Genomic DNA, 132,925 nt, shown 5'->3' on the forward strand with positions numbered 1-132,925 from the left:
TTATTCAGTCCATATAGCAAGAGGTACAACATGATTAAAATTTGAAGACGATGTTCCCATGTTAGCGAAGATTGCATTCACGATCAACGCTGCATATGTCAGCTCAATCGGAAATTACCTTAATAAAATGCTATCGCGCAATCTGTAACACTTCATTGATACAGATTGAATAGAGCCCCAGGAAACAATTGTACTATATAGTTACTAGTAGCAGTTAGCCGACATATTTGTTGTATAATGCAAACAAGTACAGGAAAAGGTGATGTTGACAATATTACAGACAGTTTTAGGATTATCCCATAACATTTTAGAGTGTAAGAAATCTCCCAGATGGTGTCAGTGTTTTCCCACTAATATATAAGAAGGCACTTCCATGTGCTCAAATGGGTTTTGAACAAGAAAAGGAGAATCAGCATCAGACAGAACACCTCCAAGGTAACGTTTTGGGGAGGAAGGGAATGTGTAAGGATTCCGTTGTGAGGCCAGGTTGGGGTCAATCGCACTTGAAGGCGGTCAATTCAGGAAGCAAACTTAAATTACAAATCAGAAATGTGAAAAAGGGCAACTATTTTCAAATTACTTCTCAATAAACTAAAAAGTAGAAACTATTAATTTCAAAAGTTTTTCTATTTTTGAATTTCAAATCAAAATAACTTTACATTTGAATTGACCCCAACCCTGATGTATGCCTGTTACAGTTTAACATGCTTTCATTTACGTGATCTAACTATCTTTGCTTCCTTCTCTCTCTTTCTCTCTGGTCAAAACAGACAGAATGAACATCACTCGTCTCGCTGCAATCCTTCTTTTGGCTATCACTCACGTCACTCAAGGAGAGCTCATGCAGCGTTGACCAGGACAACAACAACGACAACAACGAAACAATCAGCATCGCTCAGCCTCTCTTCAACCGCCGACCCTGTCAGAGGACCCGCCACAACAACAACAGCTACAACAACTTTGTCCTTCAACACCAATTGAGTGGAGAAGGTACCCGACTGACTACATAGCTCATAGACAAAAGACTACAAGTACATATTGTTTATTGTAACGGAAGTATTGTCATTTTGGCATATTTGAGAAAAACAGGAAAAACTATCTTACACATAAGTGTTACAAAGCCACCTGAATCAAATTTCTCACAAGTATAGCGATAGCAGTAGGTACGTGGATTCATAACAGTAAGGGCAGCATTAACATCCAGACTAAGATTTATAGTCTAGCTAAGTGATAGTGAGTTAGCTGTAACTAGTGTTCAATATATTGTTAGAGAAGTTGTGATCATTACTCTGAAACACACTACACCTGAAGAGAAACTGTCTCCGCGGAAGAACCGGTACCCAGACTTTTATCGACCGGAAACACGACCTTAATGTCCAGCAGATCTGCAATGGCCATGGCACCCGCCTGTGGACCCACCAGGGCTCGTACAACGGCAACAAATGCATCAGCGCCAGGCCGCTCGTTGTGTACATGGTTTACATCAACACGTACTACAAGAAGTAGGATAGGATGAATTTTAATGTCCCACAGGGGAAATTGTCTTAGAGGCAGAGTACTGCTGTAAACAAAATACACACATTGTCTCATACAGCCACATGCATTATACATATTGCAGGTCCTCTTGGCTAGAGTTTCTGTGAATACTCCCAGCATGTTATCCTGGCCTGTGATGTCATCCGTAACCAATGTCTTCCTGTTCACTTTGAAAGGTAACGCCAGAAGCTGCCTGACAGGAGAGCTCAGCGCTATCGCCCACGTGGCTAACACGGTAATGCCTAGTTCTAGAATTTTTCTTCATAAATCAGATTTTAAACGTAACCTTAACCACACCTCTAGCTAACGAACAGGCAAACAAAGGTAGCTATATTTGATTATGGATGGTTTTTACACAAATTACTTCAGCCATTTGCTATAGCCAAAAAACAACAGCTGACCTCAACACAGAAGCAAGCTATTGATAGCTAGCTCAATTCCAAATGCCAGCCCTACTAAGCATTGCTAGCTAGCTAATGTAAATCAGTTCAAAACCAACATCAAACTTTGGGCAAATTGTCACCTTACAATGCATACAATGGTATTTTGCAACACTATCTAGCTAGCTACTCCATAGTCCAAGCTACGGTATGACACATCTCAAACTGCTGAGAAAACAAATTGCTAGCTAACGTTACAAATAAACAAAGCACATTGTTCTGTTGTGTACTGACTGCAGTGTGTAAATGCATTCTTGCTAGCTCATTTTCCCCCAACATCGGACAGCCCCTAACTTTATAGAGGTTAGAGGCAATTGTAGATCTGCTGGACGTCAAGGTCATGTTTCCGGTCGATAAAAGTTTGGGTGCCGGTTCTTCCACAGAGGCAGTTTATCACCTCGAGTTCAATATTTAAACGGTAAGTTTTGCGACTATAGACATCCTTCTAGCTAGCTGACCACCGATTTTCATTGCAATTTATGTAAATTAGGTTTTGAGAGTTTTCAAAAAAGTTATACATTTTGTGGGACACGCTGTATATTAAAAAAATTGACTGTGCGACAGACCACACATAATTTAAAATCAAACTTTTTATCTCCGAAATGCAGCTAGCGGATTTCACACAAGTAATTTTTTGTCTTATCGGAAGGCTAGTCAACTATCTAGTAAACACTTCGGATACTAGGTTGGTCAATATTTTCTGATCAAAATAAAACGGATAAATCTTGGAATTGAACAAAACAGTTAGGTGGCCAATAATACAGGACATATTTTATTTGCTAAACCGCTTATCAAAAATCTGCTGGTGGTAGTATTTCCACTGAAATGTTAAACATGCTAATTGCTAACATTTTTACAAAACCAATAATCACAAAACATTGATTGCTTGATCACAAGATAACAGTGTTGAAGGTAATATATTTCTTAAACGCTGTTGAATATGCCGATGATACGGGTTGCTACTCTATCATTAGACAAGCTCACCAGATTTTAACATACATAACACATTCCGCTACGCTCCTTCTCCTGTCGATTTGACATTTTAATCCAAATGTGTGCTGATCAACAGTGCCAAATTAACAACTGTGCCATGTGTTGGAGATTTGTCAACATCTCTGCCGTGCACACCTGTGTGAAGCTAGATACAACAAGGACTAGCCACAATTTTGTAATTTGTGGTTCGCTTTCAAAATTAAAGTCCCCCATTGAAAGTAATTCAAACGGATACATTTTATTTTATTTTATTTTACCGTTATTTTACCAGGTAAGTTGACTGAGAACACGTTCTCATTTGCAGCAAAGACCTGGGGAATAGTTACAGGGGAGAGGAGGGGGATAAACGAGCCAATTGTAAACTGGGGATTATTAGGTGACCATGATGGTTTGAGGGCCAGATTGGGAATTTAGCCAGGACACCGGGGTTAACACCCCTACTCTTACGATAAGTGCCATGGGATCTTTAATGACCTCAGAGAGTCAGGACACCCGTTTAATGTCCCATCCGAAAGACGGCACCCTACACAGGGCAGTGTCCCCAATCAAGCCAGCAGACCACAGACTACATATAGTGGAATCGTGCCATATTTGAACTAGATAATGATTACCAAGATCGGGGTGTTATATAAATTAAACAAAATGCAAGAATTAGTTCATTTCAAACTGTGAATGTAATAGCATTTAGAATTGCATTATACTGTACATCCTAACCTATGGACCGTGCACCCATGAAATGGAGTATCAGCCTACTCAGTGACACTCACAGAACACAACCTTGTAGAGGTTATATTAGCATCTTAGCTCTTATTGCAGGACTTTGACTGTGTGAAATCATCTCACTATGAAGCCTATTATGCATATTCAACATACTGTACAGCCTAAGCTGGAGAGTGTGCACTCATGACATGGGGTATCAACATTTCAGTGACACTCAGAGAACACACGTATGTAGAGTTTACAGAATTATTATTGTCTTAGCTCTTATTTTGCACCTCTGCCCACGTTGCTTCCCTTCAATGAATGGGGCTTTGTTGTTTCTTCGCCCTCAAAGCATTTCAAAGATCACAACCATTTGGGACTGAATCCCCATATGGATTGACCATCTATGTGTAACGGATGTGAAATGGCTAGCTAGTTAGCGTGTACGCGCTAGTAGCGTTTCAATCAGTTACGTCACTTGCTCTGCAACCTAGATGTAGTGTTGCCCCTTGCTCTGCAAGGGCCGTGGCTTTTGTGGAGCGATGGGTAACGACGCTTTGTGGGTGTCAGTTGTTGATGTGTGCAGAGGGTCCCTGGTTCGCGCCCGTGTCGGGGCGAGGGGACGGTTTAAAGTTATACTGTTACATATGGTTTGCATGCCCTGCTGAAAGACTATCATATGGAATAGGTGGTTGTAGTTCGTTGGTCCCCAGTGCAGTGTTGCTGAGTATACCGGTAGCTAGACCATAAACTGCTGGTTATGCATCTGGTTATATATATTTGAAAAGTTGTATTAAAAAATACCTGGCTTGATAAACTAGTAGGCAAATTTCCCAGCCTAGCATTTAGAGCTAGTAGAGTCATTTTGGTTGTGAAATGCATTAGCAAAAAGATTAGTCCTTTCTTTATAGCCAAGAGGTAAATTGTATTTTGTTGTCTATTATATCACAGGCTCTCCCCGTCAACACCACCTCATAAGATTGCCTGCTGAAAAACACTTATTTTATTGATGTAGAATAGACATGGGATTTGAAATGAGTATACAGATGTAACTCAGTTGCCATTGGTTAGAGACAAGGAATATTACTCAGAAGTTACTTATTAACAGTATGACTAACGTGATGATTAACAGTCATTTGCTGTACTCTTGTCTTATCATATTTTGTACACTTTTGTGTTTGAATGTGGACTTGAAACCACAACCCTGGTGCTACCTACTGAGACTAGAATCTAATATTAAAAAAGTGTCAACAAAAATCTACCTCAGTGAGCTCATTCACACTGAACTACTTGACTGTAATGCCAAATATCAGGGTTAATGTGTGACTTAGTCTTTAGACTGAATCAGCCTCCAGAGGGAGCCTCTTGACCGTTCATTCTACAATATGAGTATAGTATGAGATGTCTGGGATGCCAGACTACAATATGAATGTTCGTTGTGTTCGCTGAGTGTCACTGAAATGTTGATACCCCATGTCATGAGTGCACAATCTCTAGCTTAGGCTGTACAGTCCAAGATGTATGTTGAATAAGCATAATAGGCTTCATAGTGAGATGATTTCACACAGTCAATGTCCTGCAATAAGAGCTAAGATGCTAATATTTGTGTAAACTCTATACAGTTGTGTTCTGTGAGTGCCACTGAGTAGGCTGAAACTTAATTTCATGGTTGCACGGTCCATAGATTAGGCTGTACTTTGCAATATGAATGTTCATTACACAAGGGTAGTTCATGGAGCCAACTACTTAGCCCTTTGACCACCTCCTCCTCGCTCTTACTTATAAAGTACCTACATTACAGTGGCACTATTCAAAATAGTGTTTTGAAGATCTGTTTAGTCATGATTGGGCCGGCAGGTAGCTTAATGGTTAGAGAGTTGGGCTTGTAACTGAAAGGTTGCTGAATCGAATCCCTGAGTTGACAAGGTACAAATTTGTTGTTTTGCCCCTGAACAAGGCAGTTAACTCACTGTTCCTAGGCCATTGTTGTAAATAAGAATTTGTTCTTAACTGACTTGCCTAGTTAAATATAGGTTAAATTTGAAAGAAAATGACTCCTCATACCTTCACTCTTCAGACTCCTCCAGAGGGCGCCTCTAAACCATATATTTGGAAGTTAAGTCATGCAAAAGTTAACTTAATATACAAGTTAGTGTTTACTATGGTCTATGCATAGTAAATAAAGACATTCTAACTTTAAAACCCACCTGACTGCTTGAACCTTAGTTTCTTCAAACCATTTGACACTTTTGTTGGATTTGATTTCACCTGTAGTTTTTTCTATGATTCTCCATTTCAGCTCACCGTTGGAAGATCCCGACACATTGATTGCTCAAGGATATCCAAAGTCTATTGATGGTTAAACATTAATCATTGTAATATAATGCTCTACAGAGATAAGGAAAGAGTTTGACTAATCTTCAACAGACTCTCCATTTTAAACATGCTGTGGCAGCGTACAGGTAAAAATATTTATCCATTCATTTATAAACGTATATGAGGAGTTTCATTCCATAACGCTATATATCCATTTTCAGAAATGTTAGTAAATTAACTTTTATTGTTTCAAGACATTATGAAAGAGATTGGTGTGGTGTGTTTTTTCACTATTTAATCATGACATGGGGTTGTTCAATGACTGACATGTTTTTCTTTAAAATCTATCACTTGATGGTTTCATTCCAGAGAGACAAAAAATCATGTTATAAAATGCTATACAGTATCAGTCAAAAGATTGGACACACCTAATTATTCAAGGGAGTGTGCAAAGCTGTCAACAAGGCAAAGGGTGGCTACTTTGAAGAACTTCAAATTTAAAATAATGTATATTTAATTTGTTTAACACTTTTTTGCTTACTGCATGATTTAACAGGTGTTTATTTCATGGTTTTGATGTCTTCACTGTTATTCTACAATGTAGAAAATAGTCAAAAATAAAGAACAACCCTTGAATGAGTAGGTGTGTCCAAACTTTTGGCTGGTACTGTATGTCCGCCTCCCTCTCAGTGAATGAAGTACTACTGCTAGGTTTTACAAAGTTAATTTTAACAAATAAAAAAAACATTTTATATGAACTGTACAAATTATACAGTTGTGACATTATTTAAATAAAAGTATTCAATACAGTAATATGATATCTGTACGGTATGTAAAACATTTACATTTGACATTTTATCCAGAGCAATTTACAGTAAGTGCATTCATCTTAATTTGGGCTGAGATCCCGCTAACGGGATCGATATGACAACAGCCAGTGAAAGTGCAGGGCGCCAAATTCAAACACCAGAAATCTCATAATTAAAATTCCTCAAACATACACAAGTATTTTACACCATTTTAAAGATGCACTTCTTGTTAATCCCACCACACTGTCCAATTTCAAATGGGCTTTACCGCGAAAGCACCACAGATTATTATGTTAGGTAAGCACCTAGTCACAGAAAAACACAGCCATTTTTTCCAGCCAAAGAGAGGAGTCACTTAAAGCAGAAATAGAGATAAATGAATCACTAACCTTTGATGATCTTCATCAGATGACACTCATAGGACTTCATGTTACACAATACATGTATGTTTTGTTCGATAAAGTTCATTCTTATATAAATCTCAGTCTACATTGGCGCGTTATGTTCAGTAGTTCCAAAAAGATCCGGTGATTTTGCAGAGAGCCACATCAATTTACAGAAATACTCATCATAAATGTTGATCAAAGATACAAGTGTTATACATGGAACTTTAGATAAACTTCTCCTTAATGCAACCGCTGTGTCAGATTTCAAAAAAGCTTTACCGAAAAAGCACACCATGCAATTATCTGAGTACAGCGCTCAGAGACAAAAACAAGCCAAACAGATATCCGCCATATTGTGTTGTCAACAGAAGTCAGAAATAGCATTATAAATATTCACTTATCTTTGATGATCTTCATCAGAATGCACTCCCAGGAATCCAAGTTCCACAATAAATGTTTGATTTGTTCGATAAAGTTCATAATTTATGTCCAAATACCTCATTTTTGTTAGCGCGTTTAGCCCAGTAATCCAAATTCATGACACACGAGCAGACGAAAAGTCAAAAAGTTCCGTTAAAGTCCGTAGAAACATGTCAAACGAAGTATAGAATCAATCATTAGGATGTTTTTAACATAAATCTTCAATAATGTTCCAACTGGAAAATTCCTTTGTCTGTAGAAATGCAATGGAAGCAAGCTAACTTCACGTGAACGCGCGTGGTCAGCTAATGGCACTCTGCCAGACCTCTAACTCATTCCCCTCTCATTCCCCCCTCCTTCACAGTAGAAGCATCAAACAAGGTTCTAAAGACTGTTGACATCTAGTGGAAGCCTTAGGAAGTGCAATATGACCAATATCCCACTGTATCCTCAATAGGGAATGAGTTGAAAAACTACAAACCTCAGATTTCCCACTTCCTGGTTGGATTTTTTCTCTGGTTTTTGCCTGCCATATGAGTTCTGTTATACTCACAGACATCATTCAAACAGTTTTAGAAACGTCAGAGTGTTTTCTATACAAATCTACTAATAATATGCATATATTAGCTTCTGGGACTGAGTAGCAGGCAGTTTACTCTGGGCACCTTATTCCTCCAAGCTACTCAATACTGCCCCCAGCCATAATAAGTTAAAATAGCTAGATGAGAACCTAATTTCACAGTCATAAATATATATATGGGATACAATTCCATTCCAGCTAAACAATGGATATAGAGAATTCAGAAAAAAAAGAAAATGAATCATACACATCTAAAGTCTATCAATAAAAAATCTGAGAACAGTAACATTTAACACACACATAAAGGAACCCATAAGATAGAATTTCTGATGAAAAAACACCACTTGTGTTGATATAGAAATAATATATTTAGCTGTGCTGGTCTTGTCATCTGTTGCAACAGGACTTTTTATACCTTCTAATATATTCAACCATTTTGTATTCACCACATCCTTGTTTTGGTCTGTAATACATTGCTTCTTCTTCTTTGGTGAGGATTAACGACGGTTGGCATCCAATATATGTTGCATTGCCACCACCAACTAGACTGGAGTATACAGTATATATTCATTATACTTTGATACAAAATGGGAACAGGAAAAACACTACCATGCCAACTAACCCTACACTCATTAAAAACCCACAATCCTATTCCCCTATTTAACCCTATATAATCCAACACTAGGCCTACCGCCTGGGATGATGGGACACTACCACTCAACCCCCACTGCAACTCTTCTGCAGTAAAACCTCGCAATCCACAAGCACTTCTCTGCAGCTGCCACCACAACCTCTACTTTCTTTAACTAACGTTCCATTTCTGCAGTAGAGTTTGACAACCACAGCTATGGACGCTAAGAAACCCACCTCACTGAAGCACATATTATTCCTATCACTCTCCATTGGCCTACTCACCGGAATCCTCTCAGTATCCCTTGCCTTCAGCATGACAACTTCTGTACTACTCTGACCCTGGCAACCTCAACCTGCTATTCTCTCACCAGACACATCCAACTGCCAGCACCATGGGCACCCTCACAGCTAACACACAGCTAACACAACTATACATTCCTTCGTCTCATGTGCTCCTGCACATCTAGGAATCTCCTTCCTACACACTGCTGCAACATGACCATAAGCTTGACACCTTTAACAACGTAATGGGTTCGGGACAAAAGCTCTCACGGGATTACTGACACATCCTAACTTAACTTTGTCGGGTAAAGACTCTGCAAAAAAACTCATCAGGACAGACAGTCTTCTCTGTCAGCATGCTCTCCACCAGGTCTGCTTCGCACCAAATGGCAGGTGTCAAATAGACCAGGAATCTTCCATTTCAATTGCTCCTCCTCAACACCTAATGCCACCCAGTTATAACTCTGTTCAATGGCACCCTGCTCCGGAGTTCTTGTCCCCAATCGCTTGTTTCGGAGTGCCCGCTCCCTCTGGACAAAAAGACCATCACGAGTCTACCTCAAGTTACTTTCATCAACTCAGCAGTCCCCAACCTCTTCTCCACCCAACCTGACACCCCACATGGATCCGCCAGAAGGCAAGGATCCATTCTCTCCAAAGATCTCACTCATCCTCATCATCATTGGGACGAGGCTCAACCTCGACCATCTTCACCACACCTGCCACCGCAGGTAATTCATCCTCAGTCTTGACAGATTCATTTTCGTCCTCCACCCAAGTGTTGTGATTTATCCAACGTCCTCACTTTGACTTCGCCATATTTCCTTCTTCCTCAGTTCCCTTTCTGTCGTCAGAATGAATTGCTTTTTTTGTGAGAAATCAAATGTATATGAATTGCTGTGTTTTCACACATGGATGTCAATGCACAATTAATTTTAAATATCCTCCCCAAAAATGTGTGAGACCAAGTAAGTTAATGGTATCATGTGACTTTTTAAAGCTTAATATTTGTTTTTGTAGATTAAAGAACTGTGCGTTTATTGGGACCTGGATTATGTTCCCTGTCAGGTGCATCATGGGACCTTTGATCCAGCAAGTCTATTTGTTAACATTCCTCATCCTCTTTAATGCCTGTTCATCTGTTGCAGGTAATTACGATTACAAGTAATGTTTTATCCATGTAAACATTTACCTACACCTACAATTTAAATATAATAAACATATGTCCGGGATTGACTGCATTGCAGATCTACAAATCACCTTGCATCTTTAAAAAACAACTAAATATTATTATATGTACGGTAGATCAATCAGATTTTCCTTGTGTAGCACAATGTCTATAACATTTTTGAATCGCTCAAACATTTGAATCATGTTGTATTCAGCACGGCTTACTATTAAGTAGACTTATAGATTTATAAAACAATGTAGATGTCTATTTCTTTGGTATTAGTGGTATATACAGTAGTATAATATACACTTTTGTTGAAACTTTGTGTAAATGTCTTGATAAGTTATTGCCCGATATGAGCCGCTCTTATCTTTGTGTCCTTCAGTCCGATATTGCAACACTTTCCCGTCTCTCCACTCAGATGTGCAGCTTGTTGTCCCTCCTGACCCTGTAGTTACCTCTACTGGTCATGACGTCATCCTTCCCTGTCACCTGTCTCCTCAAACCAGTGCTGTTGACATGGAAATCAGGTGGTTTAAGGAAGGAGAATTCGCTAACTCCCTGTACCTGTATTTGGGTGGAAAGGTAACAGAGGGGAAAGGCTATGAGGGTAGAGTGAGTGTGTTCACTCAGGAGTTGGAGAAAGGCAATATATCACTGCTGCTGAATAATGTCATGGCTTCTGAAAGGGGAAGCTACAAATGCCATGCCAGCTACATGGACTGGATTCAGGAACTGCCTGTTGTTCTACAGGTTAAACGTAAGTAAATAAGAACTCATTCAGTAAGAGGATCAATTTAATCCAGACCAGTCTAGTGCAGAATCATCAAAGCAGATCAACAGAATGTAGAGTATTTTAGATTTTACAATAGGGTAAACTATTCTTTCATCTGTTTCTTTACAGAGCAGGGCAGTGTCCCCAGGATCTCCATGAGGAAGCACCACAGAGTGTTCATCCAGCTCAGCTGTAGCTCAGAGAACTGGTACCCAGAGCCTCACATGTTGTGGACAGACAGCAGTGGGAAGGAGATCACCTCAGCAGAGACAGAGAGGCCCAAACAGAAGGAGGGGGGTGTCCTGTACTCCATAACCAGTCACATGAGAATAGGGATGGACCAACTGGAGGGGGTCACATGTGTGGTGATGTCACAGTACCAGGGAACCAAGATGGAGTCTAAACTGCAGATGACTGGTTAGTTTAGGAACTAGAATATATTCTTGACCAGGAATGGACAACTGGCAGTCCCCCTTTTGTTGGCCCGCGGACCAATTTGACCACCTCCAAAAAATCTCAATTTGCTGTTGAGATTTAGAATAATAGAATACTGGAGGTGAAATTTATAAACTTGGTTGTGCATCAGCAGTCACTCAATTAGCCCATGTCTGCTATTTTATTTATTTATTGGTAAATTAGTCTAGCAACCAGATATCTAAACTTGTAGTAATCATGGTCGAATTATTGATTGGCTTGGGGCCTATTGATCATAAAAACTGCAAACATTTGCCTCCACCCTATGGCGAAATGATAAGTTCCGTTTCTTTGTGGCCCCCACCACCGTCAAAGTTGCACATCCCTGCTGTAAACCAATGTCCTTAACAAGTGGTCTAGGGGATGTGTGTTCATCATGTTAATAATGTGTAAAGTTCAGACTCAAGGTCCGGCTTATATAAGACTCAAATTAGGTTGGAGTGTAATTATGTGACATTTGGAAAAATGTGGAATGTAGAACCTCATACAATTTGCAGGAAGGACTAATTGATTGCAATGGTAATCTAATCTTTAACCCTGCTTGTGTTACAGAGGAATTCTACATGAGCAGTCTGCCTGACAGGGTGTTTATCTCTGCATTTATGATTCCTGTGTTTCTGGGACTGCTGTGTATCACTGCATCTGTGCTCTCCTTAATCCATCAGAGACGAGGTTGGTCTCACTTGTTGTTTAAATATGATATCAGGGTATAATTATACACAACCATGTTTATTAGTAGGTTCTATGATTCAACATTGTTGTAGGCCATTTCAGATGTTATTGGAATTAAATTGCATATACTTTTATTGTTGCATGTAATATTGTTGTGCAAGTACTTTGTGCAATGATGATATTATATTTTCACCTCCAGTTGTTCGAGAAACACTGAAGCCTTTGGGTAAGAACCGATAATGGAAGATGGATGAACTGAGTTTTGTAACACATTTGAAAACACTAACATCTCAAGTATCATTCTGAAATAAATAAATAAAAAGCAATTGTCAAAAAGGAATTCAACTATCAAGTAATATGCTGTATATTGAACTCATTCACAAATATATTAATATATTTTTTTACAATAGATGATATGAATAAAAAGTTAAAAGCTATGGATCAAGGTATGCAATATTTCAATATATACAGTATTTCCTTAAAATGAATGATTTAAAACCGTTTTAATTGAAACCAAAATAACAACTTTCCTCCACTGTATATTACAGAGCTCATCAAAAAGACAAAGGAAGTCACTTATAAGGATAAGTTAATGGGTACGTATTATGTGTTTTACAGTTGATGGAACATTATTTACTTCACAAGTATTAAAAGTGAATTGATACAGAAACATGATTTTGTATTTTCACAGGAATTACTGAAACAATCCCAGACTCTGGTAACTATCGGCTTCTTTCACATTAATGCTGCACAAACTTCAAGTGATTTGTCATCTAAATATATAATCCATGCAGTTTTGTTTTCATATATATAGTGTGGTTCCACATTATTGACACCCTTGATAAAGATGAGCAACAATGACTGGATAAAAAAATAAAATCAAATACTGAGCTATGTTGTATGTTAAAAAAAATTGGAAATTATATTATTTTATACTAATACAATTTTTCAGAGAAAGAGATTTTGTTTAAGAACTACTCTTTTTTCCAAAAAGGTAGATGTCAAAATTATTGACACCTCTGTTTTCAATACGTTTCAATACCTAAACCTTGCGAGGATTACGACACTGTGTCACGCCCTGACCTTAGTTATCTTTGTTTTCTTTATTATTTTGGTTAGGTCAGGGTGTGACATGGGTGATATACAGTGGGGCAAAAAACTATTTAGTCAGCCACCAATTGTGCAAGTTCTCCCACTTAAAAAGATGAGAGAGGCCTATAATTTTCATCAGAGGTACACTTCAACTATGACAGACAAAATGAGAAAACCCCGTGACCCCGTGGGGTCAAAATGATCACAAGAACGGTGAGCAAAAATCCCAGAACCACACGGGGGGACCTAGTAAATGACTTGCAGAAAGCTGGGACCAAAGTAACAAAGCCTACCATCAGTAACACACTACGCCGCCAGGGACTCAAATCCTGCCGTGCCAGACGTGTCCCCCTGCTTAAGCCAGTACATGTCCAGGCCCGTCTGAAGTTTGCTAGAGAGCATTTGGATGATCCAGAAGAAGATTGGGAGAATGTCATATGGTCAGATGAAACCAAAATATAACTTTTTGGTAAAAACTCAACTCGTCGTGTTTGGAGGACAAAGAATGCTGAGTTGCATCCAAAGAACACCATACCTACTGTGAAGCACGGGGGTGGAAACATCATGCTTTAGGGCTGTTTATCTGCAAAGGGACCAGGACGACTGATCCGTGTAAAGGAAAGAATGAATGGGGCCATGTATCGTGAGATTTTTAGTGAAAACCTCCTTCCATCAGCAAGGGCATTGAAGACGAAACGTGGCTGGGTCTTTCAGCATGACAATGATCCCAAACACACCGCCCGGGCAACGTAGGAGTGGCTTCGTAAGAAGCATTTCAAGGTCCTGGAGTGGCCTAGCCAGGTCTCCAGATCTCAACCCCATAGAAAATCTTTGGAGGGAGTTGAAAGTCCGTGTTGCCCAGTAACAGCCCCAAAACATCACTGCTCTAGAGGAGATCTGCATGGAGGAATGGGCCAAAATACCAGCAACAGTGTGTGAAAACCTTGTGAAGACTTACCGAAAACATTTCTGTCATTGCCAACAAAGGGTATTTAACAAAGTATTGAGAAACTTTTGTTAATGACTAAATACTTATTTTCCACCATAATTTGCAAATAAATTCATTAAAAATGTGATTTTCTGGATTTTTTTTCTCATTTTGTCTGTCATAGTTGAAGTGTACCTCTGATGAAAATTACAGGCCTCTCTCATCTTTTTAAGTGGGAGAACTTGCACAAATGGTGGCTGACTAAATACTTTATTGCCCCACTGTATATATTCTTACATCAATTTCTTTTCTTCTTCTCCTACATAGTTTGGAGCTTGATGGTTGATCATGCAGGTAATTATGAACACTTTTATATTTCATATGTGTCATGATGTTTGGGACTAATATAATGCGCAGACACACACATCTATATCATTTTATGTTTCATTTTTAACATATGATCACATTTCCTACCACAAATAAGATTATATTGTATTGTTTTTTCAATGATCATGTTAATTCATTATAGAACAAATATAACATTTTGAAATATACTAATGTTTTTGGATTCATATTTTGTGAAAAAACATATCGGAATTCTTTTTAACATTGAAAAAAAATAATAACAGAAAAATATTTTCAGTGGATGTGACTTTCGACCCTGACACTGCCCATCTCAGACTCTCTTTATCTGATGATAACAAATCTCTCAAATTTGGAGAATTAAAAGAAAAAAAAGATTGTGAGAATTTCAAAGAAAAAGGCAAAGGAAGCAGCAGCATGAAGTTTGAAGAAGAACACAAAGAAGAAGACACAGGGTGGTTTGGAGGAAAACCTACAGAACAAAGTATGTTAAATATTTCAGGAAAATATAAAGACAAGAAAACTGGATTATTTACCAGGATGATGAAAAAAGGACAAAACAAAGAAGTTACTCTGAAGACTGAGGACGTACGCAAAGATGAGGCCACTGAGAATTTAGAAGAAAAATGCAAAGGAACTAAAATTAAGTTCAATCAAAATACGTGTGTCTTGGGAATGGAAGGATATGACAAAGGTACACATTACTGGGAGGTTGACCTGGGGAAGAAGAGCCAGTGGAGTGTTGGGATCGCTCAGGACACACAGAAGAGAGACAACATCCAAATGTATCCAGACACTGGCTTCTGGAGCATATGTTACAAAGATGGAGAACTGAAAACAGTGGAACAGTCTCCCACTTTCCTTCCCATTGAACTGAAACCTAAGAAGCTGGGAGTTTTAGTGGACTATGAAGGGGGACAGGTAACATTTTTCAATGTGGAGAAGAGGTGCCACATCCACTCCTTCATCAATGGCAAGTTTTCTAAGAAACTCTATCCGTTCTTTGGTCCTTTGATTGATTGTAAAGAGGAACTCAAAATCTCACCTGTGGTACAAAGAGACAAACCCTCAACCTCTGAGACCTGTTAGTGTAAATAATAGAAGATGACAGTCATTGAAAAGAAAAAGGTATTTAGAACCCAAAGTATATTATATACACTTAAATTTAAGATGAAAATGTAAATCCTAAAATGTCAAAGACACCTTAATCTTTTGTCTTGCCCATTCACCATCTGAATGGAACACATACACAATCCATGTCTTAATTGTCTTAGGCTAAAGAAGGATTTTTAAGCCTTTTCTCTCTCTTTCATCTAAACTGGTTTAACAGGTGTCATCAATAAGGGATTATAGCTTCACCTGGACTCACCTGGTCAGTCTATGTCATGGAAAGAGCAGGTGTTCTTAATGTTTTGTACACTCAGTGTTAATCTATTTAAATGTAAAGTCTTAGTTGTTTTTAGTTACAATATGTATGACAGTATAGAATAATTGACTCACTCACTGTAATTATGTGTAGTTTTGTAATATTCTGTTTAAAAAAAGCTTTTCACTCACATTTTTACAAAATCTGTAAAAATGTAAACAGTTTTGTGACAATAATAAAAGGCATTTTAATAAAAATGTGTCATGAAAAGTACTTGTATGTTAGCGGATATTTGTTTAAAGGCCCAGAGGACTCATTTGCTAAGTATTATTTGTTTTTACATTTATTAAAATATGTGTGCGTCACAAAAAAAAACATGTTTAATTTATAAATCCCAAAATGTCATTCAGAATTTAAATACATTCCATATTTTCATTTCAAGTTCACGATTTATAAATCACATGTTCCTGTAGATTTTCTTATAAGCACAATTTACAATCAAATCTGTGGGTGCAAACATTTTATTAATGAGGTCCCAGAATAGCAGTCTTGACATTGTAAAGACGAAGTCCTCTAATACAGAGTTGTGCTTACCAATGGCTGATTACAAACCTTCCCAGTCTATACATTATGTAAGAGCTGGGATAAACTGATTGATCCTCGAGATCACAAGACATGAACTGATACACATCCAAGTCTGAAAGCAATATTTTATTCTTCACAGATCAATACAGTGTACAGTAAATGTGCATGAAGGGAGGCATAACATTACCTGTGCATTATGCATGATTTCTCTTCTAATATCCGTGTGGTTTGAGAAACATAAAACTGAAATAGCTGTTATACATTCAACAAAGTTAAAGAATACAAAGTACATTTGAGAAAGAAACCCATTTCTATAATAAGCAAAAAGTGTCATACATTTTCAACAATTTCAAGCACATGCCTAAATATTACTGAAGTGATAATTATTCCCATTCATTAATTGTGTATTGACCATTATTACTGTAAGACCACTCAGCCAAGTTAAGCTTTCTATCACAATAAAGTATCCTACTGACAGATGTAGAGGGGATCCTTTCATGTTTTACATTATTTACAGTAGTTAGTTTCAATGGACAGAATTGTGATGGGCTGTTTTTCATACTTCCAGGGTGAGAAAAGTGGGCGGATATCATACTCATAACTTGGTCCGTTGGTAAATGAGTAGATGAGTGAGCTGTCTTCTGCATTGTAGAAAGTCACCTTCCTTTCCTGATAATCCACATAGATACCCACTCGGTGTGGAATTCTTTCTTTAAGGACATCCTCACCCATGAATGTTTTAAGGTTTTCGCCATTGGAGATCCTGACTACCCAGAAGCCATTGTCAGGGCTGAGAACCAACTGTCCTTTCCTGTTAGCTGTTGCCCTGGTAACACCAAGTACCCAGTCCTTGTTCTCCTTTACACACACCTCCCAGTAGGCCCTCATAGCACGGACCATACTCCCCAACACGTAGGGGTCTTCATCAAAATGCTTGTCAACGTCATAGTTGTCAATCTCTGTCTGTGGTTCTCCTTTTTGTGTCACCCACTCCACAACTTTCCCATTGTCTGATATCTTCAGCTGAGAGTGAGCTGTTTTTCCATCCTGAACAACATCCACTGATAATAACAAAAAAAGAGAAAACCAATTATGTCATAGTTGGTAAGACTTCATTTTAAGGTACACATATTAGCAACCGATTTGTGTTTCATAAGTGTGTATATAAGTAGCTAATAAGGCCCTGGTTATGTCTTACTAGCCATATAGTAGGCCTTAATCCAGTATTTTCTTATTCAAACATATGTTGAAGGGGCAGTGCAGTCAAAAACGTGATTCTCCTGTTTTGCTAATGATATTTCCACACAATGAAGTCGAAAGAACACTCAGAAATAAAGAAAATAACACTCAGAAATAAAGAAAATTATGAGGATGCCCTTTTAGTGTAAGAGCCTGGAATTTCAGCCAGTTCAGGTAGGATGGAGTTTTTGCCTCACAGCATGACATCACAATCTGATCTGATTCTTATTATCATCTTTAATTTGCATAATGTATCCTCCTACTTTGAGGGGGCTAGTGAGGTAGGCTTTGAGTCTAAACGATCCAATCCACCAATCAACGCTGTTTATGTAAATATATTTACATTTGTATCATCATCAGACTGAGCATTTATTTGGCAAAATGAGTATCAGGGAAATATATTGTATATACATATATACACATAGTTATTTGGCAAAATGAGTGTCAGGGAAATACATGTATATACATTTACACACAGTTATTTTCATGAAATAATCACATTTACCAGACATTCAGTGATGATTTGAAAATAAAAACTACACTCTTAAAACTTTCACTCTTAAAGAGCAAGTTAGATTAGATACAGATTGCTAGTAAGCTGTCTCAACATGGTACTAATAAGGGCATGGCAGCTTAAAATGTCTTTCCACATGCTAACCTCTCATCATTACCAATAACAGGTGAGGTTAGCATGTCTTGGAGGTATGATCTTTGACCCTCTGTAACTTTCTCACTCATTATTCACGATTCATTCAGGATTTCCCCTAATCATGGTAGCATCCACATTATTAATGTAGAAATATTTCGATGCATATTTGATTCTTATTTGTAAAACAAGTGATTCCAAAATGACAAAATAAATGATTTACCATTCATTTCTATTGTGCACCACATCATTTTGTTAGAATATCTGATAATTTTCTGTGCAAATAATTTGCAAAAATAGAGAAATTCAGAATGGGGAAATACTTTTTCACAGCATGGTTGTATATTTAGATATAGAAAGAATATGATTAAAGTGGATTACCTTCAAATGAGCGTGCCTTTGGAAAATCAAAGGAAACAGACATGTTTAACATGTTTCAGTCTTATTACGTACTGTGATTTGTTAACCCTATCAGTCCCAAGGCCGCAGCAAAAAAACGGCTTTTCCTTTATCTGACTTTCATTTATCTTAATGTCCAACCCTTATATTTAGTCTCACAGTTAAGTGTTTGAGCATTTTATTTTCAGGACAACCAGGGCTACAAGTAGAACACAAAACAATTTGACATAAACAGTTGCACTCGGAGTACTATTGACAAATGCCAACATTAAAAAACGGTCAGCCAAAACAACAACCTTATAAATAAATGTATATGAATGCTTTATGTACAGACATGGTTTGCTCATAAGGAAATGAACATCCAACTAGTCAGTGACAACTGTGTAAAGTTTGGAGTTAGTTTCTGTTACAATGTGAGCTTATTACGGTGTTATAGACACTATGTCCTCGGATTTCCTATGATGTTCACTGTAGAACAACCCCTTACCTTCTAACAACTCTTGTGTAGCTTGTGAGCGTCATAGAGCAAAACATGTTACATGTGCATGTTTGTGAGAGACTTAGATTTTCAACCCTGGCCCCAGGCCCCTTCGGGACGTGCCCTTGTCTCATCAACACTGCTCTAGCTCAGGCCCTGTTAAACACACAGACTAATGGTTGGTATTTATGGATGCGGAAGAAATAAACAAGGAGTTTAAAAGGGGTTAGAAGTCCAACATGCGGCCGTGATATGGTGGGACTCATTGGGTTAAGTTAATTTCTGTATCGTAAATACAATGGTTAAAACTGATTAGCACATTACCATTATGTGGGAGGACCAAATTCATATTCGTATCTGGAAAAAATACAATACAATTACAACACAATCAAAAGAATATGAGAAAAGTAATACATCTCACAATTCAGTCTTATTATAGTACTGTTATTTATTTTTGTAAACTCTACTTGAAACAGATGAATTTCTGGTTGACTGTTACTTATCCAAGATGTTCTTAATTGAAGTGTCCTGTGACAAAATTAATATTTCCTATTGATATCTGCATGGTTAAGTAACCTTCATTTAGCCTTAACGTTCATTGAAACTGCCTTAGGCGTCTTGGTATATCCATGTGACCAAACTGAAAATATACAGTACCAGTCAAAAGTTTGAACACTGTAACGTTCCTGACCTGTTTTCTGTTGTTTTTGTATGTGTATAATGGTCAGGGCGTGAGTTTTGGGTGGGCAGTCTATGTTTTCTGTTTCTATGTTGGTTTTGGGTTGCCTGGTATGGCTCTTAATTAGAGGCAGGTGTTTTGCGTTTTCCTCTAATTGAGAGTCATATTTAGGTAGGGTGTTCTCACTGTTTGTTTGTGGGTGATTGTCTCCTGTTTCGTCCATGTCTGTACCATACGGGACTGTTTGGCTGTTCGTTCGTTTTGATGTAGTCTGTTCCTGTCCGTGAGTTCTTCGTTTAGTTATGTAAGTTCATGTTCAGGTTTCGTCTACGTCGTTTTCTTGTTTTGTAATTTTGTAAGTGTTTTGGTTTTGGTTTTGCCGTCCTATTAAATAAAGAGATGGCTTATTTCCCTACTGCTGCGTATTGGTCCACTGATCCTTCTCTCCTCTCCTCGTCCGAGGAAGAGGAGGACAACAGCCCTTACAGAATCACCCACCAAACTAGGACCAAGCGGCAAGGGAAAGCTCAACAGAGCAACCAGGACTTCTGGACTTGGGAGGAGATCCTGGACGGTAAAGGACCCTGGGCTCAGCCAGGGGAATATCGCCGTCCCAAGGCGGAGTTGGAAGCAGCGAAGGCAGAGAGGCGCTGGTATGAGGAGGCAGCGCGGCGACGCGGTTGGGAGCCCGTGAGTCAGACCCAAAAAATTTCTTGGGGGGGGGGCACACGAGGAGTGTGGCAAAGCCGGGTAGGATACCTGAGCCAACTCCCCGTGCTTACCGTGGAGTGAGAGGGCGTCGTACTGGTAAGACATCGTGTTATGCGGTAAAGCGCACGGTGTCCCCAGTACGCGTGCTTAGCCCAGTGTGGGCTATTCCACCTCGCCGCACTGGGAGGGCTAAGTTGGGCATCGAGCTGGATGTCATGAAGCCGGCCCAACGCATCTGGCCACCAGTGCGTCTCCTCGGGCCGGCATACATGGCACCAGCCTTACGAATGGTGTCCCCGGTTTTTCAGTATAGCCCAGTGCGGGCTATTCCACCTCGCCGCACTGGCAGGGCTACGGGCACCATTCAACCTGGTAAGGTTGGGCAGGCTCGATGCTCAAGAGCACGTGTCCTCCTTCACGGTCCGGTATACCCGGTGCCACCTCCATGTACCAGTCCTCCGGTGGCAGTCCCCCGTACCAGGCTGTCTCTCCGGGTTCTCTCTCCAGCTGTTTCCTCCTCTCCAGCGCAGCCAGTGCCTATACCACGCACCAGGCTGTCTCTCCTTCTCCTCCCTACAGAGCCGTCCTGGCATGACCAGCCAGAGCCGTCCTGCCATGACCAGCCAGAGCCGTCCTGCCATGACCAGCCAGAGCCGTCCTGCCATGACCAGCCAGAGCCGTCCTGCCATGACCAGCCAGAGCCGTCCAGCCGGGACCAGCCAGAGCCGTCCAGCCGGGACCTGCCAGAGCCGTCCAGCCGGGACCTGCCAGAGCCGTCCAGCCGGGACCTGCCAGAGCCGTCCATCCGGGACCTGCCAGAGCCGTCCAGCCGGGACCTGCCAGAGTCCCTCAGCCGGGACCTGCCAGAGTCCCTCAGCCGGGACCTGCCAGAGTCCCTCAGCCGGGACCTGCCAGAGTCTCTCAGCCGGGACCTGCCGCCCCTTATCCCGGTGCTGCCCCTTGTCCCGGTGCTGCCCCTTGTCCCGGTGCTGCCCCTTGTCCCGGTGCTGCCCCTTGTCCCGGTGCTGCCCCTTGTCCCGGTGCTGCCCCTTGTCCCGGTGCTGCCCCTTGTCCCGGTGCTGCCCCTTATCCCGGTGCTGGCCGTTCATTTAGGGGGTTTGAGTTGGAGGGTGGTCATTGGGAGGGGAATACAGAAGCGGGGAGTGACTATGGTGGTGTGGGGACAGCGTCCAGAGCCTGAGCCACCACCGTGGTCAACTGCCCACCCAGACCCTCCCCTGGACTTTGTGCTGGTGCGCCCGGCGTTCGCACCTTGAGGGGGGGGTTCTGTAACGTTCCTGACCTGTTTTCTGTTGTTTTTGTATGTGTATAATGGTCAGGGCGTGAGTTTTGGGTGGGCAGTCTATGTTTTCTGTTTCTATGTTGGTTTTGGGTTGCCTGGTATGGCTCTTAATTAGAGGCAGGTGTTTTGCGTTTTCCTCTAATTGAGAGTCATATTTAGGTAGGGTGTTCTCACTGTTTGTTTGTGGGTGATTGTCTCCTGTTTCGTCCATGTCTGTACCATACGGGACTGTTTGGCTGTTCGTTCGTTTTGATGTAGTCTGTTCCTGTCCGTGAGTTCTTCGTTTAGTTATGTAAGTTCATGTTCAGGTTTCGTCTACGTCGTTTTCTTGTTTTGTAATTTTGTAAGTGTTTTGGTTTTCGTTTTGCCGTCCTATTAAATAAAGAGATGGCTTATTTCCCTACTGCTGCGTATTGGTCCACTGATCCTTCTCTCCTCTCCTCGTCCGAGGAAGAGGAGGACAACAGCCCTTACAAACACACCTACTCATTCAAGGGTTTTTCTTTATTTTACTATTTTTCTACATTGTAGTCTATTAGTGAAGACATCAAAACTATGAAATAACACATACTGTATAGGAAGAAAGAGAAGAAGACCTGTACCATGGCAGATTTTTTGGGGTTTTCATTCCAATATTACACTTTATATACATCACAGAAGTCTGAAATGTAACTAAACCCTTTGAAAGAGAAACATCAGATTTCCATTTTTTATGAATGTTTATTAATTATGAAATTATAAAAAATATATGAATAACATCCCACCCATGAGGCCAGTAGAGCGCGATTTGGTAATTTGACTGCAGGAAAGGGCTACAGAAGCAACGTAACGTTTTAGCCATACGTTCAAAATTGGTCACTCACCCTCTCCTTCAACGACGTGTAATCTTACCAGCTGCTTTTGACTTGCATCTGATAAATGATAAAACATGTAATTGAAATGTATTCTGCCAACAATTCCTTTCTCTATGTCATGGAATTTTGAGTAAAAGAGACCCTCATTTTAAATCCTCTTATTTAAGATAAACTAGGAATTTTATATTTTTTACTAATATTATGATTGTCTGCTTGTTTCATCTCTGCAAAGTAGATTTTTTTAAAAGCTGTCAGCTCCATTTCAAGCTTTGTGTCCTTCTTTTTGTCCTCCGTACACTTTCATGGCATTTCTTCAACATTCTAAAGGCCCCATTGTGACATTTTGACTTTTGACTAAAATCAGCTACTTTGACCACTTTTCCAACAACTTAGACAGAAAAGTTAGAGGGTGTGACATCTTGGTCTACTTCTCTGCTATTCAAATCTTGGAACAAAAATATCTGCTACGGATCTAACGATTCATCTCTTTTAGTAACTGTTTATACATGTTGGCATACACATTTATTCACATTTCTACGTACACTAATTCTAAACAGTTTATTATTGGCTTAATGAAAGTTATTACTAGTTTCTATTCTGCTTTGTTTTGGCATTATTCTGAGAAAAACCTGTATGAGCATATCCTCAATGATAACATTGCATTGATAACAGTAAGAGAGTAAGATAAAATAATGTATGGAGGGTTCGAAGGGGATTTCCACCACTTCATAACCTCATAGTCTAGAGATGCTAGAGATAATGAATATTATGTTAAAAAGCAAAGTGGTGGAATTCCCTGATATAAGTTATAATTCCATTCTTTTAAAAAGTAATAAAGTATAATTAATTAAGCTTTACCTCTACAGGATTTATACCATACCAAGAAAACCAGTCCCAGGAAAATAATGATCCCAAATGTAACACATCCAGTGCAATCCAAACCATACAGTACACAGGTTGACCCGGAAGTTGATTGCCTCTCAGTCTCTGTTCCATCTGTAACTATAATGGTTAATCAGAATTAGGTCTTGAACTCAACATTTAAATATGTGTCCTCTTTATTAGAACATATATCATCCCTCAGCTGTTGATCAAAATAAGGGGGAACTGTTATAATGTTTTTTTATGTAGCTTTTATACTGATAACAAGTTCAAACAGGTGCCATTAATACAGGTAATGAGTGGAGGACAGAGGAGCCTCTTAAAGAAGAAGTTACAGGTCTGTGAGAGCCAGAAATCTTGCTTGTTTGTAGGTGACCAAATACTTATTTTCCACCATAATTTGCAAATAAATTCATTAAAAATCCTACAATGTGATTTTCTGGATTTTTTTTCTAATTTTGTCTGTCATAGTTGAAGTGTACCTATGATGAAAATTACAGGCCTCTCTCATCTTTTTAAGTGGGAGAACTTGCACAATTGGTGTCTGACTAAATACTTTTTTGCCCCACTGTATGCTTAAGACCAAAGCGTGGCCGAGAAGCGCCGCAGTATCTCTCATATAACTAGAGTGAGATTCACTTTCTATGATCTCTCTCCCTCTCTGCTCTGATAGACATGAGCCTGCAACTCTCATCTCTCCAGCATTGCACTTCATCATTTATTTCCGTATAGAACCAAAGCTGCCCGAAGGGTTCTGGGGAACAAGCTGCGCATCATTGGGTGAGTCAGTGAAACTGGAAAGCATTTTTAGGACAATAATTTACACATATTGTAGCCTACAATATGTCTCCAAACACCATTTTTTTGATTTACCTTTATTTAACATTGGCGAAGGCTATTGATGGATTCAAGACAAGGTCGTTTTTATTGATCTCAGATTCTCAGTTTGTCAGTGTCAAAGTAGCCTGCCATTTTGAATATTTCCGCGGTATTATAAAAGATTCTGCCAAAGTGTAACGATTGTCATCAGGAGAAGGAGAGGAGGACCAAAGTGCAACGTGGTATGTATCCATAATACTTTTAATCAAGATGAATACACGAACAACGAACAGTTCTGACAGGTGCAACAAACACTAACAAGAAAATAACCACCCTCAAACAAAATTGGGAAAACAGGCTACCTAAGTATGGCTCTCAATCAGAGACAACGATAGACAGCTGCCTCTGATTGGGAACCATACCAGGCCAAACACATAGAAATAGAAAACCTAGACCTACAACATAGAATACCCACCCACATCACACCCTGACCAAACTAAAAATAGAAACATACAAAGCAATCTACTGTCAGGGCGTGACACAAAGTCTCTAGTCATGTAAAATGAAGTAGAATTGCATGAAATGCTTTTTTAAAAGGAAAACATTTTCCCGGACCTTGGTTAGAAAAAATGTTCCCCATGTGTGCAACTTCTGTAAGTACATCTATACTCTACTGCTTTATGCCACTACGAAAATGTGATGATATGCATGCAATGCTTTATTATGAAGTTTTTTTTTCTCATGTGTTCCGGTACCTCAGAACTCTCCAGGTCACCCCCCTCTTGGGCTCACTTTTTGTGGTTCATTATGAACCCGAGTAATATACAATTTAAACCATCAAGACATTTGAAAGCATTATTAAATGTACATTACATATCCAATTATTTCGCAATAGATCAAGATACGCTTTTAGAAATGAATTAATTCACTAGAACCTCTTACCTAAATGCAGATAACAGTATGGAGCTATAACGGACTGGACGTTTCAGATTTGAAATTAATGTTATTTTCTCCCCAGAGCGTCTTATTACAATGACAGTAATGTTTAACCACACCTACTGTAGACTTTGATGTTCAAACCTCCCTCTAGGGGTTTATTCAGCAGTAAACGTTAAAACAGGTCAGGCAATACAAATGTAATTAAATGTTTAACGAATGGGCCTCTTCAGATTTAACAAATAATTTCATGAAATAAAAATCGGAGATATTTAAAACTTATACTGAAAAAGTGAGTTATTTTAGCAAAAATTATGCATTCTAGCTTCCACTAAAGAGATACAACTTCCACGTTTAACTTCCTCAAGGGCTGCCTGCCTCAAGAGCAGAAAATCATTAGGTGTCGTTAAGTGTTGAACAAAGGTTGCTAAAGCAACAAGAGGATCTACTTTTTTATTTGTTTCTTTGTCCCTTGCTTGCCTCACTTAAAAAAACGAAGAAATCTGTTAAACATGTAACAACATGTGTACGGCCTCATGGCCAAACAGATGCTGTACACCCTGACTGGCAAAGTAACACAATCACGTAAATGTCCAACATTTCATCTTTTCTTATTTCATATGTCTGTTAACACGGAAGTACGCTTATCACTCAAGGAGAAGTAATTAGTGTCCTGTAATGATTTTTATTGTCAGAAATGTAAGAGTTGTCATTGTAAATTCTTCTTCCTCTGGCAAAGCCCTGTTAAATAATAAAAATACATGTCCTTAATTTATGCTAGCAGAATTTTGAATTTACATGTTCATCTTTAGATAGGATACTACTCCTACACATGTCCTATTCCTTTATTCATTATTTTGGTTTAGTGTGGTCTTGCCTGTCACCTGTCAATCGTTCTCAGAGCTTGAGGGGTTTACTAAATGCTAGATGAACAGCCACACTCAATACTTATATTTTGTAAAAATATATATATTTACAGCAAATCTGAGTGGAACTGTAAAGATGTGTAGCTTTAATGGATGAGCATAAATTATATTTTACATTTTCATTTTTGGATGCGTTTTCCCAAAATACATTTATGCCCTGGTAAGATTTTGAGGTCCTCTTTACAAATTCTAATATGTCAAAAGAAGGGATAGACTTTCTTAGTCCATGTTCCAGAAAGGAGTGGATGTGGCACCTCTTCTCCACATTGAAGAATGGTATCTGTCCTCCCTACTAGTCCACTAACACTCCCAGCTTCTCAGGTTTCAGTTCTATGGGAAGTTCATCAACACTTTTCAGTTCTCCATGATGATAACATGCTCCAGTAGCCATTCTCTGGATACTTTAGTAGGTTAGATGAACCCAGTGGTGGGAAAAGTAGGTAATGTTCGTACTTGAGTAAAAGTAAAGATACCTTAAAAGAAAATGGCTCAAGTAAAAGTAAAAGTCACCTAGTAAAATACAACTTGAGTAAAAGTCTAAAAGTATTTGGTTTTAAATGTACTTAATTATCAAAAGTACAATTATAAATAATTTAAAATGTCTTATATTAAGCAACCCAGATGACACAATTTTCTAGTTTTTTTTTAAATTTACGGATAGCCAGGGGTACAGTTCAACACTCAGACATAATTTACAAACGAAGCATTTGTGTTTAGTGAGCCTGCCAGATCAGAGGCAGTAGAGATGACCAGGGATGTTTTCTTGATAAGTGTGTGAATTAGACAATTTTTCTGTCCTGAAAAGCATTCAAAATGTAACGAGTACTTTTGGGTGTCAGGGAAAATGTATGGAATAAAAGGTACATTATTTTTTTTAGGAATTCAGTGGAGTAAAAGTAAAAGTTGTAAAAAATATAAATAGTAATGTAAAAGGTTAGATACCCCAAAAAACTACTTAAGTAATACTTGAAAGTATTTTTACACCACTGGATGAACCTCTGTTGTCTGGATCCTGTGTGACTCCAACACTCCACTGAGTCTTCCTCCCCAAGTCAACCTCCCACTAATGTTTACCTGTATCATATCCCTCCATTCCCAAGACAAACTTCCTTCCCAGAAACCTCTTCCCAGGACCTTTTTCTTAGTTGTTCTTCCCAGGTGTCCCAGTACCCTCTTCTTTGTGCTTTTATTCAAACTTCACACATTTGTTGTTCTGTCTTTATACTGTGAGACTGGGGTGCGCAGTGTCAGGGTCGAAAGTCCATTCACTGAAATTAAGTAGTTTCAGATACTTTGAAATTCAAAATACCCCATCATAAACTGATAATCCAGTAAAAAATGTATTTTCTAATCTATAGTACTATTATATATTTTTAATTATATCGTAAAATATGTTAAGCAAAATGTAGTAATATTTAGTAAAAAAATAAGTTTAATATATTTCATAAAGCACTCTGTGGTGTGTGTGTGTGTGTGTGTGTGTGTGTGTGTGTGTGTGTGTGTTTGTGTGTGTGTGTGTGTGTGTGTGTGTGTGTGTGTGTGTGTGTGTGTGTGTGTGTGTGTGTGTGTGTGTGTGTGTGTGTGTGTGTGTGTGTGTGTGTGTGTGTGTGTGTGCATGCGTGCCTGTGTGGAAAGAAAGTGATTGGTTTGAAATGACCTGAATGATCAATAATTAGGCTCCAAACTATGACGAAAAAATACAATTGCTCAACTAAGCAGCATGGTAAACGAAATAAAAAATATGGTTTATTTAGCCTGGTAACATAAAAGCCAGAAATGTTTCCAGTAACTCCTGTATACATAACCATATTTATATCAATGCCCAATACTATATCAAAAAGTGTTGGGCATTGATGTAAGAAATGATGGTAACTCTATGGTTTATAATAGTGTGTATACTCATAGCATTGCTTTTAACAAGGACTGCATCCCTTTTGGTGAGTTCTGCAAGAACATGCCTTCTCTTCACATTTGATGATACCTAATCAGAAAATGGAATAGGTGAGAACTCTGGGACTTTAAAGGAGTGAAATAAATATAATAAGTACCTTTTAAATGAAAGCTTCAATTGCTTAAATATATGGGTGGGGCTAAGGTTTAAAGGGTGAGAATGATGCTGAATGGGTGTAGACAAAGAAGAGCTCTCCTGTAGGTGTACCAAAACCATTTTCATAAAAGTGGGGTTACAAGTTTATCAACTTTCAAAGCAGAATTATTTTCCCATTGTTCCTCAACGGCACTGTATGATATACCTATTTCTAGCTCTTTTATCCAATGTAGAAAGCACAATTTCAAATTTTGCAACATAGGACCAAATCAAGGTGGTGGGTCACTTATGTGAAACTTCTACCTTTTTATATATTAGAGAACAACACTTTACCATAACGCAGTTACACCTCCAACACTGCCAAAACACCGGGTGTCAGCTATTGCGTGTTTATGCTTTAACTAATTGAATCTAGCCCTTAATGTCAAGTGTCACTGAGCACTGCTACTTTTTCGTTGATGTTATAAGATAATCGCACAATAATTGACTTGATTCCGGGCAACTTTTAATGAAGTGCAGAAATGTATTCTTGCCAATACATCTGTGGTAGATCTCTGACATGGCCACAGACCTGGTGACAAAGCAGGAAATGCATGTTTCTGGCATCCAAGAGGTTGTGAATTCAAATCCTGGGTGTGGTTGTGTCCCAAGTGTTCTAACCAGTGCTGAGATAATTTCCATTTAAGTTCCAGTCAATTCAGAAACTAAACAAATACCAACTCCTAGTTTTCCAGTATTGAAAATAATTGGAATTATAATTAGAATATCTGTGTACTTCCTGAATACAGTATATTTACTGACAAATTACAGTTCAGCTTTAGAAATACATTAAAAGTTGTTTCCATTTTTTTCACCGCGACTCAGTGGCCGGTAACTTACTCTAAAATAAAAAGCACATCTAAAGTATCATATAAGTTCCTAAATGCAATTGCAAGTCAGGCATGCCAAGTTAATTTGCAGGATGGGCCAAAAAGTAGCCTACCCAAGTGCATTGCGATAGAGAGTAAATATATTTAGTATTCATTATTTATTAGGATCCCCAATTAGCTGCTGTCGAGGCAGCGGTGACTCTTCATGGGGCCAAACAGGGAAGAACATAACAAATAAAATACATAATATAGATAAATATACATACATAGCACTACATTTACAATACAAAATAGCCATTCAGCAGATGCTCCCATCCAGAGCGACCCACAGCTAGTGCATTCATCTTAAGATAGCCAGGCAAGACAACCACATATAACAATCGTATTCCAACCACATATCACATACATAATACAATGCAAAATATACTAAACAAAAATATAAATTAACCATGTAAAATGTTAACCATGTAAAAAAATCCCAGAAATGGTATATATGAACAAAAAGCTTGTATCTATAGAATGTTGAGCACACATTTGTTTACATCCCTGTTAGTGAGCATTTAACCTTTGCCAAGATAATCCATCCACCTGACAGGTGTGGCATATCAAGAAGCTGATTAAACAGAATTGTCATTATACCTTGTGCTGGGGACAATAAAAGGCCACACTAATATGTGTAGTTTTGTCACATAACACAATGCCACAGATGTCTCAAGTTTTGAGGGAGTGTGCAATTGGCATGGTGAATGCAGGAATGTCCACCAGAGCTGTTTCCAGAGAATCATGAAAAATGATGAGTGAGAAAGTTAGATGCACAAAAATCATACCCCCAAAACATGCTAATCTCTCACCATTGCAATAACATAGTAGGTTAGCATTTTAGCAGTGGTATGATATTCATGAGCCTGTAACTAGGGCTGTGGCGGTCATAAAATGTTTATTGTGATTGTCAAGCAAATAACTGCCGGTGTCACGGTAATTGATAGGTAATTAACATTAACACATTAATCATCTCCTGTCTTCCACACAGCCAACAAGCCACTGATGCAGACCTTTGAACATCTAGATTTTAAAACGTTTAATTGTCTAAAGAAACATGATATTAAGAAATTGTAGTCTATTTCAGAAGAACAGAATAGCATACTCCGAGTTGTCCTTATGTTTGTAATGAATACTCAGGGAGAAAAAGACGTAGATTCACGCGTGGAGTGCAGCAGATGTTTATTAAGCCTTCGCAGAATGCAGGAATTGTGGTCGGCGGCAATGGTCAAACCCCAGTAGGCAATGGTCAATCACAGGCAGGCAATGGTCAATCACAGGCAGGCAATGGTCAATCACAGGCAGGCAATGGTCAATCACAGGCAGGCAATGGTCAATCACAGGCAGGCAATGGTCAATCACAGGCAGGCAATGGTCAATCACAGGCAGGCAATGGTCAATCACAGGCAGACAATGGTCAATCACAGGCAGGCAATGGTCAATCACAGGCAGGCAATGGTCAAACACAGGTAGGCAGTCAAAAACAATACCTTAACCATACAAACAGAAAGAACTGAACTAAATAGGGAGCTGATGAGACCAGGTGAGAAACAAACACAAGTGAAATCAATGAACAATAATGAAAGACAGAGCTACGTTCCAGAGCACAAAGAAACAGGGCTACATTTAAGAACACAAAGAAAAAGAACAAGGTTAACGAAGAAAGTAAAAGCAGAACCTTACAATGTTAGGTCCTGATCTGACTATGCCATATGGCTGTAGGCTACACTAGTTCATTTAACAGGCAATATTTGCTTAGAATTCAGTGGCATTATTTTATAGTATTTCTATTATGAAGAATACAACTGAACAAAGCTGAATATAATAGAAAGGATATTTTCTCCAAACTATTTGAGGGAGTGCGCACATGCGGCGATTCTGTGTTGAGTGTCTAAAAAAGAAACAGGTAGTCCTATATGCTTTTAAGTTAGAGTTATTCATGTAAATTTAGGTGTGATACAAATGTTGGGCTATATGTTTTGATTTTTAATACATTCTATTTCTGAATGATGCGACTCTAAAGATGATTTGAAGAAAGTTGCATTAAACACGTGAGCTCTGCTTTGTTTTTTGCACAGACAGTACACACTTCAACAGTCTCTGATTCACAATTTGACAAGCACTTGTTTATATCTCGAATTTCCCGGGGGCAACCCATTAGCATGGCCATAATGCCTCCTATAAAAATCCATGCCTTTTGCGGCCAGTGGCCATTGTGCTGAATATAATAATTATAATTCCATTTTCCCCGCTGCTTGCTGCGTGCTACGAATCACCTCTCTCGCACATTGCTCTCCGTCACTTGTTAATGCCTCAAATTTCTCGGCAGCATCCCTTTTGCGGCCGTAATGCACCCTAAAGAAATCCATACCTTTTGTGTCACGGAGTGGTGCATTGTGCCCTTCTTCCTAAGTGTGCTGCGCAATCCGAAGTGTCTCTCACTCACACGGCTCTCTGTCACGTAATCAGGTCTTTCTCAAAGGCTATAAGTGAAGACAGACACATCGGGGATGCAACTGCTCGCGGCCTTGTCCAATTCTGCGGTGCATATTGCAGATATTGGAAGAACTGTCCACATTTACAATTCGTCAGCCAACAAGATGAGTAGGCCTAACGAACAGCAATAGCACTAGACATGTCAATATACTATCCCCCATAGTTAAAAAGTTAACATGTTCTGTGCAATAAATAAATATTCCAAACATAATCTGAGACAGTTGTGAGATGCGATAGATCCCAAAATAATACAACCACTAGCATCCATAAACCTTGTTTATGCAATAAAGCTGAATCAACAGATCAGAACGTTTAGTTTAAAATGCTGATAAACTATTAAGCTATTTCTTCACAATATAAGCTCAGCTATGCGCACATGGCAGTAGGTTATAAACTCAAATGTTCCATTAGCGGGAAAACACCATTGTCAAAGTGACTGCAAATGTGATTATGCATGTAATGCTTTTATTATAAAGGTGTATTTCTATGGTGAAAATTATCTTCTTCAAACTTGAAACTCACACGATGCTTATATATGCCAGGTAGGCTTTATACCCGTTGTAAAGCAGATTTATGTTCTTAATTTTAAGAAGTTATTTGGCCACTTTAGTTGTGATACAAACCTTATCAAAACATAAAGGCCTGTGGGCAAGGCTACATGAGGTGTGTGACTATAATTTGAAAAAGCACGCATTGTTTCTTGCCTAATGCTGGGCATCATTCACAAGTGATAAAATATAATATATATAGAATGAACCATTATTATGCACCTGTCTCGAAACAGGGGGGGAAATACATGTCATCTATGCACTAAAATACTGAGTGGAGGACGCTTTTCCCGTGTTTCATTTTCACAGCCAGCCAAGTAGGCTATGCTCCTGTTGTGAAGAGAAGCCATGTGCTTAATATTAGGAAAGTTGAGAAATAAATATAGTAGGCCTAGCCTATTGAAAACTGATTTGACCCTCCACATTTTAATAGAGGCCATCACTCTGTTTTCTCACACAATTGAACAGCCTATAGAAATGGTGCACAACATGAGCTAATGAAGTGTTTGATTAGATTTTCGATAACATTTGCATTGATGTCAGAGTGATTAGATGGACAATATAAGGCTGAGTACAAGGCAGTTAGCACATTTGGTAGGCTACTAATGACCATCAACAGAATCAGCGCGTGGAGAAGCCTCGTGAGCGCTGGTGTGGCGATAATACGGTCACCATAACAGCCCTGACTGTAACTTTCTTATTCATCATTATTCATGATTCATATTAACCTTTGACTACTTTAATACACATATAAATTAATTTCTCCCAGTACTCTTGGTCCCCTAAAATGGGGGGACTGTGTACAAAAGTGCGGTAATTTCCAAACTGTTATGGATGAAAATACCCTCAAATGAATTACTTTCTTCTGAAACTCGTCAGTCTATTCTTGTTCTGAGAAATGAAGGCTATTTCATGCGAGAAATTGCCAAGAAACTGAAGAACTCGTACAACACCGCGTAGTACTCCCTTCACAGAACAGCGCAAGCTGGCTCTAACCAGAATAGAAAGAGGAGTGGGAGGCCCCGGTGCACATCTGAGCAAAAGGACAAGTACATTAGAGTTTCTACTTTGAGAAACAGACGCCTCACAAGTCCTCAAATGGCAGCTTCATTAAATAGTACCCGTAAAACACCAGTCTCAATGTCAACAGTGAAGAGGCGACTCTGGAATGCTGGCCTTCTAGGCAGAGTTGCAAAGAAAAATACATCTCAGACTGGCCAATAAAAAAAATAGATTAAGATGGACAAAAGAACACAGACCAGTGTCTGTGACAGAAGAGCTATGCCTAGAATGCCAGCATCCCAGAGTCGCCTCTTCACTGTTGACGTTGAGACTGGTGTACCACTTATAGTCTCAAATATTATTTATACCAACTTCCCATTTACCAACTTACTAATGCTAAATGCTAGTGAGTGTCCATATGAGAACAGAAAGATTTGATAAAGAGACAACATACTGCAACTATTATGGTCAATGTGTAACCAGTAAGTTGAACCTTCGAGCAAGAATCACATTGGGAAACTGAGAGGGTCCAATTTCTATCAAGACAGCAGAATGTACCTTATTGACTTCTTCATTTCAGTACTTGATAGGAAATCCCGTAGAGTCCATTGACTCCTCTGAAATCGGTACCATCGATGTGCCAACTTCTGTTGTAGTGTCCAAACTGTTTGGGCTAATGTGAATCCACTGTGGAAAGGGAACATTTTCACAAACACAATTGTGTTCTCTATTTTGCTCTACGACCCCACAAGTGTCACAAGACTCATCTGAACACAACCCATACAAACAAATGAAAGTATGGAGGTAGTTTTGTGCCCCCCCAAAATAAGGGGTTAAATATGTGTTAAAAAACTAAAATATTTTCTGAGCCCTTCTTACATCTCCTAGAGGACAGACACTTCTAAACTTTATTTCTTATGATTTATATTTTGACTGTCTTTTTTTGTCATTTACAAATGTGTTATTCAATGCGTTTCTATGGGCTATAGTAGTGAAGGCCAAATGCAATATTCTATCAAATAATTATTTTAAATGTTTTTATACCTAAAGGGGTCCTAAAGTTAAAAATCAAATATCTAAATGATACCAGGTATGACCATCTTAAAACAATTCCACATGTCAGCTTATAACAATTCCATTTCAGCTTATAATTTATTTTTAAAAGCCCTTTTTACATCATCAGTTGTCACAAAGTACCACACTATAATACTACCATCCCAATAAAAGAAGTGCATCATCTGCATAGTGTCCTCTATTTCAGAACCTCCCAACACAGTGTTAGTGTGTGTTTTCATGTTTCTGTCTGTTTGGATGTAAACGTTCAGGATGAGAAGGATTTTCCCTGGTGCCCTGTTTGGCAATGGAACTAAAGATTCTCCCTGGTACCCTTTTTGGCTATGGAGCTAAGGATTCTCCCTGGTACCCTGTTTGGCTATGGAGCTAAGGCAACCCTATTTTCAATCTCTTCCTTTTTCGCTTGGTTATCCCTGTCTTTTTAACTCACGTTGTTGTTTCTTAATTTTCACATGAATTCATATTAAAATGAATAGTAATAATATAGCTATAGGAGGTCATATTAGGCATATTGGAGGCAACACTCCATAACTCTCACTATGACACTGGACAGAGTGGATGTATATATGCATTATAACTCGATAGCATATGACACACTATGACACTGCCGGCCATAAAACATTTCCTTGTTTGTTTCATTCTTAGGATGAGGACAGTATTATGGCTTGGTGGAATCCATAGTAGAGGGTATTTGACATAGTGCAGTGCAGTGCTTTATGTCAGAGGTTGGAATATTACATTGAAATTGATAATATGATAATGCCCTTTTAGTGTAAGAGCTGTTTAAAAAGACTGCCTGAAATCTCAGCCTGTTTTGATGGGATGGAGTTTTGGCCTTCCTTACATTTACATTTACAATTAAGTCATTTAGCAGACGCTCTTATCCAGAGCGACTTACAAGTTGGTGCATTCACCTTATGATATCCAGTGGAACAACCACTTTACAATAGTGCATCTAACTCTTTTAAGGGGGGGGGTTAGAAGGATTACTTTATCCTATCCTAGGTATTCCTTAAAGAGGTGGGGTTTCAGGTGTTTCCGGAAGGTGGTGATTGACTCTGCTGACCTGGCGTCGTGGGGGAGTTTGTTCCACCATTGGGGTGCCAGAGCAGCGAACAGTTTTGACTGGGCTGAGCGGGAGCTGTACTTCCTCAGAGGTAGGGAGGCGAGCAGGCCAGAGGTGGATGAACGCAGTGCCCTTGTTTGGGTGTAGGGCCTGATCAGAGACTGAAGGTACGGAGGTGCCGTTCCCCTCACAGCTCCGTAGGCAAGCACCATGGTCTTGTAGCGGATGCGAGCTTCAACTGGAAGCCAGTGGAGAGAGCGGAGGAGCGGGGTGACGTGAGAGAACTTGGGAAGGTTGAACACCAGACGGGCTGCGGCGTTCTGGATGAGTTGTAAGGGTTTAATGGCATAGGCAGGGAGCCCAGCCAACAGCGAGTTGCAGTAATCCAGACGGGAGATGACAAGTGCCTGGATTAGGACCTGCGCCGCTTCCTGTGTGAGGCAGGGTCGTACTCTGCGAATGTTGTAGAGCATGAACCTACAGGAACGGGTCACCGCCTTGATGTTAGTTGAGAATGACAGGGTGTTGTCCAGGATCACGCCAAGGTTCTTAGCACTCTGGGAGGAGGACACAATGGAGTTGTCAACCGTGATGGCGAGATCATGGAACGGGCAGTCCTTCCCCGGGAGGAAGAGCAGCTCCGTCTTGCCGAGGTTCAGCTTGAGGTGGTGATCCGTCATCCACACTGATATGTCTGCCATTTACATTTTACATTTAAGTCATTTAGCAGACGCTCTTATCCAGAGCGACTTACAAATTGGAAAGTTCATACATATTCATCCTGGTACCCCCGTGGGAATTGAACCCACAACCTTGGCGTTGCAATCGCCATGCTCTACCAACTGAGCCACACGGGACCACGTGCCAGACATGCAGAGATGCGATTCGCCACCTGGTTATCAGAAGGGGGAAAGGAGAGGATTAATTGTGTGTCGTCTGCATAGCAATGATAGGAGAGACCATGTGAGGATATGACAGAGCCAAGTGACTTGGTGTATAGCGAGAATAGGAGAGGGCCTAGAACAGAGCCCTGGGGGACACCAGTGGTGAGAGCACGTGGTGCGGAGACAGATTCTCGCCACGCCACCTGGAGAGGAGGATCTGATGGTTCACAGTGTCAAAGGCAGCAGATAGGTCTAGAAGGATGAGAGCAGAGGAGAGAGAGTTAGCTTTAGCAGTGTGGAGCGCCTCCGTGACACAGAGAAGAGCAGTCTCAGTTGAATGACTAGTCTTGAAACCTGACTGATTTGGATCAAGAAGGTCATTCTGAGAGAGATAGCAGGAGAGCTGGCCAAGGACGGCACGTTCAAGAGTTTTGGAGAGAAAAGAAAGAAGGGATACTGGTCTGTAGTTGTTGACATCGGAGGGATCGAGTGTAGGTTTTTTCAGAAGGGGTGCAACTCTCGCTCTCTTGAAGGCGGAAGGGACGTAGCTAGCGGTCAAGGATGAGTTGATGAGCGAGGTGAGGTAAGGGAGAAGGTCTTCGGAAATGGTCTGGAGAAGAGAGGAGGGGATAGGGTCAAGCGGGCAGGTTGTTGGGCGGCCGGCCGTCACAAGACGCGAGATTTCATCTGGAGAGAGAGGGGAGAAAGAGGTCAAAGCACAGGGTAGGGCAGTGTGAGCAGAACCAGCGGTGTCGTTTGACTTAGCAAACGAGGATTGGATGTCGTCGACCTTCTTTTCAAAATGGTTGACGAAGTCATCCGCAGAGAGGGAGGAGGGGGGGGAGGGGGAGGAGGATTCAAGAGGGAGGAGAAGGTGGCAAAGAGCTTCCTAGGGTTAGAGGCAGATGCTTGGAATTTAGTGTTAGAAAGTGGCTTTAGCAGCAGAGACAGAAGAGGAGAATGTAGAGAGGAGGGAGTGAAAGGATGCCAGGTCCGCAGGGAGGCGAGTTTTCCTCCATTTCAGCTCGGCTGCCCGGAGCCCTGTTCTGTGAGCTCGCAATGAGTCGTCGAGCCACGGAGCAGGAGGGGAGGACCGAGCCGGCCTGGAGGATAGGGGACATAGAGAGTCAAAGGATGCAGAAAGGGAGGAGAGGAGGGTTGAGGAGGCAGAATCGGGAGATAGGTTGGAGAAGGTTTGAGCAGAGGGAAGAGATGATAGGATGGAAGAGGAGAGAGTAGCGGGGGAGAGAGAGCGAAGGTTGGGACGGCGCGAAACCATCCGAGTATGGGCAGTGTGGGAAGTGTTGGATGAGAGCGAGAGGGAAAAGGATACAAGGTAGTGGTCGGAGACTTGGAGGGGAGTTGCAATGAGATTAGTGGAAGAACAGCATCTAGTAAAGATGAGGTCAAGCGTATTGTCTGCCTTGTGAGTAGGGGGGGGGGGGGTGAGAGGGTGAGGTCAAAAGAGGAGAGGAGTGGAAAGAAGGAGGCAGAGAGGAATGAGTCAAAGGTAGACGTGGGGAGTCACCCAGAACTGTGAGAGGTGAGCCATCCTCAGGAAAGGAACTTATCAAGGCGTCAAGCTCATTGATGAACTCTCCAAGGGAACCTGGGGGGCGATAAATGATAAGGATGTTATTGACATCACCATGCAGTAAAATAGTTAATCTTTCAATAAGAAAGAGATTTCCAAACCTCTGCCAATTACAGCTAGTTTTCAGTTTTCCCCTCTTCACCTCAGACAACTCCTAAAAAGTCCTAGCAAAATTCTTGCTTGAGAAATAGCTCTATGCTAAGAAGCAGTTTTTTAATTAAAAAAAATATATATAATTGAAAACAATCCCAGTAAGGTACTTTATTGTTACCCAGAACATTTTGATATTGAGATAAAAAAAAGCTACATTTGTCACGCCCTGACCGTAGATTGCTTTGTATGTTTCTATTTTTTGTTTGGTCAGGGTGTGATGTGGGTGGGCATTCTATGTTTGTATGTCTAGGTTTTGTATTTCTATGTTAAGGCCTGGTATGGTTCCCAATCAGAGGCAGCTGTCTATCGTTGTCTCTGATTGAGAACCATACTTAGGTAGCCTGTTTTCCCAATTAACTGTGATGTATTTTAGAGAACCCAAGTGCACTTCATGTTTTTTTTGGTCAGCAGGTAGCCTAGTGGTTAGAGCGTTGGACTAGTAACCGAAAGGTTGCAAGATTGAATCCCTGAGCTGACAAGGTACAAATCTGTCGTTCTGCCCCTGAACAAGGGAGTTAACCCACTGTTCCTAGGCCATCATTGAAAATAAGAATTTGTTTAACTGACTAGCCTAGTTAAATAAAGGTAAAAATAAATAAATAATGTACAGTGTCCTCAGAAGGTTTTGACACCCCTTAACTTTCTACACATTTTGTTGGTTACAACCTGATTACATTTAGATTTGTGTCACACAATATCCCATAATGTCAAAGTGGTATTATGTTTTTAGAAATATTTACTAATGAATAAAAAATGTAAACTTAAAATGTCTTGAGTCAATAAGTATTTAACCCCTTTATTATGGCAAGCCTAAATAAGTTCAGGAGTAAAACACGTGCTTAAGTAGTGACATAATAAGTTGCATGGACTCATGTTAAACACTGTGCAGAGTGTTTAACATGGTTTTTGAATGACACCTCATCTCTGTGCCCCACACATACAGTTATCTGTAAGGTCCCTCATTTGAGCATTGAATTTCAAACACAGTTTCAACCACAAAGACCAGGGAGGTTTTCCAATGCCTCACAAAGAAGGGCACCTATGTATGGGTAGATGAAAAAAACAATTTAATGAAATAAAACAAACACTGAATATCCCTTTGTGCATGGTGAAGTTATTAATTACACTTTGGATGGTGTATCAATACACCCAGTCATGACAAAATTACAGACGTCCTTCCTAACTCAGTTGCCGGAGAGGAAGGAAACTGCTCAGGGATTTCACCATGAGGCCAATGTTGACTTTTAAACAGTTACATCATTTAATGGCTGTAATAGGAGAAAACTGAGGATGGATCAACAACATTGTAGTTACTCCATAATACTAACCCAAAAGAAGAAAGCCGGTACAGAATTCAAATATTCCATAACATGCATCCTGTTCACAATAAAGCACTCAAGTAAAACTGTTACAAAAGTGGAAAAGAAATTAACTTCATAAAGTGTTATAGAAGTGTTATATTTGGGGCAAATCCAACACAATACATCACTGAGTTCTAGGCTTGGGCGGTATCCACATTGTCATACCGACCTTGTGCCATACCGGGATATTTTGTAATACTGGAACTGAACATAAGGGTACTCTGTTTTCAAACCCGACTGATACTCTGAAATCCGAAGGTTAGCAATGCTAGCAAGTACATGTAAAATCCAAAGCTGACTAAATGCTAACGAGCACGTTGCAAACATTTTATACAGTCCATGACCTAAACTATACAAATAACAAAAACATGTTACTCACAGTTTGCTGTACGCACAAACAAAATATTAGACAGCAAGGCTCTTGATCCAGGAGGGGATTCTCTGCTATTACCAAACGAATGCTTGATTTTGGAAGAAGATAACCACTTAGCTAGGTAGGTAACTAGCTACTATATTAGCAAACCAAATATACAACTACAAAGCGTTTAGCACATTTCTAGCTGGCAAACATTTAGTTGTGAATTCCATACTGTAATTAGATCACCTGGCACATGCTGCACAACATTGAGTGACTCACAAGGCTTCGGTCTCTGGTCGTTGTGTGCTTGTGAACAAACACCACGTGACTGGGGAAACTGGTAAGCTTCATAATGAAAAATTATATGACAGGTGAAATGAAGAACGCAAACTTATTTTATCTCCTAACTTATTGCACAAGTTGACTGCACAAGTTGACGGTATTTACGGTAATGGTATATAAGGTATACCACCCAAACCTACTGAGTACCCCTCTTCAAATTTTCAAGCATGGGAATGGCTGCAGCATGTTGTGCGTATGCTTGTCATCGGCAAGGACTAGGGAGTTATTTAGGATTTTAAAAAACTGAATTGTGCTAAGCACAGGCAAAATCCTAAAGGAAAACAAGGTTCAGTCTGCTTTCCAACAGACATTGGAAAACATTCACCTTTCAGTAGGACAATAACCTGAAACAGAAGGCCAAATATACACTGGAGTTGCTTACCAAGACAAAATTGAATGTTCTAGTTACAGCTTGAAAATCTATGGCAAGACATGAAAATGACTGTCTAGCAATGTAAGGAGTGCATATTGGCGGCAGAGAAGTCAGACGCCGGAGAGCAAAAAACTGTGTTTCCAACGGCTCAGTTTAATAATCAAAACCCACCGGATACAGATCAATAAATACATGGGTAAATAACCTGACGCACACCAGAACAACATTCTTCGAGAAGAAGGCACAGGGGCGGAGCTTCGATGGCGTACCCGAGCGCTGAGAGAGCACCGCTCCTATACAAGTCTCGGATGCGTCCACCTTCACTATGAACGCCAAAGAGGGATCCGGATGTGCCAGCACGGGAGCCGAATTAAACAGAGCCCTCAGGTGACAAAAATCCCTGTCCGCCTCAACCGACCACTGCAAACGCACCGGGCCCCCCTTCAGCAGTGATGTAATGGGAGCCGATACCTGACCAAAACCTCGGGAAAAACCTCCGGTAGTAGTTGGCAAACCCTAAGAACCGCTGCACCTCCTTTACCGTGGTGGGAGTCGGCCAATTACGCATGGCTGAAATGCGGTCACCTTCCATCTCCACCCGAGGTGGAAATGCGATCCCCTAGGAAGGAGACGGATTGTTGGAAAAACAAGCATTTCTCAGCCTTGACGTACAGGTCATGCTCCAACAGGCGACCAAGCACCCTGCGTACCAGGGACACATGCTCGGTACGTGTAGCGGAGTATCAGAATGTCATCAATATACACCACTACACCCTGCCGTTGCAGGTCCCGGAAAATCTCGTCTACAAAGGCTTGGAAGACTGATGGCGCATTCATCAACCCGTACGGCATGACGAGATACTCATAGTTCCCTGAGTTGGTACTGAAAGCCGTCTCCCTCTCGGATACGCACCAGGTTGTAAGCGCTCCTGAGATATAGTTTGGTGAAGAAGCACGTCCCGTGCATTGACTCAATCGCTGTGGCTATGAGAGGTAGCGGGTAACTATACCTCACCGTGATCTGATTTAGACCCCGATAGTCAATACACTGGCGTAGACCTCACTTCTTCTTCTTCACAAAAAAGAAACTCGAGGAGGCGGGTGAAGTGGAGGATCGAATGTACCCCTGGCGCAGGGATTCGGAGACATATGTTTCCGTAGCCTCCGTCTCCGCCTGTGAGAGGGGATACACGTGACTCCTGGGAAGTGCAGCGTCTACCAGGAGATTTATTGCACAATCCCCCTGTCGATGGGGTGGTAATTGAGTCTCCTTTTTAGAGAAGGCGAGAGCCAAATCGGCATATTCAGGGGTAATGCGCACGGTGGAGACCTGGTCTGGACTTTCCACCATAGTAGCACCAACGAAAACCCCTAAACACCTCCCCGAGCACTCCCGCGACCACCCCATGAGAGCCCTCTGTGGCCAAGAAACAGTGGGGTCATGACAAACTAACCAGGGTAGGCCTAGCACCACAGGAAACGCAGGAGAGTCAATAAGGAAGAGACTAATTGTCTCCTTGTGCCCCCCTGCGTCATCATGCCCAGAGCGGTGGCCTCCCTGATCAAACCTGACCCTAATGGTCGACTATCTAAGGCGTGAACGGGGAAGGGCACAGCCACGGGAACAAGGGGGATCCCTAAACTATAGGCGAACGCTCTATCTATAAAGTTCCCAGCCGCGCCTGAATCTACGAGCGCCTTATGCTGGGAATGTGGGGAAAACTCAGAAAAAGTAACATAGACAAACATATGAGCAACAGAGGACTCTGGGTGAGAATGGTGCTGGCTCACCTGGGGTAACGCCAGAGCGCCCTGCCTGTTACCTCGATCCCCAGAGGAACCAGCCTGACACCGACCGGCAGTGTGACCTCTGCGGCAACAGATGGTGCACGAGCTGGAACCCCCTCCGGTCGCCCTGCGCACTGCCTCTCCAAGCTCCATAGGTATCGGGGAGGGGGTGCGGGGGGATGGAACCACCAGACCCCGATCTGATCGTCCGCGGGTAGCCAGCAGGTTGTCCAGCCAGATGGACAGGTCCACCAGCTGGTCAAACGTAAGGGTGGTGTCTCTGCAAGCCAACTCCCGACGGACGTCCTTGCGTAGACTGCAGTAGTAATGGTCGATCAGGGCCCTGTCGTTCCATCCCGCGCCGGCGGCCAGGGTCCTAAACTCCAGGGCGAACTCCTGGGTGCTCCTCATCTCCTGCCTCAGATGGAAGACTGCCCGGAAACGGTGGGTGAACTCCTCAAACTGGTCCAATGCCGCATCTCCCTCTCTCCATACGGCGTTGGCCCACTCCAGGGCTTTCCCGGTGAGGCACGAGATGAGGGCGGACACCCTTTCACGGCCCGAAGGAGCCGGGTGGATGGTGGCCAGGTATAAGTCCAGTTGTAGAAGGACCCCTGGCAGATCGCAGCCTTCCCATCGTATTCCTGGGGCAGGGAGTGACGCATCCCACTGGGACCAGGATGAAGAGGGACGCTCGGTGGAAACCCCGGTTGTGCTGGTGGAGGCGCTGGAAGAACTCCCTGTCTCCCTCCCAGCGGTCCATTGTCTGGAAAACGCGGTCCATGGCGGTGCCAAGATGTTGGAGCATTGCTGCGTGCTCCTGGGCGCGCTCCTCCACCCCTAATACTGGGGTACCTGCTCCTGCTGACTCCATAGCAGTGGTCCGTAATTCTGTAAGGAGTGCATACAGGCGGCAGAGAAGTCAGACGCAGGAGAGCAAAAACTGTGTTTCCAACGGCTCAGTTTAATAATCAAAACCCACCGGATACAGAACAATAAATAAATGGGTACATAACCCGACGCACACAAGAACATAACGTGCACAAGGACATACAACAAACAATTAGGGACAAGGACATGGGGGGGAACAGAGGGTTAAATACACAACATGTAATTGATGGAATTGGAACCAGGTGTGATGGAAGACAAGACAAAACCAATGGAAAATGAGAAGTGGATAGATGGCTAGAAGGTCGGTAACGTCGACCTCCGAACGTCGCCCGAACAAGGAGAGGGACCGACTTCGGTAGAAGTCGTGACAAGCAATGAACAACCCACTTGACAGAGCTAGAAGAAATTGTTTAAGAATAATGTGCAAATATTGTACAATCCAGGTGTGCAAAGCTTTTACAGACTTACCCAGAAAGACGTACAGCTGTATCTGTAACGGCTTTCGTCGGTGGAAGGAGAGGACCAAAGCGCAGCGTAGTTAGTTGTCATGTTAATTTAATAATAAACCAAAAACTGAACACTTCAAATACAAAACAACAAACGTGAAAACCGAAACAGTTCTATCTGGTGCAGACACACAAAGACTGAAAACAACCACCCACAAAACCCAACACAAAACAAGCTACCTAAATATGGTTCCCAATCAAAGACAATGACTAACATCTGCCTCTGATTGAGAACCATATCAGGCCAAACACATGAATAGAAAACATAGATAAACAACTGCCCACCCCAACTCACGCCCTGACCATACTAAATAAAGACAAAAACAAAGGAAATAAAGGTCAGAACGTGACAGTATCACTGCCAAAGGTGATTCTAACATATTGACTCAGGGGGTTTAATATATATGTGTTTTACTTTTCATATTTTTTTTTACAAATGTTATAATTTTTTTTCCACTTTGACAGTATGGTGTATTTTGTGTAGATCATTAACAAAAAAAGACAATTACCTTGTAACACAACAAAATGTGGAAAAGGTCAAGGGGTGTGAACACTTTAAGGAACTGTATAACAAACTGTAAGATCAAGGCTCACTTCTCCAGGGTTAAGGATAAATATCCTTAATCACCACTGCTCTCTTTCTCTACCTCCTTTTCTCTGTATGTGTTTCTCTTTTTGTATATTGATGTGAATATTGATGTGTATAGAGTGTAAGACACATTCAGAGCACCTTCCTAATATTGAGTGTTGCCCTCAGAACATCCTAAAACGTTCCACCGGGCATCTGGCCCATGTTGACTCCAATGCTTCCCACAGTTGTGTCAAGTTGTCTGGATGTCCTTTGGGTGGTGGACCATTCTTGATACACGTGGGAAACGGTTGAGAGTTAAAAAAAAACAGCAGTGTTGCAGTTCTTGACACAAACCGGTGACCTTTCCATTGTGGTGATTGTTTACCACATGATCCTGGTGTCAGGTTTTGGCCAGGACTGTTCTGGTTTTGTCACTAGATGTCCCCATTGCACCTTTTTTGAACCATTTGTTTTTTCCTTGCTCTTTTATTGTTTGCACCTGTGTCGTTCCCTTGTTTGTATTTAAACCCTGTGTGTTCCTCAGTTCTTTGCTCAGTGTTTGTATGTTAGCACCCAGCCCCAGCCCAAGCCTTTTTGTGTGAAACATATATTTCTCGGATTGGATTTTCCAGAGGTTCTCTGGTTTAGTTCTTGTGTAATTTTGAGTAGTCTTTTGAGGTTTGTTTTTCCCTGCTGTTTTTTACCACTTTGTGGAGTTTTCTTTGTATTTTTGAGGATATCCATTTTGTGCCTCTTGGCTTTATTTTGGACACTGTGGATTTAGATTTTGGCCTGAAGATTTTGTTCTTTAATTAAACCACCATCTCTAGTACTGCTGTGTCTGCCTCATCTTCTGGGTTCTGCTGATTATTAGTGACTGTTTCTCGCACCGGGTCCTGACACCTGGTGCCATGAGGTACAACACAGCACTGAAACAACAACCAAGAAAATGTGAAACCGTATACCACATGTAAATTAAAATATAACACGACATTCTCAGCCAAAGAGAGAAAAAGAGAGTTACTACTTGTTTGCAGTAGTATAAACTCATTGAGTTTACTATAATGAGAAAAAAAACAAAGGTAGAAGTACAGGATAATGTAAATGTAAAGAAAATAATAAAGGAATAAGGCATTACTGTAACTTGTAAATGAAGATACAGAATGTACAGTATCTTCTATATCTTATAACTTGGTGAAGAAAATATGTAACATACATCATCAGAGCCAAATAACTCAGTATTTGTATTATTTATTTTATACAGTCTTTCTTGCTCATCTTAATCAAGGGTGACAATAATTTTGGACCTGACTGTGTACATACATACATTTGAATAGCCTATACATACAGTAGACATAGTACACAGGTCATGGCAAAGATGGGCAAAAAAAATTATACAGTGTCTTCAGAAAATATTCAGACCCCTTGAGTTTTTCCTCATTTTGTTACGTTACAGCCTTATTCTAAAACGGATTTAAAAAATAATAAATCCCCAGCAATCTACACACAATATCCCATAATGATTAAATGAAAACAGGTTTTTAGACATATTTGCAAATGAAGAAAACCTCAAAAACAGAAACACCTTATTTACATAAGTATTCAGACCCTTTTGTATGAGACTTGAAATTGAGCTCAGGTGCATCCTGTTTCCATTGATCATCCTTAATTGGAGTCCACCTGTTTAATTTGATGACTGGCATAGAAGCAGCTACTGCATTTAGTGACCACTCATTTGGAGATGTTATGAATTACAGCTGAAGTGAATGACATTCCAATTTCTCAAAAGTCACAGGGACTGTATCACAATACATATTGACAGATATAGACAAGATAAAAATGTTTTCCAAGTTTGTATTGATCTAGACTGTTTTGAGGCACAGTGGACAAAACTCATTTTTCACTTTACATTCAAAGGGGACCACTATGGGATTGCCAATGGCATCAAAGTGGGTGCCACGGGCGACCCCATATTGGTTCCCTTTCATTGTAATTATAAAATTGAAGTCGTTCAACAAAGAAAACTCTCCATACTGTAGCTTAGTTTCCACATCATCCACATCATGTGAAATGTTTGTGTATAACTACTCAACATAAAAAGCGGGAAACATATACAGTTTACAGTACAGTATAATCTCAGGGATCAAGAGATCCAATGATAGAGATCAAACTGCTTTGATCAAGTGATGAAATAACAGTTAAAGGATCAATGTTAGCTATAATCAGGCATCTGACCGTTTATGGTGTATAATGTTTATTCTAAACGATGGACAAAATTCTGATTGGATCTGTATCATTGTTCCAGGGTGAGAAAAATGGGTGGACCTCATCCTCATAACCTGGTCCGTTGGTAAATGAGTAGATGTGTGAAGCGTCTTCTACATTAAAGAAAGTCACCTTCTTTTCCTTATATTCTAGATAGATCCCAACTTCATCTGGAATATCTTTGTCAAGAACATGTTCCTTATCATCCATGGCTTTCAGTCTTCCCCCATTGGACAGCCTGATTACCCAGAAGCCATTGGCAGGGCTGAGAACCAACTGTCCCTTCCTGTTAGCTGTTGCCTTGGTAACACCAAGTACCCAGTCATCCTTCTTCGCCACATTCACCTTCCAGTAGGCCCTCCAAGCACGGCCCATAATGCCTAGCACATAGGGATCCTCATCAAACATCTTCTCACTACACAGTCTCTGTGGTGTTTCCTTTATCCAGCGTACTGTTTTCCCATCTATCAGTAGGTTAGGGTGAGCGGTGTCCACATCCAGAGTTACATCCACTGAGGAGAAAGAAAGTTACACACAGTTGAATGATACATTTTCCATACCGATTCAGTTTACAGTACAGAAATGAACAGACGTACTTGAAAATACATGTTACAATGGTCATTACAAAACAACAATTGAATCAATCGTCATTATTTTGAAACTATGACAACATGTTGCTAAAGACGTGGGCATAGTACTGTACGTTAAAAGATGATAGCTTAGTACCTTCATGTACGTGCTTCACATCTAAATCTGAAAAGCAGAATGAAATTAGACAATTCCCCAAAGAACTAGTGTCAGTATTATCATTATTTGTGTTAAAGGTATAAAGGTTACCTAATATAATCTACTGTACAATAAAGACAAGATTCTGGTTAGATACATTACTCCTTAACCTTCTGGTGAGCATTTCAGGATTATATCTGCATAATTATTTTGCAATTAGGAACACAATGAAAATAGTTATATTAAGTCCCACATTTACATTTTATTAACATTCTGATTACCAGACTATAAAAATACAGTGTAATAATTACCAGTTGGCTGATCGACGGTTTGCAATAATTGATCAGCTGCAATGGTAAATCAGAATACATTGTTATACCCAAAGCTAATAAGCAGGGCTCAGATATGTCAATCTCAATGTCACTTCCCTGATTAAATAAACACATAATAACCAGAAAAGATACAGAGTTAATAACAAAAGTTTTCCTAATATCGTATTAGCCGACTGTATTGGAAATGTAGAATCATTACAGGTTGACTGCTCCGGGAAGAATATGACAACGTTTTTTAAAAACATTTTCAGAGAAGCAAGCACGTAGATATGGTCATTTTCATGTTTTCATACATCCATATAATGTTTGGGAATGTTTATATCATTTTTTAAAAATGATATAGCAATATAGCGCAGGAAATAGTCATGCGTTTGGACAATTAATAGACACTGCAGTAAAGGAAACCTAATAAAAACATCAGACTTGTCCAGGACCGGAGTCTACACAGACCAGTGCACCATAGCTAATCATAGCTACAGTAGGCCTATATGCAAATATGCCATTTGCCACAGGAGATGATCGTGGACTACAGGAAAAAGAGGACCGAGCACGCCCACATTCTCATCGATGGGGCTGTAGTGGAGCAGGTTGAGAGCTTCAAGTTCCTTGGAGTCCACATCCCCAACAAACTATCATGGTCCAAACACACCAAGACAGTAGGGAAGAGGGTACGACAAAGCCTATTCCCCCTCAGGAGACTGAAAAGGTTTGGCACGGGTCCTCAGATCCTCAAAATGTTCTACAGCTGTACCATCAAGAGCATCCTGACCGATTGCATCACTGTCTGGTATGACAACTGCTCGGCCTCCGACCGCAAGGCACTACAGAGGGTAGTGCGTACGGCCCAGTACATCACTGGGGCCAAGCTTCCAGCCATCCAAGACCTCTATATCAGGCGGTGTCAGACGAAGGCCCTAAAAATTGTCCAAGATGCCAGCTACCCTAGTCATAGACTGTTCTCTCTGCTACCGCACGGCAAGCGATACCGGGGCGCAAAGTCTAGGTCCAAAAGGCTTCTTAACAGCTTCTACCCCCAAGCCATAAGAATCCTGAACAGCAAATCAAATGGCTTCCCGGACTATCTGCATTGTTGCCCCCCCCCCCCGTGCTGCTGCTACTCTCTGTTTATTATCTATGCATAGTCACTTTAACTCTATCTACATGTGCATATCACCTCAATTACCTCGACTAACGTGTTCCCCCGCACATTGACTCTGTACCGGAACCCCCTGTATATAGCCTTGCTACTGTTATTTTACTGCAGCTCTTCTACTTAACTATGTTTTACTTAAAACATATTTTTCTAAAAACTGCATTGTTGGTTAAAGGCTTGTAAGTAAACATTTCACTGTATGGTCTACACCTGTTGTATTCGGTGCATGTGACAAAAACTATTTGATATGATATGATCATTTACTTTGAACTGGACTGTGTGTTTGCAGGCAGTAGCAACTGCGTAACTTTAGATCATTAGAACATATTCGCCAAAAGCCAGAAAATATACCTGAATGAATTTCTGCAAATATGTAAATACCACAGGAGTCCTCTAACATTTAGGAACTTCAAAGTCCTATTGATCAAACAACCATGAAAAGGTCGTCTATGCAGAACAACAACAACAACAATATCAACTGAATGGTCCTAACTACCCGCCGATTTGATTGAAGATAAATACATTTGATTGACAACTAAGAGATATGCTAACTGTGGATAACAGTCATTCAAGTTCAGCATAGCTAGCAAAGCGATTCACATTTCTTGTTAGCTAACCAAGTGACACCTGCATCTCTAGCTGTAGCCACTCAAAAAACGATGAGGGGGAAAAAATCGGTCACACAGCCACTCCTCCAATAACATGACATCCTCCCAGCAGCTAGCTAGCGAGCTAACTTTAGGCTCTTTGTTTTTAGCTTGCTAAATAAATAGCTAGCTAGCTCTATGAATAGATATGCTAGTCCAGAAACCAAACTCAAACAGCACACTGGCCATATTGAAAAAAATACATTAAATTTGCATGCCAGATATAGCAACTGCGACCAAAAATGGCCATTGTTTTATGTCAACAGGATTATAATGTCCATAGCATTCTGTATATATAATTTTAACATATTAAAACAAAATAAGAAATGAATCATATTTGTCCAGCCTTTGCTGCTATGCTTGCAGATGTGTGTAAATTCTGCAACCCTAATCAAAAAGTTTTTAATATCTCCAAATAACAAAAATGTAGCTATAGGTTGTTGTAACATTTAAACTTAAAATATGTTTCTCCTTTTGTTGCACTGCATGGATCACCGGTTGTATGGTGCACTCAAAATGTCTCGTAGTTGAGTAGCCAGTCTAGGCTACTGCTCAAATGATACTGTAATAAGCCTAAATGTTACTGAAATCAGCCTAAATGTTTCTCCTTTGCATTGTGTTTTATTGCAGGTTTTGTTTTTTGTTTATTCATTGTAGTTTTAAAAACCGAAGCCAGATTGCAACATTTTAGTAGCCTAGTGTCGTTTCTTTACTATCATTAAATGAAGACTTTTAGTTTTTATCAAAGATTCTCTGTAATTAGTATTACGCGATTAAACTGATTAATCATGTAACTGTAATTAACTAGGAAGTCGGGAAACCAAGAAAAATATTCAGATTACAAAGGTATAATTTTCCTAATATAACTTTTCAGATATTTTCATATCTGATCAATAGTCTTCTGATTAATGAATTATCTATTTTACCTCACGGTAGTCTCATTCCAAATGTCGTAAATTGTTGGTTATCTGCACGAACCCAGTCTTCACTATGAGTCATCCATACATCAATTGTCTTAAACCATTTATTTACTAACTAAGTAATTCACAGAAATGCATAAACAAACAGTAGATAGTTACAAGGAAATGATAACGGAGTTTCCCTAGTGGGATAAACCGGTATCGCGGCTTGGTGTACAAAAGGGAAGTGGGGGTCGACTGAGATAAGACAATACACAGTTGATAATTATAACAATTGAGATGCTAATCCTTTGCACATGAACGCTCACTCATTCGGGAACAATTGCAATCAACATTTATATTTACGCTCAGTGTGTCGTCGGGGTCTCTGTTGAAAAGTTTGTTTCTTTTGGAGAGTGTCCGTCCTCTCTCTCTCTGTCGTGGTTAGAATGGATAGTTCAGAGTGACATTCATTCATGTCGTTATGGATAGATGTGTCGGCGGTTGTCGGTCTTCGCGTTCAATGATACCGAATTCCTAGCTGCAGACTAGTAATTAATATCAAAGACTTGTTCTTATTCTGTCGGTATCGATAGTCTAAGAGTTTAACCACGTGGGATGGTTAAAAGATTCAGACATCTACTCAAACCTTGGCCCTCTCGTTATCGAGGTAAGCTCGTCTGCAACCTTTGTCCTCTCGTGATTGAGAGAAACATGGTCTGTTGAGAAATTCTCAAAGTTGAGGTTTTATTCGGGAGTTGCAGAAAAGGGCCTGTCCCAGGATGCCCGACCCTAACTGGGCTGATGGGCGGTCCTCTGATTTAGTTCAACTCAAAAGGGAATTGGAGTTTCCTTCATTAAACAGTCCAAAATCACATTACACAATTTTACAAACAGTATCATCCTCACTCATTCATCTTATACAACAATTAGATGTAAACCTCATATCTGAGGCTATTATGTAAACAGCGTTATGGTAATGTGGCCGCACCGTCTCCCATGAGCCCAACAAAATTGTACCAAACGGACCAGTTTGTAGCTGGATTCTTCACCAATCTTTTATACCTTTTCCAGAACATAAATATTGTTTGGACCTCAAGTTCTGTGAGGTGGAAGAAATTCCTTTGTTCTCTTCTATGAAAATTCCCCCTGTCTCTATACTGTGGCAATGAGGAGATAATCTCCTCCAGGAATTTACGACCTCTCTCTGACCACAACAGCCTGTGTGTAGGAGACAGGGAGAGGGGGATGGGGCTTGCAGTACCCAAAGAGGGCAACGTCATGACACTAGCTAGGAATGAGGCATTTGTCTGTACACTTTCCCGCCGCTGTGCGTCGTAAACGGCACATGAGAAACAGTGCAATTGAAGTTGAATTCACCAACGTGAGCACATCAGGCTGCAATTTCATAAAGTAGGTGACTCAACTGTTTACTCATTTATACTCGCTTGTGTGTCCTATTTGGCCCGCGGGTCTTGTGTTTGTCACATGTGCGCTAGCCTATTAGCCACGTTATGAATGACTTGTGTTTCATTGCCCTTGTGTCACGATCGTGTTGACATGAATGAGAGGACCAAGGCGCTACATGAGATGAATACATCTTCTTTATTAACAACGACGAAGATGATCACGAAACACTTAAACAACACTAACAAAAACAACAAACGATCGTGAAGCTTCAAACGTAAGTGCACACACAAACTACTTACGTTGACATATACATATACAATGACCCACAAACAGCTAAAGCCTATGGCAGCCTTAAATATGGCTCCCAATTAGAGACAACCGAAATCAGCTGTCTCTAATTGAGAACCCATTCCGGCCACCATAGACTTTCCTAGACAACTACACCCAACATAGACACAGCTAGACACATACACTCAACACAAAACCATAACCTACAACAAACACCCCCTCTACCATATAATACCCCAAAATACACACATACCCCATGTCACACCCTGACCTAACTAAAATAATAAATAAAACAAATAATACTAAGGCCAGGGCGTGACATAACCACCCCCTTAAGGTGCGAACTCCGGACGCACCAGCACATAGTCTAGGGGAGGGTCTGGGTGGGCTTCCTTCCACGGCGGCGGCTCCGGCACTGGTCGTGGTCCCCACCCCACCATAGTCATAAGGGGCAGCACCGGGATAAGGGGCAGCACCAGGATAAGGGGCAGCACCAGGATAAGGGACAGCACCAGGATAAGGGGCAGCACCAGGATAAGGGGCAGCACCAGGATAAGGGGCAGCACCAGGATAAGGGGCAGCACCAGGATAAGGGGCAGCACCAGGATAATGGGCAGATCCTGGCTGGATGACGGCTCCGGCGGATCCTGGTTGGACGGCTCATGGCTGGCTGACAGATCTGTCTGCTCATGGCTAGCTGACGGATCCGGCTTCTCATGGCTGGCAGACAGATCTGGACGCTCATGGCTGGCTGACAGATTTGGACGCTCATGGCTGGCTGACGGCTCTGGCAGATCCTGTCTGGTTGGCGGCTCTGGCAGATCCTGTCTGGTTGGCGGCTCTGGCAGATCCTGTCTGGTTGGCGGCTCTGGCAGATCCTGTCTGGTTGGCGGCTCTGGCAGATCCTGTCTGGTTGGCGGCTCTGGCAGATCCTGACTGACGAATGGCTCTAGCGGCTCCTGACTGACTAATGGCTCTGACGGCTCGGGACAGACGGGCGGCTCTAATGGCTCTGGACAGACGGATGGCTCAGACGGCACTGGGCAGACGGATGGCTCAGATGGTGCTGGGGAGACGGATGGCTCAGACGGCGCTGGGGAGACGGATGGCTCAGACGGCGCTGGGGAGACGGATGGCTCAGACGGCGCTGGGGAGACGGATGGCTCAGACGGCGCTGGGGAGACGGATGGCTCTGGCCGGATGAGGCGCACTGTAGGCCTGGTGCGTGGTGCCGGAACTGGAGGCACCGGGCTAAAGGCACGCACTTTCAGGCTAGTGCGGGGAGAAGGAACAGGGCATACTGGACCCTGGGGACGCACATTAGGCCTAGTGCGTGGGGCCGGAACTGGTGGTACCGGACTGGGGACACGCATCTCAGGGATAGTGCGGGGAGCAGCAACAGGATGCACAGGACTCTGGAGACGCACAGGAGGCTTAGTGCGTGGTGCCGGAAATACCGGACCGTGCAGGCGTACTGGTTCCCTTGAACACCGAGCCTGCCCAACCTTACCTGGTTGAATGCTCCCCGTCGCTCGACCAGTGCGGGAAGGTGGAATAACCCGCACCGGGCTATGTAGGCGAACCGGGGACACCATGCGTAAGGCTGGTGCCATGTATACCGGCCCGAGAAGACGCACTGGAGACCAGACGCGTTGAGCCGGTATCATGGCACCTGGCTCAATGCCCAATCTAGCCCTACCAGTGCGGGAAGGTGGAATAACCCGCACCGGGCTATGAACACGTACAGGAGACACCGTGCGCTCTACTGCGTAACACGGTGTCCGCCCGTACTCCCGCTCTCCACGGTAATTACAGGGAGTAGGCGCAGGTTTCCTACCTGACTTCGCCACTCTCCCTTTAAGCCCCCCCCCAAGAAATTTTTGGGGTTTTCCCACAGGCTTCCTACCGCTTCGTCGTGCTGCCTCCATTCGCCGGTATCCCTCCTCGCACTGCGCCAGAGAATCCCAGGCGGGCTCCGGCACTCTCCCTGGGTTGAGCGCCCACCTGTCGATCTCCTCCCACGTAGTGTAGCCCAGATCCTTTGTAGGTTCCTTTTCCTGCCTCCGAGCTAGCTCCTCATATCGCCGCCTCTCTGCTTTCGCTGCCTCCAGCTCAGCTTTGGGGCGGTTATATTCTCCTGGTACCGCCCGGTCTAAAATTTCCTCCCATGTCCATGAATCCTTGCATTGCTCCTGTTGCCGCTGGTCATGTTGCTTGGTCGTATATTGGTGGGTCATTCTGTCACGATCGTGTTGACATGAATGAGAGGACCAAGGCGCAACATGAGATGAATACATCTTCTTTATTAACAACGACGAAGATGATCACGAAACACTTAAACAACACTAATAAAAACAACAAACGATCGTGAAACTTCAAACGTAAGTGCACACACAAACTACTTACGTCGACATATACATATACAATGACCCACAAACAGCTAAAGCCTATGGCAGCCTTAAATATGGCTCCCAATTAGAGACAACCGAAATCAGCTGTCTCTAATTGAGAACCCATTCCGGCCACCATAGACTTTCCTAGACAACTACACCCAACATAGACACAGCTAGACACATACACTCAACACAAAACCATAACCTACAACAAACACCCCCTCTACCATATAATACCCCAAAATACACACATACCCCATGTCACACCCTGACCTAACTAAAATAATAAATAAAACAAATAATACTAAGGCCAGGGCGTGACACCTTGCTAGTTTGATTACATTGACATTTCCAGCCTTAGTTACAGTCATCCATTGTTACATTTACAGAGAATGGAATGTTTGTGAAGTAGTGATGATGTCATAATGGTGCCTTTAGAATGTTAAGGAAATGCCATGAAAGTGGATGGAGGACAAAAATATGGACAAAGTGGAACTGACAGAGTTCCAACTACTTTGCAGATATGAAACAAGCAGACAATCATGATATGTGACTTGTTTGAGGAAACAGGCATATGTCGCGGGTCACTACTTCACAGGAGAGCCATTTGAACATAATTATTTCTGGGACATGTGAACTTTCATGTGCCTTAATAACAAATGTGTATGCCATCTGTAAACACAAATTAAAGTGTTAAGTTATGAGCCTAGTTAGTTTAACGACAGACAAAGTCAACAACCTTCCCGCTAGCCATGATTGGCTGACATAAAGAGTGGACTGGACATGCCGAGAGATGAGTTTGGATTGGTCTAGTAAAACTGCATAAGTATTGCTCTCCACCTTCTGGAGGACCGTGTTTTGCAAACAGTGGAATTAAATTATGAAAACACCAGTCTCTAGATTACAAAAAAAAAAAAAAAAAAAAAAAAAAAAAAACTAAGTGCAACCATGGCATCCGTGAGGGAGATGTGTCCATCCATTATGTATACGGGTAAGATAGTCTAACTAGCTACATTTTCAGATATTACACATTTCTAATTTTGACATAAAGTGGTTTCATTTCATGAATCCTTCAGATTCATGCTAAGTAGCAATGTCATGAGATGGGATTATGGCTCATTGTTTAGCTAGCTAGCTACATGTCTTAACAAAAGACTACTATTCAAGTATCCATTTCAGTAGAATGTCACTGCGACAACTGTTGATAGACGTAGCTGGTAAATTCGCTCAGCAATCTACTCCAATTCAGAGCACGGGTAAGATAGTCTAGCATTACTGTTAGCTAACTAACGTTTGCTGCCTGGAAAAATATGAACAACAGTAACCACAACTACTGACTACAGCTACGGACCACAACTACTGACCACAACAAATCAACTACTGACCACAACTACTGACCACAACCACTCAACTACTGACAACAACGACTTACCACAGCTACTGACCACAACTACTGACCACAGCCACACAACTATTGTCCCCAACTACTGACCACAACTAATGACCATGTCCATGCTCTATGTACTGCTTGTCATTGATTACCCCTTACTCTGATTTCATGATCAGTGCCTGCTGACATCAGCCTGTGTGTAGCCTTCAATTGCCTCACCTTGCTCATCTGGTTGGCTAGGAGTGTCTGGCTGTGAAGGTTTCTGTATATCTGAAACAGTGGCATATTATTTACTGTTTAAAAATGTTTATAAACGTTGTCATACACATTTATTCACATTTGTTCATACGCTAATTATAAACAGTTTATTATTGGCTTAATAAAAGTTATTATTAGTTATTATTCTGTTTTGTTTTTGCATTATTCTGAGAAGAACCTGTATGGGTGGTGTGCATATCCTCTGATAGTTAATATGCATAATAGGTTTTTGTATTGAATACAGTAAAAGAGCGAGACAAAATGATTTATGGAGGGTTTAAATGGGATTTCCACCACTTCATAACCTCATAGTCTGGAGATGCTGGAGATAATGAATATTAGGTTCAAAGTAAATTAGTGGATTTCCTCAATTTAATTATATTGTTTTAAAAAGTAATAAAGTATCAAGAATGAAGATTTACCTCTAAAGCACTTATACCATACCAAGAAAACCACTTCCAGGGAAAGAATTGCCCCAAATGTAACACATAGGGCAAACCACACAGTGCAATCCAAACCATACAATATACAGGTTGACTCGGAAGTTGATTGCCTCTCAGTCTCTGTTCCATCTGTAACTGCAATGGTTAATCAGAATTAGGTCTTGAACTCAACATTTAAATATGTGTCCTCTTTATTAGAACATATATCATCCCTCAGCTGTTGATCTAAATAAGTGGAGGGGGAACTGTTAGGATGTTTTTTTATGTAGCTTTATGGTTCAAATGGACAATAACAACCAACATTTAGACATGTGGTACCAGGGTGAATGACTTAGTCTGCCCTCATAGCCCTTCCCAAGACGTTACTGTTAACTTATTACCTGAAGCAGATGAACAGGGGGAAAAAATAAGGCATGTTACCAAACAGACTTGCTGGATCAAAGGTCCCATGATGCACCTGCCAGGGAACATAAAACCATGACCTGTAATCTCTGCATGCATCAATATTATTGAGATCATGTTGTAAGATAATAAGCATGGATAGCATTCCTTTATTTTGCAAATACTCTTTCAACAAAATCTTTGTCAACAAGTTTACTCAGATATACTTTGTGCCAGTACTTCAATGCTTAATTTGAACCGGATCCTGTCGGAAGAGAATCCCGACAGTAGGCTATTCCCGACTTTTCCGTTTTGTACCGTTTTGTTCCGGAACCTATTTGGACTGATCCGGTACCTATCGTGGCATGGAAAATCATTGTCACTTTTGCAATGTAAAATGTTAAATAAAAGCGATCAAAGTTCATTCGAGTTGCCCTCTTCGTAAATGTTCCTTTACCCTCAAAAAAACGTAGTACACGTAGTAGATTTTCAGACCGGGCCTAATATTCTATGAGTTGATTTGGGTTGGGTGTGCCCGTGTTTATGGTTTGCTCAACACTGTAACCATATATGTTTAAGACCAACGCGTGGCTGTGTGAGAAGCGCGCCAGTAGCTCTCACATAACTAGAATGGAATTCACTTTCTATGATCTCTCTCCGTCTCTGATCTGATAGACATGAGCCTGCAACTCTCATCTCCAGCATTGCACTTCATCATTTATTTCCGTATAGAATCAAAGCTGCGCGAAGGTTTATGGGGGAACTACAGCACCCCTGATGAATTCAAATACATTTGCCAAAGTTATATAATTACTGCTGGCTGTTCAGAAAAACATTAAATCATTCAGAATAGCCTACTACACCACGATAAGGCCTATAATTTAGCCACAGAGGATCAATAGCTGCTTTTTAAAATAGCCTAGTTGTGCATTGTAGCCCAATAATAAGGAATATCCTACAATCGGGAACGCGCCAAATCTGTCATTGAAACCAGCACGCAGACAAAACATTTCAAATACAATTGAGCGAAAACACAGCTTGAAAAGCAACGACTCCTGCTGAAAGATAAGACTCTATGCTGTAGGCCACCAACATATTTAATCAGCTTCCAAATATGTTTTACAAGAGAGAGAGAGAGAGAGAGAGGGAGGAGGGAGATAAGGTTTTGTTACGAACGCATCGGACAATCACCAGCGAGTGAGCTGCGCATCATTGGGTGCGTCAGTGAAACTGGAAAGCATTTTTAAGACTATAATTTCCTCATATTGTAGCCTACAACATGTCTCCACACACCTATTTGTTTTTGTTTATTTAACCTTTATTTAACCTAGGCCTAGGCTATTGATGGATTCAAGACATGGTCGTTTTTATTGATCTCAGATTCTCAGTTTGTTAGTGTCAAAGTAGCCTGTCATTTTGGTAATTTGTGCGGTATTAAAAAAGATTCTGTCAAAGTCTCCAGTCAGGTAAAATTACATAGAATTGCATAAAATAAGTTTTTAAAAGGCCAATATTTTCCCGGACCTTAGGCGACAAAAATGTTCCCCATGTGTACAAGTTCTGCCTCTACTCTACAGCTCTGTTCCACTACGCAAATGTGATGATATGCATGCAATACTTTATTATAAAGGTTATTTTTTTCTCTCTCATGCGTTCCGGTACCTCATAACTCTCCAGGTCACCCCACTCTAGCACTCACGTTTTGTCGCAGCACCTCCCGATTTACAAATTAAGCACTGCAGTACTTCTATGATGTACAATACATTATATGTATGTATTTGTTCATACGGTATGTAGCTATGTTATATAGTTCACTGTGAACCAGAGTAATATACAATTAAACCATCAAGACATTTGAAAGCATTATTGCATGTATATTACATATCACATTATTTCGCAATAGATAAAGATACGTCTTTACAAATTAATAAATTCACTAGAACCTCTTACCTGAACGCAGATAACAGAGTACGGTGCAATAACGGAGTGGACGTTTCAGATATGAAATCAACGTTATATTCTCCCCGGAGCTTCTTTTAAGAATGAGAGTAGTGTTTAACCACAATTGGACTTTGAGGCTCGAAGGTTCAGAGGCTCCCTCTAGAGGTTTCTCCAGCAGTAAACGTTAAAACAGGTCAGGCTATACAAATGTAATTACATTTTTAACGAATGGTCCTCTTCACATTTAACAAATAATTTAATTAAATACAAATTGGAGATATTGAAAATTGTACTGAAAAAGTGCATTATTATAGCAAAAATGATTCCTTCAAGCTTTCATTAAAGATAAACAACTCCTACTTTGATTATGTCTGAACTATGCCTCTTTTAATCTCCCCGAGAGCATAAAATCACTAGGTGCCGTTGTGTTGAACTAAGGTTGCTATAGCAACAAGAGGATCTACTTTGTTATTTATTTCTTCATCCCTGGTTTGCCTCACGCTAGCAGAATTTAGAATGTACATGTTTATCTATAGATAAGATACTACTCCGACACATTTGCTATTCCTTTATAAAGTATTTTGGTTTAGTGTGGTCTTGCGTCTCACCTGTCAACAGTTCTCAGAGCTTGAGGGGTTTACTTGATATTAGATTCAGGTGACAGAACATTACAGAACTACATTACTAAACTACAAACAATACAGTCACTCTCAATACTTATATTTTGTAAAATTGTTCAATTAAAGCCAATCTGAGTGGTGGAACAGTCATTTATTTTATTTATTGTTACAAATTAAAGATGTGTAGCTTTAATGGATGAGCATAAATTATAATTTACATTTTCATCTTTGGATGAGGTTTCCCAAAATACATTTATGCATTTATGCAAAGATTTTGAGTTCCTCTTTACACATTTCATTATGGCCAAAGAAGGGATAGAGTGTCCTAGTCCATGTTCCAGACAGGAGTGGATGTGGCACCTCTTCTCCATGTTGAAGAATGGTATCTGTCCTCCCTACTAGTCCACTAACACTCCCAGCTTCTCAGGTTTCAGTTCAATGGGAAGCTCATCAACACTTTTCAGTTCTCCATGATGATAACATGCTCCAGTAGCCATTCTCTGGATACTTTAGTAGATTAACCTTTGTTCTTTGGGTCCTGTGTGACTCCAACACTCCACTGAGTCTTCCTCCCCAAGTCAACCTCCCAGTAATGTTTACCTGTATCATATCCCTCCATTCCCAAGACACACTTCCTTCCCAGAAACCTCTTCCCAGGACCTTTTTCTTAGTTGTTCTTCCCAGGTGTCCCAGTAGTCTCTTCTTTGTGCTTTTCTTTAAACTTCACACATTTGTCCTGTCCTGATATACTGTGAGACTGGGTTGCGCAGTGTCAGGGTCGAAAGTCCATCCATTGAAATAAAGTAGTTTCAGATACTTTGAAAGTCAACACACTCCACCATAAACTGGTTATCCAAATGCTTAAAAACATATTTAGTGTCTTTAGAACTATTATATATTTAAAAATTATATAATAAAATATATTAAGTAATATTTAGAAGAAAACATTTTTTTTTATTAAACACTGTGGTGTGTGTGTGTGTGTGTGTGTGTGTGTGTGTGTGTGTGTGTGTGTGTGTGTGTGTGTGTGTGTGTGTGTGTGTGTGTGTGTGTGTGTGTGTGTGTGTGTGTGTGTGTGTGTGTGTGTGTGTGTGTGTGTGAAAAGAAAGTGGTTGGTTTGAAATCAACTGCATGATCAACAATTAGACTCCAAACTATGACGGAAAAGACAATTGCTCAACTAAACAGTATGGAACACAAAATGATAAATAACATTTATTTTGTCAAATAACATAAAAGCCAGAAATGTTTCCATTAAATCCTGTATACATAACCATATTTTAAAATAACTTACTATATCAAAAAGTGTTGGGCATTGATGTAAGAAATGATGGTAACTCTATGGTTTATAATAGTGTGTATACTCATAGCATTGTTTTTAACAAGGACTGCATCCCTTTTGGTGAGTTCTGCAAGAACATGCCTTCTCTTCACCTTTGATGATGTTTTATCAGAAAATACAATTGGTGAAAAGTCTTGGAATTGAAAAGAGTGAAATATATATAATTTAAAAAAAAACAAATTAAGCCTCAATTGCTTAACAAATCATGTTAATTCACTTAATGAACTATGCATGTTCTGTAACACAAATAGAAAAGGGAGTTTTGTCCCCAAAATTCATCACAAATATGTTGCATCATGTACAGTATCTGCCAGATCTTACTGAATTACTTATTTTTCTACTGACAAACTGGAAGTGAAGAAATATATATTTTTATGTTCTAGACAAAATATAGCACACAACAATGACATAATGTAATAATAGTAATAATATCGACATTTGTGAAATACCCAACTGTACAAGTTGAATAAATTACAGAAAAAAGTCCCTGCCGAATCTGTGTGGTTTTCATGTCACTATCCAAATACAATGTCTGCGAGGTGCGGTTTGTGTGTGTCAATTTAGATTCTAAGTGAACCTACGGTACGTTCTAGGCCTTTATCTGTAACTGAACGTATTGGGGCCTAACATACTGTAAACCCAGTCAGGCAGACTGCTGAGGTAAAACTCCTCCAAAGCAAACAATCAGGATCAAATGACAACTAAGTATACCACCACATGTACCAAATTTAAGCATTACAAACTTCATGAAAAAAAGGACCTAGTTAATTTGTTTAAGGGTTTCAGCTGATAATACAATCCAGTGCCTAAACTCACCAGTCATCTGCAGTGCAGACTCCATCTTGGTTCCCTGGTTCTGTGACATCACTACACAGGTGATCCCCTCCAGTTGGCCCATCCCTATTCTCACGTGACTGGCGATGGAGTACAGGACACCCCCCTCCTTCTGTTTGGGTCTCTCTGTCTCTGCTGAGGTGATCTCCTTCCCACTGCTGTCTGTCCACAGCATGTGAGGCTCTGGGTACCAGTTCTCTGAGCTGCAGCTGAGCTGGATGAACACTCTGTGGTGCTTCCTCATGGAGATCCTGGGGACACTGCCCTGCTCTGCTCAATATCGGCAGAAAAACAGTGTTACCATATCATAAGGGAAAATTTGCATTGATGATTTGTGTACCAGACACACTGAATTACAGCAAGCACTACACTGAATTACAGTAAGCACCACACTAAATTAAGAAGTATACTAAATTAAGAAGTAATACTCTGTCTTAACTTACGTGTAACCTGCAGCATAACGGCTGGTTCTTGAATCCAATCCAAGTAGCTAGCTTGGCATTTGTAGTGCCCCCTATCTGACACTTTGACATTCTTCAACAGTATGTTGTCTCTCTCACTCTGTACATTTTACAGTGGCCTTGTATCTTACCCAGATCAAAGTGCACCTGTGTAATGCTGTTTAATCAGCTTCTGGATCTGCCACACCTGTCAGATGGATGGATTATCTTGGCAAAGGAGAAATGCTCACTAACAGGAATGTAAACAAAAATGTACACAACATTTTAGAGATATAAGCTTTTTGTGGATATGGAACATTTCTGGGATCTTTTATTTCGGGTCATGAAACATGTGACCACACTTTACAGGTTGTGTTTATATTTTTGTTCAGTATAAATCACTTCAAGTAACTGTATTCAGATATGGTAGTGTAATGGGTGCCACAAACGTTTTGAGTAATGACAGCACATCAATTGGAGTTTACAGTGTGTAGACATCTTCGCCTGAAGAGAATACTTACTGAAAACCCTCATGTACTTGGGTGAAGACGTTGAACACCTGATAAAATAGTTCCTGGTAAGGATATAAATTCAATGTTAATTCCCATTCCAAATCAATTTATGAAATTGTGCAATATCCTTAAATACGTTCCCTGTTCATTAGTGAGGTGTACACACTATATGATTATTTGTTACTTCTAAGATCAGAGAATGCACTGTCCTTTTTAAAATTAGTTTTTTCTTTGTTTTCTTTTGCAGGACATTCAGAAAGGTAAGGCCGAGACGAAGCTGAAGCAGACCACCATGGCAATATTTGTCTTCCAGAAAGAAGGGGGCTCTTTCCATTGAAGGTGTAGAAATGCTGAACGAGCTGACTTTGGTCGCATCTGCTTGCGCCATGCTGTTTGTTCTCATGTATGCTCTTAACTTGAGCTTTCCAAAGATACTCCGATTCACCTTTGAGGTCTTTCAAAAAAATCATAATGCATGAGCCGGAGTAAACGGAATGCTCATGTCCCTCTGCACTGATCTAGGATCTATTTTTATGTTTTTGTAATCTGGATTTCAGTTGGAGTAAAGGGATTCAATTAAGAGTTTAGTGAAGATATTTACAAGTAGAAATACAGCTGGCAAGGGACATATCAAGGTTGTGTGTGTGCGTGCGTGTGTACTTACAGTACCTCACTAGAGGACTTCATTCAAACTCAGTGAGATCTTGGAAGAATGGGGCAATGGAAGGGTTGGGAACAGCTGGCTTTCTCTTGGCCATCTTGTCAAACACTTTGTTCCATTTTCAGGATTCAAATCAAATCAATATCAAATAAAATGTTATTAGTCACATGCGCCGAAAAACAACAGGTGTTCCACCTGACAGTGAAATGCTTACTTATGAGCCCGTAACCAACAGTGCAGTTTCAAAATAATACGGATAAGAATAAGAGATAAAAGTAACAATAATTTTAAGAGCACCAGTAAAATAGTCCGGGTAGCTATTTGGCTACATGTTCAGGAATCTTATGGCTTGGGGCTTAGACGTGGCGCTCCGGTACCGCTTGTCGTGTGGTAGCAGAGAGAACAGTCGGGTGGCTGGAGTCCTTGACAATTTCTAGGGCCTTCCTCTGACACCGCCTGGTATAGAGGTCCTGAATGGCAGGAAGCTTGGCCCCAGTGATGTACTAGGCTGTTCGTACTACCCCCTGTAGTGCCTTGCGGTCGGAGACCGAGCAGTTGCCATACCAGGCAGTGATGCAAGCAGTCAGGATGCTCTCGATGGTGCAGCTGTGGAACATTTTGAGGATCTGATTTGGCCCATGCCAAAACTTTTCAGTCTCCTGAGGGGTAATAGGTTTTGTCGTGCCCGCTTCATGACTGTCTTGGTGTGCTTGGACCATGTTCGTTTGTTAGTGATGTGAACACCAAGGAACTTGAAGCTCTCAACCCTCTCCACTGCAGCCCCGTCGATGAGAATGGGGGCGTGCTCAGTCCTCTTTTTCCTGTAGTCCACACTCTTCTCCTTTGTCTTGATCAAGGTTGAGGGTGAGGTTGTTGTCCTGGCACCACACGGCCAGGTCTCTTGTCCTCCCTATAGGCTGTCTCATCGTTGTCGGTGATTAGGCCTACCACTGTTGTGTCATGATGGTGTTGGAGTTGTGCAGTCATGAGTGAACAGGGAGTACAGGAGGGGGCTGAGCACGCACCCCTGAGGGGCCCCTGTGTTGAGGATCAGCTGGCGGATGTGTTGTTACCTACCCTTACCACATGGGGGCGGCCCGTCAGGAAGTCTAGGATTCAGTTGCAAAGGGAGGTGTTTAGTCCCAGTGTCCTTAGCTTATTGATAAGCTTTGAGGGCACTGTGGTGTTGAACGCTGAGCTGTTGTCAATGAATAGCATTCTCACATAGGTGTTCCTTTTGTCCAGGTGGGAAAGGGCAGTGTGGAGTGCAATAGAGACTCCATCATCTGTGTATCTTTTGGGGCGGTATGCAAATTGGAGTGGGTCTAGGGTTTCTGGAATGATGGTGTTGATGTGAGACATGACAAGCCTTTCAAAGCAGGTCATGGCTACAGACTGAATCACACAGGGTTGTGACAGCTAAGGAGGATTCTTTCTTGGGTTGATGTGGACCAGGAGTCTGTACAGCCATATATCCAATAAGGTTAATGAAATCAATTGAGGCATTGATAAAATACATATAAGACAGCTAACTAAAAAACATTGCTATAGTCTACACAATACCACAGATTATTTTCCTTTCTTTCTGTGCCACCAAACGTTTGCATACTACTAATAAAGTGAACAGTCATAGTTAATACTGTAACATCATGGGAACATTTGGTTTACATGAAACAAATGGTTAGCGAGATGAGGCTATACGGATACTCCTGGCCTGCAAAACAATGGTGTACGTAGCGCAGCTGAGAGCCGAGTGAGCCGAATCGCACAGGGTTGTGACAGCTAAGGAGGACACTGTGTCATGGTGTTGTTGCCATTCATGCCTCCCCATTGAGTAGACTGTATCACGATGACATCTAGATGGCTACTAATACTATTTATTTATTTTGTAAACTGCAATCCTACTTGAAATATAATCCTGTGAGGGAAAAATATTGTCCACGTTACTAGCTACTGCCAGCGACACTGTTACAGCTGCCCAGTGGCAAGCACCCTATAGCCGGCAGGCACCTGATACAACACCGGTTCACTCGTCATTCACATTGGATTTAGCGGCTCGCTAGTAGTTTATCAGCCCACGACAAGGTTTTATGTAAAATTAAGCCCGTCAATCTGTAGAGAAATACAATTTTGTGATAGTAATAATACAGTATGGGTCTTATCTTTTGAACTACAAGAAAGAAGCAATTTTCTCAGTAGTGAAAACATAACATGCACATATCTGCACTCAGTTTATTCTCTATATGAAACTCTGTCAGATTGGATTCTAGGTTGCGCAGCAAGATATTTACAAGCAATTTAGATTTGACTGAAATGGCTGTGTCAACTTGAGTTCGCTAACTAGCTAGCTAGCTTGCAAACATTAGCCAACCAGATAGCTAGTTTAGATGAGAAAACATGCAGTAATTCAACGTTGGCTAGCAATAAAGATTATTATTAACAAGTCAAGGTACCTACCCAGCAGCTGCAGAAAATATTCCTCCACTTCACAGCCGCTAAAGAAGATATTTCTAAAATAGAATGAAGTTGGTGCATGAAAAGGATCATTTGAATCTACAGTAGGCAAATGCTTTTACTGTAAAGAAATACAATATGTTAGAGTAATTGTTACAGGAGCCTTCCAATTACAGTTAATAACAGTATCATTAAACATTTTACCTACAATACAGTGCTATCTACAGCATTAATGGTGTAAAACACATTGGTTTAAATACCAGTTTTGAAGACAAATTGTGATTGTATTTATGTAAATTTAATTGAGCTTTTATAATGTTTAGCACTTGTAAGAGGCACAAATGGTTGATTGTCATGGCCAATATCTGTGTGTTTGGAGTAAATATTTCATGTTTTTAAACCAACATATTTTTTTTTGCTTGTAACCCAATTGAAGAAATTTGAATTGTATTTATTTATAATTTATTTAACCTTTATTTAACTAGGCAAGTCAGTTAATAGCTGGAATCTTCACCGATCTTTTATACTTTTTCCAGAACATGAAATCTGTTCGTACCTCAAGTTCTGTGAGGTGGAAGAAACCTCTTTGTTCTCTAAGTTTACCCTCTCTCTAATACTGTTTGGCCATGAGGAGATTCTCAGGAATTTACGACGTCTCTCTGTGACCACAGCATGGGTTGAAGGAGGAAGGGGGAGGCAGGGAGTGGCAGGGAGAGGGGAATGGGCTTTATGTACCTAAACAGGCAACGTTATGACAGTACCTGCCGACCCACACATGAGGAGATCATCCATTCACCTACTCTGCGTTTCACAAAGGCACGGCGGTTGGAACAAAAAACCTCAACTTTGGACTCATCAGACCAAAGGACAGATTTTCACCGGTCTAATGTCTATTGCTTGTGTTTCTTGGCCCAAGCAAGTTTCTTCTTCTTTTTGGTGTCCTTTAGTAGTGCTTCCTTTGCAGCAATTTGACCATGAAGGCCTGATTCACGCAGTCTCCTCTGAACAGTTGATGTTGAGATGTGTCTGTTACTTGAACTCTGTGAAGGATTTATTTGGGCTGCAATTTCTGAGGCTGATAACTCTAATGAACTTATCCTCTGCAGCAGAGGTAACTCTGGGTCTTCCATTCCTGTGACGGTCCTCATGAGAGCTAGTTTCATTATAGCACTTGATGGTTTTTGCGACTGCACTTGAAGAAACCTTCAAAATTCTTGACATTTTCCAGATTGACTGACCTTCATGTCTTAAAGTAATGATGGACTGTCATTTCTCTTTGCTTATTTGAGCTGTTCTTGCCATAATATGGACTTGGTCTTTTACCAAATAGGGCTTTCTTCTGTATATAGTAACTGTTCTGCCTGCGGTTACGGAACCCCTACCTGTCCCAGACCTGCTGTTTTCAACTCTTAATGATCGGCTATGAAAAGCCAAGAGATTTATTCCTGATTATTATTTGACCATGCTTGTCATTTATGAACATTTTGAAAATCTTGGCTCTCTCTAATTTTCTCCTTCTCTCTTTCTTTCTCTCGGGGGACCTGAGCCTTGGGACCATACGTCGGGACTGCCGGGCGTGGTGGCTCCTTGCTGTCCCCAGTCCTCCTGGCCTTGCTGCTGTTCCGGTTTCGGCTGTTCTGCCTGCGATTATGGAACCGACACCTGTCCCAGACCTGTTGTTTTTCAACTCTTAATGATCGGCTATGAAAAGCCAACTGAAAATTATCCATGATTATTATTTGACCATGCTTGTCACTTATGAACATTTTTGAACATCTTGGCATAGTTCTGTTATAATCTCCACCCGGCACAGCCAGAAGAGGACTGGCCACCCCTCATAGCCTGGTTCCTCTCTAGGTTTCTTCCTAGGTTTTGGCCTTTCCAGGGAGTTTTTCCTAGCCACCGTGCTTCTTCACCTGCATTCTAGCTGTTTGGGGTTTTAGGCTGGGTCTCTGTACAGCACTTCGAGATATTAGCTGATGTACGAAGGGCTATATAAAATAAACTTGATTGATTGATATATGACCCCTACCATGTCACAACATAACTGAATGTCTCAAAAGCGTTAATGTGTGACTTAGTCTTTAGACTGAATCAGCCTCCAGAGCGAGCCTCTTGACCGTTTATTCTAGAATATGAGTATAGTATGAGATGTCTGGGACGCCAGACTACAGGCTAGGTTATTCATTACACAAGGGTAATTAATGGAGACAACTGGATAGCCCTTTGACCTCTCTCTTACTTATAATGTTCCCAGTGGTGTAAAAATACTTGAAAGTACTACTTAAGTAGTTTTTGTGAGTATCTGTACTTTACTTTACTATTGCTATTTTTGACAACTTTAACTTCATTACTTTCTTAAAGAAAATTATGGACTTTTTACTCCATACATTTGACCTGGCACCCAAAAGTACTCGTTACATTTTGAATGCTTAGCAGGACAGGAAAATGGTCTAATTCTCACACTTATCAAGAGAACTGTCACGTTCTGACCAAATGGTGAAGTCTGGTTTGCTTAATATAAGGAATTTGAAATGATTCATTATTTAACTTTTGATTCTAAAGTATAATTTAGCAAATACATTTACTTTAGATACTGAAGTATCATTTAGCAATTACATTTAATTTAGATTCTGAAGAATATTTACAACCAAATACTTTGACTTTTAATCAAGTAGATTTTTACTGGGTGACTTTGGGTACTTTCTCCACTACTGAAAGTACTTACATTACAGTGGCACTATGCAGATCTGTTTAGTCATGACTGCTCTTCCTTTCACTCTTCAGACTCCTCCAGAGGGAGCCTCTAAACCATATGTTTGTAAGTTAAGTTATGCAAAAGTTAACTTAATATACCAGTTAGTGTTTACTATGGTCTATGCATAGTAAATAAAGACATTCTAACTTTAAAACCCACCTGACTGCTTGAACCTTAGTTTCTTCAAACCATTTGACACTTTTGTTGGATTTGATTTCACCTGTAGTTTTTTCTATGATTCTCCATTTCAGCTCACTGTTGGAAGATCCCGACACATTGATTGCTCAAGGATATCCAAAGTCTATTGATGGTTAAACATTAATCATTGTAATAAAATGCTCTACTACGAAAAGGAAAGAGTTTGACTTATCTTCAACAGACTCTCCATTTTAAACATGCTGTGGCAGCATACAAGTAACAATTTTTATCCATTCATTCCATAACGCTATATATCCATTTTCAGAAATGTTAGTAAATTCGCTTTTATTGTTTCAAGAAATTATGAAAGAGATTGGTGTGGTGTGGTGTCACGCCCTGGCCTTAGTTATCTTTGTTTTCTTTATTATTTTAGTTAGGTCAGGGTGTGACATGGGGGATGTAGGTGTTTTTGTCATGTCTAGGGGTTTTGTATGTTTATGGGGTTTTGTCTAGTCTAGGTGTTTGTATGTCTATGGTTGTCTAGATTGGTTCTCAATTAGAGACAGCTGTCTATCGTTGTCTCTGATTGGGAACCATATTTAGGCAACCATATTCATTAGGTAGTTCGTGGGTGATTGTCTATGTGTAGTGTTTAGTGTCAGCACTATTTTGTTATATAGCTTCACGTTCGTTTGTTGTTTTGTATAGTTTGTCAAGTGTTCTTCGTCTTCGTAAATTAAATATGTATTCATTTCACGCTGCGCCTTGGTCCTCCTCTCTTCAATGTTACGACGAACGTGACAGAATCACCCAACAAAATCGGACCAAGCAGCGTGAAAGAGAGAAACAACGAGTTGTGGATTTCTGGACATGGGAGCGTGATCTGGACTATACAACTTGGGAAGAAATTGAGAGGTGGTCGATCGATCCAGAGAGAGTGCCGGAGCCCACCTGGGATTCGCTGGAGCAGTGAGAGGAGGGTTACAGGAGAATGGAGTTGGAGAAACGAGCACGACGGCGCGGTAGGAAGCACGAGAGGAAACCCCAAAAATGTATTGGGGGGAGGAACACGGGAAGTGTGGCGAGTTCAGGTAGGAGACCTGCGCCAACTTCCCGTGCTTACCACGAGGAGCCGAAGATGGAACCAGAGCCAGTAGGGGTGGAATTGGAGGTGAGCAACGGGAGTGAAACAGAGACTGTGAAGGATTTAATGGGGAGTTTGTCGGAGAGTGAAATGAGGGAGCTGCTGTGTTGCTGCTTGAGGCACGACATCCACCCGACGGAGCGTGTTCGGGATTTGATGTTACCTGAGTCAGCTCTCCATACTCGTCCTGAGGTGCGTGCTAACCGTCTGGTAATGACAGTGCCAGTCCCACGCACCAGTCCTCCTGTGCGCCTCCCTAGTCCTGCATCTCCTGTGGCAGCCCCACGTACTAACTCTCCTGTGGCAGCCCCTCGTTGCGGGTCCCCGGACTGGGCACCCTCGTTGCGGGTCCCCGACTGGGCACCCTCTTTGCGGGCCCCCGACTGGGCACCCTCGTTGCGGGCCCCCGATTGGGCACCCTCGTTGCGGGCCCCCGACTGGGCACCCTCGTTGCGGGCCCCGGACTGGGCACCCTCGTTGCGGGCCCCAGACTGGGCACCCTCGCTGCTGGCCCCGGACTGGGCACCCTCGCTGGAGGCTCCGGACTGGAGAACATCGCTGGAGGCTCCGGACTGGAGAACGTCGCTGGAGGCTACGGACTGGGGACCGTCGCTGGAGGCTCCGGACTGGAGATCGTCGCTGGAGGCTTCGTGCCATGACTCCTCACTGGAGGCTTCTTGCCATGGATTCTCACTGGAGGCTTCTTGCCATAGATCCTCACTGGAGGCTTCTTGCCATAGATCGTCACTGGAGGCTTCTTGCCATGGATCATCACTGGAGGTTTCGTGCCATAGATCATCACTGGAGTGAAGAGACGTATGGGCAGTCTGGTACGTGGAGCTGCCACAGGGCTCACCAGGCTGGGGAGACATACATGAGGATTAGTTCTGGGCGCAGGCACAGGACTCACCAGACTGGAGAGACATACAGGAGGCCCTGTCCTTGGCAGAGGCACCGGATACACTGGGCCGTGAAGGCGCACTGGAGGTCTCGAGCTTGGAGCCTGCACAATCCGTCCTGTCTGGGTGGTTCTCTTCACCCTGCAAATGCGGGGCGCTGGCACAGGGCGCACTGGGCTGTGCAGACGTACCGGAGACACAGTGCGCAGAGCCAGCGCAGGATTTCCTGGGCTAAGGAGGCGCACCGGGGTCTGGAGAGCAGGGCTGGCACAACCCGTCCTGGCTGGATGCTCACCCTAGCCCGGCAGATGCGGGGAGCTGGAATGTAGCGCACCGGGCTAAGAAAGCATACTGGAGACACTGTGCGCTCCACCGCATAACACGATGCCTGACCAGTACGACGCAAACATTTTTTGGGGGGCTGCCTCTCGAGCGCCAAAAAATTCAAAGAAATCATCAGAAGTCCACTTAGAGTTATTCACCAAATCAGCAGTCCCCAACCTCTTCTCCACCACACCTGACACCACACATGAATCCACCAGCAGGTTAGGATTCACTCTCTCTAATCTTCTCACTCCAACTGGGCCAGAATCATCCTTATCATTATTGGGACGAGGCTCAACCTCGGCTATCTTCACCACACCTGCCACTACAGGTAATTCATCCTGAATCTTGTCCGATTCATTTTCGCCCTCCACCCAAATGTTGTGATTTATCCAATGTCCTCACTTTGACTTCGGCATTGTTCCTTCTTCCTCAGTTTCCCTATCTGTCATCAGAAAACATTGCTTTTTTTGTGAGACAACACATTGATATTAATTGCTGTGTTTTCACACATGGATGTCAATTCATTTCAAATGTCCTCCCCTCAGAATTCTTTTTTTGTGATTCCAAGTAAAATATTGGTATCTTTTGAATTTTTAATAGCTTAATATATATTTTTGTAGACTTAAAACCTGTTTGGGATAGGGGGCAGCATTTTCACGTTTGGATGAAAAGCATGCCCAGAGTAAACTGCCTGCTACTCAGTCCCAGTTGCTAATATATGCATATTATTAGTGGATTTGGATAGAAAACACTCTGAAGTTTCTAAAACTGTTTGACTGATGTCTGTGAGTATAACAGAACTCATATGACAGGCGAAAACCTGAGAAAAATCCAACCAGGAAGTGGGAAATCTGAGGTATGTAGGTTTTCAACTTTTGGCCTATCGAATACAGTGTCTATGGGTTCATTTTGCACTTCCTAAGGCTTACAATAGATATCAATAGTCTTTAGAACCTTGTTTGATGCTTCGACTGTGATGTGGGGCCAAATGAGAGGGAATTGAGTAAGGTCTGCCATGAGCTGAACATACGCTGACCATGCGCGTTCACGTGAGAGTGAGCTCTGTTCCATTGCATTTCTGAAGACAAAGGAATTCTCCGGTTGGAGAATTAAGATTTATGTTAAAAATATCCTAAAGATTGATTCAATACTTCGTTTGTCATTTTTCTACGAACTGTAATATGACTTTTCGTCTGAACTTTTGCCTGGACCTGCCCGCGCGTCGTGAGTTTAGATTGTGTGCTGAACGTGCAAACCAAAAGGAGTAATTTGGACGTAAATGATGGACTTTATGGAACAAATCAAACATTTATTGTGGAACTGGGATTCCTGGGAGTGCATTCTGATGAAGATCATCAAAGGTAAGTGAATATTTATATTGCTATTTCTGACTTATGTTGACTCCAACATGGCAGGTATCTTCTTGGGTTGTGTTGGTCTCTGAGCACCGTACTCAGATTATTGCATTGTTTGCTTTTTCCATAATTTCTTTTTGAAATCTGACACAGCGGTTGCATTAAGGAAAAGTATATCTTTAAATCGATATCTTTATCAATGTTTATTATGAGTATTTCTGTGATTTGATGTGGCTCTGTGCAAATTCACGGGATGTGTTGAAGGCAAAGCCAAATGTAAACTGAGGTTTTTGGATATAAATATGAACTTGATCGAACAAAACATACATGTATTGTGTAACATGTTGTCCCGGGAGTGTCATCTGATGAAGAATATCAAAGGTTAGTGATTCATTTTATCAATATTTCTGCTTTTTGTGACTCCTCTCTTTGGTTGGAAAATTGCTGTATGCTTTCTGTGACTAGTTGCTGACCTAACATAATGACATGTTCTGCTTTCGCCGAAAAGCTTTTTTGAAATCGAACACTGTGGTTGGATTAACGAGAATTTGATTTTTAAAATGGGGTCTAATACTTGTATGTTTGTTAAAATTGAATTATGAGATTTCTGTTGATTGAATTTGGCGCCCTGCAATTTCATTGGCTGTTGGCGAGCGGAACCCCAGTCCTAGACAGGTTAATGAACCATGTGATTAACAGGACCTGGTTTTATGTTCCATGTCAGGTGCATCATGGGACCTTTGATCCGGCAAGTCTGTTTGTTAACATTCCTCATCTTCTTTAATGCCTGTTCATCTGTTGCAGGTAATTAAGATTACAAGTAATGTTTTATCCATGTAAACGTTTACCTACAACTACAACTTAAATATAATAAACACATTTAAATGTGTCAATGGTTTTGTTTGAGATTGACTGCATTGCAGTCGGCGATTGCAGAGTGATCTACAAATCACCTTGCATCTAAAATAACAATGTATTATCATATGTAAATGCATCATTTGATGCTCTTGAACATTAGTATCATGTTGTATTCAGCAGGTCTTACTAATAAGTTAGCCTATTGATAAAAAATCTAGATGCCTATTTCTTGGTATTAGTGGTATGCTGTATACATTAATATGATGTTCACCTATGTTAAAAGGAAACTTTGTGTAAATGTCTTGATACATTATTGCCCGATATGAGCCGCTCTTATCTTTGTGTCCTTCAGACTGATAACACTTTCTCCTCTCTCCACTCAGATATGCAGCTTGTTGTCCCTCCTGACCCTGTAGTTATCTCTGCTGGTCATGATGTCATCCTTCCCTGTCACCTCTCTCCTCAAACCAGTGCTGTTGACATGGAAATCAGGTGGTTTAAGGAAGGAGAATTCGCTAGCCCTCTGTACCTGTATGATGGTGGAAAGGCAACAGAGGGGAAAGGCTATGAGGGTAGAGTGAGTGTGTTCACTCAGGAGTTGGAGAGTGGCAATATATCACTGCTGCTGAATAATGTCATGGCTTCTGAAAGGGGAAGGTACAAATGCCAAGCCAGCTACATGGACTGGATCCTGGAACTGCCTGTTGTTCTACAGGTTAAACGTACGTAAATAAGAACTCATTCAGTAAGAGGATCACCTGAATCCATTCCTGTCTACTGCAGAATCATCAAAGCAGGTCAATAGAATTTTAGAGTATTTTAGATTTTACAATTGGGTAAAACTATTCTTTCATCTGTTTCTTCACAGAGCAGGGCAGTGTCCCCAGGATCTCCATGAGGAGGCACCACAGAGTGTTCATCCAGCTCAGTTGCAGCTCAGAGAACTGGTACCCAGAGCCTCACATGCTGTGGACGGACCACAGTGGGAAGGAGATCACCTCAGCAGAGACAGAGAGACCCAAACAGAAGGAGGGGGGTGTCCTGTACTCCATCACCAGTCACATGAGAATAGGGAATGACCAGCTGGAGGGGGTCACATGTGCGGTGATGTCAGAGTACCAGGGAACCAAGATGGAGTCTAAACTGCAGATGACTGGTGAGTTTAGGAACTTTAGGTCTCAACTTACTGTTTAGAGTTAGAATAATAGAATACAGAAGGTGCAAATTTGAAATGTGCTTGTGCATCAGCAGTCACTCAATCAGCCCATGTCAGCAAACATTTTGATTGGTAAGTTAGTCTAGCAGACAGCTATCTAAACTAGTAGTAAGCATTGTCGAATTACTGACCGAATTATCACATTAAAAACTATAAACATTTGCCTCCACCCTATGGCAAATTGATGAGTTCTGTTTTTTTGTGGCACCCATCCCCATCAAAGTTGCCCATCCCTGCTGTAGACCAATGCCCTTAACAAGTTGTCCAGGGCTTGTTTGTTCATCATGGTGATAATGTTTAAAGTTCCCGACTCAAGGTACATCTTGTATAAGACTAAAATTAGGTTGGAGTGTAATTATGTGACATTTGTAAAAATGTGGAATGTTGAACCTCATACAATTTGCAGGACTAATTTATTGCAATGGCAATCTAATCTAACCTTTAACCCTGCTTGTGTTACAGAGGAATTCTACATGAGCAGTCTGCCTGACAGGGTGTACATCTCTGCATTTATGATTCCTGTGTTTCTGGGACTGCTGTGTATCACTGCATCTGTGCTCTCCTTAATCCATCAGAGACGAGGTTGGTCTCACTTGTTGTTTAAATATGATACCAGGGTATAATTATACACAACCATGTTTATTAGTAGGTTCTATGATTTAACATTGTTGTAGGCAATTTCAGATGTTATTGAAATTAAATTGTATATACTTTTATTGTTGCATGCAATATTGTGCAATGATGTTATATTTTCACTTCCAGTTGTTCGAGAAAAACTGAATCCTTTGGGTAAGAACAGATACTGAAAGACACATTAATAACTTCTTATGGCTGGGGGCAGTATTGAGTAGCTAGGATGAATAAGGTGCCCAGAGTAAACTGCCTGCTACTCAGGCCCATTTGCTAATATATGCATATTATTAGTAGATTTGGATAGAAAACACTCTGAAGTTTCTAAAACTGTTTGAATAATGTCTGTGAGTATAACAGAACTCATATGGCAGGCAAAAACCTGAGAAAAAATCCAACCAGGAAGTGGGAAATCTGAGGTTTGTAGTTTTTCAACTCATTGCCTATCGAATATACAGTGAGATATTGGTCATATTGCACTTCCAAAGGCTTCCACTAGATGTCAACAGTCTTTAGAACCTTGTTTGATGCTTCTACTGTGAAGGAGGGGAGAATGAGGGCTCTTTGAGTCAGGGGTCTGACAGAGTGCCATGAGCTGACCACGCACGTTCACGTGAGAATTAGACCTGCCTTCCATCGCATTCCTACAGACAAAGGAATTCTCCGGTTGGAATATTATTGAAGATTTATGTTAAAAACATAATAAAGACTGATTCTATACTTCGTTTGACATGTTTCTACGAACTGTAATATGACTTTTTGTCTGAACTTTCGCCTGGATTTGCCCGTGCGTCATGAGTTTGGATTGTGTACTGAACGTGCAAACAAAAGGGAGGTATTTGGACATAAATGATGGACTTTATGGAACAAATCAAACATTTAATGTGGAACTGGGATTCCTGGGAGTGCATTCTGATGAAGATCATCAAAGGTAAGTGAATATTTATAATGCTATTCTGACATCTGTTGCATCCACAACATGGTGGATATCTTTATGGCTTGTTTGGGCTCTGAATGCTGTACTCAGATTATAGCATGGTGTGCTTTTTCTGTAAAGTTTTTTTGAAATCTGACACAGCGGTTGCATTAAGGAGAGGTTGATCTGAAGTTCCATGTATAACACTTGTATCTTTTATCAATGTTTATTATGAGTATTTCTGTAAATTGATGTGGCTCTCTGCAAAATCACCGGATGTTTTGGAGGCAAAACATTACTGAACATAATGCGCCAATGAAAACTGAGATTTTTGGAATATGAACTTTATCGTTATGAACTTTATCGAACAAAACATACATGTATTGTGTAACATGAAGTCCTATGAGTGTCATCTGATGAAGATCATCAAAAGTTAGTGATTCATTTTATCTCTATTTCTGCTTTTTGTGACTCCTCTCTTTGGCTGGAAAAATGGCTGTGTTTTTCTGTGAATAGGTGCTGACCTAACATAATGATATGTTGTGCTTTCGTCGTAAAGCCTTTTTGAAATAGGACACTGTGGTGGGATTAACAACAAGTTTATCTTTAAAATGGTGTAAAATACATGTATGTCTGAGGAATTTTAATTATGAGATTTCTGTTGTTTTGAATTTGGCGCCCTGCACTTTCACTGGCTGTTGTCATATCGACCCCGTTAACGGGATCCCAACCATAAGAAGTTAACTGAGTTCTGTAACACATTTGAAAAACACTAACATCTCAAGTAACATTCTTTAAAAATAAATAAAAAACTATTTTCAAAAAGGAATTAAAATATCAAGTAATATGCTGTATATTGAACTCATTCACAAATATATTTTAATCTTTTTTTTAACAATAGACGATATGAATACAAAATTAAAAGCTATGGATCAAGGTATGCAATATTTATCTTCAATATATACAGTATTTCTTTAAAATGTATAATTTAAAACTGTTTTAATTGAAACCAAAAGAACAACTTTCCTCCACTGTATATTACAGAGCTCATCAAAAAGACAAAGGAAGTCACTTATAAGGATAAGTTAATGGGTACGTATTATGTGTTTTACAGTTGATGGACCATTATTTACTTCACAAGTATTAAAAGTGAATTGATACAGAAACATGATTTGTATTTTCACAGGAATTACTGAAACAATCCCAGACTCTGGTAACTATCGGCTCCTTTCACATTAATGCTGCACAAACTTCAAGTGATTTGTCATCTAAATATATAATCCATGCAGTTTTGTTTTCATATATATAGTGTGGTGTGAAATTGACACCCTTGATAAAGGTGTGCAACAATGACTGGATAAAATAAAGAATTCCAATTCTGAATAATATTGTATGCTCAAAGAAATTGGGTAATTATATTATTGAATACTAATACGATTGCTCAGAGAAATAGATTTTGTTTAACAAGTACTATTTTTTTCTCAAAATTGTAGAGGTCAAAATTATTGACACACCTGTTTTTAATACATTTCAATTCCTCACCTTGTGAGGATTATGGCACTGAGTCTTTTTCTAAAATGTTTTTTGAGTTGGAAACACATTGGGAGGCATTTCCATACAGAAACCTTCCAGATCGTTGATATTGTTCGTCTGGACCTCCCTCTTCAATTCAAACCATAGGTTTTCAATGGGTTTCAAGTCCGGAGACTGAAATTGTTGTGTGCTTGGGGTCATTGTCTTGCTGAAAGGTCCACTTGCAGCCAAGTGTCAGCCTCCTGGCAGAGGCAACCAGGTTTCTGGCTAAAATGTCATGGTACTGGGTACATTTCATGACGCCATTACACCTTAACAAGGGCCCCAGGACCAGTGGAACAAAATAACCCCACAACATCAATGATCCACCATATTTGACAGTAGTTATGGGGCTATTTTCTGCTCATGTCTTATCATTTCGACACCAAACCCACCACAGGTGTGCGTGGCCAAATAGCTCTATTTTTATGTAATCTGAACAATGCACCTGTTCCAATCCAAATGACAATGTAGTTTAGCAAAGTGCCTTTCCCGTTTAGCAAAATGCAGTTTTTGACATTTTTAGAATGACATGAAAATAGAGCTCTTTGGCCACGTGCACCAGCGGTGGGTTTGGCGTCAAAATGAGAATGCATAAGCAGAAAATATTACTTCTTAGCGGGACTGCAATTATTGACACCCTTGATAAAGATGAGTAATAATAACTGTATTCAATCAATTATTTAGATACTGAGCTATATTTTATGTAAAAAAATCCTGAAGTTATATTATTTTATACAGATACAATTGCTCAGAGAAATATATTTTTTTGAACAAGATTTTTTTTTTATATCAAAAAGGTAGAGCTCAACTTGATTGACAATTAGTATTGACACCCATAAAGATTATTATGAATAAATTAGTTGAATGTTTAGTATTCAGTCCCATATTCCTTGAACGCAATGACTACATCAAGCTTGTGACTCAACAAACTTGTTGGATTCATTTTCAATTCGTTTTGGTTGTGTTTCAGATTTTTTTGCCCCCAATAGAAATTAATGCTAAATAATGTATTGTGTCGTTTTGGAATCACTTTTATTACAAATATGACTAAATTAGCTTTTCTACACTTCTAATTGTATTCTTAAAGAAGTGACTACAAATTAACACATAACATCATTTGCCATTCATTTCTACTGAGTACAAAATTGTCTAAAACACAACCAACGCTAAGTGTTTAGAAACATTTTCTATTCTTATTTACAATTAAAGTGACTCCAAAATGACTCCAATAACCACATAGTCATTGTATCATTTCAATTCCAAAGTGTTGGATTACAGACCTAAAACAATGAAAAATGTGTCAATGTCCCAATTCTTCGGGAGCTCACTGTAGTTACATCAATTTATTTTCCTCTCCCCCTACGTAGTTTGGAGCTTGATGGTTGATCATGCAGGTAATTATGAACACTTTTATATTTCATATGTTTCATGTTTGGTACTAATAGAATACACACACACACACACTTTCATCATTTTATGTTTCATTTTTAACATGTGATCACATTTCTTACCACAAAAAAATATTAAATTCAATAACGATGTTTGATATTTTATCTTTCATTTTATGTTTCATTTTTAACATTTACCTGATCACATTGATCAAATGGTATTGCTTTTTCAATGTTCATGCTAATTCATTATAGAACAAACATAACATGTTGAAATATGCTAATGTTATTGGATTCATGTTTTGTGTTAAAATATCAGAATTATTTTTAACATTGAAACAAAAATTACATAGATTTTTTTTCAGTGGATGTGACTTTCGACCCTGACACTGCCCATCTCAGACTCTCTTTATCTGACGATAACAAATGTCTCAAATTTGGAGAATTAAAAGAAAAAAAGGATTGTGAGAATTTCAAAGAAAAAAGCAAAGGCACTAAAAACAAGTTTAAATTTAATCAATGTGTCTTGGGAGTGGAAGGATATGACAAAGGTACACATTACTGGGAGGTTGACCTGGGGAAGAAGAGCCAGTGGAGTGTTGGGATCGCTCAGGACACAGAGAAGAGAGTCAACATCCAAATGTATCCAGACACTGGCTTCTGGAGCATATGTTACAAAGATGGAGAACTGAAAACAGTGGAACAGTCTCCCACTTTCCTTCCCATTGAACTGAAACCTGAGAAGCTGGGAGTTTTAGTGGACTATGAAGGGGGACAGGTAACATTTTTCAATGTGGAGAAGAGGTGCCACATCCACTCCTTCATTAATGGCAAGTTTACTAAGAAACTCTATCCGTTCTTTGGTCCTTTGATTGATTGTAAAGAGGATCTCAAAATCTCACCTGTGGTACAACGAGACAAACCCTCAACCTCTGAGAACTGTTAGTGTAAATAATGGAAGATGAATAGAAAGGTATTTCGATCCCAAAGCTTATTGTAATTATAATACTATTAATATTATAATTTAAAGCTGAAAATGTAAATCCTATAATGTAGCTTTTACACACGTTAGTTTTAAAGTGTAGAATATACACTGAGTGTATAAAATAAGAACACCTTCCTAATGTTGCGGTCAGAACAGCCTCCTTTCATTCTACAAGGTGTTTACATGCTTCCCACAGTTGTGTCAAGTTGTCTGGATGTCTTTTGGGTGGTGGACCATTCTTGATAAACACGGGAAACTGTGAGCATGAAAAACACTGCTGCGCTTCAATTCTTGACACAAACCGGTGCACTTGGCACCTATTACCATTCCCCATTCAAAGACACTTAAATATTTTGTCCTGCCCATTAACCCTCGAATGACACACATACACAATCAATTGTCTCAAGGCTTAAAAATCATTCTTTAACCTGTCTCCTCCCCTTCATTTATACTGACTGAAGTGGATTTAACAAGTGACATCAATAAGGGATCATATCTTTCAGCTGGTCAGGAAAGAGCAGGTCTTCATGTTTTGTGCACGCAGTGTTAATCTATTTCAATATGAAGTCTTAGTTGTTTTAATTACAATATGTTTGACAATATAGAATAATTGACTCACTCACTATAATTGTGTTTTTTTGTAATATCCTGTTTAAAAATATATTTTCACTCACTGTACTCAATGTGGTTGTAACGGTCCTGACCTGTTTTCTGTTGTTTTTGTATGTGTTTATGGTCAGGGCGTGTGTTTTGGGTGGGCAGTCTATGTTTTCTGTTTCTATGTTGGTTTTGGGTTGCCTGGTATGGCTTTTAATTAGAGGCAGGTGGTTTGCGTTTTCCTCTAATTAAGAGTCATATTTAGGTAGGGTGTTCTCACTGTTTGTTTGTGGGTGATTGTCTCCTGTGTCGTCGAATGTATGTACCATACGGGACTGTTTGGCTGTTCGTTTCGTTTTGATGTAGTCTGTTCCTGTCCGTGAGTTTTACGTTAGTTGCAAGTTCATGTTCAGGTTTTTCGTCTACGTCGTTTTCTTGTTTTGTAAATTTGAAAGTGTTTTGTTTCGTGTTGCCATCGTGTTCAAATAAAAGATGGCTTATTTCCCGAATGCTGCGTATTGGTCCACTGATCCTTCTCTCCTCTCCTCATCTGAGGAAGAGGAGAACGACAGCCCTTACAGTGGCAAAATCTGTAAAAGTGTAAACTTTTGTTACAATAATAAAAGGCATTTTAAAAATTGTCATGAATTCATCAAAGTACTTGTATGTTAGTGGATATTTGTTTAAAGGCCCAGAGGCGTCATTTGCAAAATATTATTTATTTCTATGTAAGAGCATTTATTAAAATATGAGACATATGTCCTTTATAATAATGTCTACACCCATAAATAAGGTTGTGTTAGTCACAAACAAGCTTTTTCGTTTGATAATCAGAAAATGCAGAAACATTTGAATGCAGAGTTATGCAGAATGTATGTAAATTCCATATCACATTGTTCCTGTAGATTTTGTTATATGCACAATTTACAATCAAATCTTTGGGTGCAAACATTTTATTCATGAGGTCCCAGAATAGTATTCTTGACATTGTAAAGACGAAGGCCTCTGATGCAGAGTTGTGCTTACCAATGGCTGATTACAAACCTTCCTAATCTATACATTATGTAAGAGCTGGCATAAACTGATTGATCCTCATGATCCCAAGGTATAAACTGATACACATCCAAGTCTTAAATGCAATATTTTATTCTTCACAAATCAATACAGTGTACAGTAAATGTGTAAGAAGGGAGGCATAACATTACCTGTGCATTATGCCTGATTTCTCTTCTGATATTGGTGTGGTTTGAGAAAAATACAACTGAAATAGCAGTTCAATTTTATTCAAGTCAGACAACAACTATAAAGTCAATGTGAGAAAGCAACACATTTCTCTAATAAGCAAAAAGTATCATACAATTTAAAGAACTCCAAGGAAATGTGTAAATATTACTGAAGTGACAATCATTAGTGATTGACCATCATTAGTGTAGTTAAGACCACTCAAGTTTAGCTCTCCAACACAATAAAGTAGCCTATTGACAGATGTAGAGGTGATCCTTAATGCTTTAGATTATTTTGATTTTTTACTTTCAACGGACAACATTGTGATTGGATCTGTATCATTGTTCCAGGGTGAGAAAAGTGGGCGGACCTCATCCTCATAACTTGGTCCGTTGATAAACGAGTAGAGGTGTGAAGCATCTTCTGCATTAAGGAAAGTCACCTTCTTTTCATTGTACTCCAGATAGATCCCAACTTTATCTGGAATATTTTTGTCAAGAACATGTTCCTTATCATCCATGGCTTTCAGTCTTTCCCCATTGGACAGCCTGATTACCCAGAAGCCATTGGCAGGGCTGAGAACCAACTGTCCCTTCCTGTTAGCTGTTGCCTTGGTAACACCAAGTACCCAGTCATCCTTCTTCTCTACATTCACCTCCCAGTAGGTCCTCCAAGCACGGCCCATAATGCCCAACACATAGGGATCCTCATCAAACATCTTATCACTACAAGGTCTCTGTGGTGTTTCCTTTATCCAGCGTACTGTTTTCCCATCTATCAGTAGGTTAGGGTGAGCGGTGTCCACATCCAGAGTTACATCCACTGAGGAGAAAGAAAGTTACACACAGTTGAATGATACGTTTTCCATACCAATTCAGTTTACAGTACAGAAATGAACAGACTTACTTGAAAATACATGTTAAAATGGTCATTACAAAACAACAATTTAATCAATCATCATTATTTTGAAACTATGACAACATGTTGCAAAAGACGTGGGCATAGTACTGTATGTTTAAAGCTGATAGCTTCGTACCTTCATGTACGTGCTTCACATCTATATCTGAAAAGCAGAATGAAATTAGACAATTACACAAATAGAACTAGTACAAAGTGTCAGTATCATCATTCTATGTGTTAAAGGTAAAAAGGTAGGTAAAGGTAAAAAAGTTACCCAATATAATCTACTGTTCAATAAAGACAAGATTCTGATTAGATACATTACTACTTAACTTCTGGTGAGTAATTCAGGATTATATCTGTACAATTCTTTTGCAATTAGGAACACAATGAAAATATTTATATAAAGTCCCACAGTTAAATGTTATTAACATTCTGATTACCAGACTATAAAAATACAGTATAATAAATACCAGTTGGCTGATCGACGGTCTGCAATAATTGATCAGCTGCAATGGTAAATCAGAATACATTGTTATACCCAAAGCTAATAAGCAGGGCTCAGATATGTCAATCTCAATGTGACTTCCCTGAATAAATAAACACAAAGTAACTAGAAAAGATACAGAGTTAATAACAAAAGTTTTCCTAATATCGTATTAGCCGACTGTATTGGAAATGTAGAATCATTACAGGTTGACTACTCCGCGGTCTGCACTGATGCATCAACTGCAGTTGATAATAAGTAAAACTCAATGCTAATATCTGGAAAGGAAAGACAGTAACTTAAAGTTGAACTGACTGTGTTTTAGTTAAAATCCATTCATATTCTGTTATGTTTTTGCATTATTCTGAGAAAAACCTGTATGGGTAGTGTGCATATCCTCTGATAGTTGTTGATTATTTGAATCAGCTGTGTACTGCTAGTGTAACGTTCGTCTGGTGGTGCATGAACGGACCAAGGCGCAGCGGGTGTTGAATCCATAAGGAATTTATTAGACACGACGAACACTACCTCAAGGCTAGTGCGGGGAGCAGGAACAGGGCACACTGGACTTTCGATGCGTACTATAGGCCTGGTGCGTGGTACCGGCACTGGTGGTACCGGGCTGAGGTCACGCACATCAGGGCGAGTACGGGGAGAAGGAACAGTGCGTACAGGGCTCTGGAGATGCCCTGGAAGCCTGGTGCGTGGTGCCGGAACTGGAGGTACCGGGCTAAGGACACGCACCTTCAGGCTAGTGCGGGGAACAACAACAGGGCACACTATTTATTTTTTATTTTACCGTTATTTTACCAGGTAAGTTGACTGAGAAGACGTTCTCATTTGCAGCAACGACCTGGGGAGTAGTTACAGGGGAGAGGAGGGGGATGAATGAGCCAATTGTAAACTGGGGATTATTAGGTGACCATGATGGTTTGAGGGCCAGATTGGGAATTTAGCCAGGACACCAGGGTTAACACCCCTACTCTTACGATAAGTGCCATGGGATCTTAATGACCTCAGAGAGTCAGGACACCCGTTTAACGTCCCATCCGAAAGACGGCACCCTACACAGGGCAGTGTCCCCAATCACTGCCCTGGGGCATTGGGATATTTTTTAGACCAGAGGAAGGAGTGCCTCCTACTGGCCCTCCAACACCACTTCCAGCAGCATCTGGTCTCCCATCCAGGGACTGACCAGGACCAACCCTGCTTAGCTTCAGAAGCAAGCCAGCCCTTTTAATATATGATCCACACATGATCTTCACTGGCACCACACTCTGAACATTCTGCAAGCTCTTCCGATGTTAGTTGATGCATGTGTTTGTGTACCAGTATTGTGTGAAATACAGTACATGGATTGTACTAGACTGGAATGTCTATTGTCTGTCTAAAAATGGTTGAATTTGAATTTCATAATAATGATACAGTGTAATGAAAAACAAGTGTTCAATGAACTTTGTCATCTATCTCTGTTAACCTTTTACGGGGGCAGCCCGACACCGGTACACTTATGACAACATCCAGCTCAAAGTGCAGGGCGCGAAATTCAAAATCTTTTATTTTTTTTATATTTAACTTTCACACATTAACAAGTCCAAGACACCAGATGAAAGGTGCACATCTTGTGAATCAAGCCAACATGTCCGATTTTTAAAATGTTTTACAGGGAAAACAAAATATGTAAATCTATTAGCTAACCACGTTAGCAAAAGACACAACTTTTCTAACTCCATCAGTTTCTTACTCCATCAGGTGCTATCACAAATTCGACCAAATAAAGATATAAATAGCCACTAACCAAGAAACAAATTCATCAGATGACAGTCTGATAACATATTTATTGTATAGCATATGTTTTGTTCGAAAAATTTGCATATTTCATGTATAAACCATAGTTTACATTTCAGCTACAATCCGAAATTGCACCGAAAGCAGCCATAATATTTACAGACACCAACGTCAAATAGCTAATTACTCATCATAAAACATTTCTGAAAAATACATAGTCTGCAGCAATTGAAAGACAGGCATCTTGTGATTCCAAACAATATTTCCGATTTATTAAATGTTTTACAGCGAAAACAAAATGTATCGCTATATTAGCGTAGCTACAATAGACAGACACAATTGGGCGCCCACGGCCAGTTCACATGCACGACAGATATATGAAATAACATCATAAAATGGGTCTTACTTTTGCTGATTTTTCATCAGAATGTTGAAGAAGGTGTCCTCTGTCCAGATGAGTCGTTGTTTCGATTCAGAATGGCAAATTTCCCTCTTCAATTAGCATTGGCACTAGCCGACTGGCATACATTTCTCCAACGTAAACACAGTCAGAGGACGGAACACGGAAAAACTCCCGAATAAAGTTTCAATAATCTGATTAAACTATATTGAAAAAACATACATTACGATGATATGGTCACATGTATCAAAAATAATTCGAGCCGGAGATGTTAGCCGTTCGTTACGAAGGCAAAACACAAGTCAATCCCACTTCCTTCAGAGTACCGGAAGTGGACGGTCACGTCAAAGAAATAGGTTTTTTTCCACCACAGACCAAGATGAGCACAAAAATTTCTTCTCTGACATCCTCTTTACACCAATAGGAAGGCGTATAGAGTGTCAGCAGACTCCTAAGTGTCAAGACCATGTATAGGCATCAAGTTGAAAAGAGCATCGATTTCTGACATTTCACTTCCTGGTCAGGAAAAGTGCTGCAGAAGGACTTCTGTTTCACTCATAGAAATAATTCCAACTGTTTTAGAAACTAGAAAGTGTTTTCTATCCAAAAAGAATAATAATATTCATATTGTACGAGCAAGATTTGAGTAGTCGGCCGTTTGAAATGGGCACGATTTCACTGGCTACTCAACACTTTGCCTTGCAGCCATAGTTAATGTGTCTCTCTTTCTCTCTATTGATTCCTCTGTCTCCCTCTCTTTCTTTCCCTTGTCCCTCCATCTGTCTCGCCACCAGACCTTCCCATCCCTGTCGGGGCTGTGTGATGGCAGAGACTGGACTGAGGCCTCCATTGATACTACACTCTCCTTTGGCACCATGAGAAGCAGCTGGTCGACCATGACGGAGAGAATCAAGCACGAGCTGGAGAAGCTCTCCTCAGTTGGTAAAAGATTGAGACAATATAAACCGTACTAAAAATAATACAGTTGGAGTCGGAATTTTACATACACCTTAGCCAAGTACATTTAAACTCAGTTTTTCACAATTCCTGACATTTAATCACAGTAAAAATCTCCTGTCTTAGGTCAGCTAGGATCACCACTTTATTTTAAGAATGTGAAATGTCAGAATAATGGTAGAGAGAATGATTATTTCAGCTTTAATTTCTTTCATCACATTCCCAGTGGGTCAGAAGTTTACATACACTCAATTGGTACTTGGTAGCTTTGCCTTTAAATTGTTTAACTTGGGTCAAATGTTTCAGGTAGCCTTCCACAAGCTTCCCATTCCTCCTGACAGAGCTGGTATAACTGAGTCAGGTTTGTAGGCCTCTTTGCCCGCACATGCTTTTTCAGTTCTGCCCAAAAATGTTCTATAGGATTGAGATAAGGGCTTTGTGATGGCCCCTCCAATAACTTGACTTTGTTGTCCTTAAGCCATTTTGCCACAACTTTGGAAGTATACTTGGGGTCATTGTCCATTTGGAAGACCCATTTGCGACCAAGCTTTAACTTCCTGATTGATGTCTTGAGATGTTGCTTCAACATATCCACATCATTTTTCTACCTCATGATGCCATCTATTTTGTGAAGTGCACCAGTACCTCCTGCAGCAAAGCACCCCCACAACATGGTGCTGCCACACCTGTGCTTCACGGTTGGGATGGTGTTCTTCGGCTTGCAAGCCTCCCCCTTTTTCCTCCAAACATAACGATGGTCATTATGGCCAAACCGTTCTATTTCTGTTTCATCAGACCAGAGGACATTTCTCCAAAAAGTATGATCTTTGTCCCCATGTGCAGTTGCAAACCATAGTCTGGATTTTTTGGAGCAGAGTCTGGATGGTTTTGGAGCAGAGGCGATATAGGACCACAGTTTTACTGTGGATATAGATACTTTTGTACCTGTTTCCTCCAGCATCTTCACAAGGTCCTTTGCTCTGAAGTACGTTCATCTCTAGGAGACAGAACGCATCTCCAGAACGCGTCTCCTTCCTGAGCGGTATAACGACTGCTTGGGTCCATGGTGTTTATACTTGCGTACTATTGTTTGTGAACGTGGTTCCTTCAGGCGTTTGGAAATTGCTCTCAAGAATGAACCAGACTTGTGGTGGTCTACAATTTTTTTATGAGGTCTTGGCTGATTTCTTTGGATGTTCAAATGATGTCAAGCAAAGAGGCACTGAGTTTGAAGGAAGGCCTTGAAATACATCCACAGGTGCATTTCCAATTGATTAAAATTGATTAAAATGATGTCAATCAGCCTATCAGAAGATTCTAAATCCATGACATAATTTTATGGAATTTTCCAAGCTGTTTAAAGGCACATTCAACTTAGTGTACACTTCTGAACCACGGAATTGTGATACAGTGAATTATAAGTGAAATAATCTGTCTGTAAACAATTGTTGTCAAAATTACTTATGTCATGTACAGAGTAGATGTCCTAACCGACTTTCCAAAACTATAGTTTGTTAATTAACAAGAAATTTGTGGAGTGGTTGAAAAACGAGTTTTAATGACTCCAACATAAGTGAATGTAAACTTCCGACTTCAACTGTAAATAGTATAGGACTACTTTCCAGTGTTTTTCTGTTTAGCTTGATATGTTGCAAGTACCCTGACAGCCTAAATATGTGATTTCTTCCACAGAACTTGAGAGGATCCTGAAGTTTGCAGGTGTATATTTTTTTTATTTCAGTGTAAAACTACATTAGTATACAGATATTTTAGAGTACATCTCAACCACATTAATTTTGTAGTAGGCCACATGTTAACCTCATTCAGGCCAACTGATAGGCCTTATATATGCCCATATATCTTTTCATATCAATAACAACCATACATGATGTTATTCAGTTGATGTGACATTGGACCCGGACACAGCAAACACACAGCTGATTCTATCTGAGGACGGGAAAGAAGTGAGAGATGGAGGGAAGATACAGGACCTCCCTGACTGTCCGCATCGCTTCGATCACTTCGGCAGCGTCCTAGGACACAACAAGCTAACCTCTGGGAGATCATACTGAGAGGTGGATGTCCGGAACAAGACGGGTTGGGATCTGGGAATAGCAAGAGGAGATGCCAACAGGAAGGGGAAGCTCTCTGTGAATCCTACTAACGGTTACTGGGCTATAGTGAATTATAATGGTGCCAAATGCGGAGCCTTGGGTGACCCGCCTTTTCTGTTGTCACTGAGAGAAAAGCCCCAGAAGGTGGGGGTGTTTGTGGATTATGAGGAGGGGTTGGTGTCTTTTTATGATGTGGAGGCTAAGGCTCACATACATTCTTTCACTGGGTATTCCTTTATTGGGGAAATATATCCATATCTCAGCCCACATCTTCTGAATGGGGAGGAGAACTCAGACCCACTGGTCATCACCAAAACAGGGTGATGTCACGCATTGCTCAGCCTTATAGGAGAAAGACATTCACTTCAGGTTAGGATTAGGGCTACAGCTAGAGTTAGGGTCGGGTTAGGGCTGTGGCGGTCACAAAATGTTGTCAGCCGATGATTGTCAAGCAAATAACTGTCGGTGTCAAGGTAGTTCACTGTTAATTAACATAAACACATTTAGCATCTCCTGGCTTCCACACATGCAAGCAACTGGTGCAGACCTTTGAACGTTAACATTTGAAAAAGTCTAATAAGTCCATGTAATATAGCCTACAAATTCACAATAAATCCATTATTTATTTTAGACAGGTCTAAAGAAGCATGATATTAAGAAAATGTAGTCTATTTCAGAAGAACAGAAAAGCATACTTTGAGATGTCCTTATTTTAGGTCCTGATCTGGCTATGCCAAATGGTTGTGGGCTACACTAGTTAATTTAGCAGACAAGATTTGCTTAGAATTTTGTTGCATTATTGTATGAAGAATAAAATTGAACAAAGCTGAATAAAATAGAAAGGATATTTTCTCCAATAGATTTGAGGAAGTGCGCACATGTGGCTATTTTAGGTTTAGCGGTTAACAAAGAGATAGGTATTCCTATATTCTTAAGAGTTATTCCTGTAACTTTAATTGTTCTACAAACGTTGGGCTATATGTTTAGATGTCTAATACATTGTAAGGCTGCATGATGCGACTCTAATGATTTGAAAAAAATTGCTTGAAAGGCATGAGCTCTGCTTAGTTTTGCCGCAGGCTGTACACACGACATCAGTCACTCATTCACAATTTGACAAGCACTTGAGTATTCCTAGAATTTTACAGTGGCATTCCCTTTGTGTGGCTGTAATGCACCCTAAGAAATGTCATTCCTTTTGCAGCCAGTAGCCGTTGTGCCCTTCTCCCTGAGTGCTGCTTGCTCTGAATCACCTCTCACTAACATGGCTCTCCATCACTTGATCGGGTCTTTCTCACAGGCTACAAGTGAAGACCGACACTTCGGGGACACAACTGCACGTGTCCTTATCCAATTCCGAGGTTCATATTTAAGTTATTGGAAGAACTGTCCACATTTACTTTTCATCAGCCAACAAGATGAGTAGGCCTAACGAACAGCAAAAGCACAAGCCTATGTCAATCTACTATCCCCCATAGTGCAAAAGTCAACCTATTCTGTTCTGTGCGATACATAAATATTCCAAACATAGTCTGGGCCAGTTGTGGGATGTGATAGATCCCAAATTAAAACAACCACTAGCATCAAAAAACATTTTTTTCGCAATATGACTGACCCAACAGATCAGAACATATAGCTTAAAATGTTAGGCTATTAGGCTATTTATTCACATTATAAGCGCAGCAATGCGCACATGGTAGTAGGCTATAATTAGCGGAAAACACTTATCAAATGTGACCGCAAATGCAATTATGCTTGAAATGCTTTTATTATAAAGGTGCATTTTTCTGGTGAAAATTATCTTACCCAAACTGTAAACTCACACGCTGCTAATGTTTGTCAGTAAAGCGGATTAAAGTACTTAGTTTTAAGAAGTTATTTGGCAACTTTATATAGAGCTATGGGCTAGGCTACATGAGGTGTGCGACTATGATTAGAAAAAGTCGCAAAAAAAGTAATTGTTTCTTATGCTGGGCATCATTCTCAAGTGATAATATATAATAGGCTAATATTGTCACCCATCAGACTATTCTTGATTTAATCTTTACATATACTAAATAATACTTGTATGACATTAGTTTTGATTGAGAACACACCACTATCATGCACCTGTATTACAACAGGGGCAGGGTGAAAACATGTCATCTATGCACTTAAAGAGCGAATGGAGGAGGCTTTTCCCATGGTTCATTTTCATTCCAGTCAGGTAGGCTATACTCCTGTTATAATATAAGCAAAGTGCTTAATATTAGGAAGGTGTTACAATGACCCCAGTCGCAGAGAAACACAGCAAGCAGAGGTAAGGGTAAATCCAGATCTTTACTAAAAGTCTTAACAGAAACAAAGCAACCACACAAGAGTGCACTAAACATAAGAGCTAAGCAAGGATCCAGGCCAACAGAGGAACCTAAATAGCCAGGCAACCAGGTGAACAGAGGAACCTAAATAGCCAGTCAACCAGGTGAACAGAGGAACCTAAATAGCCAGGCAACCAGGTGAACAGAGGAACCTAAATAGCCAAGCAACCAGGTGAACAGAGGATCCTAAATAGCCAGGCAACCAGGTGAACAGAGGAACCTAAATAGCCAGGCAACCAGGTGAACAGAGGAACCTAAATAGCCAGGCAACCAGGTGAACAGAGGAACCTAAATAGCCAGGCAACCAGGTGAACAGAGGAACCTAAATATCCAGGCAACCAGGTGAACAGAGGAACCTAAATAGCCAGGCAACCAGGTGAACAGAGGAACCTAAATAGCCAGGCAACCAGGTGAACAGAGGAACCTAAATAGCCAGGCAACCAGGTGAACAGAGGAACCTAAACAGCCAGGCAACCAGGTGAACAGAGGCACCTAAATATCCAGGCAACCAGGTGAACAGAGGAACCTAAATATCCAGGCAACCAGGTGAACAGAGGAACCTAAATATCCAGGCAACCAGGTGAACAGAGGAACCTAAATAGCCAGGCAACCAGGTGAACAGAGGAACCTAAATAGCCAGGCAACCAGGTGAACAGAGGATCCTAAGTAGCCAGGCAACCAGGTGAACAGAGGAACCTAAATAGCCAGGCAACCAGGTGAACAGAGGAACCTAAATATCCAGGCAACCAGGTGAACAGAGGATCGATCCTAAATAGCCAGGCAACCAGGTGAACAGAGGAACCTAAATAGCCAGGCAACCAGGTGAACAGAGGAACCTAAATAGCCAGGCAACCAGGTGAACAGAGGAACCTAAATAGCCAGGCAACCAGGTGAACAGAGGAACCTAAATAGCCAGGCAACCAGGTGAACAGAGGAACCTAAATATCCAGGCAACCAGGTGAACAGAGGAACCTAAATATCCAGGCAACCAGGTGAACAGAGGAACCTAAATATCCAGGCAACCAGGTGAACAGAGGAACCTAAATATCCAGGCAACCAGGTGAACAGAGGAACCTAAATATCCAGGCAACCAGGTGAACAGAGGAACCTAAATATCCAGGCAACCAGAGGGGGCAATCAAACACAGGTGAAGCCAATAAGAAACAATCAGGGTAACCTGGAAACTAGAAACAAGGTACGAGGACCCTCCTGCAGTAACCCAAGGAAACACACTCAAAATAAAACAGAAACTGTAACAGAAAGTTGAGAAATAAATATAGTAGGCCTAGCCTATAGAAAGCTGATGTAATCCTCCTCTTTTTTATAGAGCCCATCCTCTTTTCTTGCGCAATTGCATAGCCTATAGAAATGTTGAACAACATGAGCTCATGGACTTGCATGAAGTGTTTGATTAGATTCGATTACATTTGCATTGATGTCAGAGTGATTAGATGGACAATAGAGTGCTTAGTACCAGGCAACTAGCAAGTTTGGTAGACTACTAATTACCAGCAGAAAGCATCAGAACTTGGAGAAGCCTAATTAACGTGACTAAACGGTCACATGGAAGTTGACTGCCTTCATGACTTGTGACTGCCGGTGTTGCGGTAATACGGTCACCGCAACAGCCCTAGGTTGGGTTAGGGTTAGTATGGTGTTAGAAAATTGTCAATTCAATCAGATACATATTTTGTCTTTCTTTTTACTTTGTTACACATTGATGAAAATATTTGAATCAATTGCATATATATAACCAATGAGTGACTACTTTTTGTATGAAATTAAAACTCTTACTGGCATTACAAAGCATAAGTGTATACATCCTGAACCCTCTGTGTAGGCCTGTGTAATGTAGATTTTTGCTGACAGGCCTCTTATTCACACAGGAGCAAGTCAACAAACAATTTAACACCCACCCAAAATAGTTACGCTGGCCATCTCTGAAGTCACACATCAATTGCTGTTAACTCAAAGCACTTTTGGGGCAAATTAGGTCATACACTGCACTGCTGAAGCTATACTCATATAAAGTCATGAATACATCACTATAGCTATTGTGTCGGTTTCGGCGCCAAGATCTTTGTAAGACAGGGTACATACAATCACACAGCACCAGTCCAAGTGAAGGGTTAAACTGGTTTATTAATATCAGGCATCAGCAGCGTTCTTGATATACAAAACTCAAAACAACCAGAGTAAACACTTCATCGCCAGTGGAAGGCGCTCCAATCTTGGTATTTGGGTGTTCAATAACCTTAACTTTAACCACACCTCTAGCTAACGAACAGGCAAACAAAGGTAGCTATATTTGATTATGGATGGTTTTTACACAAATTACTTCAGCCATTTGCTATAGCCAAAAAACAACAGCTGACCTCAACACAGAAGGCAAGCTATTGATCGCTAGCTCAATTCCAAATGCCAGCCCTACATTTTCCCACAAAACATTGCTAGCTAGCTAATTGCCTCTAACCTCTAGAAAGTTAGGGGTTGTCCGATGTTGGGGGAAAATGAGCTAGCAAGAATGCATTTGCACACTGCAGTCAGTCCACAACAGAACGATGCGCTTTGTTTATTTGTAACGTTAGCTAGCAATTTGTTTTCTCAGCAGTTTGAGATGTGTCATACCGTAGCTTGGACTATGGAGTAGCGAGCTAGATAGTGTTGCAAAATACCATTGTAAGGTGACAATTTGCCCAAAGTTTGATGTTGGTTTTGAACTGATTTACTTTCTAGAGGTTAGAGGCAATTGCAGATCTGCTGGACGTCAAGGTCATGTTTCCGGTCGATACAAGTTTGGGTGCCGGTTCTTCCGCAGAGGCAGTTTATCACCTTGAGCTCAACATTTAAATGGTAAGTTTTGCGACTATAAACACCCTTCTAGCTAGCTGACCACCGATTTTCATTGCAATTTATGTAAGTTAGGTTTTGAGAGTTTTCAAAAAAGTTATATACATTTTGTGTGACACGCTGTATATTAAAAAAATTGACTGTGCGACAGACCACACATCATTTAAAATCAAACTTTTTACCTCCGAAATGGAGCTAGCGGATTTCACACAAGTCATTTTTTGTCTTATCGGAAGGCCAGCCAACTAGTCAACTATCTAGTAAACACTTCGGATACTAGGTTGGTCAATATTTTCTGATCAAAATAAAACGGATAAATCTTGTAATTGAACAAAACAGTTAGGTGACCAATAATACAGGACATATTTTATTTACTAAACTGCTTATCAAAAATCTGCTGGTGGTAGTATTTCCAGTGAAATATTAAACATGCTAATTGCTAACACGTTAGCTAACATTTTTACAACACCAATAATCACAAAACATTGATGGCTTGATCACAAGATAACAGTGTTGAAGGTAATATATTTCTTAAACGCTGTTGAATATGCCGATGATACGGGTTGCTACTCTATCATTAGACAAGCTCACCAGATTTTAACATACATTACGCTCCTTCTCCTGTCTACTTGACATTTTAATCCAAATGTGTGCTGATCAACAGTGCCAAATTAACAACTGTGCCATGTGTTGGAGATTTGTCAACATCTCTGCTGTGCACACCAGTGTGAAGCTAGATACAACAAAGACTAGCCACAATACTGGAATTTGTGGTTCGCTTCAAAATTAAAGTCCCCCATTGAAAGTAATTAAAACGGATACATATAGTGGAATCGTGCCATATTTGAACTAGATAATGATTACCAAGATCGGGGTGTTATATAAATTAAACAAAATGCAAGAATTTGTTCATTTCAAACTGTGAGTGTAATAGCATTTAGAATTGCATTATACTGTACATCCTAACCTATGGACCGTGCACCCATGAAATGGAGTATCAGCCTACTCAGTGACACTCACAGAACAAAACTGTGTAGAGTTTACACAAATATTAGCGTCTTAGCTCTTATTGCAGGACTTTGACTGTGTGAAATCATCTCACTATGAAGCCTGTTATGCATATTCAACATACATCTTGGACTGTACAGCCTAAGCTAGAGATTGTGCACACATGACATGGGGTATCAACATTTCAGGGACACTCAGAGAACACACGTATGTAGAGTTTACAGAATTATTATTGTCTTAGCTCTTATTTTGCACCTCTGCCCACTTTGCTTCACTTCAATGAATGGGGCTCTGCTGTTTCTTCGCCCCAAAGCATTTCAAAGATCACAACCATTTGAGACTGAAAATCCCCATATGGATTGACCATCTATGGTTTGCATGCCCTGCTGAAAGACTATCATATGGAATAGGTGGTTGTAGTTCGTTGGTCCCCAGTGCAGTGTTGCTGAGTATACCGGTAGCTAGACCATAGACTGCTGGTTATGTGTCTGGTTATATACACTGCTCAAAAAAATAAAGGGAACACTTAAACAACACAATGTAACTCCAAGTCAATCACACTTCTGTGAAATCAAACTGTCCACTTAGGAAGCAACACTGATTGACAATAAATTGCACATGCTGTTGTGCAAATGGAATAGACAGCAGGTGGAAATTATAGGTAATTAGCAAGACAGCCCCAATAAAGGAGTGGTTCTGCAGGTGGTGACCACAGACCACTTCTCAGTTCCTATGCTTCCTGGCTGATGTTCTGGTCACTTTTGAATGCTGGCGGTGCTTTCACTCTAGTGGTAGCATGAGACGGAGTCTACAACCCACACAAGTGGCTCAGGTAGTGCAGCTCATCCAGGATGGCACATCAATGCGAGCTGTGGCAAGAAGGTTTGCTGTGTCTGTCAGCGTAGTGTCCAGAGCATGGAGGGTGCTACCAGGAGACAGGCCAGTACATCAGGAGACGTGGAGGAGGCCGTAGGAGGGCAACAACCCAGCAGCAGGACCGCTACCTCCGCCTTTATGCAAGGAGGAGCACTGCCAGAGCCCTGCAAAATGACCTCCAGCAGGCCACAAATGTGCATGTGTCTGCTCAAACGGTCAGAAACAGACTCCATGAGGGTGGTATGAGGGCCCGACGTCCACAGGTGGGGGTTATGCTTACAGCCCAACACCGTGCAGGACGTTTGGCATTTGCCAGAGAACACCAAGATTGGCAAATTCGCCACTGGCCCCCTGTGCTCTTCACAGATGAAAGCAGGTTCACACTGAGCACATGTGACAGTCTGGAGACGCCGTGGAGAACGTTCTGCTGCCTGCAACATCCTCCAGCATGACCGGTTTGGCGGTGGGTCAGTCATGGTGTGGGGTGGCATTTCTTTGGGGGGCCGCACAGCCCTCCATGTGCTCGCCAGAGGTAGCCTGACTGCCATTAGGTACCGAGATGAGATCCTCAGACCCCTTGTGAGACCATATGCTGGTGCGGTTGGCCCTGGGTTCCTCCTAATGCAAGACAATGCTCGACCTCATGTGGCTGGAGTGTGTCAGCAGTTCATGCAAGAGGAAGGCATTGATGCTATGGACTGGCCCGCCCGTTCCCCAGACCTGAATCCAATTGAGCACATCTGGGACATCATGTCTCGCTCCATCCACCAACGCCACGTTACACCACAGACTGTCCAGGAGTTGGCGGATGCTTTAGTCCAGGTCTGGGAGGAGATCCCTCAGGAGACCATCCGCCACCTCAATAGGAGTATGCCCAGGCGCTGTAGGGAGGTCATACAGGCACGTGGAGGCCACACACACTACTGATCCTAATTTTGACTTGTTTTAAGGACATAACATCAAAGTTGGATCAGCCTGTAGTGTGGTTTTCCACTTTAATTTTGAGTGTGACTCCAAATCCAGACCTCCATGGGTTGATAAATTTGATTTCCATTGATATTTTTTGTGTGATTTTGTTGTCAGCACATTCAACTATGTAAAGAAAAAAGTATTTAATAAGAATAGTTCATTCATTCAGATCTAGAATGTGTTATTTTAGTGTTCCCTTTATTTCTTTGAGCAGTGTATATTTGAAAAGTTGTATTAAAAAATACCTGGCTTGATAAACTAGTAGGCAAATTTCCCAGCCAAGCATTTAGAGCTAGTAGAGTCATTTTTGTTGTGAAGTGCATTAGCAAAAAGATTAGTCCTTTCTTTATAGCCAAGAGGTAAATTGTATTTTGTTGTCTATTATATCACAGGCTCTCCCCGTCAACACCACCTCATAAGATTGCCTGCTGAAAAACACTTATTTTATTGATGTAGAATAGACATGGGATTTGAAATGAGTATTTGGTTTAATGTTGTATACAGATGTAACTCTGTTGCCCTTGGTTAGAGACAAGGAATATTACTCCGAAGTTACTTATTAACAGTATGACTAACATGATTATTACCAGTCATTTGCTGTAATCTTGTCTTATCATCTTTTGTACACTTTTGTGTTTGAATGTGGACTTTAAACCACAACCCTGGTGCTACCTACTGAGACTAGAATCTAATATTAAAAAAGTTTCAACAAGAATCAACCTCAGTGAGCTCATTCACACTGAACTACTTGACTGTAATGCCAAATATCAGGGTTAATGTGTGACTTAGTCTTTAGACTGAATCAGCCTCCAGTGGGAGCCTCTTGACCGTTCATTCTAGAATATGAGTACAGTATGAGATGTCTGGGATGCCAGACTACAATATGATTGTTCGTTGTGTTCTCTGAGTGTCACTGAAATGTTGATACCCCATGTCATGAGTGCACAATCTCTAGTTTAGGCTGTACAGTCCAAGATGTATGTTGAATACGCATAATAGGCTTTATAGTGAGCTGATTCCCCACAGTCAAAGTCCTGCAATAAGAGCTAAGATGCTAATATTTGGGTAAACTCTACACAGTTGTGTTCTGTGAGTGTCACTGAGTAGGCTGATACTTCATTTCATGGGTGCACGGTCCATAGATTAGGCTGTACGTTGCAATATGAATGTTCATTACACAAGGGTAGTTCATGGAGCCAACTACTTAGCCCTTTGACCACCTCCTCCCTGCTCTTACTTATAAAGTACCTACATTACAGTGGCACTATGCAAAATACTGTTTTGAAGATCTGTTTAGTCATGATTGGGGCGGCAGGTAGCCTAGTGGTTAGAGAGTTGGGCTTGTAACTGAAAGGTTGCTGGATCGAATCCCTGACCTGACAAGGTACAAATCTGTTGTTTTGCCCCTGAACAAGGCAGTTAACCCACTGTTCCTAGGCCATTGTTGTAAATAAGAATTTGTTCTTAACTGACTTGCCTAGTTAAATATAGGTTAAATTTGAAAGAAAATGACTCCTCATACGTTCACTCTTCAGACTCCTCCAGAGGGCGCCTTTAAATCATATATTTGGGAGTTAAGTTATGCAAAAGTTAACTTAATATACAAGTTAGTGTTTATTATGGTCTATGCATAGTAAATAAAGGCATTCTAACTTTAAAACCCACCTGACTGCTTGGACCTTGGTTTCTTCAAACCATTTGACACTTTTGTTGGATTTGATTTAACCTGTAGTTTTTTATGATTCTCCATTTCAGCGCACCGTTGGAAGCTCCCGACACATTGATTGCTCAAGGATATCCAAAGTCTATTGATGGTTAAACATTAATCATTGTAATATAATGCTCTACAGAGATAAGGAAAGAGTTTGACTTATCTTCAACAGACTCACCATTTTAAACATGCTGTGGTAGTGTACAGGTAACATTTTCTATCCATTAATTTATAAACGTATATGATGAGTTTCATTCCATAACGCTATATATCCATTTTCAGAAATGTTGGTAAATTCACTTTTATTGTTTCCAAAAATTATGAAAGAGATTGGTGTGGTGTGTTTTTTCACTATCTAATCATAACACGGGGTTGTTCAATGACAGACATATATTTGTTTAAAATCTATCACTTGATGGTTACATTCCAGAGTCAAATAATATTTTATTTATTTATTGGTACATATGCTATATATCCTCCTCACTCTCAGGGATTGAAGTAGTACTGCTAGGTTATACAAACTCAAATGTAACATTTAACAAAACAGTTTTTATGAACTGGACAAATTATACATTTGTGACATCATAAATAAATGGTATTCAATACAGTAATATGAGATCTGTACTGTATGTAAAACATTTACATTTGACATTTTAGTCATTTAGCAGATGCTCTTACCCAGAGTGACTTACAGCAAGTGCAATCATCTTAACCACATATCACAATCAAATATACAGGATACAAACATTCCACTTCAGCTAAACAATGGATATACAGTATTCTGCAAAAAAAATATATATACATATATTGTAGATATGGAAATAATATATTTAGCTATGCTAGTCTTGTCATCTGTTGCAACAGGACTTTTTATACCTTCTAATATATTCAACTATTTTGAATTCACCACATCCTTGTTTTGGTCTGTAATACATTGCTTCTTCTTCTTCTGTGAGGTTTAATGGCGGTTGGCATCCAATATATGTTGCATTACCACCACCAACTAGACTATAATGGATTCAGAAAGTTTTCAGACCTGTCACGTCAACTCCCGCTCCCCCTCTCCGCTCCCCCTCTCCGCTCCCCCTCTCCGCTCCCCCTCTCCGCTCCCCCTCTCCGCTCCCCCTCTCCGCTCCCCCTCTCCGCTCCCCCTCTCCGCTCCCCCTCTCCGCTCCCCCTCTCCGCTCCCCCTCTCCGGTGCTCAACGTTGCTGGTCTACTATCCACCGGTCCTGGCAACACATCTTTACACACACCTGGCAACCATCAGTATGCACACCGGCGTCACATCATCAGTCACACCTGGACTTCATCACACCGTTGATTACTTACCCATTATAAAGCACTCTTTTGTTATCAGTCATCGGGTAGTAGTGTATTTGTTTCAATGTCAGACGCTTCTCTTGGTTTGTATCGCTCGATGTTCATTATAGTAAACTCACTAACTGCACCTACTTTCTGACTCCCTCTGTCTACGTTACAAGACCCCTTGACTTTTTCCACATTTTGTTATGTGAAAAACATATGCTGAAATAGATTAAATAAATTAAAATGCTCATCAATATACACAAAATACCCCATAACGAGAAAGCGAAAACAGGTTTTTATGAATTGAAAAAACTGAAATACCTTATTTAAATAAGTATTCATACCCTTTGCTATGAGACTCGAAATTGAGCTCAGGTGCATCCTGTTTCCATTGATCCTCCTTGAGATGTTTTTACAACTTGATTGGAGTCCACCTGTGGTAAATTCAATTGACTGGACATGATTTGGAAAGGCACACACCTGCCTATGTAAGGTCCCACAATTGACAGTGCATGTCAAAGCAAAAACCAAGCCATGACGTCCCAAGAACACAGTGGCCTCCATCATTCTTGAATGGAAGAAGTTTGGAACCACCAAGACTCTTCCTCAAGCTGGTCGCCCGGCCAAACTGAAACATCGATGGAGAAGGGCCTTGGTCAGGGAGGTGATCAAGAACCTGATGGTAACTCTGAAAGAGCTCTAGAGTTCCTCTGTGGAGATGGGAGAACCTTCCAGAAGGACAACCATCTCTGCAGCATTCCACCAATCAGGCCTTTATGGTAGAGTGGCCAGACAGAAGCCACTCCTCAGTTAAAGGCACATGACAGCCCACTTGGAGTTTTCCAAAAGGTACCTAAAGACTCACAGACCATGAGAAACAAGATTCTCTGGTCTGATGAAACCAAGATTGAACAATTTGGTCTGAATGCCAAGCGTCACGTCTGGAGGAAACATGAACCCATCCCTATGGTGAAGCATGGTGATGGCAAGGACTGGGAGACTAGTCAGGATCGAGGCAAAGATTAACAGAGAAAAGTACAGATAAATCCTTGATGAAAACCTGCTCCAGAGTGCTCAGGACCTCAGACTGGGGCAAAGGTTCACCTTCCAACAGGTAGCAATGCTCCCCATCATACCTGACAAAAACTCCCCAAATAAAGGTGTGCAACGCTTGTAGCGTCATACCCAAGAAGTGTCCCCAGGATCTCCATGAGGAAGCACCACAGAGTGTTCATCCAGCTCAGCTGCAGCTCAGAGTACTGGTACCCAGAGCCTGACATGTTGTGGACAGACAGCAATGGGAAGGAGATCACCTCAGCAGAGACAGAGAGGCCCAAACAAAAGGAGGGGGGTGTCCTGTACTTCATCACCAGTCACATGAGAATAGGAAATTACAAACTGGAGGGGGTCACATGTGTGGTGATGTCACAGTTCCAGGGAACCAAGATGGAGACTACACTGCAGATGACTGGTGAGTTTAGGAACTGGAATATACTGCAGCCCAGGAATGGGCAACTGGCGGCCCCCCTTTCGTAGGCCCGTGGACCAATTTGACCACCTCCAAAAAATCTTAATTTACTGTTGAGAATTAGAATAATAGAATACACAAGGTGAAATTTGCATCAGCAATCACTCAGTCAGCCCATGTCAGCAAAGCATTTCTAGATTGACAAGTTAGTCTAGCGGCCAGCTATCTAAACTTGTAGTAAGCATGGTTGAATTACTGACCGGCGTGGGGTCTATTGATCACCAGTTATAACATTAAAAACTGCACATTAAAAACTATAAACATTATTAACACCCTATGGCAAAAATAATGACTTCTGTTTCTTTGTGGCCCCCACCCCATCAAAGTTGCCCGTCGCTGCTGTCGACCAATGCCCTGACAAGAGTCAGCCTGTTTGTTCATTGCTAGTGTGTAAATAATGTGTTGATAATGTGTAAAGTTACGACTAAAGGTACATCTTATATAAGATTAAAATTAGGTTTGAGTGTATTTTGTAAAAATGTGGAATGTTGAACCTTATACAATTTGCAAAACGAATGTATTTCAATGGTTAACTAATCCTGCCTAATCCAACCCTGCTTGTGTTACAGATGAATTCTACATGAGCAGTCTGCCTGACAGGGTGTACATCTCTGCATTTATGATTCCTGTGTTTCTGGGGCTGCTGTGTATCACTGCATCTGTGCTCTCCTTAATCCATCAGAGACGAGGTTGGTCTCACTTGTTGTTAAAATATGATATCAGGGTATAATTATACACAACCATGTTTATTAGTAGGTTCTATGGTTCAACATTGTTGTAGGCCATTTCATATGTTATTGGAATTAAACTGCATATACTTTTATTGTTGCATGTAATATTGTTGTGCAAGTACGTTGTGCAATGATATTATATTTTCACCTCCAGTTGTTCGAGAAACACTGAAGCCTTTGGGTAAGAACCGATACTGAAAGACAGATTAACTGAGTTCTGTAACACATTTGAAAACACGAACATCTCAAGTATCATTCTTTATAATAAATAAAAAACAATTGTCAAAAAGGAATTAAAATATGAAGTAATATGCTGTATATTGAACTCATTTACAAATATATATTTATATATTTTTTTTACAATAGATGATATGAATACAAAATGAAAAGCTATGGATCAAGGTATGCAATATTTCAATATATACACTATTTCCTTAAAATGAATAATTTAAAACTGTTTTAATTTAAACCAAAGGACAACTTTCCTCCACTGTATATTACAGAGCTCATCAAAAAGACAGAGGAAGTCACTTATAAGGATAGGTTAATGGGTACGTATTATGTGTTTTACAGTTGATGGAACATTATTTAATTCACAAGTATTAAAAGTGAATTGATACAGAAACATCATGTTGTATTTTCACAGGAATTACTGAAACAATCCCAGACTCTGGTAACTATCGGCTCCTTTCACATTAATGCTGCACAAACTTCAAGTGATTTGTCATCTAAATATATAATCCATGCAGTTTTGTTTTCATATATATAATGTGTTCCGAAATGATTGACACCCTTGATAAAGATGTGCAACAATGACTGGATAAAATAAATAATTAAAATACTGAGTAATATTGTATGCTCAAAAAAATATAAAAAAAAATATATTATTTATTAGTAATACAATTGCTCAGAGAAATAGATTTTCCTGAAAAGTACTCTTTTTTTCTGAAAATGTAGAGGTTAAAATTATTGACACACTGTCACGTCCTGACCATAGTTCTTATGTGTTTTGCTTGTTTTAGTGTTGGTCAGGACGTGAGCTGGGTGGGCATTCTATGTTGTGTGTCTAGTTTTCTGTTTCTATGTTTGGCCTGATATGGTTCTCAATCAGAGGCAGATGTTTTGTGTTGTCTCTGATTGGGAATCATATATAGGTGGCTTGTTTTGTGTTGGGATTTTTTGGGTGGTTGTTTCCTGTCTCTGTGTTTTGTCTGCACCAGATAGGGCTGTATTCGGTAAGCCACGTTTGTTATTTTGTACGTGTTCACAGTTTTGTCTTGTTTAAATATGTTGAACACGGAATACGCTGCGTCTTGGTCCGATCCCTGCTACCGTTACACACACCTGTTTTCAATACATTTCAATACCTCACCTTGTGTGGATTATGACACTGAGCCTTTTTCTAAAATGTTTTAGAACATACAGAAACCTTCCAGATCTTTGGTATCGTTCATCTGTAACTCCATCTTCAATTCAAACCATAGGTTTTCAATGGGTTTCAAGTCCGGAGACTGAAAATGTCGTGTGCTTGGGGTCATTGTCTTGCTGAAAGGTCCACTTGCAGCCAAGTATCAGCCTCCTGGCAGAGGCAACCAGGTTTCTGGCTAAAATGTCATGGTACTGGGTATATTTCATGATGCCGTTACACCTTTACAAGGACCCCAGGACCAGTGGAGCAAAATAACCCCATAACATCAAAGATCCACCATATTTGACAGTAGTTAGGGGGTTATTTTCTGCTCATGTCTTCTCATTTCGACACCAAACCCACCACAGGTGTGCGTGGCCAAATAGCTCTATTTTACTTATTAGCGGGGACTGCAATTATTGACACCCTTGATAAAGATGAGCAATAACTGTATTCAATAATTAATTCAGATACTGAGCTATATTGTACATTAAAAAAATCCTGAAAATATATTTTTTTATACAGATACAATTGCTCAGAGAAATAGATTTTGTTGAACAAACTATATATTTATTTTTTGTCAAAAAGGTAGGGGTCAACATTGACAAATATTATTGACACCCATAAAGATTCTTATGAATAAAGTGTTCAAAAGTTTAGTATTCGGTCCCATATTCCTAGAACGCAATGACTACATTAAGCTTGTGACTATAAAACCATGTTGGATACATTTTCAATTCGTTTTGGTTGTGTTTCAGAATATTTCGCGCCCAATAGAAGTTAATGGTAAATAATGTATCGTGTCATTTGAGTCACTTTTACTACAAATAAGAATAAAATGTGCTGCTATACACTTCTAATTGTGTTCTTATGAAAGTGACTCCAAAATGATACAATACATTATTTGCCATTAATTTCTATTAAGCACAAAATGATCTGAAATACAACCAAAACCAAGTGTTTAGAAACATTTACAATAAAAGTGACTCCAAAATGACTCTAATAACCACATAGTCATTGTATCATTTCAAGTTCAAAGTGCCGGATTACAGAGCTAATACAACCAAAAATGTGTCACTGTTCCAATACTTTTGTATAAATATATACTTCCATCAATTCCTTTTCTTCTTCCCCTACATAGTTTGAAGGTTGATGGTTGATCATACAGGTAATTATGAACACTTTTATAATTCCTATGTGTCATGATTTTTGGGACTATTAGAACACACACGCCCACATGCGCACACACACACACACACACACACACACACACACACACACACACACACACACACACACACACACACACACACACACACACACACACACACACACATATATCATTTTATGTTTCAATTTTAACATGTAATCACATTTCCTACCACAAATAAGATAAAATATCAAACATCGTTACTGAATTTAATCTTTAATTTTGTTTTATTTTTAACATTAATAATTTCACATTACTTTCCACAAATTAAATTAAATGGTAGTTTTTTTTCAATGGTCATGCTAATTCATTTTAAAACAAACAAAACATGTTGAAATATGCTAATGTTATTGGATTCATATTTTGTGTTAAAATATCAGAATTATTTTTAACATTGAAACAAAAATTACATAGATTTTTTTTCAGTGGATGTGACTTTCGACCCTGACACTGCACATCTCAGACTCTCTTTATCTGATGATAACAAATGTCTCATATTTGGAGAATTAAAAGAAAAAAGGATTGTGAGAATTTCAAAGAAAAATGCAAAGGAACCGGCAGCATGAAGTGTGAAGAAGAACACAAAGAAGACAAAGCGTTTTGGAGGAAAACCTACAGAAAATAGTATGCTAAATGTTTCAGGGAAAGACAAAGACAAGAAATTTGGAATCTTTAACCAGAAAAATCAAAAGGGAAAAAACAAAGAAGGTACTCTGAAGGCTGAGGAAGTACGCAAAGAAGAGGCCACTGAGAATTTAGAAGAAAAATAAAGTTGATTTAACAAGTGACATCAATAAGGGGTCATATCTTTCACCTGTTCAGGAAAGAGCAGTTTCTAATGTTTTGTGCACTCAGTGTTAATCTATTTAAATATGAAGTCTTAGTTGTTTTAAGTGCTGTATGACAATATATAATAATTGACTCACTCACTGTAACTATGTGTTTAAAAAAAGCTTTTCACTCAATGCAGTTAAACATGTAAAAGTATACAATTTTTTGTTACAATAATAAAAGGCATTTTAAAATGTCATGAACTGATCAAAGTACTTGTATGTTAGTGGTTATCTGATTAATGCCTCATTTGCAAAATCTTATTTATTTTTACATTTCTCTGTAAGAGCATTTTTTTTAATATGAGACAAATGTCCTTATAATAATGTCTACACCCATAAATAAGGTTGTGTTAGTCACAAAACATTTTTTTTTTTCGATTATTAATCAGAAAATGTCAAGCAGAATTTATGTAAATTCCATATTTGCATGTCAGGTTCACGATTTATAAATACCATTGTTCCTGTAGATTTTTTTATATGCACAATTTACAATCAAATCTGTGCGTGCAAACATTTTATTAATGTGGTCCCAGAATAGTATTCTTGACATTGTAAAGACGAAGGCCTCTAAAGTTGTGCTTACCAATGGCTGATTACAAACCTTCCCAGTCTATACATTGTTATGTAAGAGCTGGGATAAACTGATTGATCCTCGAGATCACAAGACATGAACTGATACACATCCAAGTCTGAAAAGCAATATTTTATTCTTCACAAATCAATAGTGTACAGTCTATGTGTATGAAGGAAGGCATAACATTACCTGTGCATTATGCATGATTTATCTTATAATATCCTTGTGGTTTGAGAAAAACTACTGAAATAGCTGTCTATTATTATTCAAGTCATAGACAAAGAATATATAGTCAATGTGAGAAAGCAAAACATTTCTATATTAAGCTAAATGTATCATACAATCTAAACAACTCCAAGCAAATGTGTAAATATTACTGAATTGACAATAATTAGTGATTGACCATCATTAGTGTAGTTAAGACCACTCATGTTTAGCTCTCCAACACAATAAAGTAGCCTATTGATAGATGTAGAGGTGACAGTTTATGCTTTAGATTATTTAGATTTTTTACTTTCAATGGACAAAATTCTGATTGAATCTGTATCATTGTTCCAGGGTGAGAAAAGTGGGTGGACATCATCCTCATAACTTGGTCCCTTGGTGAATGAGTAGATGAGTGAGCTGTCTTCTGCATTGTAGAAAGTCACCTTCTTTTCATTATAATCTAGATAGATACCCACTCGGTGTAGAATTATTTCTTTAAGGACATCATCATCATCCATGAATGCTGTAAAGTCTTTGCCATCGGAGATCCCGATTACCCAGAAGCCATTGGCTGGGCTGAGAACCAACTGTCCTTTCCTGTTAGCTGTTGCACTGGTAACACCAAGTACCCAGTCCTTTTTCTCCTTTACAGACACCTCCCAGTAGGCCCGCATAGCACGGCCCATACTGCCCAACACATATGGGGCTTCATCAAAATGCTTGTCAATGTCATTCTTGTCAATCTCTGTCAGTGATTCTTGTTTTTGGTTCACCCACTCCACAACTTTCCCATTGTGTGATATCTTCAGCTGCGAGTGAGCTGTTTTTCCATCTAGAACAACATCCACTGATAATAACAAAAAAAGAGTCAACCAATTATGTCATAGTTGGTAAGATTTAAGCTACACATATTAGCTAGCCACTGATTTGTGGTTCATAAGTGTGTATATAAGTAGCTAATAAGGCCCTGAGTATGTCTTACTAGCCATAGAGTAGGCCTTAATCCAGTGTTTTCTTATTCAAACATTATACGTTGAAGGGGCAGTGCAGTCAAAAACTTGATTTCCTGTTTTGTTCAAGATATTTCCGCTATATGAAGTTAAAATAACACTCTGAAATTGTGAAAATTATCATAATGCCCTTTTAGTGTAAGAGCCTGGAAATTCAGCCTGTTCAGGTAGGATAGAGTTTTTGTCCCACAGCATGACATCATAATCTGATCTGATTCTTATTATCATCTTATATTTGCATAATGTATCCTCTTGCTTTGAAGGGGCCAGTGAGGTAGGCGCTGGGTTTAGACGATCCTATCTGCCAATTAACACTGTGTATGTAAACATATTTACATTTGTATCATCATCAGAACTGAGCATTTCATTGGCAAAACGACTGTCACGGAAATAAATGTTATATATAACATATACACACACAGATAACATATACACACACAGTTATTTTCATGAAATAAACACATTTACCAGACATTCAGTGATGATTTGAAATTAAAAATAAAAACTGCACTCTTAAAACTTTCACTCTTAAAGAGCAAGTTAGATTAGATACAGATTGCTAGTAAGCTGTCTCAACATGGTACTAATAAGGGCATGGCAGCTTAAAATGTCTTTCCACATGCTAACCTCTCATCATTACCAATAACAGGGGAGGTTAGCATGTCTTGGAGGTATGATCTTTGACCCTCTGGAACTTTCTCAACAACATTATTCACGATTCATTCAGGATTTTCCCTATTTATGGTAGCATTCACATTCATGTAGATATGTTTCAATTCATGTTTGATTCTTATTTGTAATAAAAGTGACTCCAAAAATACAAAATACATAATGTATCATTAATTTCTATTGTGCACAACAAAATTTTGGTTGAAGAGCTGATAATATTCAGTGTAAATAATTTGCAAAAACATAGAAAATCAGAACGGGGGTATACTTTTTCACAGCAGGGTTGTATATTTAGATATAGAAAGAATATGATTAAAGCTGATTACCTTCAAATGAGCGTGCCTCTAGAAAAGAAAAGGAAACAGACAGGTTTAACAAGTTTCAGTCTTATTACGTACTGTGATTTGTTAACCCTATCAATCCCAAGGCCGCAGCAAAAAACGTATTTTTCTTTGTCTGACTTTCATTTTTCTTAATGTCCAACCCTTATATTTAGTCTCACGATTAAGTGTTTTAACATTTTATTTCCATGACAACCAGGGCTACAAGTAGTACAAAAAAGAATTTGACATAAACAGTTGCACTCGGAGTAGTATTGACAAATGTCAACATTAAAAAACGGTCAGCCAAAACAACAACCTGATAAAATAAATGTATATGAATGCTTTATGTACAGACATGGTTTGCTCATAAGGAAATGAACATCCAACTAGTCAGTGACAACTGTGTAGAGTTTGGAGTTTGTGACAGAAACTATGTGAGCTTATTATGGTGTTATAGACACTATGTCCTGGGATTTCCTATGATGTTCACTGTAGAACAACTCCTTACCTTCTAACAATTCTTGTGTAGCTTGTGAGCGTCATAGAGCAAAACATGTTACATGTGCATGTTTGTGAGAGACTTAGATTTTCAACCCTGGCCCCAGGCCCCTTCGGGACGTGCCCTTGTCTCATCAACACTGCTCTAGCTCAGCCCCCGTTAATCACACAGACTAATGGTTGGTATTTACGGATGCGGAAGAAATAAATAATGAGTTTAAAAGGGGTTAGAAGTCCAAAATGCGGCAGTGATATGATGGGACTCATTGGGTTAAGTTAATTTATGTATCGCGAATACAATGGTTAAAACTGATTAGCACATTACCATTATGTGGGAGGTCCAAATTCATATTCGTATCTGGAATAAATACAATACAATTAGAACACATTAAAAAATAATATGAAAAAGTAATACATCTCACAATTCACTCTTATTGTAGTACTGTTATTTATTTTATAAACTGTACTTGTAACAGATTCATTTCTGGTTGACTGTTGCTTATCCAAGATGTTCTTAATTGAAGTGTCCTTTGACAAAATAATTTTTTCCTATTGATATCAGCATGGTTAAGTAACCTTCATTTAGCCTCACCGTTCATTGAAACTGCCTTAGGCGTCTTGGGATGGGGAGAGATATTTGTGTCTGTAATGGCAGTATATCCATGTGACCAAACTGAAAATATACAGTACCAGTCAAAAGTTTGAACACACCTACTCATTCAAGGGTTTTTCTTTATTTGTACTATTTTATACATTGTAGAATAATAGTGAAGATATCTAAACTATGAAATAACACATATGGAATCATGTAGTAACCAAAAAAGTATTAAACAAATCAAAAGATATTGTATATTTGAAATTCTTCAAAGTAGCCACCCTTTGCCCTGATGACAGCTTTGCACACTTTTGCCATTCTCTCAACCAGCTTCACCTGGAATTATTTTCCACCATTCTTGAACGAGTTCCTACATATTCTGAGCACTTGTTGGCTACTTTTTCTTCACTCTGCGTCCAACTAATCCCTAACCATCTCAATTGGGTTGAGGTCAGGTGATTGTGGAGGCCAGGTCATCTGATGCAGCACTCCATCACTCCCCTTGGTCAAATAGTCCTTACACAGCCTGGAGGTGTGTTTTGGGTCATTGTCCTGTTGAAAAACAAATGATAGTCCCAGAAAATAAAAAACAGATGGGATGGCAAATCGCTGCAGAATGCTGTGGTAGCCATGCTGGTTAAGTGTACCTTGAATTCTAAATGAATCACTGACAGTGTCACCAGCAAAGCACCCCCACACCATCACACCTCCTCCTCCATGCTTCATGGTGGGAACCACACATGCGGAGATCATCCGTTCACCTACTCTGCATCTCACAAAGAAAGACATGCCGGTTGGAACCAAAAATCTATGTCCATTGCTCGTGTTTCTTGGCCCAAGCAAGTCTCTTATTCTTATTGGTGTCCTTTAATAGTGATTTCTTTGCAGCAAATCGACCACGAAGGCCTGAGTCACAGTCTCCTCTTAACAGGTGATGTTTGATGTGTCTGTTACTTGAACTCTGTGAGGCATTTATTTGGGCCGCGTGGCAGTTGTAGTTAACTGAGTTATCCTCTGCAGCAGAGGTAACTCTGGGTCTTCCTTTCCTGTGGCAGTCCTCATGATAGACAGTTTTATCTTAGCGCCTGATGGTTTTTGCAACTGCACTTGAAGAAACTTTACAAAGTGTTTGAAATTTTCCGCATTGACTGACCTTCATGTCTTAAAGTAATTAGTCTTTGCTTATTTGAGCTGTTCTTGCCATAATATGGACTTGGTCTTTGACCAAATAGGGCTATCTTCTGTATACCACTCCTACCTTTCACAACTCAACTGATTGGCTCAAACGCATTAAGAAGGACAAACATTCTACAAATTAACTTTTAACAAGGCACACCTGTTGATTGAAATGCATTCCAGGTGACTACCTCATGAAGCTGGTTGAGAGAATGCCAAGAGTGTGCAAAGCTGTCATCAAGGCAAAGGGTGGCTACTTTGAAGAATCTCAAATATAAAATATACTTTGATTTGTTTAACACTTTTTTGGTTACTACATGATTCGAAATGTGTTATTTCATTGTGTTGACTTCTTCACTATTATTTTACAATGTAGAAAATAGTAAACATAAAGAAAAACCCTTGAATGAGTTGATGTGTCCAAACTTTTGACTGGTACTGTATAACCAAACATAAAAAAACATATTTTTTATTTGAAGGTAAACATATACAGTACATCTTCTTACATCACATTTTTGTTGAATACTCAATTCTAAATAACTGAAGGGCATTCCAGTGTGCATTAATAACCTTTTACTACATTGGGCTATATCAGGGTCATGCAGAATGTTTCTTGGGAGTCTTAAACAAATCTACTTTGAATGAAAAGTATACACCTCATATTCATGGTTATGGGCTTTTAAAAAAGAAGGCTTGTACCATGGCAGACATAGAGCTTAAATGTATTCAATTTTGGGTTTGCATTCCAGTATTACACTTTATATACATCACAGAAGACTGAAATATAACTACATCCTTTGACATGGAAACACCAGATTTCTGTTTTTGTTATGAAAGTTTATTCATTATGAAATTATAAAAATATGAATAACATTCCACTCATGAAGCCAGTAGAGCGCGATTTGGTAATTTGACTGCAGGAAAGGGCTACAGAAGCAACGTAACATTTTAGCCATACGTTCAAAATTGGTCACTCACCCTCTCCTCCAACGACATTAAATCTTCCCAGCTGCTTTTGACTTGCATCTGTTAAATGACAAAACATGTCATTTAAGTGTATTCTGCCAACAATTCCTTACTTTACATCATAGAATTTTGATGAAAAGAGAACCTAATTTTAAAACCATTTCTAAAGTAATTTTTCTGTAAAATAGTTGAAAAATCAGTTTCAATTTAAGCTTTGTGTCCTTCTTTTGTCCTCTATCCACTTTCATGGCATTTCTTCAACATTCTAAAGGCCCCATTGTGACATTTTGACTTTTAACTCAAATCAGCTACTTTGACCACTTTTCCAACAACTTAGACAGAAAAGTTAGAGGGTGTGACATCTTGGTCTACTTCTCTGCTATTCAAATCTTGGAACAAAAATATCTGCTACGGATCTAACGATACATCTCTTTTAGTAACTGTTTATACATGTTGGCATACACATTTATTCACATTTCTACGTACACTAAATTAAAAACAGTTTATTATTGGCTTAATGAAAGTTATTGCTAGTTTCTCTTCTGCTTTGTTTTTGCATTATTCAGAGAAAAACCTGTATGAGCATATCCTCAGATAGCTGTTCGTAATATATTTTTGCATTGATAACAGTAAGAGAGTAAGATAAAATAGTTTTGGAGGGTTTAAAGGGGATTTCCACTACTTCATAACCTCATAGTCTAAAGATGCTGAAGATAATGAAAATTATGTTAAAAAGTCATGTGGTGGAATTCCCCGATTTAAATGATAAATCTATTGTTTTAAAAAGTAATAAAGTATAATGAATGAAGCTTTACCTCTACAGAACTTATGCCATACCACGAAACCCAGTCCCAGGAAAGTAATAGACCCAAATGTAACACATCCAGCAAACCACACAGTGGAATTCAGACCATACAGTACACAGGTTGACCCGGAAGTTGATTGCCTCTCAGTCTCTGTTCCATCTGCAACTACAATGGTTAATCAGAATTAGGTCTTGAACTCAACATTTAAATATGTGTCCTCTTTATTAGAACATAAATCATCTCTCAGCTGTTGATCTAAATAAGTGGAGGAGGTACTGTTATGATGTTTTTTTTAAATGTAGCTTTATGGTTCAAATGGACAATAACAACCAACATTTGGACATGTGGTACCAGGGTGAATGACTTAGTCTGCCCTCATAGCCCTTCCCAAGACGTTACTATTAGCTTATTACCTTGAGCAGATGAACAGGGAAAAAAGATAAGAAATGTTACCAAACAAATTTGCTGGATCAAAGGTCCCATGACGCACCTGCCAGGGAACATAAAACCATGACCAATAATCTCTGCATGCATCAAGATTATTAAAATAATGTTGTAAAATAATAAGTATGGATAGCATTCCTTTATTTTACAAATACTCTTTCAACAAAATCTTTCTCAACAAGTTTACTTAGATATACTTTTGTGCCAGTACTTCAACGCTTAATTTGAGCCGGATCCTGTCAGAAGAGGATCCGGCACCTCTCCATTTTGGACTGTTTTGTTCAGAACATATTTGGCCGGATCCAGTACCTATCGTGGCATGACAAATTATTTATAAATAAAAGCTATCGAAGATCATTCGAGTTGCCTCTTCGTTAATATTCCTTTCTCCACAAAAAACGTAATTTGGGTTGAGCCGGCCCGGGTTTATGGTTTGCGCAACATTGTAACCTATGTTTAAGACCAACGCTTGGCCGTGGCTGTGTGAGAAGCGCGCCAGTATCTCTCACATAACTAGAATGATATTAACTTTCTATGAGCTCTCTCCCTCTCTGCTCTGATAGACATGAGCCTCCAACTCTCATTTCTCCAGCATTGCACTTCATAATTTATTTCTGTATAGAATCATAGCTGCGCGAAGGTTTCTGGGGGAACTGCACTACCACAGCCTGGCAGTACACCTGATACATTGAAATACATTTGCCAAAGTTATATAATTACTTCTTGCTGTTCAGAAATAAATGAAATCATTCAGAATAGCCCACTACACCAAGAGAAGGCCTATAATTTAGCCACAGAGGTTAAATAGCTTATTTTAGCCTAGTTCTGGATTGTAGCCCAATAATAAGGAATAGCCTACAGTCGGGAACGCGTGGCAATTCGGTCAGTGAAAAAAAAGCATGCAGACAAAACATTTAATATAACATTTAGCGAATAAAGGTTGAAAAGCAACGACTCCTGCTGAAAAGAGAAGACTCTAAGCTGTAGGCCACCAAAATATTTGATCAACTTCTAAATATTTTTTACAAAAGAGAGAGAGAGGGAGAGAAGCTTTTGTGAACTGCGCATCATTGGGTGAGTCAGTGAATCTGGAAAGCATCTTTAGGACTATCATTTCCTCATATTGTAGCATACAATATGTGTCTACAAACAACTATTGTAGGTTAAATTGTATTTAACCTTTATTTAACCTAGGTGTAGGCTATTGATGGATTCAAGACAAGGTCGTTTTTATTGATCTCAGATTATCCGTTTGTCAGTGTTAAAGTAGCCTGCCATTTTGATAATTTGTGCGGTATCAAAAAAGATTATTCCAAAGTGTCCAGTCATGTAAAATGACGTAGAATTGCATGATATGCATTTTTAAAAGGCCAACATTTTCCCGGACCGTTGGTTACAAAAAATGTTCCCGATTTGTTCAACTTCTGTAAGTGCCTCTACTCTACTGCTCAATGCCAGTACGAAAATGCGACGACATGCATGCAATGCTTTATTATAAAGGTATTGTTTCCCCCTCATGCGTTCATGGTACCTCAGAACTCCCCAGGTCACCCCCCTTTATAGCGCTCACTTTTTGTGGTTCATTATGAACCAGAGTAATATGCAATTAAACCATCAAGACATTTGAAAGCATTATTGCATGTACGTTACATATCGAATTATTTCGCAATTGATAAAGATAAGCTTTTAGAAATGAATTAATTCACTAGAACCTCTTACCTGAATGCAGATAACAGCGTATGGAGCTATAACGGAGTTTCAGATATGAAATAAACGTTATTTTCTCCCCCGAGCTTCTTATAACAATGAGAGTAGTGTTTAACCACACCTACTGTAGACTTTGAAGCTCAAAGGTTCAGAGGCTCCCTCTGTGTGTGTGTGTGTGTGTGTGTGTGTGTGTGTGTGTGTGTGTGTGTGTGTGTGTGTGTTTGTGTGTGTGTGTGTGTGTGTGTGTGTGTGTGTGTGGGTGTGGGTGTGGGTGTGGGTGTGGGTGTGGGTGTGTGCATGCGTGCGTGTGTGAAAAGAAAGTGGTTGGTTTGAAATTACCTGAATGATCAACAATTAGGCTCCAAACGATGAAAAAAAAAATACAATTCCTCAACTAAACCGCATGGTAAACCAAATTGTAAATAACGTTTATTTAGCCTAGGAACATAAATGCCAGAAATGTTTCCAGTGACTCCTGTATACATAACCATATTTAAAAACAGTTATCCATATAAATACGTATTGGGCATTGATGTAAGAAATTATGGTAACTCTGTCATATATAATACTGTATATACTCATACCATTGTTTTTGACAAGGAAGGCATCCTTTTTGGTGAGTTCTGCAAGAACTTAGCTTCCCTTCACATTTGATGATATCTAATCAGAAAATGGAATAGGTGAGAACTCTGGGACTTTAAAGGAGTGAAATAAATATAGTAAGTCCCTTTTCATTTAAAGCTTTATTTGCTTAAATAATTCCGTTAAATACCTTAATAAATTAAATGAATTATGCATGCACTGTAAAACAAATAGAAAAAGGAGTTATCTCCCCAAAATTCATCATAAATATGTTGCATCACATATCTGCCAGATCTAACTGAATTACTTATTTATCTCCTGATAACCTGAAAGTGAAGTAATAAATATATATATTTATGTTCTACATAAAATATGGCACACAACAATGACATTATGTAATAATAGTAATAATATGTATAATATCTATACTTGTGAAATACCCAACTTTTTTTACCCAAACCATAAGCTTAAAACCTTTTCTCAATAGGGGGGCGCCATTTCAAATTAGTTCCCAAATTAAACTGCCTCGTACTCAATTCTTGCTCGTACAATATGCATATTATTATTACTATTGGATAGAAAACACTCTCTAGTTTCTAAAACCGTTTGAATTATATCTGTGAGTAAAACAGAACTAATTTTGCAGCAAACTGCAAAAGAAATCTGAAATCGGGCACTCTGTTCCAGGGTCAGTTTATTAATTTGCATGTAATCTATGGGTCGACATGCACTGCATACACCTTCCCCTAGATGTCAGTAAGCAGTGAGAATTGGAATGGGGTGTCTAGGTAGATCTGAGGCCGTACAAAAGCTCTTGGAACCGGGTGTGCAGTCTTTTCAACGTTCGTCATGGCGCAAGACAGACCTCAGGATTGCATTCTGAAAAGCTCTCGTTATAGGCGTTAGATATATCCGGCCCTGATTTTATTCGATATAGGTGTTAAAAACATCATAATGTAGTTATTTTAAACCGCGTTATATCAGTTTATATCAGTATATTGCGATTTTTGGTATTTTATTTGTGCTGCGTTATGGTGAGTTGGACACGTCTTCGCCACATGGCTAATGTTTGCTGCTAATTCCAAAGTTGAAGACGACAATCTACAACCGAGCAACGATTATTCTGGACAAAGGACAACTTGCACAAGATTCTGATGGAAGCTCATCAAATAGTAAGAACTTTTTATGATGTTAATTTGTATTTCTGTTGAAAAATGTTAAACTATTATTCCGGCATTAATTTCGGTGCGGTCTCGCTTTAACGCACGCTGTATGTCGTAGTAACGTTAATTTTAAAAATCTAACACAGCGGTTGAATTAAGAACTAATGTATCTTTCATTTGCTGTCCAACCTGTATTTTTTAGTCAAGTTTATGATTAGTTATTGATTAGATTAGGTGCCTCTCCCAAGATTTCTCCTGACATTTTGTTTGCAGTTTGGCTACTATTCTCATTGTATAACCACGATTTGTGCCGCTAAATATGCACATTTTCGAACAAACCATATATGTATTGTGTAATATGATGTTATAGGACTGTCATCTGATGAAGTTTTGAGAAGGTTAGTGAAAAATATAATATCTTTTTCTGGTTTATTCGCTATCGCTAACGTGCATGAATCAATGCGGCTGTGTGGTTGGCTATTGTAGTAAGCTAATATAATGCTATATTGGGTTTTCGCTGTAAAACACTTAAAAAATCTGAAATATTGGCTGGATTCACAAGATGTTTGTCTTTCATTTGCTGTATGCGGTGTATTTTCCATAAATGTTTTATGATGAGTATTTAGGTAATTCACGTTGGTCTCTGTAGTTATTCTAGCTGCTTTGGTGAGATTTTGTGATGGTGGCTGCAATGTAAAACTATGATTTATACCTGAAATATGCACAATATTTGAACAAAACATATGCTATACAATAAATATGTTATTAGACTGTCATCTGATGAAGTTGTTTCTTGGTTAGTGACTATTTATATCTTTATTTGGTCGAATTTGTGATAGCTACCTATGCAGTAAAAAAATGGTGGGAAAAAAAGGTGAGTCTTTTGCTATCGTGGTTAGCTAATAGAATTACATATTGTGTCTTCCCTGTAAAACGTTTAAAAATCAGAAATGATGGCTGGATTCACAAGATGTGTATCTTTCATCTGGTGTTTTGGACTTGTGATTTCATGATATTTAGATGCTAATATTTACTTGTGGCGCTATGCTAGGCTATGCTAGTCAGCTTTTTTACTGATGAGGGTGTTCCCGGATCCGGGAAGAGTACCAAGTAGAAGTTTCACAGACATGTACAGGTTGAATCAATTAAAGAAAAACGTCACTGAAGAATCTATGTAGCTTTCATGTCAGTTTCCAAATACAATGTCTGCAAGATGCGGTTTGTGTGTGTCAATTTAGATTCTAAGTGAACCTACAGTGTGGTTCAGGCCTTTATCTGTAACTGAATGCATTGGGGCCTAACATACTGTAAACCCAGTCAGGGAGAATGGTGAGGTAGAACTCCTCTATAGGAAACAATCAGGGTCAAATGACAACTAAGTGTACCACCACATGTACCAAGCTGAAGCATTATAAACTTGATTTAAAAAAGGACCTAGCTAATTTCAATAGGGCATTGGCTGACAATATAACCCAGTGCCTAAACTCACCAGTCATCAGTGCAGACTCCATCTTGGTTTCCTAGTTTTGTGACGTCACTACACAGGTGATCCCCTCCAGTTGGTCTATCCTTATTCTCACGTGACTCGTTATGGAGTACATGATCCCCCCCTGCTTTGGTTTGGGTCTCTTTGTCTCTGCTGAGATGATGTCCTTCCCACTGCAGTCTGTCCACAGCATGTTAGGCTCTGGGTACCAGTTCTCTGAACTGCAGCTGAGCTGGATGAACACTCTGTGGTGCTTCCTCATGGAGATCCTGGGGACACTGCCCTGCTCTGCTCAAGATGGGCAGAAGAACAGTATTACCATATCATAAAGGATCCTTTTTGATGATTTGTGTACCAGACACACTGAATTACAGTACGCACCACACTGAATTACAGTAAGCACCACACTGAATTATTAACTTCACTAAATACTTTGTCTTAATTTACGTGTAACCTGTAGCATAACGGCTGGTTCTTGAATCCAATCCAAGTAGCTGGCTTGGCATTTGTAGTACCTCCCATCTGACATCTTGACATTCTTCAACAGCAATGATACAGTATGTTGTCTCTCACTCTGCCCTCATAGCCTCTCTTCCCCCTTTCTGTTCTCATAGAGGTACAGTGGGTCAGCACAATGTCCCTCTCTGAACCACCTGATATCCATTGCAACAGGACGGTTTCGAGGAGACGTGACAGGGAAGGATGTTGTCATGACCAGTAGAGGCTAACACAGCGTCAGGAGGGACAATAAGGCTCTGGAGGGTGAGAGGAGACATGTGTTTTGCTTGCACAGCAATTTTATATCTTAGGCTACTATATCCAAAACTTTTCATATTTACAGTTGAAGTCGCAAGTTTACATACACTTAGGTTGGAGTCATTAAAACTTGTTTTTCCACCACTCCACAATTGTCTTGTTAACAAACTATAGTTATGGCAAGTCAGATAGGACATCTACTTTTTGCATGACACAAGTCATTTTTCCAACAACTGTTTACAGACAGATTATTTCACTTAGAATTCACTGTATCACAATTCCAGTGGGTCAAAAGTTTACATACACTAAGTTAACTGTGCCTTTAACTTCTTGTTGACAGGGGGGCAGTATTGAGTAGCTTGGATGAATAAGGTGCCCAGAGTAAACTGCCTGCTACTCTGTCCCAGATGCTAATAGATGCATATTATTAGTAGTATTGGATAGAAAACACTCTGACGTTTCTAAAACTGTTTATATGATGTCTGTGAGTATAACAGAACTCATATGGCAGGCAAAGACCTGAGACAAATCCAACCAGGAACTGGGAAATCTGAGGTTTGTAGTTTCATTTAAGTGATTGCCTATCCAATATGCTGTGTCTATGGGGCCATATTGCACTTCCCAAGGCTTCCAGCAGATGTCAACAGTCTTTAGAAAGTTGTTTGAGGCTTCTATTGTGGAAGGGGGTCGAATAAGAGCTGTTTCAACAAGTGGACTAGGCTGTGGCCAATCAGTTGTTTACTGCGCGATCACACGGGCGCGCCGTTCCCTCTTTTTCCTTTGTAATGAATACGCTACTGTCCGGTTGGAATATTATTGAAGATTTATTATAAAAAGACTCTAATGATTGATTGTAAATATCGTTTGACATGTTTCTACAAACTGTAATGGAACTCTTTTGACTTTTCTGGATTTAGCGCTCGTGCATAGTGCCTTTGGAATAGTTAACTAAACGTGCGAACAAAACGGAGGTATTTGGACATAAATATGGACGTAATCGAACAAAACAAACATTTCTTGTGGAAGTGGGAGTCCTGGGAGTGCATTCCGACGAAGATCAGCGAAGGTAAGTGAAGATTTATAATGCTATTTAGGACTTTTGTTGACTCCACAACTTGGAGGGTAACTGTATGGCTAGCTTTTGTGGCTGAACGCTATTCTCAGATTATTGAATTTTGTGCTTTTGCCGTAAAGCTTTTTTGAAATCTGACACAGCGGTTGCATTAAGAACAATTTTATCTTTAATTCTATGTAAAACATGTATCTTTCATCAACGTTTATGATGAGTATTTCTGTTATTTGATGTGGCTCTGCAAATTCTCCAGATGTTTTGGAGGCATTTCTGAACATGGCGCCAATGTAAACTGAGGTTTTTGGATATACATATGAACTTTATCGAATAAAACATACATGTATTGTGTAACATTGAGTCCTGGGAGTGTCATCTGATGAAGATCATCAAAGGTTAGTGTTTCATTTTATCTATATTTCTGCTTTTTATGACACCTCTCTTTGTTTGGAAAATGGCTGAATGCTTTCTGTGACTAGTTGCTGACCTAACATAATGATATGTTCTGCTTTCGCCGAAAACCCTTTTTGAAATTGGACACTGTGGTTGGATTAACGAGAAGTGTATTTTTAAAATGGTGTAAAATACTTGTATGGTTGAGGAATTTTAATTATGCGATTTATGTTGTTTTGAATTTGGCGCCCTGCAATTTCCCTGGCTGTTGGCGAGGTGGGACGCTAGCGTCCCGAACAATCCCAGAGTCTGGTTCATCCTTAGGAGCAATTTCCAAATGCCTGAAGGTACCACGTTCATCTGTACAAACAATAGTACGCAAGTATAAACACCATAGGATCATACAGCCGTCATACCCCTCAGGAAGGAGACGCGTTCTGTCTCCTAGAGATGAACGTACTTTGGTGCGAAAAGTGCAAATCAATCCCAGAACAACAGCAAAGGACCTTGTGAAGATGCTGGAGGAAAAAGATACAAAAGGGTCCATATCTACAGTAAAATGAGTGCTATATCGACATAACATGAAAGGCCGCTAAGCAAGGAAGAAGCCACTGCTCCAAAACCACCATAAAAAAGCCAGACTACGGTTTGCAACTGCACATGGGGACAAAGATCGTACTTTTTGGAGAAAGGTCCTCTTGTCTGATGAAACAGAAATAGAACTGTTTGGCCATAATGACCTTCGTTATGTTTGGAGGAAAAGGGGGAGGCTTGCAAGCCGAAGAACACCATCCCAACCGTGAAGGACGGGGTGACAGCATCATGTTGTGGGGGTGGTTTGCTGCAGGAGGGACTGGTGCACTTCACAAAATAGATAGCATCATGAGGCAGGTAAATTATGTGGATATATTGAAGCAACATCTCAAGACATCAGTCAGGAAGTTAAAGCTTGGTCGTAAATTGGTCTTCCAAATGGACAATGACCCCAAGCATACTTCCAAAGTTGTGGCAAAATGGCTTAAGGACAACAAAGTCAAGTTATTGGAGTTGCCATCACAAAGTCCTGACCTCAACCCTATAGAAAATTTGTGGGGAGAACTGAAAAAGCATGTGCGAGCAAGGAGGCCTAACAAACCTAACTCAGTTACACCAGCTCTGTCAGGAGGAATAGGCCAAAATTCACCCAACCTATTGTGGGAAGCATATGGAAGGCTACCCGAAACATTTGACCGAAGTTAAATCATTTAAAGGCAATGCTACCAAATACTAATTGCGTGTATGTAAACTTCTGACCCACTGGGAATGTGATGAAAGAAATAAAAGCTGAAATAAATCATTCTTGCTACTGTTATTCTGACATTTCACATTCTTAAAACAAAGTGGTGATCCTAACAAATGTCAGGAATTGTGAAAAACTGAGTTTAAATGTATCTGGCTAAGGTATACCTGCAACAGATGGCATCAAAGATGATGACGAAAGTGAGCAAACAGACTTGGTGGATCAAACGTCCCATGATGCACCTGTCAGGGAACATAGGACCAGATCCTGTAAGTGTGATGAAATCAATCCAGTTTCTTGACACCATTGCTTTGCAAAAACTCAATTGAAATATCGATAGCAAAGTTTCTACCACTTTCAATATGAGGTAGAGTAATCCCTTTTTATGTGTTTGTTCGTATGTAAAGTAAAGTTTACAGACAACAAAAACAACACATATGTTGACAAAATGTACAAAGGAAACCTACTACACTCCACTGTTGAATGTACTATTAGATGTATTATTGCACCAGAAAACACTTCACATTAGCTTACATAAATGAATACACTCAAGCCTGCATGTATATCTGTCACGCCCTGACCTTAGAGAGCCTTTTTATTTCTCTATTTGGTTAGGACCGGGTGTGATTTGGGTGGACATTTTAGTTTTTCTATTTCTTTGTTGGTCGGGTATGGTTCCCAATCAGAGGCAGCTGTCGTTGTCTCTGATTGGGGATCATATTTAGGCAGCCCTTTTTCCCACCTTTGATTGTGGGATCTTGTTTTTGTACGGTTACTGTGTAGCCTGCAGAACGTTACGTTCGTTTACCTTTTTTTTTGGTGCTCATCTAAATATTGAAAGATGCACGCTTACCACGCTGCGCCTTCGTCTCATTCCAACAACGGACATAACAGAAGATTCCACCAATAACGGACCAAGCAGCGTGATCAGGAGGAGATGACATGACGGAAACCCGAGAGGCAGCCCCAAAATTTTCTGGGGGGAGGGGACAGATGACGTGGGCGTCGGTGCTGAGGGGTGAGTCTGAGACCGAGGAGGAATTCTTGGACTGTTTGAGCAGTAGAGAGGGACAAAAGAGTTTGGAGGGATTGGAGTCTGGAGCAAGACAGTCGCCTTAAGGAGCGTGTGACCCTTCAGGCACCATGCTTTGCGGTTACACGTACTGTGTCTCCGGTACGCATCCACAACCCGGTGCGCTCTGTGCCAGCTTCCCGCATTTGCCGTGCTCGAGTGGGCATTCAGCCAGGACGGATTGTGCCGGCTCAGCGCTCCTGGTCTCTGGTGCGTCTCTTCGGCCCAGGATATCCTGCGCCAGCTCTACGCAGGGTTTCTCCAGTGTTCCTGCACAGCCCAGTGCATCCTGTGTCAGCACCCTGCACTTGCCGGGCTAAAGTGAGCATCCAGCCAGGACGGGTTGTGCCAGCTCTACTCTCCAGATCTCTAGTGCGACTCCACGGTCCAGTATATCCTGTGCCAGCTCCATGCACCCGGCCTCCAGTGCGTGTCTCCAGCCTAGTACGCCCTGTGCCTGCTCCACGCAAGAAGCCTCCAGTGATGATCCATGGCCCGAAGCCTCCAGTGGTGATCCATGGCACGGAGCCTTTAGTGATGATCCATGGCCCGGAGATTCCAGTGATGATCCATGGCCCCGAGCCTGCAGTGATGATCCATGGCCCGGAGCCTCCAGTGACGATCCATGGCCCGAAGCCTCCAGTGCCGAACCATGGCACGGAGTCTCCAGTGACGATCCAAGGTCCGGAGCCTCCCGCGACGGTTTGCAGTCCGGAGCCTGCAGCGACGGTCCCCAGTCCGGAGCCTGCACCTGCACCGACGGTCCCCATTCCGGAGCCTGCGGAGACGGTCCCCAGTCCGGAGCCTGCGGCGAGGGTGCCCAGTCCGGAGTCTGCGGCGACGGTCCCCATTCCGGAGCCTGCGGCGACGGTCCCCATTCCGGAGCCTGCGGCGACGGTCCCCAGTCCGGAGCCTGCGGCGACGGTCCCCATTCCGGAGCCTGCGGCGACGGTCCCCAGTCCGGAGCCTGCGGCGACGGTCCCCAGTCCGGAGCCTGCGGCGACGGTCCCCAGTCCGGAGCCTCCATCGACGGTCCCCAGTCCGGAGCCTGCAGCGACGGTCCCCTGTCCGAAGCTTCCAGCGACCGTTCCCAGTCCGGAGTCCGCGACAACGATCTACGATCAGCGAGCGGAGCGGGGTCTACGTCCCGAACCGGAGCCGCCGCCGAGGCTAGATGCCCACCCGAACCCTCCCGCATGGAGTCAGTTTTTGCGACCGGAATCCGCACCTTTGGGGGGGGGGGGGGTACTGTCAGTCCCTGACCTTAGAGAGCCTTTTTATTTCTCTATTTGCTTAGGTCGGGTGTGATTTGGGTGGGCATTCTAGTTTTTCTATTTCTTTGTTGGTCGGGTATGGTTCCCAATCAGCGGCATCTGTCTATCGTTGTCTCTGATTGGGGATCATACTTAGGCAGCCCTTTTTCCCACCTTTGATTGTGGGATCTTGTTTTTGTACAGTTACTGTGTAGCCTGCAGAACGTTACGTTCGTTTCTCTTTTTCTTTTCTTTTTGGTGTTCATCGAATTAAAGAAAGATGTACACTTACCACACTGCGCCTTGCTCTCATTCCAACAACAGACGTAACAATATCACTTGAACTGAATGCTGGTACAGCAGGTGTAAACTGGAGAGTCCAAACCTTCATATCATGACTGCTAACCACTAAACACAATCTACATCCTTGTCACATCATAGTCAACATAGCTACTAAAACTTACGCGTTAGTAAACCCTCTACAATCATGCAGTATAGTGTACAGTCAGTAAGCCGTTTAGCAGTTACACCAGCAGCTACGCCAAATCTATTATTTGGTGCCGTGAATTTATTTAGTATAGTTTTATACTATCTAAAAATGATAACTTTTTTGTTGTTTCACAATATAATAAAATAAATTCACTGAGGAGAATGGCCCTCCCCTTCCTCCTCTGAGAAGCCCCCACTGGTATCTGGATAATATGTGTGAAATTCTTGATAATGTATGTGATATCAACAGAGAGGTATATTTTCTGGGTGACCTAAATATTGACTGGCTTTCATCAAGATGCCCACTCAAGAAAAAGCTTCAAACTGTAACAGTGCCTGCAACCTGGTTCAGGTTATCAGTCAACCTACCTGGGTATTTACAAAAAGCACAGAAATGAAATCCTCCACATGTATTGATCACATCTTTACTAATGCTGTATAAATCTGCTTTAAAGCAGAATCTAAATCGATCGGATGTAGTGATCACAATATGTTAGCCATATCTAGGAAAACCAAAGTTCCAAAGGCTGGACCTAATATAGTGTAAAAGAGGTCAAACAAGAAGTTTTGTAGTGATTCCTATGTTGATGATGTAAAGACCATTTGCTGGTTTGTAATGAGGAGCAACCAGACGCTGCACTCAACACATTTCTGAAATTGCTTACTATAGTTACTAATAAGCATGCACCCATTAAGAAAATTACTGTAAAAACTGTTGAAACTCCTTGGTTTGATGAGGAATTCTTTGGAGCACCTTGAATGAAATGTTGGGCAAGAAGGAAAACTTGGCTCTATCATTCATTGAATCAGATGGCTCATTCACTACAAAACCCTCTGATATTGACAACAACTTTTAATTATTTTTTCATTTGCAAGATTAGCAAATTTAGGCATGACATGCCAGCAACAAACTCTAAACCGACAAATCTGAGCTTAACTGACAAAATTATGAAAGACAAGCATTGTAATTTTGAATTCCGTAAAGTTATTGTGGAAGAGGTGAAAAAATGATTGTTGTCTATCAACAATGACAAGCCACCTGGGTCTGACAACTTGGATGGAAAATGACTGAGGATGATAATGAACGATATTGCCTCTCCTATTTGCCATCTCTTCAATCTGAGCTTACAAGAACGTGTGTGCCCTCAGGCCTGGAGGGAAGCAGAAGTCATTCCGCTACCTAAGAATAGTAAAGCATCCTTTACTGGCTCAAATAGCCGACCAATCAGCGTGTTACCAACCCTTTGTAAAGTTTTGGAGAAAATGACCAGATACAATGATATTTTACTGTGAACAAATTGATGAGTTCTCTAAACTTCAGCATTCATAGCAGAATAAACACTCATATATTGTCACAAACAGGTTTGTATTACATCGTATTAGAGAAACTCACCATGAACTGCTCTCACATTACCCCTGCAGCAGCCTGTACATGGGGCTTGTTTACCATAGATCTGGGAGCCACAGTATGTAGACGTTATACTTTAACATACATGATAAGTTAATCTAAAGAAAATGTACATGTTAAGACAGCTTTAACAGTAACTGAAAACCATACTATATTCTATCTTTTGAAATGTGTTTCCCCTCCTAAATGTGGGTGTGTATTACAGTCATTGATGGAAAATGAAAGTGTTCTCATATCTACAACTGACTCTCCAGTATACTTTCCTGGTGCCAGCAGTCAGGTAAGAGGCTCTAGTGAATTCATTTCTTAAAGGTTATATTCATAGGTATTTTCTTTTGCAAAACAAATACATGTCATGTAAATCTAATATTACATACAGTAGTGGTATTTTTTATGTGTCCAGTTACGTATTTCCATTGTATATTTTGACCATACCTTTAGTCACTGTATTAAACAAAAACACATTGCTTCACTATTATTTATTTGTATTTTTTATAAGCAAACATTACTTAGATAGGACAGTGAAAACATATTTATTTTGTAAAATATGACTGGATTATGATTTGACAAATACAATGATTAAAAGCACCTGGTTTGTTTCCCTGACAGGTGCATCATGGAACCTTTGATTCACAAAATCTGTTTGTTAACTTTCCTTGTCATCTTCGCTGCCTCTTCATCTGTTGCAGGTAATAAAAATTACAAATATGTCAGAGGAGGCTGGTGGGAGGAGCTATAGCTCATTGTAATTGCTAGAATGGAATTAATGGAACGGTATCAAACACATCAAACATATGGAAACCATGTTTCCATTTATTCCATTCCAATGAGCCCGTCCTCTTGTAGCTCCTCCCACCAGCCTCCTATGAAGTATATACTGTTAACACACGTGTTATTTGTTAATACGCGTTCAGTGACAGTACTCTGGGGTTTTTTAACTTCAAAAATGTAATCAATTTTATCCATGTTTTATTTGGCTTTCCCACGATTCAAATTCAGTAGGGAGACGACTAGCCTAAGCTACGTGACATAATTACTTAGGGACCGCTTCACTAGCTGACCACCACCACCACCACCACCACCAATACCTGTGTCATGATCAGTTAACTTACCCCACTGGCCCTCTCCATAACATCTATGTACAAATCAGATAGCAGGTCTGGAAACAGTGTGGCAGGATAGGATGATTACACAGAAGGATCACCACGCTTTTACATGATAGTCTTCCTGGGGGGTGGAAGAAATAAGGAGGAGGCAAGTTGATTTAACGCTGATCGCTTTTATTAAAATGTCTACAATACAGTGAAACAATTAATAAATCATTCCGCCAGAGGTACCGGATCCGGGCAAATAGGTGGCGGAACAAACAAAGTCAAATCTGAGAGGTGCCGGATCCTATTCCGGGTCAAATTAAGCACTGCCTGTACTTCTACCTGTGTTTCATCTCTTGTTTGAGAAAAAAAAAAATTGCACTACTGCAAACAAGTATTAACTCATTGAACCACTGCCTTTTTCTCTCTAGATGAGAATGTCAGGTTCTATTTTAATTTACAGCTGATTTACGTTTTCACATTTCCTTGGTTGTAGCTTCAGTACCTCATGGCACCAGGATCATGTGGTAAACAATCACCACAATAGAAAAGTAATATGATTTCCATCTCCTATGACTCACAAACCTGATCCACCTGTAAGTTAAGTTTATGCGACACCTTCAGTTTTGAGTATGACCTGCTCTATGGCTCTGAAACAAGACCCATGATGATGATGTTAAGGTGTGCCCTTACAAAGCAAACATTCATCGAGGTACACTACATGCTCAACAGTAGGTGGGTACCTGCTCGAGAGGTCAGGCATTGATGTTGGGTGTGGCTCACAGTCGGCTTTCCAATTCATTCCAAAGGTATTCGATGAGGTTGAGGTCAGGGCTCTGCGCAGGTCAGGCATTTTCTTCTACACCGATCTCAACAAACCATTTCTGTATCGACCTCGCTTTGTGCACAGGGGCATTGTTATGCTGAAACAGGAAAGAGCCTTCCCCAAACTGTTGCCACAAAGTTGGAAGAACAGAATCGTCTAGAATGTCATTGTATGCAGTAATGTAAACATTTCACTGTAACTAAGGGGCCTAGCCAGAACCATGGAAAAAAGCCCCAGACAATTATTCCTCCTCCAAAAAACATTACAGTTGGCACTATGCATTGGGGCAGGTAGCATTCTCCTGGCATCCGTCAAACACAGATTTGTCCATCGGACTGCCAGATGGTGAAGAGTGATTTATCATTCCAGAAAACGTGTTTCCACTGCTCCAGATTCCAATGGCGACGAACTTTACACCACTCCAGCCAACGCTTGGCATTGCGCATGGTGATCTTAGGGTTGTGTGCGGCTGCTCGGCCATGGAAACCCATTTCATGAAGTTCCCAACAAACATTTATTGTGCTGACGTTTCTTCCAGGGGCCGTTTGGAACTCGGTAGTGGGTGCTGCAACGGAGGACAGACGATTTTTACGTGGTACGCGCTTCAGCACTTGGCTGTCCTGTTCTCTGAGCTTCTGTGACGTACCACTTTGCGGCTGAACCATTGTTGTTCCTAGAGGTTCCCACTTCACAATAACAGCACTTACAGTTGACTGGGGCAGCTCTAGCATTGCATACATTTGACGAACTGACTTGTTGGAAAGGTGGCATCCTATGACGGTGCCACGTTGAAAGTCACTGAGTTCTTCAGTAAGGCCATTCTACTGCCAATGTTTGTCTATGGAGATTGCATGGCTCTGTGCTTGGTTTTATACACCTGTCAGCAGTGGGTGTTGCTGAAATAGCCGAAACCACTAATTTGAAGGGATGTCCACATACTTTCGTATATATAGTGTACCTTAATTTGTGAAACTTTATAAGAAGCTAGGCGTACGTCACTACTTCACAGCATTTTAATGTTTTTTATTTAAAAAAATAATATATATATCAAAATGCGTTTGTTGGCAGAAATGCCTTCTGGAACATGTGGACTTTCATGTGCCTTAATAACAAACTTGTACGCCATCTGTAAAGAGGAGTACAATTTTGAAATTACAATCCTAGTTTGTTTAGCCACAAAAAAAACAGGAACCTTCCTACTAGCCATGTTTGGCTGAGATAATGGTTGGGCTGAACATGCCGAGAGATGAGTTCGGATTGGTCTGCCATGTAGCCCGCTTCTGTCTATAACATACACTACTCAGTATGTGTAGATATTATTTTCTACCGCTGCTTTTTTGAAAGATATAACTAGCCATGGAGACTTGGTATAAAGCTCGCTGCCATTGGACTCTGGAGAGGTTGTGAATTCAAATCCCAGGTGTGGTTGTGTCCCAAGTGTGCTAACCAATGCTAAGATGATTTCCATTTAAGTTCCAGTCAATTCAGAATTTAAACAAATTCCACCTCCTAGTTTTCCAGTATTGAAAATAATTGGAATTCGAATTGGAATCTGTGTACTTCATGAATAAAGTTTGTTGTATATTTACTAGCAAATTACAGTTCAGCTCTAGAAATACACAGAAAGTGTTTTCTACTATTTTCACTGCAACTCAGTAGCCGGTAACTTACTGTAAAATAATAAGCACATCTAAAGTATCCTATAAGTTCCTAAAATGCAATTGCAAGTCAGGCATGCCAAGTTAATTTGCAGGATGGGCCAAAAAGTAGCCTACCCAAGTGCTTTGCGATTGACAGTGTCGTGTCTTTGGCTATGCCAAATTAATTGCTATTACATGCTATTCTATAAAATAATTTCTCCGTAATTAATATTACCTGATTGAACTAATCATGTAAATGTAATTAACTAGAGAGGGACACCACAAAATAATATTTATAGAGCTGTTATCTTTCGAATAAACTCTTAAAGATTTAGTAATATTTTACATCCATAGCAGTCACATTAATCGTCATTTTATTCAGTCTCATCTGAAAGTTGTAAATCCTTGGTTATCTGCAAGAATCCTGGCTAACAAGTTGAATCAGCAATACAAAATTGGGTTTAATTATTTATTTACTAAATACCTACCTAATCACACAGAATCACACATACACAATTAAATCATAACTTGATTACAAACTGCCGTCATAAAGGAAAACGTCCCTAGCGGCGGAACAGATATGACAGCTTGTTACACAAAGAAAAGGGGCGGGATTTTAGTGAAAGAGCGGGAGACTGGAACATAGGCGAAGCTGTGTTATCGTAAATACAGTATCTTATGCATTCTAAATTACCGCCCATTTGAAGAAGGAAAATGCAATAAATATTTACTCTGAGCTGCGCTTCAGTAGGTTGGTGGTAGATGGAAGACCGTATCGCCAACCCGAGTTCTCTGTCCTTTAAAGAATGTCTCTGGTGGTCACTGGATATGTGGTAACGTCGTTGTGGAGTAGACGGGATACTCTGACTGTCCTTCCTAACCTGCGTTTGTAGCAGCTGTTGCCAACTCAACGGCTAGGAGGTATCACTTCTGTAGTGAATACGAGTTCAAAGTTCATACCATTTACAACCAAAGTCCATGCTGATGTTGGCTTAGTTCTGTAGTTATTATCTGAACCATTCTGACATCGGATCGTCATTCTAAATGTACCCGGAACAGGAAGTTATATTTTTGTCAATGGCTTTTATAGTGGAGGGAGAGGGGTGTGTCTGAAAAGTTTATAACCCATGTCTCTTCACAGGGGCGGGCCACTGGTTGAGCAGAGGCCAAACTTATGAAAACCCAAATCTCTCATTTGGAAGCTAAAATTACATTTCATCTCTTCACAAATAATTTCATATTCAAACATTTGAATTAAACAACAATTCCATGTGAATCCGATACCTCTGACGTTTAGACTTTCCACAGTAGAGTTTATGTCATTCTATCATTGATGAGAATGTGTCAGAGGGCAACCGAACTGACATAATATACCTTAAGTACCACTGCATATGTTCAGTTGGTCGGATTACCAGAATATAGTTCATTTCCCCCAACTTCTGATGTTCCCAGAATCTCTATGTTAACCAATGGGTTTTCTTATGTCACATCAGTTATAGTAGGGAGAGGGAAAAAGGGGGAAAGAGGTATTTATGACTGTCATAAACCTACCCCCAGGCCAACGTCATGACAACAGTAAATTATTTAGTATTTATTAGGATCCCCAATTAGGTGCTGCCGAGGCAGCGGCTACTCTTCCTGGAAAAAACACAACAAATTAAATACATAATATAGACACATATACATAAATACATTTACAACACAATTCAGCCATTCTAAAAAAATAAATACAGTTTGTCCTTTATTTATAGGGGGAGATCAATCTGATCCTAACTGTTATAGGCCTATTTCTATGTAGCCCTGTTCATCAAAAGTGTTGGAAAAACTTGTCAATTATTAACTGGCTGGCTTTCTTGATGTCTATAGTATTGTCTCTGGTATGCAATCTGGATCTGTTCAGGTTATGGATGTGTCACTGCAACCTTAAAGGTCCTCAATGATGTCACCATTGCCCTTGATTCTAAGCAATGTTGTGCTGCTATTTTTTATTGACTTGGCCATAGCTTTTGATACGGTAGACCACACCATTTTTGTGGGCCGGCTAAGGAGTATTGGTGTCTCTGAGGGGTCTTTGGCCTGGTTTGCTAACTACCTCTCTCAAAGAGTGCAGTGTATAAAGTCAGAAAATCTGTTGTCTCAGCCACTGCCTGTCACCAAGGGCATACCCCAAGGCTCGAACCTAGGCCCAATGCTCTTCTCAACTTACATCAACAACATAGCTCAGGCATTTGGAAGATCTCTCACCCATTTATATGCAAATGATACAGTCTTATACTCAGCTGGCCCCTCCCCAGATTTTGTGTTAAATGCTCTACAACAAAGCTTTCTTAGCGGCCAGCAAGCTTTCTCTACCCTTAACCTTGTTCTGAACATCTCCAAAACAAAGGATATGTGATTTGGTAAGAAGAATGCCCCTCTCCCCACAGGTGTGATTACTACCTCTGATGGTTTAGAGCTTGCGGTAGTCACCTCATTCATGTACTTGGGAGTATGGCTAGACAGTACACTGTCCTTCTCTCAGCACATATCAATGCTGCAGGCTAAAGTTAAATCTAGACTTGTTTTCCTCTTCCGTTATCGCTCCTCTTTCACACCAGCTGCCAAACTAACCCTGATTCAGATGACGGAGACATAATTTATAGATCAGCAGGGTAGGGTGGTCTTGAGCAGGTAGATGTTCTTTACCATTCGGCCATCAGATTTGCCACCAATGCTCCTTATAGGACACATCACTGCACATTGCAAGACCCACTGTTTGATGCTTATTTGTAAAACCCTCTTAGCACTCACTCCCCCCTGTCTGAGATATCTACTGCAGCCCTCATCCTCCACATATAACACTCGTTCTGCCAGTCACATTCTGTTAAAGGTCCCCAAAGCACACACATCTCTGGGTCCCTCCTCTTTTCAGTTCGCTGCAGCTAGCGATTGGAACAAGTTGCAACAAACAATCAAACTGGACAGTTTTATCTCAATCTCTTCATTCAAAGACTCAATCATGGACACACTTACTGACATTTGTGGCTGCTTTGCGTGATGTATTGTTGTCTCTACCTTCTTGCCCTTTGTGCTGTTGTCTGTAACCAAGAATATTTGTACCATGTTTTGTGCTGCTAACATTTTGTGTTGCTACAATGTTGTAGTCATGTTGTGTTGCTACCATGCTGTGTTGTCATGTGTTGCTGCCTTGCTATGTTGTTGTCTTAGGTCTCTCTTAACGTAGTGTTGTCTTGTCTCTCTTGTTGTGATGTGTATTCTGTCCTATAGTTATATATTTTTCTTTTCTTTTTAAACCCGTCCCCGCAGGAGGCCTTTTGTCTTTTGGCAGGCCGTCATTGTAAACAAGAATTTGTTCTTAACTGACTTCCCTAGTTAAATAAAGGTTAAATAAAATAAAAAATTCAGCAGACACTTCCATGACCTCAAATAAAAAATCCCAGAACTGTTATATACGCACAAAAAGCTTGTATCTATAAAATGTTGTGCACACATTTGTTTACATCCCTGCTAGTGAGCATTTCTACCTTGCCAAGATAATCCATCCACCTGACAGTTGTGGCATATCAAGAAGCTGATTAAACAGAATGATCATTATACCTTCTGCTGGGGACAATAAAAGGCCACTCTAAAATGTACAGTTTTGTCACACAACACAATGCCACAGATGTCTCAAGTTTGGAGGGAGTGTGCAATTGGCCTGCTGACTGCAGGAATGTCCATCTGAGCTGTTGCCAGATAATTTAATGTTTATTATCCACCATATGCCGCCTCCAACGTAGTTTTAGAGGATTTGGCAGTACATCCAACAGGCCTCACAACCGCAGACCACATGTAACCATGCTGGCACAGGACCTCCACATCCACTTCCTTCACCTGCGGGATCATCTTTATATTTTTGTTCAGTGTATAATACAAAAAGCATAAAAATGTGTGTGTCTCTTCACAGTCCCCGTCGTGCCGTAAGGTGTATTTTCATCTGTTTTTTTATATCTGTTTTTATTGCTACATTGAGTTACTTGGGGTGGCAGAGAGTTCCATTTAGTCACGGCTCTATTTAATACTGTTTGTTTCCCAGCCTCTGTTCTGGACCTGGGGACTGTGAAGAGACCTCTGGTTGCATGTCTTGTTTGATACCAATGAGTGTCAGAAAATATTAAACGTCGAGGCGCATTCTGACAATGACTGCTGCAAGTTCAGGACTCACGGACCCACACATACCCCTCTGCATGACTCTTCTAATCTGCAGCTTATTT

General features: G+C 40.3%; 6 protein-coding genes, 1 long non-coding RNA gene and 1 pseudogene across 21 annotated transcripts; 4 read left to right on the top strand and 4 right to left on the bottom strand.

Annotated features, from left to right (window-relative positions):
- The first annotated feature begins 6,048 nt into the window (after positions 1 to 6,048).
- Positions 6,049 to 16,211, top strand: LOC129835687 (butyrophilin subfamily 1 member A1-like). 4 transcript variants are annotated; one of them, XM_055901422.1, is made up of 11 exons: positions 6,049 to 6,133; positions 10,166 to 10,245; positions 10,690 to 11,028; positions 11,173 to 11,460; positions 12,070 to 12,189; positions 12,389 to 12,415; positions 12,600 to 12,635; positions 12,738 to 12,785; positions 12,881 to 12,907; positions 14,537 to 14,563; positions 14,853 to 16,211. In XM_055901422.1, the coding sequence occupies exons 2-11, from the start codon at positions 10,173 to 10,175 to the stop codon at positions 15,659 to 15,661; spliced, it is 1,794 nt and encodes a 597-aa protein (XP_055757397.1). In that variant the 5' UTR covers positions 6,049 to 6,133; positions 10,166 to 10,172; the 3' UTR covers positions 15,662 to 16,211. The 4 variants fall into 4 exon arrangements, with proteins under 4 accessions (XP_055757397.1, XP_055757396.1, XP_055757394.1 ...); XM_055901421.1 differs by having other exon boundaries at positions 6,073 to 6,133; positions 10,118 to 10,245; XM_055901419.1 differs by lacking the exon at positions 6,049 to 6,133 and adding an exon at positions 9,090 to 9,828 and having other exon boundaries at positions 10,118 to 10,245.
- A 90-nt stretch (positions 16,212 to 16,301) lies between these two features.
- Positions 16,302 to 19,062, bottom strand: LOC129835721 (butyrophilin subfamily 1 member A1-like). The gene is made up of 2 exons (XM_055901492.1): positions 18,790 to 19,062; positions 16,302 to 17,584 (listed from the first exon to the last, which is right to left on the bottom strand). Exons 1-2 carry the CDS (start codon positions 18,839 to 18,841, stop codon positions 17,031 to 17,033), a joined length of 606 nt encoding a protein of 201 aa, XP_055757467.1. The 5' UTR covers positions 18,842 to 19,062; the 3' UTR covers positions 16,302 to 17,030.
- A 26,530-nt stretch (positions 19,063 to 45,592) lies between these two features.
- Positions 45,593 to 59,125, bottom strand: LOC129835717 (zinc-binding protein A33-like). Of its 4 annotated transcripts, none has more exons than XR_008756486.1 (6): positions 58,893 to 59,125; positions 56,942 to 57,018; positions 56,080 to 56,696; positions 47,660 to 47,695; positions 47,349 to 47,375; positions 45,593 to 47,134 (listed from the first exon to the last, which is right to left on the bottom strand). XR_008756486.1 is itself a non-coding variant. In XM_055901485.1 (6 exons), the coding sequence occupies exons 2-6, from the start codon at positions 57,009 to 57,011 to the stop codon at positions 46,617 to 46,619; spliced, it is 702 nt and encodes a 233-aa protein (XP_055757460.1). In that variant the 5' UTR covers positions 57,012 to 57,018; positions 58,893 to 59,060; the 3' UTR covers positions 45,593 to 46,616. The 4 variants fall into 4 exon arrangements, 3 of the variants coding, with proteins under 3 accessions (XP_055757460.1, XP_055757461.1, XP_055757462.1); XM_055901485.1 differs by having other exon boundaries at positions 56,080 to 56,130; positions 58,893 to 59,060; XM_055901486.1 differs by lacking the exon at positions 56,080 to 56,696 and having other exon boundaries at positions 58,893 to 59,055.
- Positions 59,126 to 68,779: 9,654 nt separating this feature from the next.
- On the top strand, positions 68,780 to 81,189 carry LOC129835698 (butyrophilin subfamily 2 member A1-like). Of its 2 annotated transcripts, none has more exons than XM_055901444.1 (11): positions 68,780 to 68,918; positions 73,092 to 73,171; positions 73,609 to 73,947; positions 74,094 to 74,381; positions 74,904 to 75,023; positions 75,204 to 75,230; positions 76,889 to 76,924; positions 77,032 to 77,079; positions 77,174 to 77,200; positions 78,930 to 78,956; positions 79,316 to 81,189. In XM_055901444.1, exons 2-11 carry the CDS (start codon positions 73,099 to 73,101, stop codon positions 79,894 to 79,896), a joined length of 1,566 nt encoding a protein of 521 aa, XP_055757419.1. In that variant the 5' UTR covers positions 68,780 to 68,918; positions 73,092 to 73,098; the 3' UTR covers positions 79,897 to 81,189. The 2 variants fall into 2 exon arrangements, with proteins under 2 accessions (XP_055757419.1, XP_055757420.1); XM_055901445.1 differs by lacking the exon at positions 68,780 to 68,918 and adding an exon at positions 70,595 to 72,748.
- Positions 81,190 to 81,893: 704 nt separating this feature from the next.
- LOC129835723 (E3 ubiquitin-protein ligase TRIM69-like) lies at positions 81,894 to 83,178 on the bottom strand. Its single transcript, XM_055901494.1, has 3 exons — positions 83,130 to 83,178; positions 82,793 to 82,819; positions 81,894 to 82,578 (listed from the first exon to the last, which is right to left on the bottom strand). The coding sequence occupies exon 3, from the start codon at positions 82,472 to 82,474 to the stop codon at positions 82,046 to 82,048; it is 429 nt and encodes a 142-aa protein (XP_055757469.1). The 5' UTR covers positions 82,475 to 82,578; positions 82,793 to 82,819; positions 83,130 to 83,178; the 3' UTR covers positions 81,894 to 82,045.
- A 14,886-nt stretch (positions 83,179 to 98,064) lies between these two features.
- Positions 98,065 to 104,869, top strand: LOC129835733 (uncharacterized). 4 transcript variants are annotated; one of them, XR_008756492.1, is made up of 7 exons: positions 99,351 to 101,697; positions 101,894 to 101,920; positions 102,106 to 102,141; positions 102,243 to 102,290; positions 102,386 to 102,412; positions 104,289 to 104,315; positions 104,784 to 104,869. It is a non-coding gene; the product is annotated as an uncharacterized LOC129835733 (long non-coding RNA). The 4 variants fall into 4 exon arrangements; XR_008756491.1 differs by having other exon boundaries at positions 104,772 to 104,858; XR_008756490.1 differs by lacking the exons at positions 104,289 to 104,315; positions 104,784 to 104,869 and adding an exon at positions 98,065 to 98,380 and having other exon boundaries at positions 101,578 to 101,697; positions 102,386 to 104,282.
- A 1,005-nt stretch (positions 104,870 to 105,874) lies between these two features.
- LOC129835710 (ret finger protein-like 4A) lies at positions 105,875 to 114,283 on the bottom strand. 5 transcript variants are annotated; one of them, XM_055901473.1, is made up of 9 exons: positions 114,178 to 114,282; positions 112,428 to 112,504; positions 112,024 to 112,179; positions 111,221 to 111,268; positions 109,403 to 109,618; positions 109,064 to 109,144; positions 108,797 to 108,829; positions 107,977 to 107,994; positions 105,875 to 106,818 (listed from the first exon to the last, which is right to left on the bottom strand). In XM_055901473.1, exons 6-9 carry the CDS (start codon positions 109,068 to 109,070, stop codon positions 106,262 to 106,264), a joined length of 615 nt encoding a protein of 204 aa, XP_055757448.1. In that variant the 5' UTR covers positions 109,071 to 109,144; positions 109,403 to 109,618; positions 111,221 to 111,268; positions 112,024 to 112,179; positions 112,428 to 112,504; positions 114,178 to 114,282; the 3' UTR covers positions 105,875 to 106,261. The 5 variants fall into 5 exon arrangements, with proteins under 5 accessions (XP_055757448.1, XP_055757447.1, XP_055757446.1 ...); XM_055901472.1 differs by lacking the exon at positions 109,403 to 109,618 and having other exon boundaries at positions 109,064 to 109,114; positions 114,178 to 114,283; XM_055901471.1 differs by lacking the exon at positions 109,403 to 109,618 and having other exon boundaries at positions 114,178 to 114,283.
- Positions 114,284 to 125,252: 10,969 nt separating this feature from the next.
- Positions 125,253 to 132,925, top strand: part of LOC129835478 (butyrophilin subfamily 1 member A1-like) — a 16,427-nt pseudogene continuing 8,754 nt past the window's right edge.

This window comes from Salvelinus fontinalis, chromosome 36 (genome assembly GCF_029448725.1).
Source record: "Salvelinus fontinalis isolate EN_2023a chromosome 36, ASM2944872v1, whole genome shotgun sequence".
Classification (NCBI taxonomy): Eukaryota; Metazoa; Chordata; class Actinopteri; order Salmoniformes; family Salmonidae; genus Salvelinus; species Salvelinus fontinalis.

Excerpts from the sequence above, each read along its gene's own strand:
- LOC129835723 (XM_055901494.1), bottom strand. The coding sequence starts at position 82,474 with ATGTTTGATGAGGATCCCTATGTGTTGGGCATTATGGGCCGTGCTTGG.
- LOC129835721 (XM_055901492.1), bottom strand. The coding sequence starts at position 18,841 with ATGTTAAACATGTCTGTTTCCTTTGATTTTCCAAAGGCACGCTCATTT. Across the intron at positions 17,585-18,789 it reads AAAGGCACGCTCATTTGAAG|TGGATGTTGTTCAGGATGGA; the intron begins GTAATCCACTTT and ends TGTTATTATCAG.
- LOC129835687 (XM_055901419.1), top strand. The coding sequence starts at position 9,569 with ATGGCACCCTGCTCCGGAGTTCTTGTCCCCAATCGCTTGTTTCGGAGT. Across the intron at positions 9,829-10,117 it reads CACCACACCTGCCACCGCAG|ATTAAAGAACTGTGCGTTTA; the intron begins GTAATTCATCCT and ends TTGTTTTTGTAG. Across the intron at positions 11,029-11,172 it reads TGTTGTTCTACAGGTTAAAC|AGCAGGGCAGTGTCCCCAGG; the intron begins GTAAGTAAATAA and ends GTTTCTTTACAG.
- LOC129835698 (XM_055901444.1), top strand. The coding sequence starts at position 73,099 with ATGGGACCTTTGATCCGGCAAGTCTGTTTGTTAACATTCCTCATCTTC. Across the intron at positions 75,231-76,888 it reads AGAAAAACTGAATCCTTTGG|ACGATATGAATACAAAATTA; the intron begins GTAAGAACAGAT and ends TTTTAACAATAG. Across the intron at positions 77,201-78,929 it reads TGAAACAATCCCAGACTCTG|TTTGGAGCTTGATGGTTGAT; the intron begins GTAACTATCGGC and ends CCCCCTACGTAG.
- LOC129835717 (XM_055901485.1), bottom strand. The coding sequence starts at position 57,011 with ATGGGACCTTTGATCCAGCAAGTCTGTTTGGTAACATGCCTTATTTTT. Across the intron at positions 56,131-56,941 it reads CCCCTGTTCATCTGCTTCAG|ATATACAGAAACCTTCACAG; the intron begins GTAATAAGTTAA and ends CCACTGTTTCAG. Across the intron at positions 47,696-56,079 it reads TAGCCAACCAGATGAGCAAG|CTGATCAATTATTGCAAACC; the intron begins GTGAGGCAATTG and ends TTACCATTGCAG.
- LOC129835710 (XM_055901471.1), bottom strand. The coding sequence starts at position 112,497 with ATGGGACCTTTGATCCAGCAAATTTGTTTGGTAACATTTCTTATCTTT. Across the intron at positions 112,180-112,427 it reads TCCCTGTTCATCTGCTCAAG|TTGCAGATGGAACAGAGACT; the intron begins GTAATAAGCTAA and ends TAACCATTGTAG. Across the intron at positions 108,830-109,063 it reads TAAGGCAGTTTCAATGAACG|ATACGAATATGAATTTGGAC; the intron begins GTGAGGCTAAAT and ends TATTTATTCCAG.